This window comes from Anas platyrhynchos, chromosome 2 (genome assembly GCF_047663525.1).
Source record: "Anas platyrhynchos isolate ZD024472 breed Pekin duck chromosome 2, IASCAAS_PekinDuck_T2T, whole genome shotgun sequence".
NCBI lineage: Eukaryota > Metazoa > Chordata > Aves > Anseriformes > Anatidae > Anas > Anas platyrhynchos.
In genome coordinates, this window is record NC_092588.1 from 150,593,527 (window position 1) to 150,737,705 (window position 144,179).

At 37.6% G+C, this 144,179-nt stretch overlaps 2 protein-coding genes across 3 annotated transcripts; one reads left to right on the forward strand and one right to left on the reverse strand.

Moving 5' to 3' along the window:
• The first annotated feature begins 1,953 nt into the window (after positions 1-1,953).
• On the forward strand, positions 1,954-69,775 carry LMBR1 (limb development membrane protein 1). 2 transcript variants are annotated; one of them, XM_027450438.3, is made up of 17 exons: positions 1,954-2,240; positions 16,617-16,689; positions 19,130-19,169; positions 21,473-21,612; positions 28,000-28,103; positions 46,463-46,589; positions 47,062-47,130; positions 49,475-49,539; positions 50,689-50,761; positions 56,389-56,469; positions 57,452-57,528; positions 57,772-57,849; positions 58,670-58,743; positions 58,984-59,074; positions 60,491-60,557; positions 64,515-64,676; positions 66,340-69,775. In XM_027450438.3, exons 1-17 carry the CDS (start codon positions 2,178-2,180, stop codon positions 66,420-66,422), a joined length of 1,467 nt encoding a protein of 488 aa, XP_027306239.1. In that variant the 5' UTR covers positions 1,954-2,177; the 3' UTR covers positions 66,423-69,775. The 2 variants fall into 2 exon arrangements, with proteins under 2 accessions (XP_027306239.1, XP_071889937.1); XM_072033836.1 differs by lacking the exon at positions 21,473-21,612 and having other exon boundaries at positions 1,989-2,240; positions 66,340-68,280.
• Positions 69,776-76,030: 6,255 nt separating this feature from the next.
• RNF32 (ring finger protein 32) lies at positions 76,031-91,717 on the reverse strand. The gene is made up of 9 exons (XM_005026021.6): positions 91,653-91,717; positions 90,953-91,014; positions 90,180-90,444; positions 85,614-85,756; positions 83,898-83,930; positions 83,334-83,458; positions 83,010-83,118; positions 77,158-77,322; positions 76,031-76,765 (listed from the first exon to the last, which is right to left on the reverse strand). The coding sequence occupies exons 2-9, from the start codon at positions 90,974-90,976 to the stop codon at positions 76,526-76,528; spliced, it is 1,104 nt and encodes a 367-aa protein (XP_005026078.3). The 5' UTR covers positions 90,977-91,014; positions 91,653-91,717; the 3' UTR covers positions 76,031-76,525.
• Between the last annotated feature and the right edge of the window lie 52,462 nt (positions 91,718-144,179).

Below are 144,179 nucleotides of genomic sequence, written 5' to 3' on the forward strand. Positions count from 1 at the left end.
AACCTTCATGCTGTCCCTGGTTCTTAGCCTTCATTCAAGATACGATGTTTACTTTTGTCTTCATCACAACCCTAGTGAAGGTCTAAATTCTAGATTCCTCACACCCTGTTTACATACTATTACAACTTACTATGTATTGTGTAATTTATTGTGTATTAGATGATGAAAGCTGGGAACCTATTTCTTCTGCACAAACATTAAGCATATTTTTTAAGAATGGAGTTTTTTTGATTCTACTGACATACTTTTCATAGACATCTCTGAGAGCATTTGATTTCTCTGAGAACAGGTCCTTGCATACCAATTATCTACTTTTTTTCCAGTTGTGTTTGTTTTTATAGCAAAATATATTACATCCACCCGTAAGAAGTGTCTTGAGTTATATTGTTCTCTCTGGACCAAATCCAGGTAAAGCAACAGCAGTAGCAAGTCTCACACACCAAAGACTCCTGTCAAGTTCGTCTTGGCAGTTACTGATGCTTTCACCACTTTCAGCATCCCTACAAGATGATTGATGTGAGAAAAAGTGAAAAAACAAATAAACAAGAAAAAAAAAACAAAAACAAACACAGTATTATCTGTCAGACACAATACAGTGCTATACAGTGCAGGAGAGCTTTTCCCAATAATTATCTCTAAGCCCCTGTGTTCAGTGCTCTTCCAGGTCTGCTTTTAGGGGTCCTTTCCCATTCCTAAAGCCTCAGTAAATACTGAGAAACTCTCCCTCCAGGAGCAGTGGACTTCAGAAGGGCAGAGGGAGGGAATTTTTCTGACCTCCCACACCCGTGGTACGATTCAGCCTGCAAAGAACTTGTAATCTTCAAAAGGATATTTTTAACCAAGAAAATGGGCCAGAGGCTAGGGAGTAGATATAAACTGAATTTTAAATTTTAATTGGCATGGATATCGTGTGTAATGTATCGATAGGTGTAAGAAGGCAGAAAGCAATGAGCCTTACACTTGGATGTAAGGGGGAGTGGAGGGGCAGGTGATGACCTATTCTCCTTAATCACCAGTGATAGGACCTGCAGGAATGGTGTCAAGCTGAGGCAGGGAAGGTTTAGGCTTGATGTCAGGAAGAGGTTCTTCACTCAGAGGGTGGTTGCACACTGGAACAGGCTCCCCAGGGACATAGTCACTGCACCAAACCTGTCTGAATTTAAGAAGTGTTTGGACTGTGCGCTTAGTCACATGGTCTAAAATTTTGGGTAGACCAGTGTGGAGCCAGGAGCTGGACTCGATGATCCTTACAGGTCCCTTCCAACTCGGGATATTCTGTGATCCTATGAAAGTTGTAGCAATGCAGTGATTCTTAAAGCAATCACAGAATTTCTAGGTTGGAAAAGACCTCAAGATCATCGAGTCCAACCTCTGACCTAACACTAACAAGTCCTCCACTAAATCATATCCCTAAGCTCTATATCTAAACGTCTTTTAAAGACCTCCAGGGATGGTGACTCCACCACTTCCCTGGGCAGCCCGTTCCAATGCCTAACAACCCTTCTGGTAAAGAAGTTCTTCCTAACATCCAACGTAAAACTCCCGTTACCTACCCAATGTTACCTATTTGGATGGAAACAACTGTTTGCTTTGGTAAAGCAAACTCACCAAGACACATCTTCTACTACATCATCTACTATTTATAGTGCGTCCTAGATTTATAGTTTTAGTGCATACTTTAATACGAGATCTACTCGCAAACCCAGAAACGAAGAAAATTGACTTAAAACACCTCCTTCCCCCTTCCTGGGCGCGCAGCCGCCATTTTCCCCCAGCCCCGTCCCCTCCCTCAGACCCCGCCCCCGTTTGCCCGTTGCCCCTCCCTCCCTGGGGCGGTTGCGGGCGGGGCCGCGGCGCTGCGCGGTGACGCGGGGGGCGGTGCTGGCCTTCCTCCTCCTCCTGCTCCTCCTTCTCCTCCTCCTCCTCCTCCTCCTCCTCCTGCCCGAGCGCCGCAGCCCGCCCCCAGCACCGCCCGCCGGAGCCCCTCGGCCGTCCGGCAGGGCTCCGGGGAGCTAAGCAGCCCTGCCCCGGCCATGGTGGGCCGCCCGCCGCTGGGTGGGCAGGAGAAGCAGCAGCTGAGGCGGCAGGACGAGGGCGACGACGACGACGAGGAGGAGGAAGAAGAGGAGGCGGCGAGGCGGCCGCCATTCCGCGCGGGGGCCGCGGGGCTATGAAGGATGGAGGCGGACGAGGTGACGATCCGCGAGCAGAACTTCCACAGCCAAGTGCGGGAGTACACGGTACGCGCCGCGCCCCTCACCGCCATGTGTGTACCCCCCCCCCCCCAAACCCGGCTCCCATCGTCGTCCCTTCAGGGTCCCGACCCCCGGCTGCCTGCCCCGATCCGGTGGTCTCTGTGTCCCCCAATTTTAGGGGTCTCCCTGCTTTCTTCTCCCCCAATTCGGGGGTCTCCTCAGCCTCCTAGGGTCAAGTGCAGTGCTGCACCTTGGGTGCAGGTGGGGAGGACTCTTGTGGCTTCCTCCCAGGACTGCCTGGCCCTTGTTATAAGGATTCTTTGGAGCCCACGGAGATGTTTTTGTGGGGCTCGTCTCTCTCCTGCTTGTGGGAGAGAGGTGGCTTTGGTTGGCCACTTACCGTCGTAATGCCGCTGGGTTAATTGCATGCACGGTGCAGTTACCTCTGGGTGAGCAAGGGGAGACTCCTCGGATGAAGGATATCGTTTCATAACTTAGCTCTGAATAATTTTCAGCTATGTCAGGAGGCAGTCTTAAATATCGCAGTTAACAGGGTCAGGTAGGCCTATAGCAAGGGTGTTTGACAACAGAGATTTGACTGGGTCCCTGTGTGTGAATTTCTTTTCTGTATCTTCAGAATCCATATGTTAAAACCTTTCTTTTGCTGAGGTATTATACTGCCAGGATATTTTTTTTTCTTAAGAGTACAAATCACATCTCTGTGAAGAGAGCTGAAAATTCTACTTTGCTGGAGTTTTTCTTGACTTTTGCATGAGTGGGTGTGGGGTATGTCATGAGAACCATGACTAGTGGAGGGGCATCGAAGGAATAATATCCTGCTGTAAAGAAGTATTTAAATATTTTCCTAATGCCTTCTGTACAATGAAGAGAAATATATATACATCATCATGCAGCTCTCCTGGATGTTAGGACCCATCTTTTCCCCACTGTCCGTTTTTCCATTTGTAGGTCTTTGTGCCCTAAGCATCTCCTACTTTTGTCCCCCGGGGTCTTGTTCTGATGTATCATGTGCTACATATTGTGGTTTTGTACCTAGTGAAGATGCACAACCAAATTCTTTAAATCTAATAAACTCTACTAAATTCTTAAAGAACTAACTAACCTATACTGTAACTACTTCTCTAAAGTTTTGCAGTCCCTCTGAGAGTAGTTAGTAATTCTTCCTATTGGTATATCCATCATGTAAGACATCAAGAACATGTATTGTAGAGGTGCAGTGTTGCTTTACGTGGACAATGAAGGCAGAATAGTCAATAAAAACTTGCCCTTCAGACTATGCTTGGATATGATGACTGGCCATCTATGTTATTGTTTAGTTGGTAAGGATAGCAATAACAATTTTCCCTTTAATACATGTGCTAGTACAGTTGTGTTCTTGCCTTTCATGTATGTGTATAATATAAAAAGTATGTTTATGTATATTCATTTATGGATATGAAGCCCACAGGGTTTTAGGAGTGCATTGACTGCTGCCATCCACAGCTGAGCATGCAGCCTTCTTGCAGTGCTCACGCAGCTGCAGGAGCATATTGCAAGAATCCTTGTTGCGTGGCCTCCTGTTGCTCTTGTCATCAGCCTAAGTGCCACCAAGCACCCAGAGCATGTTGTTTAGGTGTACCATGATGTTAACATCCCCAACAATTAGTTCTGCCCTCGCTGGTCACGAAGTTGCACAGTGAGTATCCTCTCCTCAGAGAGAGGTGCATGAGGCTCTCATTCCAGCTGCAGGTGGGGTAGGAGCACTTGAGTGGTAAACAAAAGGAGTTAGTTTTTTTTTTCCACAGCATTACAAGAACTGTATATGCCTGTTCATAGAAATAAATCAGGCTTATGGAATCTGTTAGTGTCTTTGGGGCTCTAGTTGTGTGGCACCGTCTGTACTGGAAGCTGAAATTCATGAGAGAAGGGAGATCAGCTTGATGTGGCTGAAAAGAAAACCCTGTTCTCTTTTGTTTTGCAAATTTTATTCTTCTCCTTTGAATGGTTATAGAATTTCTAGATTGTGTGTCCTGAAGGATTCCTAAAGGCATGCTAAGCTGAACTTCAGTGTGACGTGATGATTGATTTCTGGTAAATCTATCTTCTGAGTGGGCAGGCGAATAAGTTTCTATAAAGTTTTGGTGTGTAACAAAACCCAAAGGCTTGTTACCCTTCTGCTGGTGGCACTCACCTCTTTTTCTGTAGGTGCCAACTTTGGATAATTTCACCACTGAAAGAGAAAAGTTTCTGACGTTTATAGATTGAGCAAGATTAACGAAAGACTTTAAAAGCCTTTTGTCCGCTTTCAAGCTGACTATCTGTGGTTTAATGCAGAAAATTCAGGCCCATTCACCTCCAGGCCTCCTGTTTGGCATGTGAGGGTGGTGTCTGGTTTTACAAGAGTGTCCCCGTTTGCAAGAACAGAACCTGCCTTGTGTTTTGTTGCTTCATGAGATGATCCCTTACTAGCAGGAGGCGAATTCTCTAATCTGGTTTCAGCACAGCTCCTCAGGCGTGAATCAGCTGGGTCAAGGGCCTGGTGGTTGCTAAATGTAGGAGCACGTGCCGTGTTTGGTCAGCATTCATGTGCAAGTCTTGTAGTACGTGTGAAGGCCAGGTGATGCTCTGTGATTGCATGCTACTGCTGTTTTGTACACCTATTTATTTTGCCTTTCTTAATCCTTTGATCCGTTTCTGGTTTGCTGAGATCTTGCACATCTATGGAAGATGCTTAATCTCTTGGGGAATTTCTTTTCCCTTGTGTCCTGATGGTCTGTCTGTTTAACATAATGAAAGTGTTCCACTTGCTGCTAGCATTGCTGTGAAATGTTTATTTCAGGCTCAAATGAAATAAGCACAGTGGTGCAGGCTTTGTGCTCCTCTGGCTTTACTTTTTCCTATGCTCCTTTGTTCCTCTTTGAGTCTTCTATCCTGCACTGTCAGTTTATATACTTGTAAATTTAGATGTACTTCTTGATTTTGTGCTTCTATTTACAAAACGTAGGACTTCCAGTTTATAAAAATACATCTCCTCTTAGAGGCTTCCTTGGCAAAATAAATAGCGTGCTCATGTTTATGGTGTGTGGGGAAAACTGCGGAAGAAAACAACTTGGTGACCGTGAAATTATTAGTTGGAAAGCATGATATGTGTGGAAATGACTTAATAGGACACGAGGGAAAACAAACAAGCCCAAAGTCCTGGCAGAATCAGTTCCAGCACAAAAGTGCTGTTTTAATGGTTTCGTGCAAGTTAAGGCAGACACTGAAATAGGGTAATGTGTGTCTTTAGGTAGAGTGGCAGATGCTTCCCTTCCCAAGGGCTGTTATAGGAGTGTAGTTTTCAGCTACCATGTAGTTGGAGAAACTTTGTTTCTCTGCTTCTAAATGTACTTCCCTCTGTTTGGGAGTTCTGGCTTTTTTTTTTTTTTTTTTTTTTTTTTTTAAAAATAAACCTTACTCCTTGAGCATCTATTTTATTTCAGCTATATTATGGGTGTTTTCTTGCTGCAGGTGATCCGATGGTTGTTTAACAGGGAGAAAAAGCAATCTGAATATAAAAATAACTTCCAGCAGTTTACAAAGAAACTCTTTTTTTTAAAGTGTAGTGACAGTGTCAGTGGCTTCCATTTCTGTTTCTGTCTCCACACTACCAGCACTAGCTTGTTTTCCTCCCTTGGCTTCTCTTTGCACCTTTGTAATCCTGTTGTATTTTGGGGTCAAGAGATGTCTGGGATTCCTCTTCCTCCCGAGCTGGCCTGTGGCTCCTGCTGGCGTTTGTCCCTGTTGGCTGCAAGGTGAGCGAACTGATTAGGGCACTGTGGTCCCGCTGGGAGCACACCCTATTGTTCCTGACCCCGTTCTGCCTCCTTGAGCTTGGGCCCCAGGCAGTGCTCGCAGAGCGCTGCTTCTGCCAGGAGTGATGGTGTTCTGAGCGCGGGCCAGGAAGGAAATGCTGACTAGAAGCACTGGTAATTTTTAAGATCAACGTTTTACAAATAACTCATGTTTGTGTGTTCTGTAAAATGTCTCCTCGTTTCACAGCCATGCAGGGGACGCGTGCCAGCAGGAACCACGCTACGCTTCGTATAGGAGAAGAATCCTAAAGTTTATGCAAGTTTATCTTTTATTCAATAACACGTCTTTCTTCTTTTATCTGTGCTCTGAAAATTTCAGGAGTAATTTATATCTTAAACTGCCTCTTGTATCTCCAAGATAATTTTGCTTAGGTTTCTCAGTATTGCCTCTTTTCCAAAACATTCCAAAAAAAAAACCAACAAACCCAACCTGTAACAACGGATAAAGCATTGCTTGTTGTATTGACGTGAGGTACGAGGCAGAAGATTGCACATAACATAACTACAATGTTGCCAACACTCTTTATAAGTATTATCTTAAAAATATACCCTTACTTGTAAACACGGGTGCTGTTCTGTTGGTGAAGCAGTGAGTCATCTCCTGGCTGCTGGTACCAAAGCGCAGCGCTGGTGGCTCCATCTGGAATCAATAGGCATCTCTCACCACTTGGCTCAGGCAAGCGGATGGAGATATGCTTATTTTCAAAACAACAACTTTTTGCAGAGTTCCACTTTTTCCGTTTATGTGAAAGAAACATGAAAGACCCAAGTGTAACAAGTTGCTGTTAGTTACAGGTCAACATAATTCTTCTTCAATGCTAGCGTGTCTGTTTGTAGCAGTGGTTGGCCAAAAGGCAGACACATTTCAGGGAAGGTGCAGGCAGCTGTTAAAGAAAACTTAGATTACAAAATAATTCAAGAAATGTTGTGTCTGGGAAACATAAACTTGATAAGGTCAAGGTGCAGGCAGGATTTGAGACAAAGTTAAGAGATGGTGAAAGAACAGGCAGCAAACAAAGATCACAAGACCCCACCAAATTGTTCCAAAACTGGGTTGTGTTTGGGTAGCTGGCGGTGTGATAGGTGGAGTGGATGAGATGGCAGATGTCACTGGGGGAAAGCCGCGTTGGCGTGAATGTCTCTTGCAAGTCTAAGAGCCTCTGGAGAGACACCAGGAGGTGGAGGGCTGGATGGTGGGCACACTAGCAGAGGGGGTGGTGGAAGTGGGAGTCAGGGGAGAGCCAGAAGCATGCTCCTAGGGAAACTACAGTAAGCAAGGGAGTTCAGTTGTGATGTAGCTGGGAATTTGGGTTGGGGAAAACCCAAACAAAACAATCTAAACAAAACACTTCATTCAGTGGATGTTTACTGCTTTTATTTGAAGGCTGTAAGTGCTTATTCTTTTTTTTTTCATGTGTAGTGTTTTCCCTTCCTTGTCTTTTTACTCTTCCTCTGCTTGATTTTGTAGTTACCCTCATTTAGGAGGGCAGGGGTAACTCTTGGTAAGAAAATCTTAACTTCTGCAATGTTCTTTACTCTTTACAGCTCCTGTGAAGGCTCCTTGTAAACATATCCTTCTGTCTAGGGACAGACTTCTAGGTAACTATTAACGTGCAGGATTTTGCGTAACTTGTCCTGTGGGAGCAGGAGAGCCTTTGAACATCCTGATTGTCATTTGCTTTTATGCATCTAACAATCAACAGCCTTGGTTGGTGCATCACTGTAAAAACGAAGCGTGCAGCAAGGTGGAGATGACCTGGAAAAAGTTAGTGTTGTACCCTCCTTGTTAGTCATTCGTGGGACAAGTGGGGAATCGCCTCCTGCCTTCAGCGGCTTTGATCTGTTGTTCTTTGGGGCCCAGTTAGCTCTCATGAAGCTGGTGACAGAACTCACACTGATGTTTCATCAGCTTGCTGTTGAATATATCTCGTTGTGTTGCTTAGCTGCGTCCCCCTCGAGGCTTCTAGTTGCTTGCCTAGCTGAAAAAGGTGAAAGTTGGTTCAAACTGCAGTCAGTGGGGATGCAGGACACCCCAGTGCTTTGTCTGGTTTCAATATTTGGGCACTTTGATAATAATTTGGCTTTGTAAATATTGTGATTATAGCATTATTCAACAGCACTCTGTTGCAGTTCATTTATTTCCATCTCACGTAGCTCCTTCCAGCAAGCAGCACGTGTATAGGTGGCACTGAAGTCTGTCATGACTGAGTTGAACATAGAGAAGAAGGAAGTAGCATCCTTCACTTGCTCCCTGTTACCTCCAATGTGTGGCTCCTTCTGTTTTTTATTTGTGATCTTAAGTGTCTGGTTATGCTTGGATTATCTTCTTTTTTTTTTCCATTACCCAATCATACTTTCTATTTTAATGTACTTAGCTGATAGGAAGGATTAATGACTTGGTGTTGAATTTGACGAAAGCAGTATGTCTAAAATGTTTGCGGAGTTTAAAACAGATACTTACGTAAATGTCCGGTTTGTTTGGAGAAGAGAATCTGTGTAACTGGTGAGAATGATGAAAATGTACAAGTATTGCGGTTTAAAAATGGCCTTGGTTTGGGGGTGGGAAAAGTTGAGATGTGCTACTTAAATTCTATGGTATGTATAAGAAGGAAAAAGCAAGAATTTTTGAGTTTAGAGGAGAAAATTCACTAGCTCAATCTCCAAAGATACAGTTTGCCCTAATATTGGCCAAAGAAGCTGGCTTAATGCAAACAAATTGTTAAACAAGTTTATATGAATGAGAATCCTGAGTTTATTTTTTCCAGATAAGAATTTTCAGTGGACTGATTCTGTGAAGTTTTAATGTGACTGGCTGCGAAATGTTGGATAATGCCTTTATTCAGGGCCAGGAAACTTTGCATGACCTAGGTTGGTGCTATCGGTGTTAATTCTAGGGGGTGTTTTAAGTCCTACACTAATGCTGAAAAATATTCTTGAGTCTGATTTTAATGGTGCTGGTGTAGCCTGTCCAGGCCAAAGAAACATGACTTGGGGTCACTTTTCTAGGGTTTCCAAGTGTATTACTGGCTACAGAACTGGTAGCCTGAACAACGGTGTCTTGGGTCTTTTGGTGAGACTCGTGAAATATTGTTCCTCTTTTTACCCAGCAGCATAAAGACATTCCCATTAGGTATGTAAAAGTGAACATAAAGCTAACAAATTGATAGATTAACCTGAGTTCTTCCCTTAGTTTGAAGAGGGGTTCTGCTGCAGACAAAGGTAGCATGAAGTTAAGTGTGTAATGCCCAGAAAGAGCCTTCCAAAGGGTTGTATTGGCTGGTTTTGTCTTCAGCTGAGCAGTATTCCTAGCACACAATGCCTGAAAAAAATCCAGAAGCACTGTTAGATCCTGAAACTTTCCCTAGGTGAGCAACTCCAGACACCCATCCTCTTAACCACTATTTGCTCATGGGCACCAAGAAAAGAAGGGTGGGCCGACCTCTTGTATGGCCAGAGGAGACCATATAGGTAGGGCAAGTTGTAGGTTTAGGGTGTTAATTGGTAAAATTCATCTGTGATCATAACACACGTTTGACACTTCTCTCTTAATTTTGAAATTTGCACATCACACTAAGTGTTGAAGGCTGTCTGGCTGAATTAGACTGAACTAATATAACTACAGAGCACAGAGCTTAAGAATAGTTACCTTCATCTGAGGAAAAATAGGTCATCGCGAGCAGATACTGTGAATGCCAAGGTCAAACTAAGAGCAGAGCTAAAAGTTTTAGTTTTCTTTAGTCTGTATTATTTGTTGTAGGTAACCTATTGATGACCCTTGCAACCAGCCGTGGAGCTCAGTGCTTCCTTTTTGGATGTCGGTGGGATAATGGAGTTCCTAGAAATAGACCAAGGCTGTTTGTCTCCACCTGTGCTTTCCTGCTCTTCGTCCTTGCCATCCTTTCCAGGTGGAAGCAGATGCCAAGTGCAACAGCAGGAAGATGCTTTTCAGCTGCTGCAGGGTGTTTTAATGAACAATAACAGAGTAACAGCAAGAGAGTAGTAAGTGTATGTGGTGCTATATTAAGTTTTTATGTTACAGAGATTAAAACTCAAAGTACAGCACTGCTACTTTTCTATAGGTAGTAATCAGTCAGCAAAACCACTGCCAGTTCTGTTTTCAACCATTAAATGTGTTCTTAGGTATGTTTTACAGCGGTGTTACACAGCGCCTTCTGCTTTTTCTTTCTTGCTCTGCTTTCTTCTATTCAGGGAAGAGGACGTGCTCTGTGAAGCAGCAGCTAGAAGTGAAGATGCTATTGTGTCCGTAGCCTTTTTCTTGCATGTCCTTTGCATAGAAATGCTGGTGGGTGTAATAACAGTAGCTTTTTTATTTTTAATTCTGGCATAGTCACTACTTTTAAAGTTATTTTCTACACTTCCACAGTTTTTTCAGAGCTTCTTGATTTTTCATGTCAAAGATAGCATAGTAAAACACTGTCCTGTCTGTTTTGCTTCTCCAGACTTGCTGTGCTTACTCTAAATGCTAATTACATGGGAAGAAGTGATCAGTTGTCCAATCGGATGCTTTTCTAGAGACAAGCTTAAATGTGTGAAATCAAATTTGCCAAAGCCTGTGAGGTTTTGCTACAGAATACTTCTGTGGTGGTTCCTTACTGTTAAAAGCTAGAGCTGTGTGAGGTATTTAGCTTTTTCATAGCAGGAGGGCATTGCTGGCAGCTTTACAGGGGGGCTGTGCTTAAACAAATACTTTGAAACACATTCAAGTGGAGAAAGATATAAATTATGAGGTGCCAACACTTCTCACAGTGTTCATTCGTTCAGGGTAGCAGAAAGGAAGGCTGACTGTGCCCCAGCCCCCTGTTTGAAGCAGGGTCTGCTATGAGATGATGTTTGCTCAGGGCTTTATCTGGATGAGACCGGCTTACTCGGTGCTTTATCTGGCTGGCTCCTGAAAACTTCCAGGGACAGAGATGGCACAACCTTGCTGGGCAGCCTGTTCCACTGGCCCCGTATAGAAACTTTTCTTTATCTCCAGTCTCATCCTTGGCCATGCAGCAATGTCAGGAGCTCAGTTCTACTGCCTTAATGACAGGTACCTAATGGCAGGACCCTAAAGCTTTGCTGTGTTCATGGGGAACAAACTGAGGTCCCTCAGCCTGCCAGCACGGGGCAGGCTTTTCAGTCCTCAGACCACTTTGGGCTCATCCTGCTGTAATTTCCAGCGGCTTTCCTACATGGGAGGCTCGTAACTGGATGTGATCCCCTGAATGCTGACTAGAGAGGGGCAATTACTTCCCACGATTATTGGCTTTGCTCCTGGTAATGTCGCCCAGGATGCTGTTGGGGGGCTTTGCCAGGGTGCACTGCTCTGCAGTTACTGGGTAATTTCTGCGTGAAGTAGCTTTGTGCTTTTTTCTTTCTTGTTACGCTTCCAGCACAACTGGGGTGGATACAGTGCATTATGTACAGACCGTCTCTAAAGAAGCTGTCGGTCTTTCTTTGCACAGAACCACAACTCTTCAGATGCACACGCTAATTGCAGTGGGGAATAGCATCCGTGTTCTGTGGATCAGGGAGAGGAGGGGGAAACCCTGGTGTATTTCGAGCACGTTCTGTCTTACAGAGAATGTGTACCTCTAGCGCTCGCAACAGCAGATGATGCTTTATTAATCCACGGCATGAACTTCAGTGCCAAAGTTTTAAAGGTCATCAACACGGACAAATTAATGTCAGCTGATCTTTAATAGCTGTCAGGGGGATAAGCACAAGGTAACTTGTGTTAGTTCAGACCTTTGTTTGTGTTTAATGTGAGGCTCTCCAGTGCCAGCGCCTCAGACATGCACGGTTACAAACTGGAATGCGTGGAGTTGATCTCCAGCTCCATCCTCACAGGAGCTGAGCTGCCTGGGACGGATCCAGAAGTATGAGACTGGTGGGGCTGGATACAAGATACTTAGGAATGCAGTGCATCCCCAGAAGTAGCTTCTCTTGGTGTGTCCTATTTGTAACCTCAGCAGGCAAAACAGCACATCCTTTCCCAAATGAAGATGAATTCCACGGGAAGATGTTTCTTTTGCTTGTCCGACCAGAGGTTGTGTTTCTTCCATGCAAAGAGATTAAATAAATTACATGCTTGATGTCAAAAAATCTTCTTAGTGTGCCACCTGCTAAAAGGGAGCCCCTAAATGTAGCACGGATTTCACAGGCTTTGTTTTCAGCTGCTGGGTGGTGTTTGAAAATAATACTAATAAAAAAAGAAATGATTTGCATAACTGTTTCTAACCATAAATTCTCACACTCCTCTTTTTTTTTTTCCTTTATATTTTGATGCAGCTGGCCAAACAAGGACTCAGGGTAGTTCCCCTCTAATGTAAAAGCATCGGTTTGAAGCAGCATTTTAGGAGCAGTCTGACTATAGCAACAGATCTATGATTGCTTTGCCCTTCTCTAAAGTTAAAATGAATTTAAGGAAATAAACTTTAAAGTTTTTTTTATTCAATGCAATATGAGGGAGTGTCAGAAATCCTGATTAATCACACCTGTGTACACTTATTGCGGTGTCTTCACTTTCCCCTCAAGTCTGGAAGAGCTTAATCTGTGCTCCAGTGGAAAAGCAATTGTGGAAAATTTGGGGTTACGAGGAATGTAACTTGGACCAGGTCTGTTGCATCTGCAGCATCCTTACCTGTTGTCAGATCTTATTGCAGGGGTGAGTGATGGCATAAAACAATGCTTTTTGGTTGGAAACAGGGCTTGCAGTATGATTAGGATTTAACAGAATATTCCAATATTAGCTTACACATATCACTGTCACACATAATAGTTATGGTTTTTAGATGTTTTTTTAAAGGATATAGGTTCTTCTTTCACTGGAGATACCAATGTATTTGTCTTTTTAGAATAGTGTCTTATTGTACTATGACTACCTGGATGCTTTTTAATACCTTTGATTAGAAATAAAAGTTAACAGTTGGTTTAGGACACTAAAAACTTCTTTATATGTGGATAATCATATTCTGAACCTTTTTAAAGATAAAAAAGAGTTGCTAGGATATGTTTTTTGAAGACACCTGATTATTGTTAAACTTCTGCATATGCCAAGGGCTATATATCCAGATAACATGTAGAAAGGTATTATATAAACTGGGGTAGAGCTGTCAAGTGAATTAGAAGCTGGTTGTAGGGTACATGATGATAGGTGCTTGGACAAATCTGCTATTTGGTTCCTTCAGGTATCAGTATTAACATCTGTCTTGCTCAACTATAATGAAAATGATGTAAAAGATGTGGCTGTTAGCATGCTACTGATTCTTTGGGATGTCTAGGTAATGCAATAGATGGCTGGGTTGCTATAGAAAGGACTGGCTTACCCTGATATAAAGGCAGTGTAAAATTAAGGTGTGGTTTCTAAAAGGAAAAAAGAAACATGTTTATTCACCTTAATCCTGAAAACAGGTTTCTGCCATCTCTTGAACTGCTCAAGTGGAAGCAACTGGGGGGGACAGCATGGATGGGTTTGGTGATCGGAGGAAAACTAATGTGACTCTCGGGTGAACAGGTTAAAGTACGTTAAGTAACGAAGGGATGGCTTAGTGCTGTTACATACAGCCACGGGACTGACTGTACCTGGAGTGCTGCATACAAGCCCAGTCATCATAATTAAGAAACATGAACTGAGACGAGAACAAGTACAAACAAGGGCCGTGTTTTCATTGCAGTACAAAAATATCACAAAACAAAGAGCAGCGTGAGGAGTAAGAGCCCAGGATTGCAGTGTGACAGGACAGTGGAGTCTATTCTCTGGCTTTCATGGGCAACACATTCCTTTTCCCCAGCTTAACTAAAAATAGTTAGGATGCTGGCTTTTGCTGCTCCCTTTAGAAGGCTATTCGGGACACATGGATACTCACACTTTGGGATCACAGCTTGCACTGAGTATAAACCAAGACCAAAGGCACATTTGAGTTTGCTTAGTGATTTGTTTCGATTACTGTGAAGAAATTTTAGTTTCTGAATACTCTTTTCTTATTAAATTCCTAAAGCTTTCACTGATTAGAATTTACTTCTTTATTCATTAAAAAAGCGTTTATTAGTGAAGATACATATTTTTTATTCAATATTTGCAATGATACAATCGTTCTCAATTCTGACAGAAGTCGGATGATAATTACACCAAGATATATGGTTACACGTTACTGCTGACTTGCAAAGTAGGTGTCACCTAAAACTGGAAATACGGCATTTGACAGTTCATGTTACTGGGCAGCTTTCTCCTGCTGTACTCTGCAAATACCTCACTTATCTTGGTGGTACTGTGTAAGTACAGACCCACGCTTTCACTGTAACCTTGCTATGACAGATGGAATAGAGGACATCTATTTGAAGATGCATACAAGACAGCGGTCACCCTTTTCTTTTTCTTTAAATAAAACAAGAAAAAGAGAGTTTAACTGTGTTTTAGACAGAAGCAGCGTTATTTGGGTCTTGCAGATTTTTTTTTAAAAGAATTTTACTGACCCTGTCTGTGTCACACCTAATTTTCAAAGGTGGGTGCCTAAAATTAGATGCCTCTATCTGTAGGCTTGGTCTAGTTTTCAGGGGAACTGGAAACTCAGAGAATGACTCTTTTTCTGCACTGGCACTGTTATCTGTTACTAACAGGGCAAGCTCTGAAAACCCAAGGTGGTTCTCAATGTTTTTTGTTCTTTATGATTGAAAAACATCCCAGCTTTTTAAAATTAAATCCGGTTTCTCTATCAAAAACCTTTCTTCTTTGAAGCAACCTTTCAAAGAAAGCAATTCAGAATGGTGAACTCTATTCAGGTTGAATATTTGAATACAGAGCCCTAGTTATGACATCCAGTTTCTAGCATTTGTATTTTGGACATCACTGCTGTGTGCTGCCTGCTCAGACAACGAGCTCAGTTGCTCCTTTCAGCCCCATGGCACAGTGACACCACTGGGGAAAGTCTGTGGGGCAATTGCAGGCCCCCAGGTGCTGTGTTTATTTCTCATCTAATGTGTCTGGCTACATAATAAAAATAAGCTGCGAGAGTTGTTTCATTTAGTACTCTTCAAAAAGTCTTCGCTAATTACACGATACATCCTTTTCTCTTCCCATTCTCCCCATCATTCTGCCTATTTCGATGTAATTTGGTTGTACATTTGAGATGTAGGATTTTAAGGACTGTCATCATTACCCTTGCTTTGACTTTCTTCCTTCTCTTAGGGCAGTTGTTCTGCTCCTGATTTTCCGAGACAGTAAGTTGTTAAAGGCAGCAAATCTTTAAATGACTGATTAAGGAAATTGCTTTCCCAGGCATGAGTTAAACTGTTTTGCAGCTTCAGATCACAATGGAAATCAACGTGCAGATTGTAGTAAAACACACTGGGGGGCTAATATTGTGAACTGCAGATCCAATTAAAACACCTATGCAGGCAATAGGACAAACTCTCTTTAATAATAAAAACTGCTAAAACAGTTTTACCTGATTGAGTCGGTCAACTGCTGTGTCAGGAGACCTGCTCGGTGGCTACCAGTATTGTGCACAAAACAAAAGGATCGTAATAGAAAAGGATCTTAATAATTTGGGATACTTCACATAGCTTCTTAGCTTGTGTGTGTAGGTGATTGTTTGCTGCAAGCTAATAAAAAGAACAAAATATATTGTTGGAGTACAGCACTTCATTGTTATTTTTCAAGTCCTACTGAAGATGAAGGGCTGCAGCCTCTTGGGGTGGCGTGCCTTGCTGTTTTTACTCCTGACTCATGTTTTTAATAGGCGTCAGTAAGCTGGGTTAAGGAAGCAGGGTTGACCCTCTGGTATTTCCTTCAAGAGCAACTTCTTATTTTGTTGTTACCTCATATGACTTGAAAGGTTAAAACTGTATTGTCATTTTATTCCTTTCCTTTGTATTTGTGGCTGCTCGGGCCTTGTCTTACTATATTGAAGTTCGAGTGCCAAATCTTAGAAACAATTTCATGCAAGACACACTGGGCTCGAGGTACTTGTGACCTAAATAAGCTGTCTGCCTTGTGAGGAGGAGAATTGTGCCCTTGGCTTCTCCAACTATAGAGGAAACTGTGTTTGACTAGCTCACGCTCAGGCATCCACTGTGTGCAGTCTCACTGGTTTGCATTGTTGCCTAGAATTTGTTGGGCTCAGACATGATGGAAATGGGAATCCTAACTACTTCCTTCATGTATGTTGATAGCTTATTCCAAAATAGATCTTCAGGAACCCATTGTACCATTACCCCTACATCGCTTGTGGCAAGGAGTGATAAATCTTATGACTTGAGTATGTTCAAACTTGGAAAAAAACAGCACATAACAAACATAAAACACTGACTTTTTCTTCATTTTAGAGCAGAATTTGTTAGCTGTGTTATGGCTCTAATATTTGTTGCTTTGAGCTGTTCTTACTGGTTTAACTTTCTATTAATGATGTATAAACCATAAAAACAGCACTGACATTTATATACAGGACACTTGTATTGATCTGAATTAACCTTTAAATCGTTGATACTGTGTTTTCTGTTCATTTTTATTATAATCCAGGCATTTCTTCACAACCTAATTAATGCAACTTTTTTTTTTTTCCAGATTTGTTTTCTCCTATTTGCTGTCCTCTACATAGTTTCCTACTTCATAATCACAAGATACAAACGAAAAGCAGGTAAGCACAGAGTTTTTAATATATTCAAAATTCACTTTGTTTTTTCAAGTGAGTAGGTGGTTCTTTTGCTTTCTGCCACCACAAGAGAAGCAGAAGAACCTGTCTAGGTCTCTGGCCAAACATGTTTCTCAGGCTGCAGCAGCCTGAGCTGATCTGGTTGTATGTGCTGCTGTCTTCCCCTCTATCTGCTCCCTTTGTTCCCAAGCCACAAGTTCTCCATCCCCTCTGTTGTGCCAGCTCTAGCACTACTTAGACTCTTCCGCGTGCCTTCTAATTACACCATGGATGAAGCACACTGAAACATCTCAGAAGATCAGTGGGAGCTGTAGCTGGCTCTCTGTGACGGAGGGAGGTGCTGTGGATGGCCACAGTCTGTTCCATTGTGGCTCTGTGTCAGCCTATATTTCAGCTGTTCTGAGACTGAAGAAAGGGGAGAATTTCAAGTAGGCACTTCTGCCTCTCTTGCCTTTAGATCTTGTTCTCCTTTCATGTCAACTTCTTTAGAGTGTCTTCAGGCTGTACTTTAACATCAAAATCAAGTTCAAAGCTTTAGCTGGTAAAGTGAAAAGGTTGCCAGTTGTACTGAAGGGAAGTAGTGGATTTTTGTCTAATAATTCTGCTTTGTTTAGGTACAGTTGTTTTATTGTTCTCCCTTAATGTGTTCTTTATGACCTTCCCAACTGAAGCCTGGTCCTTGGGATATTTGATCCTTTTTTTTTCTACTTTAGAAACATTGTCTGTCTGAAACTAATATATAAGGACGCCTGTCATTTTCTTCTGTATCTATTCTAAAGGCAAATACCATAAAAATCTGTATAAAATGGCAGAATCCTTGGCTCTTGACAGCTTATCCGAGACTTTGATGTGCAGTCAATCATTCCAGAAAAGCATTTGCATGCATCAAGACCTTGGCACTTTGAATTTAGAAACTGCTTATTGAGCTTTAATGACCTATGTTAGGATAGCACTACTTTCACAAATGGACTTGTGTGTAACAAGTAAAAGTCTTCAAAAAATTTAGTGCATTTTCTAATTAAAGAAGTGTGCCTCTTTCAACATAATGAATAAAACAGACACTACCTTGTGATCTTAGTGTGTATTCTGGATTCTACGAAGCTGCTGCTATATGGAGGTGTGGAAGAATGGGAAGGGAGAATGGGTTTGGCAAACTCCTGGATGTGAATACTTCTTACCTTTTTGGCAGTTGCTCTCAACAGCTAGTGAGAGGAAATGCTCTGCAGCTGTCATGACTTTCTGAAAGTTTTTTGAGCATTTAGTTAGGATCTTCCTGATGAGATTTGTTTGGAGAGTTAGCACTTCTGGAATTCTTTCAGGGGAAGAAAAATGTTGTTTCCACAACAAGCTCTCTCGCCAAGGAAATTCGTGAGAGACTTGTACTTGGTCTCTGAAAACACCATGAGATTCCCATCAAAACACCATCAGATTCCACTCAAAGAAATGGAAAGCAATAACCCCACAGTCTTTTGCAATTATTCTGTGGAAGTACATTATGTTAATGGCTATGTGTTTATTTTGAGTGTATGCATACTTAAAAACTTGAAACACCTGGTTTATTTACTCTTGGGTTGAAAAATAGATTTTGAGTTACCTTATGGAAAAGCTGGTAGACTTGAAAGATTAAAGAAAGCTGACTCTAAAATGATTTCAAATGTAGGAATAACACCCAGACACGTATAGAAAAGTGAATAAAGAATAGATGAAGAACATACTCTTGATTTGATCTCTGAGCTAAATGTTGAAAAGATTTAAAATTGTTGGGATATACAACAACAGATCTTCACTTCCCCTACCTCCCACTCAAAACAAAGAGCAAACAAAAAACAAAGCCAGCAGCAGGGGGGATTGAGTAAGAAGTAACTGAGTGAAATGAGTGGTCATTCCTGTTCTGGGTATGCTTTCTTTGTGTGTGTGGTTTTCTTGTGTGTTTCTTTTTGTTTTAAATAACAAAACCCTACAAAACACCCCATCCCCAATATTAATACTGAAAATAATAATAATAAAAAAAACTATTTAGGGATTTACAGTAGTAGGTAATATGGACCTGAAGACTTTAGTGTAGCGTGTCTGCTCTCTGAAGCTTCAGATGTCCAGGGTGACAGTTTGTAGCAGCAGCTGTAGTAGGAAATCTGAAAGCTTGCTTGCCATAGAGCCCTTTGGAAGGTATTTTAAATATGCGGATTAAAACTGCTTGAAATAAAGTGAAATAACTTTGTAGTTAACTTGAATGAAAAGAGCTTAAGACTAGTTTAAAAAAAAAAATCATTTATATAAGGCACCTCTTAAAATACTGATGGTAATATATATTTTTGGTTTAGTAACCCTAAATTTTAATTGTGTTCCTATATATGTATGTTTAGCCTGAGGATATAAGACTACCTACTGAATATAACCTTCTATACTTTGTTTTAATTTTTTTCAGATGAGCAAGAGGATGAAGATGCCATAGTTAACAGAATATCGTATGTATAGCTCTTTAAGAACTTTCTTTCCTGAATATATGGTTATGACAGGAATCTTGCGTGCTTTCAAACTAGACAACAATCCCTGTTAAATATGATGGCAAATTGAACGTGTCGTCAGAGGGCAGAGGAAAAAACTTGGATTGTGAAAGGCATGTTGAGAGAAGGCAGTTTGGTCTAGGGATTCTTCCACCTGTGGCTTTATCCTGGTAGTCACTAAGTCTTATGAGGACCTGATGCTAAGGGTAGAATCCAGACTGGCACCTAAGGTAAGGTGTCTAAATGCAGGTGTTATGTGAGGTAAGTCCCACCACAGTAGTCACTGGCAATCTTGTCAAGGGAGTCAGTGGATCCTGGAGAGCAACTTAGCTCACCATAAAGTAGACATCTGCATTTGATCATCTGAACAGGGCTTAAAAAAGAATAGTGAATGGAAGTCAAACACTTGCCGGACCTGCTGGTCTGCCAGAGACTCTGTCCTCTTCCTGTTCCTTTCTAAAACTAGATATTAATCTTTCCTATTTAAATATCCCTGAAGATTTACAGAACATCTGCGAGCTGTTGCTGCCCTCGCAGTTTTGTGATTTGCTAAAACATGTGGACTTGCTACTTCCTGCAACACTCTCAGCTCTTCTGTGGTGGTACTGTCATCCTGTTGGAAGGAGAGCTCATTGCATGTTTTATTGCTTTGTCTTGTACCCTGGGAAAGTGCCGAGTACATTGCAAGCTGATCACTTTTAGTTGTGCATTTGTGGCAAGCTTGAAAGATGCACAAAGATATAAATCTTACACGCTTCGCCCACTAGTGTCTGATACTTTTTATGAATTTAAAAATACTCATTTGCCACAAGGTCTACCTCAGGTCAAGAGAGAAAAAAATACATGCTTTAATGCCATGAAGCTCTCATCTGTGTAGTAGAGAGGAGGTTCTCATCTGGTTTTCAGACTGCAGCGAATTAAGGCTCTTCTAGATTGAATGATTCTCATAGCAGCTGTGGTCTTAGCTTGGCTTTGAATTTTTCAACATTCAAAGAGTAAGACTTGTCTGGTTAACTGTTACCCCCTGAATCTATTTTCTAGCTTAGCTTTAAAATACAACAAATACCAATTGTAAATAGTGTTTTTCATAAGACCATGGTGTAAGTCAAGACAAGATTAGCACTTCAGAATAATATCCTTTCATTGAAAGTGTTATAAATTGCTTCCTGTTTTTTCAGCCTAAGCTTTCTTGTCCCTGAAGTGGGCATGTTATTTTTCAAACAGCAGTAACTGTCAAACATCTACAGATGGATGTTTCTTTGGGAAGCATAATTGTCAGGACTTAAAAGAGGTGGGTGGGGGAGAAAACCAAGCCAAACTCCCATAGCACCTTAAAAGACAGCGTGTTAGGTTTCGCAATTTTGACTGCTTAAACATCTTTAAGTAAAAGAAAAATATCTCAGAAACCAACAACAAAAGCATATCCTATCTTTTTCTGAAAGGACATTAGTCATACTGATTTTGTTTATTGTGTGAATGAAAATTAGATTTGTAGAGACTGTTATGGAAAAATAAGATTTCTGTGAGCAGCTTGTTGATGCTTCTGTCATAGGAACAATCTCTAAGTTTATTTTTCTTGTTATACAGTTTTGAAAATTATTTCTTATTTTGTTCTTGCATTGGATTAATTCTGTGAGTGTTTTCAACTTTGCTTTTTGAAGAACACAGTTCTTTTTTATGCCACAAGATGGCATTTTGTATAAATTGTATGTGATCTAAAGAGAATAGGGGTAAACATTTTACATAATTCTGATGATTTCTCAGTACTGACTTCAGTTATCAAAAACCCTAAGCTGTGAGATATTCAAATATGTACTCGGTGAAAGAAAAGCAATAGTTTTTTTCAGTTTGGTGTTAAAATATTTGCATAATTATACCCACTTTATAGGCATTAAAAAGCTGGTCTGCTTTTTACAAAAAATGTAGTAAGAATTTAGAAATTGAAAAATATTTCTAAGTGTGTATGGGGGTAATGAAAAGTAAAATATGAGTCATCAAAAGATATTGCATAAACTCCAGTGATCTGATAACATTGAATGTACACAATTCTAAAGACTGTAATTGTGGTAGTTATTAAAAAGCAGTTATTTTTACTGGATTCTGTAAGCTACTTGGTATTTGAATTTGCTTTTTTAAAGTGAAATACTATGGAAATCACAGGGCTACCTTCAGACAATGTTTTAATAGGTAGGCTAACTACTTTATTTAACCCTGTTCAGAGCATGTTGTTGTTGGTAACAGTGGTACATTTCTTTAAATTTCAGGCTGTTCTTGAGCACCTTCACTCTAGCAGTTTCAGCTGGTGCAGTCCTGCTTCTACCTTTCTCAATAATCAGCAATGAGATCCTGCTTTCTTTTCCACAAAACTACTATATTCAGTGGTTAAATGGCTCACTAATTCATGGTTAGTACTCAGCATAATGTAATTAAAATTGATGTCATTATACATTTACAGATCTGTTCTTATTTTTAAACTAATAACCCCATTTTCCTTTAAAATGCTGAATGAGTTGTTGATATGTTACTGGTTAGTTGCTTTTTGCTGCTGGGTGATGATGCATTCTTAAAATCTGTCTTCACTGTTCTGTTGTTTATTAAAGAAATATGATGACTTGGAATTGAACCAAATTCATTGTTTTGAGTATCAATGTAGAATAAGAGCTACCAGAAGCTAACTAACTTGAAAATGCACTGTTGAAACTCCTTTATTATGTGTAAATGCAAGATTCATAAGCCTGTTTGCTTACAATGATAAATTTGTTCTTTAAATACAAAATTTGTTTCAAGAAACTTGCTATCTGTGAGCAGTTAGGTTGAATTTAACTATCTAATCCCAACTTTCTGTAAGCATGGAAAGTTGTAGAACATGTTTTGAACATAATAAAGTTGCAACAGAAATACATGATGTTTTCCTTGAAATTGTTCAAGACAAGTGTAACTTCTGCAAATATACTTGCGGGAATGATGCCTTGATGCCCAGCAGAGTGAGTTTTGTATGCTTGTCAAGACTGGTTATCATGCTTCAGAGTATGTGAACATGTGTAATGGGTACTAATATTTGAAAGTTTTTTTTCCACTCTGTGTGTCTGAGGGGAAATAACTCTGAAAACAGGATGTTTGTCAGTAGTTTTTGCTAACAAGACAGCTAACTCAGGAATTTCTAGATCCCTAATTTGCAGTTTTCCTTTAATAAGACTGAAGAAATTTACAACAAGTTAAGTGCAGGTAGGTAAAGCCAGGAAATAAAGCATATCAATGATCATATTTCTGAAACTAGTTGAGTATTTTCTATGTTATCTGGGCAGTAAAAGATTTCTTAAATTAACAAATAAGGAGGAGCTGCTTATAGGTATGCTGGTCTATGGCAACCCTGATTGTGGTGACTGAGTAGTTTAAGATGCAAGGAAGAAAAATAGGAGAACGAAGACATATTTTAAGACTGTTACATTGAGGAGCTGCATGTGTAGGATATCATTCGAGAAAGCCCTGAAGCCAGAGGAACCCAGGAAAGATGCTTATTTTCAGCGGTACCCTCTTTAAAGCCCTCTAACAGTCTACCTCAGTGTGCAAGACAATGAGCAGGAGTGGTGTGGTAGGAGGCTGGCATGGCTTAATGGGAAACTCCTGAGCTCTGAAAAAAAGGGGAGGTTCATGGCCAGTAGAAGTAGGGATGAACTGCTTAGGAGGAACGTAGAAATATCACCTGACTTAATATTCTGGGGTGAAATAAGGGAAGCCTGATTCCCGAAGTGGGAAATCAGGAGGTACGGATGGAGTTGAATCTGGTGAGGGGCTCAGAGCAAAATCCAGGAAAGCACTCTGCTGCTGTTAACCTGAAGAAGGCTGAGGTACTTGAGATGGCCTTTACCTCAGGCTTTGCTGGTAAAGTCTGCTCTAAGACTTCACAGGTCTGTGCCCCAAGCTGTGAAGTGTGGGGGAAAAGAGACCCTGGCTGTTGCAGATAAGGACAGTTAGATATTAAAAGGGAACAAACCAGTCAGTGGGCTATGTGCCAGGGTGCAAAGAGGTTCTGGAAAAGAGCAAACTCAGGGGGATCTGACTGCAGTATTCACTGACCTGAGTGGGCATGTAGAGAAAATAAAGACAGTTTCTTCTCTGGTGCATGCAGTGTGAGGTGAGAAGCAATGTTTGCAGGACATAAAGCAAAAATTCCTCACAATGAGCATGGTTAAATGCTGGAAAAGGTTGTTCAGAGAGACTAAATCCTTGGAAACTTTTTACACCTTTACTGTCTGAAGCCCAGAGCAGCCTGACTGCACCTGCAGGTTAGCTGGTTTTAAGCAGGAGATCAGGCTCCATGATTTGAAGAGGCTCTTTCTAGTCAGATTAATTTATCATCTAACCTGTCACACATGCTGTGGGGTAACACTGATTTGGTATGCCTCCTACGTGGGGGATGTGGGGAGAAGTTCTAATTTTTCAGAGATTTAGCTGTTCAGGCACATTCTTCACACCAAAACATGGTAAAAATCTATTTAATGGAAAATAATCCTTACTTCTGTGTCTGAGTTGACTTGGGAGAAACTACAGCATTGCAGAGTGAAAAATCTGTAATAAGCAACTCTGAAATACTCTGTTAAGAGTTGTTACAGTACTTGAGAAAATGTAAGGTAGTTGGAAATCTACTGGGAAAAATAGCTTTGACATACAAAGGCTTCTGAGTTTTCCTGTGACTGTCATCTTTTGCTTTAATGATAGTCTTCTGGAGGAGAAAATAAATCACTTCATGCCTGCACAGTATAACGTACTTTCAGTCCAGTATCAGTGGCTAGCATGGTAGCAAGTTCAGCATTGTTGCATTTCCAAGTTTGACCATACCTTTCATTAGGGATAGAGACGACTGAACTAAAACAAGATTTTCTGCAGTTGCTGTGAATCTGTCAGAAATTTGAGTAGATTTTTAGATCTGACCGCAGGCTTCTGGTACTGGAACTTGACAAAAAACTATTTCAAAACCTTATCGTGGTAAGGGGCTCCCTCTTGTGGCCTTCATTAGGTTTGCAGAATAGTGTTGTACTGCTTTGTAAAACTAATTTCCATGTAATGGCCCAACTTTGTAAATTATTTACATTATGGCCCAACTAAGTAAGTCATGAGATACGTGTGCAAGTTCTGAGAGTTGATAGAGCTATCACAAACACTCAAATTCAGAAAATGTTCATATCTCCATAATTGTCTAGCATAGACTTTATAGCTTGTGTTGTGTTTTGCTTCCCATCAGATGGAAAAAAAAAAAAGTATTGCATTGGAATGCTTGCGTTAACTTATCAGTTGCAGATACAGTCTGTGATACTTGATTGTGATATTAATTTTTTTATACTGTGTTTTGCTGCATTGGTTTTGGCACGTAGAAAAATGGAAAGTGTATTCCTTTAACTTCTGAAACTAGGCAGGAGGCCCATAGCTAAATAGCTAGATCCAGTATAAATAACCTTACCTAATGTGTGTTGAACTAAACCCAGAGCTACTTCTGACAGCTGGATGTGCATTCGTGCTGTTGTTAAAGACAGCCACCAGGTGGAGGTAAAATGTAATGAAACTGCCACGAATAAGAAAAGAAAAATTGCTGAGGCTCTGATCTGTTTGCCAGAGACTGAGGGGTTTTTAATTTTTGTTTTATTAACTTATTTTATGGACATTTTTATAGTGTTCGTAGGTCACTACAAATGCATGTAAAAAGATCCCCCAAACAAACAAACAAATAAAATGACTAGATTGCTTAAAGCTTTTGTATATGTTAAAATCTGCAAGTGTCTTACACGGTTTTATGATGCAATCAGTGGAGTAGGAAATAATAATTTTTTGGGGATGTATTTAAATTTGATTTATCAAATTAAGATTAAAAATATGGTAGGGGAAGAAGGCCCTCTATGTTCTTAAGTCAGGGAAATGGATGGGTAGGAAAAGAAAAGGGAACCTATTGATATTAAAGGCTATTACATTATTATTATGATTATTATAAAATACTATATTGTCTGCTAAATCTAGTGTTCCCTTTACTCTGAGGAAAGTGAGTGCATCATCAGCACCGCAGCTGTCCTTACCTCTCATAATGTCACGTGTACATTGTAGTGCTGTAATCTAATATTCTGTAAACGTGGTTCCTATCAGCTGCTAATGTGTACATTTTGGATTTCAACCTAAACATTAGCCCAGATGTGCACCACCTTCCCATCCTTTAAAATGCTCTGTATGCACGATTTGCATCTCTTAGAACTGTTCTGTACGTATGTGTGTGATACAATGGCTGAAATTTGGACAAATGGGTGTTCAGCTTTGTGTTGGGTAACTGAATGTGCTGTTTTCAGTCAGAGAAGGCTACTGAAATAAAATATACAACCCTGGAGGGGGAAAAATATATATATATATACACACAATAATAAGCACTCTGAGTGCATGTGTGTATCTCTGATAAGGGCTGCTGCTGACATTCTTCCTGATGTTATGTGTTAATGTTTCTTCAGTGGTAACAGGAGCTTCCTGACAGCAAATTCTAAAGGAAAAATCCCCCTCTTTGTTAGCTCAAGTTTAGCCACCTTGAGGCAGTCTGTTTTCTTTAGCATTTTGGTGTTGTATTTTGTGCATCTTTTGGAATGTTGTTTTATTGTCTGTTGCTTAGCAGATACCCCCCATTTTCTCCTTGAAATTCAAATGAGGGGGGAAAAATGTACGTGATGGAAGTCTTTTAAGGAGGAGACAGATGAAGATAACTGATAACCATTTCACATTTGGAACTAAACGCAGGAGTTTCTGTCAATAATGAATTCCCCAGACATGCAGTAAATGCCTCCTTCTTTTCCTATGCTTTCCAAATGGAGCAATTTTTAGAAAGAAAGCAAGTCTGAGAAGGATTTTTTTTTTTTTAATCCCGGGGGATGTTCTTGGGATTTCAGGTGATATATAGTTCTGTAGGACTGGAAATACATGAGTTTTGGGGAAGATGAGGGACGGTGCCTCTTTTTTTTTCCAACTACAAGAGTTTTTTTTTTCAGGTTGCAGTACATATAACACTAGTTAAACCTGTTAGCTCTGCTAGTAGTAAATTACAGATAAGCTATTGCTTTTACAAATTAAAAACATAGCATCCTACAAATGTTTGATAGGATGATGATAGGGACATGTATCAGAAACGGGCTGTTTAGAAGGTGTCTGGCTCAGAAAATCCCAATAAAACAGTTACCCTTAACGGAGATCAGTTATCACTTCAGGTTGTTTTCCAAACCTTATCCCTTCCTGCAGATGTCACATGTGTCTTACAGATGTCCTAGTTTTAGTCAGTCGTAGGTTTTCCTTCTAAATCACAGAATGGCTGAAGTTTGAAGGGACCTCTGGAAACTATCTACTGTTCCCCCCTGCTCCACGCAGAGTCTGCTGGAGGAGGCTGCTCAGGGCAGTCTCCAGTCGGATTTGGAGTACACCAAAGAACAGAAGTTATAAAACCTGTCTGGGCAACCTGTTGCTGTGTTTGACAACAGTCACAGAGAAAAAGTTTTTTTTTCTTGTGTTTTAAGTTGGTTTTCCTGTTTTTTCATTTGTGCTCACTGCCTCATTTCCTTTCACTGGACACCCCTGCAAAGAGTCAGACTCTGTCACCCCCTTTGCATCAGATATTTACATGCATTAATAAAATTGCCTCTTCTTTATGAAGATGCTCCAATCTTTTAATTATGTTGCAGCCCTTTGCTGGTCTCATTCCAGTGTGTTTATGGAGGAGCCCACAGCTGGATGCAGCACTCCAGATGAGCACACGGTGAGCAGAGGGAGGATCTCCTCCCTTGGAGTGCTGGCAGTGCTGCTTCTAAAGCAGCTGAGGATGCTGTTGGCTTCCTTTGTTGCAAGGGCTCCTGTTCAACTTGGTATCTAACAGGATCTCTAAGGCCTTTTCTACAAAGCTACTGTTGGGCCAGTTGGTCATCAGTGTGCTCTCTGCCTGGGTGCCCACCTACAGAGGTCCATCTGAATGACAGCCCCCTGCTCCTCCCTGTTCTGTATCATTGGCAGACGTGCTGAGGATGCAGTCTTTCCCACTATCTGTGGTGTTAATGAAGATAATTGTTAACTTATTGTAACCCCTGGTGACTGGCTTCCAGCCTGACTTTGTGCTGCTGATCCTGACCCTTTGAGCCCAGAAGCTCAGGCAATTTTAGTCCAATGCACTCTCCATTGAGCCCATATTTCATTAATTATGGGAATGTCTGGGAGATGAATTTGAAAGTGTTATACTGGAATTGTGATAAACGTCATCTACTGCTCTCCAGTTGACTACTGAGCCACTCAGCTCACTGTGAAATGCTGCTGTTAATCTTTACCGTATCTTCTAATTTGGAGGTGGTGGTGATGGTTTTTGCATTGTTGATGTTAAAACCAAGATTTGCCTAAGATTCTCTGGAGTAAAATATGGGAGGTAGTGAATAGATAGAAATGAATTTTGTGAGATCCACTGTTGACGAAATGCTCTTCTCCTGAAAATGTTAAACACGTAAATACTCTTGAGTGGGATGTCATGGGAGTAGTCCACCAGAGTTTGCAATCTGTCTTCCGAGATTTCAGATAGCTGCTGCTGTTGAAGTTGATATCCAGTTCTGTCAGTAGCTTATTATGCAGAGAAAGGAGTGTTTTTTTTGGTAACTATGTATTTGTGTGTATCCATAAAACTGACTTTGTAGTACTAATGTATGCTTCATTGTTACACGTGAAGAAGGAAACTGTGACATTAACTTTTTTTTTTAAATTGAGAAACTTACCATGTGCACTTTCTTGTTTATTGCAGGGTTGTGGAATCTTGCTTCTCTTTTTTCCAATTTATGTTTGTTTGTGTTGATGCCCTTTGCCTTTTTCTTCCTGGAATCGGAAGGATTCGCTGGCTTAAAAAAGGTAGGAAAATACTGTTAAATACATATGGAGTGATTACAGTACATATTCCATTTTCAGTCTTCAATTCTGATGGAACAAATTACAGATTTGGGAGGACTATGCTGGGATGTATATGCTTATGTTCAAGATCGCACATTTGTATATGCACAAGCAGGTGAAGTGAGTATACAATACATGGCATGTACACTGGCATCAAGAAAGTGGGTTACCTTGTGTTTAAAATTTTTTTTTTTTTTTTTTTTTTTTAAGGAAAAGGATTTTTGGGGGATGTTAAAAGAAGGTTCAATACATATGATGGTAATAAAGCAACAAAGAAATACAAGCTTATTAATAGAAAGGGTGACTTGATAATAGATGACCCAAGGAAAATTTAATAAATAAATAAATAAAACAACTTGGATTTGTGAGTTATAAAGGTCTATTTTATAATATAAATAAAGTTCTCCTTAGAATAGAACAGAAGGAACTTTCAAAGATCATCTAGTCCAGCTGCCTGATTGTCAGTATTAACAGTATGTGAAGAAAATTTTTTATTATTCTCTACCCGTTTAGAATAATTTAGTTAGATATGTGAAAGTTGGGAGGGCTGACTATTTCAGTGAACCACGGAACTGGGGAAAGCAATTTCTGAGTAATATGATAATTCTATTATGTTATCTGAACTAAAGAAATGTAACAAAAAATACTGTAATGGGAGGCATGGCAAATTCAATTTTAAGTTGTAAATATCAAATAACTGAAGTCAGTTGTCTGGGGATCAGTTGTAGCATGCTTTCATTAATCTTTATCATCCAAGTGATTACACTTTTTGTTTCTAATGATGCTATACAAGAAAATTCCCCACCCTTTGGATGACAGTTATTAGAAAGCAAAGGATATTGGAAAGTGGCCTAACACTAGGAGAATGAAATCTGCTGAGGGTGGATACAAAAGACTGAGTCATTGATGGATCATATATAACATAAATCACGAAGGTGATGATTATGGTGGGGTAGAAAACATAAGTCTTGGTTGTATTGACAAGAATGCGTCATGGAGATGAAGTTGCCATATTTGTTCTTCGTGGAATTGGGAAAGCCTCCAATGGAGTACTACATCCAGTTTGGGATTTAAGGGTTCAAGTATACCCTTGAGAGAACGGGAGGAGAAAGCAAAGAAAGAAGATACTTAGAAAGCATAGCATGAGGAAAATCTCAGTTTCAGAGAAAAGAACGTGAAGAAATAAGGGTTTTACTCCTCCGTTGAAGCTATTGGTAGATTACATAGACTGAGCAAGATAGCTGTGTCAGGAGGGACGTGTGGGGTCAAGCAGGATGGTGTGTAAGTACTTGTTTGATAGCCTGGTCTGAGCTCACTGATGCAGCTGCAGCGTTATGTTTTACTGACTGCACTGGATGTATCCAAGTTACTTCAGTATGACCACACTAATGAGTTCAACATCAAAGGAGTCTGATCATGGGCTAACTCTGCTTATCCCACATGGCTGGAAAATGTTCTGCTTTCCTCTCCTTCCTTTGCTTCAGGTATCCATAGGGCTGAGAACACTTTCAGCAACTCAGTTTGACCTTTCAGTTTCCAGGTGGAGGCTATTCCATTTGGCTTTTGTCTCTAAGTGTCTTGTTAGAGCTAATGTGTAAATTAGCTGACTTTAGTGGGATTTGTCTTCTGCAGTCCAACCAAAACCATGGATTTTTTTCTTTAAGGTACTGTGTATGGTACTGCCGGTGTGTCCCCTTGACTTGTAGCTTTGTCTATAATAAATGCATTATGCAACCCAGCTGCACTAAACTTGGACTTTACCTAAAACTTTAAGTTATGCTCTAACTATCAAGCATATGAATGGGATGTATGGTAGCCAGTGTCAAGAGAATTTGGGTCGCTATTACATGTTTACACTTGGAACCATTTATAAAGCCATTTATAAAGCTATAGGAGATAAAAACCATAATCTGTCTGCAGATGTCAAGAAAGGTCTTCTGTTATATTTTGGCATGTTGGTTATCTTTCTCCTCAGACAAGATTTTGAAACGATGATTACCATGTAGAATTCTGGTACTTTAAGAAACTACTTTGTTTATGATTTTACTTATATTATTTTTTAAAAAAACATCATATTTTGTCATTCATCACATCAGACTAATGGGCCAGGGTTATAAAAAAAAAAAAAGGTCATTCAAATGCTATTACTGTTAATTGGCAAAATCAGGTTTTAGTGATCTCAATTTAAAGAAATATTTCATACATTTGGCAAAACTTGCAGCAGTTAAGAGAAGAATGATCATATTGTAAATGTGAAGATCTTGAATAAAGACGTTTAGCACAGGATATGGAGTCTTTAATCTTTCATCTTTCAGTTGGGAGCTGGGCATGTGGAGTAGGGAAAGCAGTTGATTGTTAGATACCTGTTCGGGTAAAAAATGGATGAAAAGACTGTTCCATGGGAAGCTTCTGTGCAGGCCATCTTAAATTTGTCATTGAATTACTTTTGTTATAATGAATAAATGGGTCACTTGGGATTTAGGCGTGCAGTCAGGACGTCCATTTGAAGGTTTTTGTGTAAGAACTACTTGTTGGATTTTAATAGAAGCTCAGAAAAAATGAATAAGAAGTTCAGTTCTGAAATTGAATCATCTTTTTATTTTTTTATTGGATTTCTTTGTTCAGCTTAAGTCGTGACAGTGATGTTTGTCATTATCACATATGGGCCTAATCCCCAAAGTTTTCATCTGAGTGTTTATCACAGATTATGCAAAAAGTTGATTTTTATCTACTTATCATGTGAACTTGTTGCAAGCTTTATTCAGATAGCTCATAGGTTAGAATTTTCAGTTCTGTGTACCTTTTCTTTCCATATTCTTTTCTGGAAGTATTGCCCCCCTTAACTGTTTAAGTTTAATGAATTTGAATGGGTTTGATTAACTATCTTCCAATTTACCATAGCTTTTTTTTTTTTTTTTCTTGGTTGCTAGTATACTTACTAAATGGCACATGGCCCCTCTTACAGACTCTTTGCCTTCCCCAGGGCAACAGTTTAAAACAACCAAGCACTTGGGTATTGCACAGAGGGGAGAAATACGGAAATTAGGCACTCACCGTGGACGGATGCAATGTTGTACTGGAAATCAAACTGATTTTCTGCCTAGTTTTTAATTAAAACCACTACGGTAATTCAAAAAGGGCATTTTGGGCCTAAGGGGGGTTGCCCATGCCCTTTTAAAGAGCTTAAGTGCTTGCTATAGTTTATTTCCATCCTTGCATGTGCAGGCTTCTGTTAACTGGAGTAGTGTATGTATGGGTGTATGTATATCTGTATATATCTGTACCCATCATGTGTATTTGTGCACATGTGGATACTTACATGGACGTGTGAGTCAGCTTTTTCAAGATTCTTGAAGTAGTCAGAGATCGTTTCAATATATTAAGCCTTAGCCAGTGCTATTAAATGAAGTATTGGGATAGCTTGAAGTAACTTTAATGTCCTGTACCGGTCTTCAAAATGTTTTGATGTCCTTCTAAATTTTTCTTCTCTTCCTTCGTAGAGTCTGTGTCACTTTATTTCTTGTTTAGAGCCTCTTTCAGTTCTTTGCCGCCAACCTTCACAAATTCTATAGTACAGCTGTGAAACAAAGGTGTCAGCCGTGTTTCTTAATGTCAGAACTAACCTCATCCCTTATTATTCTGAAATTGTGGTATTTGTAGTGGAGGCTCTGTAGTTTATGCTGCTGGTGTTTCCATGGGTGATAAGACTGCACAGAAACTACATGTGTGCTGCTGGGTGAAGGAGGCGAGCCTTTTTGAGGAGGTAATTGCTGTACCTTTTCTTGACCTTTAAAATATGCTTTCTCTTGATGTAACTTCAACTGAAATTTGTATTTGTTTGAAGTTGACAAAGATAAAGATGTTTAGGAGTAATTTCCTTGTAAGAAAGTACAAATAGTGCCATTTACCACCGTGAGAAACTGGTATAACTAGATATTGTGTGATCAGGAGTGTAGAGTTTTAAAAAGGCTTTATGAAGCATTTTACCTTAATACTGATCTTTGAACTTGAAGTCATGGCATAAAGTTTAACATGAGCGACAGCAACATCCTGACCAATTATCCAAATTATCCAGACATCCCAAAATGTTCAGAACACAGCACACAGAGTCTGTGGATTAAGAGGTTAACTCCTGGAACATCAAAAGAAGTGCATGATAATAAAAACAAATAGTACAAAAATTTGAGGTAACTTCCTTGCTTAATTAATTAGGTAGACCAGGTGGAAGCGAAGAGGCCAGAGCTGGTGCTCAGAACGTCTATAAAGCTGAGCAACATGACAGCACAATGGAGGAGGAACAAAGATTTTTTTAATATACTTCTATCCTGTGTCACAGTTTGAAATTGTCCTGGTTTATGTCCCTTTTGGCAAACTTACATAAAAGTGACCCTGTACTGTATTTTATGACCAGATGACTTTTTTCCCAGTGGCTAATTTGTATCAGACCCCCATCTTAAAGAGACACAGAAATGAGTAGGAAGTCCAAGCCGGTTTGTCTCAATGAGCTTTCATTGCATGCTTTCATTATTTTTGCTCGTTTTTGCCACTGATCATCCATAAATTGTTGGAAATGAGTGATTAAGGAAGTGCTGCTTAGTGTTAGTGGCACATGCACATTCTTGGTATGTTTTTTGTGGGTGAGAGGAAATCGCGTACTGCACAAACAAAAAGGAAAACTCCTGCTGGGAACCTTTCAAGGAAATTTAACTTGCATAATGTTTTGATCTTGGTGTTTATTACAGAAAATAAGAGTAATATTTCACCAGCTATTGTTATGTGTCAGCCAGTCTCTCCATCTGCTTGCCTTCCCTTGATATCTCTTCCCGAATTCTAGTTGAGTTTATTTTTAATAAAAACCACCACTTAAATATGTAGCAATTTATTCATACGGTTAAGGCAGGTGAGATGGGCCAGAGCTCAGAGCAGTTTACTGCGTAGTGCTTGCTACTGTATAAAACTTGGCTGTCGTGACTGCCAAGTCCTGCCTGTGTTAGCAGTTGCAGCTTAGCCCTTGTGAATAAAACCTGGTACAAGGCTTCTGTCCCAAATACTGAAATACGGAGATTTCTGCTCTTAAACACTTCCTTCCTCTTTTTCTCTGGAGCACTACTTTTAAGAAGGTGCGTTGTAAATAAAATTATTTATTTGGGGAGGGAGTGAAATGTTGGAGCTCTGCGAAAGCACAGTTACAAGCATTTTTAGAGAAACAGCTTTATTTTTACTGTAAAGATAGGCTGTCATTTGCTGAGTAGCCATGGTGTGTACATCTTCCATCTCCAGTGTTGGAGTTGATAGATACATTTGTCTTTGCAATTGAAAAACATATTTTCCTAGGTATGTTAATGAGACTAAATAGTAAGACTGAACTCTGCTTAAATTTCAAATATATCATGTTGCAGTGCGTAGCATTTTCAAGCTTTGGGAATGTAAACCTCAATAAATGTAGATAAGTAAGGCTGCTTCTTCCCTTTTTTGGTGGATGTGGAAATTCTAATTTCCATGTTTTTCTACTTAAAAAATAGACTGTCATGTTGTGCTCTACATTTTGTTAAACCAGAATCCTACAGATACCTACAGCAAAAGTAGGGAGTATATTTTTTTGCCATGTGATGAAACCAATAGAAGAAATCTGTTCACAGGTACTTTTGAACTATTTAGAAACTGCTTTGCTAATCGCAACAAGTATTTCATGGAAAGCAATTGTCCCTATAATATAATCCTGGGGAAGGTTGCTTGGAAAACCTTTCTAATAGGAGATTGCCTTGAATTAAACAGTCAATTTTCTGCATTTGTCCTGCTTTTTTTCTGTGAAAGCAATCTGGAGAATGCAAGAGACTTGAACCTTGTTTGGAAACAGCATTTGACTTCATGTTTTATGCTTGCTTGTACCTCCAGTGGCAATAGCCATGGGCCACTGTGGGTAATGGCTCACCAAATAGTCTTGAGGTACCCTGTTGACAGCGTATGTTTATTTGGTATTAGCTCTTATTTATTTGTCTATAAAATCATTCAGCATGAACTGAAACTTTAGTGCTCTGATCTCCATGAAATGTTTACTAGTATGTAACTGAATTATTGTACCTTATATTGCAGCCCATTTGCTCATTCCATTAGTAATACCAGAGACAAAAGTTGTTTAATCAGTCACATCAAAGGCAGCTGTTTGGTTTTGTATTTTTGACATAAGCTAACATCTTAAGTTCAGATATGAAGTCTAGTTCTTTAAAGCAGAGTCATTTAAAATGACACCACTTAATATTTATTAGACATTTTTTGTTGTTGTTTAGAAGCAAATCCTGATTATTTTGTGGTTCTGATCTGGCAAGTAGCTCGATGAGGGCTTCTCTTCCCTTATAAAAGCATACTTACCTGACAGTCATACAAACTCGTAACATAATCTGTAAGATGCAAGCTGGATAGTGAAGGAATATATTTGATAGTAAATTTTGCCTTGAAAATAGTAGAGTTGAAATCTTCATATGCTTGCTGCTTTCATTGAGGTCTCAGAAACAACTTGTGCACAGCTGAACTTGGTGCTCTTATAATTTGCGATGTAAAGGTTAGTTTAGGCACATCTAATACTGCATGTGAGAAGAACTTGAGGTATCTGGGAGTGATAGAAGAAGTCTGCTCTACTTGGTAGCACGTCACATTGACAGGTGTCTACAGTGGATTCTCTGAAAACATGCTAAAATCCCAGTTTTATACCACCAGGTCCTTTATTTGCAGTTCTGCAGAGGAAAAGAGAATTTCTTACCTTAAGCATGTATTTCATGAAATTACTCTGAAAAGAGTTATGTGAGTGCATGGGCTGCTGTTGGGGAGCTGTGATTGGAATATGTAACTATACTGGGGATTAGTAGGAGAGGAGAACAGCTTTGTGTATAAAAGTAAAGCAGGGATCTCTTCTGTCCTTTCAGAATGAGTGTAACTAAGGCAAGCTGAAGATGGTAAGAACCTGAAAATCACTCTCTACAGGTCGAGAAGAAGTTGGGAATGTTTGTTATATTCATTTTTGTATTTCAAAACCTAGACTTCCACATGTGTAATTTAGCGTAGTGTCTGTATTTAGACACTTAAGAACAAAGTACAAGACAGCATTTCTGTACAAGACAGCAACTTCTAGGTGAATAACATGCATTCTTTGGCTATTGAGGAAGAATGGCTTAGTGTGGACTTGTTTTTGTACATATATAAAACTTTTCATGTGGTTTTATAAAACATCTTGCTTAACTCCACCGGGGACTTTATGAGCAAAATCCGACCTTTTTATGCTACCACAAGGAGATCTATGGTTTGCTGAATATATATAACAGTTCTGTATCTGAGGACAGCTGAGGGGGGAAATAAGTGGATATTGGTTGTTGCACACATTGGATCAAGATGTGATGAGATGTGATCTGTGCTCCGTTTCATTGAAGTAGTTAAATGTCAGTTGGTTGCTTCCATAAATTAAAATGTACTTCTTTTAAAGATGCCTGAAAGCAAGTTACAGAAAATAAGGCAACAGGAGATAAACTAAAGGTGTAGTTTATTCAGTGTAGCTTATCTGCAGTACCTGCCTCATTGTGACTTCATAGCTGAGCAATGGTTCTGCCTTTCTGCTGTTGTTTATGGGGTTAAGATTATAATTTACTTTTTCGAACAGTTCTTCAAAGATGATAGAAGAGCAAAACGTCAGGTTAATGTATGGCCTTGCAACATTTTCATGTGTTTCAGTTTTAAAAATCTGTACAATAACAGAATAAAACAAAGCCTGTTAGTGATAAAAATACTGTGCAAGGAAAATCCCAAACAAACTTAGTGTTATTTCAAAATGCGGATTCCTGACCGTTACTTTGCTAGCATACTGTAAGAAATTGTATTAGGTGACTCCTGCATGTGTAGGTAGTCATCTGTGAAACTAATTAGGCTCTAGAAGCTAGCACTGGAGCATTAGTTATTCCACCTCGCCTGAGCCAGGAACAAAAAGCATTGCTGAACTCCTGTGCTTTCCCCACTCCTACATCGTTCTGAACTTGTGCAGTTCAGCTGCTACAAAGTTCTGCTGTATTTAGCGTGCTCATATTTTGTGGAATTTCCATAATTCTTTGCTAAAAGCTTTAACAGGTAGCTGCAGCCCTCCAAATGGAGTAAACTGTGAATCTTTGTTGCTCTCTTAGTGAACGCATCACTTGTGTGTTTTTATTTTACACTTATATTTTTTTCTTTGAGCTTATTCTAATTTACAGAGTTCTGTATGAGTAAAAACACACAAGCTATGTACATGTTTGTAAAGCATACAGGTGGTAGAGCTACCAATACTGTGCTGGGAGCTCTTCATTTTAGACTGATGTGAATTGAAGCTGGAGGTTCTAGAAATGTAGTCCTGTGGGAGTTGTATTTTATTTTTGTTACTGGACTTTTTGTGCAGCAAAGCATTAACTTGGAATTGAAATCCTTTGAAATGATTGAGACGTTGTAGATGCTCTTTTTAAGGCATAAATGAATAGGTGTTTTTTTTTTTTTTTCATGGAAACACTGTTAATACCTTCTGTAGACTCTTTTGTTTGTGGTACTGATAGCTGCATATCTAAAAATCATGAGATAGATTTCTTGTTAGTTTTTGTAAATTCTCAGTTTATAATAAAATTCATATAATTATTTCATTTATATAGAAACTTGTGTTGTTCTTTGAGACTGAAGGGAGAAAGTATTTAAATGCAAGGTGCCTAAAATGACTGATCCAGGGGAGCTAGAAGTTGCTTCTTTCGGTTGATGGAAAAAGGCAGGTGTCTAAGCATTAAGCGTGTCTGAGTTAAAGGCTTGAAGAAGGCAATGAGTTCGTCTCTCATCCCTGACCACTTTCATGTTTCTATTTGTCTTGGTGCAGCTTTTTTTGAACAGTTTCCCAGTTTATTAAAAGGAACTTGTAGCAGTCTGGTGCTCTCTTCCTTGTCTTATTTACCCATGCCATGGATAGCAGAGATTGACACCAAAAAAAACTCAAGGTTTCTCTTTATTTTAGAACTTTAATAGTGATCTGTGTTCTACGTGTCATATGCTTCTGAGAACAGATCTTTATGGTTTCTTTCCACCAGAAACACTATCAGAAATTCCAAGTCTTTCTTTATACTTTTAAGTTACTTATTTTAATCCCCTGCCAAGCTATAAAGAAGATGGAAAATATCTATTTTTCTTCCTATCGCTCCAGTCTAGCAGGAAAGAATCTTTCTCATCCAAAAGTAAGTGATTGTAGGGAGGCTCACACTGTCAGAAATCCCACAGCTCCCCTGTTGTTGTTGCAGGTGGCTTGGGAAAGTGTAGGAAACTTGGTAGGCGGAGGGAGTGGAGCACCTAAGAGCTAATTAGTGAGGGCTGAGCTAGCTAATGGAACAACAGAGGAAACTTGGGGGGGGGGAGGAGGAGAAGGGGATAGTGAGGGGATAGCCATAATTTCACTATATGTATCCTTTCACATCTTCCTGCCTTTCTCCCCTAAACGGTTTTATGCTTTTACTATTGTATCAATAGGAGATGTGCATTTCTCCTTTTTAATAAGAGCTTTGATGTACTCTTTTTTTTTTTTTTTTTTTTTTTGGTATATAACAGTTTTTGCATATGAGGGAAGAGCAGGCTGTAACATGTGACAACCATAGGCTGTAATTATTTTCTTCCACCTAGTAGATATTTGCTTTTTCTCTGGTATCCTGTCTAGCTTTTATGAGACTGGTATGTCTTCTCTTTTAAAATTTTGAAGGACTTTTTTTCCCAGTACATTATTTCTATGTTAAATGTGCAAGAATGATACCTTGATGTGGAAGTCAGGCGTGTGCTCTTTCCTTAAGTACTTTGAACCCACCTATTTGAAACAATGACACAGACAACAGATGACTCATGTTGTTATTCTGGAGTTTGTCTTGTCTCGGATAGTTCAATAGATCCCCGGGGGTTTAAAAATAAAAAAAAAAAAAAAAAAAAAAGGTGAGAGAACAATTTTCCATCCTTGTAGTTAGGATGCAAATCTGCTGGGAGCTCGTATTGGTTCTTAGGCTATTTCAGCAAGTTATTTGCATGCAGTCATGTCAACAAGAAGACTGGACGGGTATGGAACCAGAACGTGGTAACACAGTGGTTAGGGCCAGAAGGCTTTCTGGGGCCCTGGAGAAGAGGGTGTAGGTGTTTGGCACTCCACCATGTACTGCATGTACTGTATTCTGGAGAGATGTCAGCTCTACCAGTCTACTAAACAGACACCTTCTTGGTGACCCCTTGTTATGCAAGTTTATACCATCATTTCCAATTTGGTACGTGTAGTCCCTGTACTTCTTGCTTCATGTTTATAGCTGGTACCCAAAGACATCATACTTTCTTTTTCCATCAAGATCCTTTAATTTTCATTTTTTTTTCTCTCCAATTCTGCTGTCTTAATTTCTTGGATTTTGTTCGTTATCCTGTATAACTATTCTGTACAGTCAGATGATTTCAGCTACCTCTTTCATTGAATGATAACCATTGAATAGTAACTGCTGAAATCACTTGGGAAAAGATACTGGCAGAAATTAGCTGGAACTTGCTTGTTCTGTGAATATTAAATTGTAAGGTTTGTAATGAATAGAAAATAAATACAAGCTTTAAAATATACTTGCTGTGTTGTGAGAGAAGTGTGTTCATTTTGGTTTTAAGGTGCCTTCAGGCCAGAAAATTTCAGTGTAAGGGAAGAGAGTGTGGAGGAGTTATGGTCAGCACTAGTTAGTCTTTAATTCCTGCATGGGCATCAAAACTATTTTCCTGTTGTTTGAATCTGTTGCCTGGATGCATTATTTCTTGATCAAAAATGTTTAGTTTGTTCTATAAAGGCTCTGAGGCATTGGCTGGTTTTGATTCAATAATTTGAGTTAGCTAAATATATCCATATGCTAAATTTAGTTTGTATTTCCTTGATACCTGATGGAGAATGCCTCTTTTTCAATTATAAAGAAATTCATTTTTGCACTGTCTTGAATACGTCACAGCAAAGGTTGTTCAAAGTATAGTTTCAAAACGTAGAAATGATTATAAAGTGCTTTAAAGTGAGGTCTTTGCTAGTGCTTGCAAACCAGGAGAAGAGGGTATCAGGTGCTAAAAAGATAGCAGACTTCAATATATAACATTTCCAATCCAGTACCTTCTGTAATTCTGTTGTTTTTTTTTTAGTTCTTCTGTTTATTTTTTCCAGATGTTAGCATGCGTGTTTGTTGCAGTCAGCGTCTCGCTAAGCAAATCTTAAGAAAACTGAGACTCCGTTTTGTCACGTGAAAACAATAGGCTTCGTGTGTATTTTAAGTGTGCCATGATTGCAGAAACGTTTCCCAGGCTTTCCCTATGGCTCAGGGCATAGTGTAAAAAGTAATGTTTACCTACCTTGTGAGAGGTCAAGATATCCAAGCAGAACTGTGTTTAAGTTTTCAGCACCATAGAAACATTGTTAGGACTCTTTGTTCTCGTGTGTAACACGCTGTAATTTGTACTTCGTTGATAATTGCCTTTTTCCTCTGTAAAATTTGCAAACAAATTACAGTGTGGAACCACCCAAAATCCATGTAACGCTTTGCATCTGTAAGGTAGTTCCAAAAATGTCCATTTTATAGGAGCTAGTAATTTGTTCATCAAAACTACTACAGCCAAGAAGTGTTCCAGTGAAGAAAAGCTTTTAGTTGAGGTGGGGCTGCAGTTCTTTGGTTTTACCAGCAGTTTGGGCTTTTATGGAAAGTGAAAATAATGTTTTGGAAGCTCTTCTGCTCATTCATTGGTGTTAAAACACAAGAACTCTTGGTAAATATTATCTGTACGTACATGTTGAAATCTTTATAAAGCTTAAACTGTTGAAAAATGTGTTCCTAATCACAACTGGAAGATCAAAAATGAGCAAGGAATGTCTTGATTGCTATCGTTTATGTGATCTTTTCCCAAAATGTAGCAGCTTGTGTGTTGCTGGCATGGGGTTGTACCATCGCTTGGAAGACAAACCAGTGCATTCCCTGGCCATGTGGTGCGTGTTTTATCCTAGATTTGCAAGGATTACAGTCATCAGAGATGTCCTTTTGAGCTTTTCCTGAATTTTTGTGACTTCTAAGTGAAGAGGGGAGCACTCAGCAGGTTTCTAGCCTATGCCCTATCCCTGTGATTTGTTGTAATAATGAAAGATTCCTGTGCTAATTGCTAGTCAGGCAAAACACCTGAAACCTTTTGGACAGTCACTGCATAGTGCAAGGTCTTCACTTGTTACTTATGCTAACTTAATGGTGAACTATTTGGATGATATAAATGTAATATCATATCATATAACAATACAAAATAGTTATAAAATTTAAAATGAAAGAAAAAATTCTTGAATCAGCTATCAAGAGATTTCCCTTTTCTTTATTGAAAAGCTGTAAGAAACTATCGTCGAACACACATTCTTTTGTAAAGTAAAACCCAAGCTCTAGGTGTTACGTGTAAACACACACAATGTAAAACATTGATCCTAATGTGTTTCAATTGTGTAATCATAATCCCATTTATTACAAATTTATTGGGGAATTTTTTTTCTTAATAATTACACGTTTTGCCTTTTCTGCATGATATCTGTCATCCCTTCAGAACTGTTGTTGCTATTTGTACTTCACTGGGCTTTTCAGAAGAATTCACTTTTTAGGCCATGTGCTGTTTTTAACACATTTTGGTTATTTATTGGCAAGATTCTGAAGATGCCTTTCAGAGTTTAAAAAATAAAATGAAAAAAACAACAACATAACACGTAAAATAATTAATCTTCCTTGCTCAAATACAGCATTTCTGGAAACATGAGCCCTTAGGCCCACTGCTACAGGCAGTGTAAGTAGCTCAGGATTAAGCAATCTATAAAAACTTCTGAATGTCTCAGCAATTGATTTTTAAAGATGCCTGAGAGTCAGACATCTCCAAGGCTTTACAAACCGCAGGATCCTTAGAATGTGTTCTTAGGATAGCTTTTATTTGTCGGCATGCCTTGGAAGCTTCAAATGCTTTTTTTGTTCATCTTTTGGTTTTGTTTTTTTACCCCTCGTTAGTGTACACAGAAGATGACAGATATTACTAGGCTTCTGGCAAGTTCCAGGCTGCTGGGATTGATGTTTTGGACATCTTTTCTTTAACAAAATATTTCACTTGGTTAAGTGCATGCCTTAAAGAACTGGATGAATTTTGAAAATGTGCTGTGAGTAAAAGTGTAGGTGAGCTGTTGAGTCTAGACTGAGAAACTTTCTTTGAAGTTGGAAAAAATAAAGGGGTGTGGGGCTAGAGGGTACCATCTGCCAATCTTTTTCTCCCAATTGTCTTAATTCCCCAATTGTCTTAATAAACATCTTAATTGTAGTATCTATCAGATTATAGTAATTAGTTTCTGAAGTTTTTGTTGACCACATTGTTTTCCATCCTCCGTCCAAAAAAGATTTTTTGCATCAAGTTGGCCTCTATGATGCCAAGCTTCTGCTTTCCTGACAACAGGGAACCGTGCAGGTAATTTACCTTCAGAAGCCTGTTTGTTTTGCTTTACGGATGATCTGAAACTTGAGGAAATGGCAAGCTTTTTGATGTGTTTTGATTTCCTGTTCAGCAATTATCAAAGATCATCACGTGCTTGTAGTGTTGGAAGCAGTGACAGTTGATCTTTTGTCAGATACCTTCATGGAAAAAGACTTTTAAAATTGGTCTACCAAAACTAAAGTTACTGGCTAGCAAAATAAATGTAATTTTTGTGGCTTATAGTTCCTAAAGGACAGTGCTAAGTGGATGAGTCCATGTTGGGAACAATGTTCCTCTCATTTTTGGGCCTACACAAGAAATTATGCACAAATTGAAGACTAGAGATAGGTTCTTCTTCCCAACGCTTCCAGTGCATTGTTTTAACTCACATTATTGCTGTCTCTTTCCCTTTTTGCTTTTGTACTTCACTTCCAGTTCACCTTTCTTGTTTTTAACATTTTATATAGCCTTCCCTCATCTTTACTGGGGTGCAAGGGCAACTCCTACAAAACTGAGGATACTTTCTGAGCCCCTCTTCATAATAAATCAGTTCTGTTCATGTCATGCTTGTTTTCGAGATCTTCAGGGAGTGCGTGTTGTTCCATCCATTTCCTTTTTGGTACTTGTCAATGTCAGTTAAAAACTTTTTTTTCTACTCTTTCTGACTGCCAAATCATCCAGTGTAAAGCATAGGATTGGAGATTTTTGTTAAAAAGGAATGTGTTTTTCATAGGTCTTCCTACTTCCCTTCTTTCCTTCCCACTCCTCTCTCTTTGTACCCACAAAAGGAAGCTGGAGTCACAACAATACACTTAGCATATAGCAGCGAATACAGGAAATCCACCACCACCTTTACATTTATCTCCGTTCCCTATTTCATTACGTCATACACAATTGCATTTTTTTGTAGCTTGTGGTTTTGCTTTCAGTATCTGGTATTTTAACACTGCTAAAAAGACTTTAAAATATTTTGTTGCTGCTGTTGCTTCTCCAACTTAACCTGCATCCCCAGCAGCTAATTGGCCAAGAGAAAGCAAGGGATTTGACCTCAAAATTTGCATGCTAACATAAGTACTGCAGGGTTTCGAAGTTGACATAGAACAAGTCTCTGTAACACCTGATGCAAGATATTTGGTTTTGTAGTGTGTACTTTGCCTGTTCTTACCTACCGGTCAGGACCATTAGGAAAGGAAGACCAGATGAAGACTTGGACAAATTCATTTTCCTTCACTAAAACAATATGCAAAGTTAAAAATATGAACTATTTTTCCATTCTTCTTTCTTGTCATCAGTTTAGCTTCCATGGGAATGTTAAGCGGTGATTGGAAGTGCTCTCCCAGTTCAACAATTGAACTGGAAAAGTCTGAAATCAAAGATGACTGTTGCACCTCCCTCCCTCATCTACCCAGTACTCAAGAGTACGCACACATGTGCGTGCACAGCTTGCTTGCAGGTCTCCTCCTTCCTTTCTGTGATAAAGGTTTCCATGGTTTCCAGTTGCACACCAATGAGAAATCAAAGGATTTCTCCAACTTGTCACTTGCCAACAAAAAGTGACAAATGCAGTCACTTTTCTGACATTTAGCACTGTATGACTTGAGTTTTTCCTTGCTTAGCTGCAATGTTACTTTGAAGTGGTCCTGCATACCTACATGTACACCACGTTTCCATATTGTACTCATTTGTTAACTCTGCACTCAGGCTACATCATCATATCTGTCTTGTACATAAACAACAAACATCCTCTTACAAGATGGTCTAAAATCTCCAGTTTTAGATGTGTTTGCTGCTGTTTTTGAAGATGTCAGACTCTAAACCTCGTGTTCTGTTTCCCACAAAGAAAAATGGGGAGTAAATAGATTCAAAAAGTGCAGTAAAGTATTCTGTGAAACAGGAGTGGCAATATGTTCTGTGCCACAGAGATGTGCCATGACATTTTGTTTGTCTAAGAAAGCTGAGTAATATAATGGGACTGTGGGAGAGAAGGCAAATGAAATGACTCAAAGAAGAAATGTTAAGCCAAAATGAAAAAAAAGTCAGTGGGGAGGTCTTTGCTCACAAAATCAAAAAATTCAGCAGTGAATTTCAAGGTTGGTTTGCATAATTTTGCTTTCTTTGAAATGAAATGTTATGTGTCTCTTGCTTGGATCTACCTCTTTTTCCTCTGTTCTAGAGAGTCAGTAGTACAGCATTTGGTCCAGCTCTTAAATTAGTGATATTACTAATTTTAATGTGAAAACTTTATTTTTTTGAGGAATATTATGCAAGAAAAAACACCTGAACAAACAAACCTACTGTCAGGAAAAAAAAAGTACCAATTATCTATAGCTCACTTCTCCAGGAATTTTCTATGTGTGTATGTAAATATAGCACAGTCCTGTAGGCACATAAACGAGTAAGTATTCACCGATGTCCTTAAGCATCTTTTCAAAAATAAAAAATAAAAATAAAAATTCCCAGGCATTTATGCCTATGACAAAATGTTTCTGCCTCGTCACTTCATTAAAGCTTTTCAAAATATTTTTTTAATGATCATCAGTTCTTGAATCTTGTGTGTATCTCATGTTTATAATGCAAAAATAAAACCTGCTTCGCACTTGGAGTGAACTGTCAGTTGCGCTTCTCTATGAGAGGCTGCAGTACTGTTGATGCATCATGTAAATGTGAAGATAGGTGTATCTATTGAGAATGGAAGGAGATTGATAGATTGATCTAATTTTCTGAGGTCAAAATTATTCAAAACCCTGATCTAGTGGGTGACATCCCTGCACATGGCAGGGGGGTTGGAACTAGATGGTCTTAAAATGGTCTCCACTTCTTGGGGCTGAGGCCGTCAGAAGCCCAGAAGACAGGATTATGTTTTCCTTTGCCAAGGAGAGGAGTCGTCAAGCATTTTGTAAAGCTTGGAGCAGATCTCTCTGCATTCTTGTGTCCTTGGTTGTTTTGGGTTTTCTTCTAATCTTGTGACTTTCTACTGTTGCAAAGTGAAGGCTCTGTATCAGTGCTCTTTACTGAAAGGAGGACTGATGTAGATAAATTCGGAGATAAAACTTGCCAAACCTACTGCATTTAGGTACCTCTTAAGTTCAGATTGCTGTTTTTACAGAGCTCTTTTTAAAATCAATAACTTCATGATTTTTTTTTGTGGAGAGGGGAACAGAACTACAACACAAAGATTGGACTGTAATGCGTTTGTTTTCTGGTAACCTATTGCTGAAGTTCTAGTATTTAATATATGGCTTTCATCTTCATCTTTCATCTTCAAATACATAGATTTGGCTTAGGTGCTTGGCTTCAGAATAACTCAGAGAAGACAAAGCTAGTTTCTGAGCACTGTAAAAATTAGTTTTTAATAACTTAACCTCAAAGTAACTTATTGTACACAAAATACATCCTAGGAGCAAATCCATATCTTATCCATACCACCTTTTAGTTTGAAATTTGGTGTTAGAGAGCCTTTATGGAGTTTGTCTTGATCTGCCCACATAAGCCTTCAGGGGAGTTGTGTGAAGGTCTCTATTTGTCTGTTTTTTTTTCGTTCGTGCTACCTTTATGCTGGCTGTTTTGTAGGGACTGATGGCAGAGAGGAATTCGTGTATTATAGGAGATAAACGCACACAGTTAAGATAAATGCACATGGTTGGGATGTGTAAATTCTTCATTCATCGTTGGATGCTGTGGCCGTGTCAGGAACCTAACTTTCAGTGGATGTGTTGTGTGAAGGTTATTAAGCAGTGTGTTAAGCAGTGAGAGAAGGGGTAGTGAGAGTGGGCAAAGAATGAAGTAAAGCTCCCTTCTTCGACCTCTGAAGTAGATTTTTTTTTCAGTAGAATATGCCCAAGTTCGGGTGAGCCTGTGTGAGAAACAAGAGATTGGGTTTGTTCCTGGAGACACATGCTGACAACTGAAGAAAAAAACATTATATGAACAGCAATTCTGTTAAGGGTAAAGACCTCTAAAGAAAGTGTCCCAACCACACTATTAATAAAGTTAGTGTTAAAAAAACAGTACTTAAAAAGGATTTCTGGTGTTATTTGGTATATTTAGATTTGCAGATGTAACACAGCGATTAGAGTAGTTACAGCATTTACTCATGAGGAAAAATGCGGTACAACCTCGTAGACCTGTGATTTGTGTGGCACAAGGGAGAAGTTGGATTCAGCGTGGAGCTTGCAGGGCTGGGAGCTGTGGGATGCGGCTGCGGCGGTGTGTGGGCAGGCCAAGCAGGAGCAGTTCTCTGGCCATACGCTTGAGGGCTCTGTAGACTGTGCAGAAGCAATTTCAGCTGAAGAATGTATTTTAACGAAATTGGTGCATTGTACCTACGCGGGCTTTAATGCTTGCTGGGCTATTTGGCTATTTGCCATAATTGGCTTTCCATTCCCTTGATTGGAATCATAGATAAAAATTTGCTAATCCACTTTTCTTTGCTGAAAGTATTAGGAAAGTAATCCATCTTTTAAAAATGCTCAGGCAAAATCATATCGTATAAAGAATATTTTATGGAATAATGAGATTAATGAGAACTGTAAGGCATATGCAATTTAGAACATCTTTCTGTCGTTTTAAGGGGAAAAACGCAATCCAGGCATTATAAAGCCATAAGTACTTCCTTTTTTTATGCACACGGAAGGCTGTATTTTAAATGTGCATTACATGTTATTCTTTTGTCTATGCGATAAAACATGGATATATATTTAGGCATAAGAAACTGCTATTTATTTGTATTTTTCTTATGTTTGAAAATATCGGATTCAAGGATTCAAAGTTCTTTTGCTGTGTTTTTTTTTTTTTTTCTCCTCTTCTGCCCACAGGGGATCAGAGCGCGCATTTTGGAAACTCTTGTAATGCTTATACTTCTTGCACTGCTTATCCTTGGAATCGTATGGGTGGCTTCAGCTCTAATAGACAATGATGCTGCCAGTATGGAGTCGTTGTATGGTATGGAATTTTAAAAAAACAAACAAAAAATGCTTTTGTCTTTTTTTAATTTTAGAAATGGATATTTTCAAATAAAAGTATTTCTAGTAAATATTCTGAGTATTGCGCGGGTTAAGTCATATTAATTTAATTAATGCCATTTTTTCTGTTCAGTAAGCTTATTAAGTCAGTTTCTAGCATGGTGAGATGTTTCTTGCTCCTGTGGATGCGATGTTGTGTATCTATATGTTAAAAGCAAGTGATTTAAGTGGGATAGGGATAAAAGATGAAGATACTTTTCATGCTAAAGTGCTAGGACAGCTTGTTGCCTGCAGATTTATTAACTGAGTAATTCTTAGTTTATACTTCAAAACACAGAAATTCTTCAATCCTGGAGAAGAAATCTTAGGGAAAGAAGCTAATTCAGTTGTATTTGTGACATAAGTAGTCTATTCATAATGAACTAAGGCTGTGCTTAATGTGTTCTTTGCAGACCTCTGGGAATTCTACCTCCCATATTTATATTCCTGTATATCACTGATGGGATGCTTGTTACTTCTGTGTAAGTATTTCCCTGATTTTTTTTTCCAAAAGATGAATGCTTCTATTTGTTTTTTAAAGACCGAAGGGAATTGTTCTTCAATATGAAAGTTAAATATGAAAAAATATATGTATTTTTATAAGTTAGAATCTTAGTATAACCTTGTTATATTTGAATTTATATTTATATATATTTGAATTCTGAAGTTTGTAAACCAGTTACATTTTCATAGAATACTTAGTTTGTCCTGTGTTCAGTAAACTATCCTTATCCCTTTTTTAAATGAAAATATTCCTGTAAAGGCAGAAGCAAGAACACAACACAGCTAACTTTCAGTCATGAAACTAGTATCTGGCCAGTCCAGAGATCTGTTACTTGGTTTTATACAAAACAAATGCAGTGTTTTTTAAAACAACAACAAAACCAAACTTATTCCAACTGGTCATAGACAGAATTCTCTTGTCCCTGTTGAGGAGAGTAGAAAAGATGATGGGAGGCTTCAAACTGCACTTATAGTTTCATGCCTCCACTGCCCCCTGAATTATTATTTAAAAAAAAAAAAAAAAAATGCCAAGAGGGGGGGCACATCATCTCCTTTTCTAGATCATCATGTTTTCACCCATTTTCTAGATTTTAAAGGTTTACAGCTAGCATTTATAGGGCTGTTGCTATGGATAAAGGATTGAGATTGATGGTAGTTTGAGGCATTTACATAAAACTAAGCAGATCAGTCTATGAAAGGTGTTACTGGGAGAACTTGGCTGAGTCTCCTCAGGTTCTCTGTATGTGGAGATTCTTAAATCCATGGTAATGGAAGGTGGGGAAGTAATGAGATTCTGACCATCTCATTCATGAACACCTAGGCTCTTTGAGACTGATTCACAACATTTGCTCAACCTCCTGTTGGGGAACTTGGCTTACAGACTTTTACATGTGCCTTGCTGTCAGTTTCAGCAGAGCTGAAAACTTAGCATGTGTTTTGGGGCTACTGTGTAGCAGTTCACTCCAATCATTGGGATAATATGCCAATTTTAGAACAGTCACTTGTAACTTAGACAATCAAATCACTGAAATTACATAAAGCCCTCCAAGCTGTTACCCGTGTAGCTGAAAGGGCAGCTATACAGCAGTTGGAAAGTGGTGGATGCTGGAGTGGAGCTTCATTAGATCTGCAGTTGGCTTAATTGCTGTAGCAGTGTATCGGGAAGGAGGTGATAGGTTTATTGAGAGGGTTATTTGCAGCAGTCTCTTCCCTTCTCTCCTTTGCCTGCAGGCTCCCCCTATAGTTGGGGAAGACTAGCTAAAGGTAGTCTTTATCAATACTTTTGTATTCTTCCTCTAATGTGTAGTAGCCGTAGTGAAACACTCATTAGTAAAAATGAACGTAATCCTCACTAAAATCTTGTTTGCTGCTTCTTGTCTTATTTAACTGTACTACTTTATGATCAAACTATAAATATATCCTCATCCATGCTGTTACAAATTCCTTCCTTCTCCTACATGCTTTAGTATTTGAAGGCTGTTCTCCCTAAACTGTTGATAATAAATTATTAGTGAAAGATCAGAGTCTAATCCTTTCTCCCAACAAGCATATGTGCACCATACCTGGAAACCATCAAGGCTGCTATCAAAAGGGCAATCTGTTACTTCATAAAAAAGAAAGTAGCTTAAAATCTGGTAGCTGAGCCTACTGCCAACTGAAATTAAAAGTGAACTTTTACAGCAAGGTGGTTTCATGATCTCTTGACCTTACAGCTACAGCTACACCTGTGCTAGCAGATTAAATGTCAGAAACATTCAGCTGCACTGTGGCCAAGCAGTGTTATTCCCCCCACCATCCACATCCATGGTATTGCAGTTTCCAGAAGGTGTCTGTGTGCACATTGCCTTGTGATAATGGTTCCTGCACTGTGTGAGCTCCAGAACTACACCTGGGAATTTCTGGGGAAAGTGCTAACTGGCCCAGGGCAAAATCATGCAGGGGATAGCTGTTGCATTTCACTCCTGTAGACAATCAAGTCTTAGTGCCCAGGAATGCTTCCTGGCACTGCTGAACATGCTCGTATAGACATAGCCTCTGGTGCCACATGCTTTGAATAAATAATTATGTAAGCAAGTGTAAGATATCTGTTTATATGGTGTTCCCTGATGACAAAAATCAGCTATGCTCTTGAAGAGATGCTTGTCTTGTTTGAAATCGAAAAATAGCAATAAGTTTTAAAGTTCAGATTGGAGTTTGAAGTTCTGTTCTTTTCAAAATTGTACCTAGTTTTATGTGGAATGTGACACAAACACTGTACTTGCAAAGAAAAATCAGTCTTTGACTTAGAAATCACTGTTTTGTGTAATCTTCCTTCCTCTGCAGTATGCACGCCAGTGGGACTTTCACGGATGTTTACAGTAATGGGTCAGTTGCTGGTGAAGCCAACAGTAAGTGCTACACAAATCTGTGCTTGTGTGCTATCTGATAGATGGTACAGTGGCATTAAAGTGTTTTCTTATCGAATGGTTGTACTTCTACACAATTATCTCTCTTGTTCATCTGGTTTTCTATAGTCAATATTTTCTATAGTCAATATACTTGTTTTCGATTTTGTCTTATAGCACAAAAGCCTGCTTTCTTCAGTTTTTTAATAGTGTGGACTTTCTCTGGCTTACCAGGCTGTACAACCACTATTAATATTAATTGCCAGTATTGCCTACTTTGTTTTGCAAATGCCTGAAAGGTGTGGTTTTTGTTCCGAGTTTGGGCGCTAAGGGTGTAAGACCAAACTAAGGCTGGATGTCAAGAAAACTACCTAGGGGTGTACTTAAATTAGTGAAATTGGCTTTGCCTGCAGGTAGTTGGCACCTGTTAGAACCTTTTAAACATAGATAATATATTGTAATTGTGCTGAATATGTGAGGGAATGGAAAGTTTGTACCATATGCAAATCCCCCAGTGACCTTGGTGTCATGTTTCCTAGTTTGTATTTACTAAAATTTGGGTGTGTTTAGGTCTTGCATTCCTTTTCATTAGTCAAGTCAATCCTGAAAATACAAAGAAAATATGTACCACTCTTTTGCTATTTATAAGCTTTAAATTCAAAGTGCCTGACAATAAGGTAGGTAGGCTTCATGTATTTTGCTTTTAACTTCCACTAGCAATTTATATTTGCTTGAAATATTGGCATATGAGTTTTTTATAATTTACTCTTTCAAAATCTGCAGTTCTGTTTAAATTAAATTGAATGTGAAGGTCAACAGGTTACTTATCTTCTCCCTGCCACTATATAATGACCTGAATATAGGTTAGATGTACTGTCGCTCCCCTGTTCCCCAAGTAGTCTCTTTAGGCTGAAATTGAATATAAGAATTTTAACCTGAAATTAAAACTTAACATAAAGTTTGCTTGCAGCAAAGAAACAGAACTGTAACATAATGGAATAATCTCCTATGGTGTTTTTTTGCGTTGACATTATGAAGTTGCAGAATATATATTTAAATATAAAGGTTATTCGAACAAAACAAACCCAAGTAGGTCAAAAAGGTAAGTGACTTTCTGTTGATGCTTAGGTCATTTTTTGTTTCCAAATACAGATCCTTGAAGACTTAGATGAGCAGATGTATATCATCACTTTAGAGGAAGAAGCAATTCAGAGGAAGCTCAATGGTATGCTTGTTCAAATACAATAGTTACAGTACAGTAAATACAAATTCTGCTTCAAATACAGAATTTTGAGTAGTCATATGTATTGATCTTAATGTTATGTAATGTTATATAAATATTCTCTCAGAGTTCAAGATTTTAGTATGTAACAATCATTACTAGCTTACATTTGATTGCTTACTGTGTACAAGATTGGCTTGTGTGCACTTTGTTTTTAACATGTTCATCAGTTTTAACACTGAGAATATTTTGAGACTGAGAATCCAAACCGACTAGTTGACCAAATCCTCCACCCTTACTGTAAAATTGTTTGGTTTGCTAATTGTGACTGTATTTTACTGTTGCCTGAAAAGCAGTGAACATACTTTTATTAGGAAGAGGCTCAATGTCCTGAATGATGAGCTTTGTTTATTTGGAGTACTTTTTCTGCTTCAGTGATGGCATAATGACTCGTTATCTTAAATTATAAGTATCAGAGCAGTTCTTTATATTCTAGGAGCTACAGGGTAAATTTAATTGTTGTGCATCCATTAATGAATAATTACAATGAATATATTATGTAAGTGTTTTAGGCTTTTTGTGTTTAGCATTACAATTCAGCAATTCTAGACAAGGTGGTCTTCTGAAGTATTTCAAAAACAGTATTAAGCTTCAGCTTCTAAGATAAAGAACATTGCAGCATATATAATGCCAGTTATGGAAAATATGTAAATTCTATCTCTTTAAAATCCCATTGTACCAATTCTCTTTTAAATTGCTGTAAACTGCATGGATAAATCATCTGTCCACATTTCATACAATTACTTCTCGTTGGTAAAACAAAGATTATTCATGTCATGACTTTTGTCCATTGTTACCTTTTCTGGAAGGCATATGACTTATTTTAGCCTCAATTTTCTTTTTTTTTTTTTTTTCACCTTTCTCGTTTACTTTTCAGTCATACCTCAAACTTTTCTTCTTTCACTTCTCAATAGGTCTCTGATAAAAGTTGGTCAGAGAAAGTATCTTTCATAACAGGAGGTCGTGGTCTTTGCGCCAGCATTTAAACTTGGTGGTGGAGTAGTGGCTTCTGTGCTAAAATCAGGCGTGGTTCCCAGTTTAAAAGCAATGCTCACTTTTGCTGTTTTTTTATACTGACATGCATGTGTGTATATATATGTATGTATATGTATATACACATACAAATATGCAAAAAGGTGTGTGGAGTGAACACCTTTGAAGCTGTGATGGGGTAATTAAAATTGTTTTGTGTTTGATGTTAGCTAGGAACTGTAAAGTATTTGTTACTGAATATTTTATGTTGTCATGGTGATGTGCTTATGTATGAGGAAAAGCAATACAGAAAATGGACAAATAGCTATTCAAGTACCTATTAGACCCAGTGCAGGGTGGTTTGTGCTGTTCAAGTGGAGAGTGTAGTTTAGACGATAGTCTGTTGTTTTTCTATGTAGGTGTGTGTCTATGCTGCAGTTTAATAATTTCACTTGTGAGATGGACCTAGTAGAAGTCTTTTAATTGGATCTGGATTTAGGATGTGTCGTTAAGGAAGTCACCTGCATCAGCTGAAAGACTGGATTATTTTTCAGTGGATTGTTAAGAATTTAACATAAGCAGAACTGCAACCTAGGCAAATTCCACAGAGCTCACCATCCCTCTCCTGAGAGGTGAAAGATATGGGGCTTCCCTCTTCTTGGAAGAGGGAACTGAGTTCTGTTTCACGTGCTGAGGGAACAACATTGGCACCACTATCTGAAGGGCTGCTTGAAAACCTCTAGTTAGTTATAAGGAGAAAATTCATAGCCTTCATTCAGATTTTTATCTGCTTTTTAGCTTAACTTGGAAATAACATGTAGGTGGAAGGGAATGTTGCATGCACAAGAAGATATTCTGCAAGATTTTTGTGAGCAATTATTTAAGTAATTTTAAGTATGGTTTTCATTTATGTGGCAAGAATGGAAAGATTCATCCTCTCTGCCAGAAATCAGAAGGACATACAAATTATATCAGAAAAATAAATACCATTTTTGCCAGAACTATGAAGACACGAGCTTATCCTGTTTACTGATTTTTTTTAAATGTGTACAAATACAAATGTGTACTAACTACATTAATTAACGTAGTGCTGTGATGTTAGGCGGCATAATTTGTGATGTCTAACTTCACTTACACATGTGTGTTATGGTGCTATATCAGATATGTTAAGCTACAGACTTCCTATGTCATGGCTGCTGCAACTTTCCTGCAGTTGTCATAGTGAAAATACTCTATGTGCTTAAGGAAGCCTGCTGGACAACTTAGCAATGATGTGTTTGGAAATATATACTCCATTTGTAAGTATAACCAAAGAGTTTATATTTTATTAGAACTAATGAGGACCTGATGACAACCTTAAGCAATGCTTGGTGATTATCAGTGCTGATTATTTCTCAGTGGGTTAATTGCTATCATGCTCTTAACACTGCTGTGGCCAGTCCCAGCTGATGTTTCCTCAGACAGTGCCTGGACAGAGCAAGGTATTGCCATGAATCGCCGTTCCTACTGAATTGGCTGGGGAAAACCTCTGCTTTTGGAGGAAGGAAAGAGTTTAGCTGTGTGAGCTGTGCACTTTATTAGTACAGATCACAGAATCACAGAATTTCTAGGTTGGAAGAGACCTCAAGATCATCGAGTCCAACCTCTAATGTAAGATGTAACTGCCGTGGCTGTGGTGCAGTTGAGAGTTTTCTGTAAACCTCCTCATATTTCAACCTAACTCTAACTGGGAAACTGCATGTTTTCTTTGTGGAAACTAAATTTTCTTCCTTCTCAGATGTTTCCAGTGTGTAAGTGAAAATCGGAGGAGGCGGGAGGGAGAAGTTTGATCGTGTTATCTACCCTAGTATTTTTATCTGTTGAAGAGATACTGGGCTTCAGGAAAATGTTTGTTTCCAGTATATTATATTTCAGTACCCACAGCACTCCTACAGTCAAAGAATAAAGCTGGGACTTTTTTATATTAAAAGAGAAAAGTTGCCTTCAGCTATTAGTTTTCCTGAATCCAAAGAGACGGGTGGGGTAGGATCAAAAATACTTACTTGATCAAAGTTATTGGCTCTGAAGGTATCCTTACCTATGTAAGAAAGATGAAAGGTGTTGTTTTTATTGCACGCTAGTAACAGTGTAATTTTGAACTAATTGGTGTTGAACTGCCAATCACCTAGGGGGAATGCAAATAGATACTCTTACAATTTCCTTTGAGGTACTGAAATCTTATGTCGGGGCTGGAAGAAAAACAGAATAATACCGTTAAATTGACCTTAAATGAGCTGCTTTGTGGCTTTCTCGGAGAATCCCTTCTAACTTTTCATTGCTAGTCCAAACAAGTCTCGTCTACCAATTTGATTTATTGGCTAGACAGCGCTGACATTGAACTTTGTGCATGTTTGAAATAAAGCTAATGGTATAGAGCTTTTAAGAATTTAGCTGCATCCTTTTCAAATACTCTTTTGACTGATCTGAAACTTTGCTTTCCCCTCTCATAAAATATTCTTTTGTATAGCAACCTGTTTGCTACTAGTTTTAAGGAGGAACCACAACAGCACTTAGATATGATTCAGGATGTGTATGGAAGTGTGTCTTCAGGGATCTAATGCGATTTCATTGACTTTGCTGGAAAGACTCCCATGGATATCAATCTTGAGCTCTGAGTTCTTATATCCAAGGGGAAAAAAATGCATATATCTTGAATGAAGTTTTTCCCCAGAGACCCCTAAATCAATTATGGAGAAGAAAACGTCAGATGTTAACTTAAGTTTTCTTACTTTAACTGCTTCCATTAAAATTCTTGAGACTGTTTCCACTGAGCTCTCTAACTGTCCTTTTTATTCACTTCGTAGTAATTAGTTATTCCATGAAATAGCTAGTTTAGACTTTTTGTGGAAGGAATGCAGCAGTTTATTTTTATAACAATAAAGAGACTTGTTTAAAAACAAAACTTTGTTCTAAAAAAGATACACGTTTTGATTACTTATTTAAAATACACTGAGAAATTAAATTGACAATCACTGCAGGCACTTCAGTTTAAGTGAATTTGTAGATCTTCCTGGTTAATTCTTGGATTTGAGATGTTTATATATTTGAAGACACTGTAAATATTACTGCATATGTTTTATGTCACTGATATGAAAGATAAGTGCAGGCATAACATAGAGGAAACTTGTTATATGCAAAAATGTGTGTGAAAGAAGTATGCAATTAAATCCCCCCCCCCTTTTTTTTTTTTTGAAAGATGTGTATGCCTGGTTGAAAATTTGACTGCAGTGAAAAATATTATACTCTGAAATAGTAAAAGTTTCAAAAAAAAAAAAAAAAAAAAAATCCAAAATCTCAGAAACATTTTTCTTTATCTTGGTTTTCATGTAGGACTTCACTCTGTTGGATGCTGCAGGAATATACATGGGGGCTGGATGGGATGAGTAATTTACCTTGTTATCTTGTACTGAGATTGCTAAATGGATTAACAGACAACTGAAAATAAGGAAATAATGAGACTGGACCATAAAGTAGTGTTAGCTTGCCAGCAGCCTAAGTGCTATTTAGTTTTTGTAGACAAATGATCAAGATATGAGATAAAAGCCTGGACAAGACTATTAGTCTCATAGAAATTTATTAGTGTTTAAAAAAAAAAATCTGCAACACTGTTATTATGGGTTAGCCTGCAATCAAAGGCGAGGCCAAGGGTAGGGAATGGCCAACAAGCAGAAGGGTGTCAGTGTAAATCAAGAAAGAAGATAACTTAATAACTTTGGGGTTATTAAGACCTTGAACTGCCACAGTGTTTTGGCAGAATGAGATTGGCCTGGAATAGGCAGGAAATATATGAGCACTCAATTTATTATCAGGTGAGATTATTGAGAAATTAAAGGCATGTGAATGAGAGAAAGGTGAGTAGAGGGTGTTTGTGATTTAGCCCAGGGAGTGTATTTCCAGGGTGTGATTGCAAAGAGTAAAAACTGAAGTAGAAATAACAAGAGCTGAAAGAGCAGATCTCTCGTCAGCATTTCTCCGTTGTATTGTTGCTTGAATGTGGAGAGGAACTGGAGTAAAGGAGAGAAACCAAAGTGTGCCTGCGCTGGAAGGGTTGTCTGGTTGAAAGAGACTTGGAGGTTGAAGAGAAGAGGATGCAGAGGGAAATGGGCTGGGCTCCTTAGACATGGTAGAGGGAGAGGAGGAAGAGTTGATGAGAAACTTCTCTGCCTTGCTTGTTTTCTGCCTAGAACTAATATTACAGCTGCCTAATATCACTAATATTATAACTGGAGGTCCAGTCACCAGCTTACTTAGTTTGGAGGCAAAAGTATACTCTGTCATTAAGGTGCTAAACAATAATGCCCTTGAAGGGCATCCAGAGGTTCTTTGCATCTTGATACGCGTCATATGGAGACAAAGAATGACACGTTCAAGCCATTCAGTGTCAGGCTGCCACACCATAACTGTTTTTTTGAAAAAGATTTGAAAAATCTTAAACAAAAAACCCTGCTCTTTAAAGCCACAAGTGTTAATGTGTTGTGTCCTAAACATGGATTTTCACAGTATGTCTTCCAGCACTATAGTTAGTCCCATCCAAAACAAAATTTCTTGTGTTTTAAAAGGTACCTCTTCCACAGTTGAATACCAGACAGTAGAGTTGGAACGGGAGCTTGAAAAAGTGAAAAGCAAGAAAACAAATCTAGGTAATATACTTTTTTCATACTGTTTCATGTGGATTGCAATTTAATAAATGACCTTAAGATATTATGTTCAGTTTTTAACAGTTGCCTGATTGATCCCAATTGTTTCTAACCAAATACGTACATTCTCAGTCCTTTCAAACTATTATAGTTTCTACAAGTGTATCATATGGAATCATTGCTCCTCACCTAACAAACATACTTTAAATAGGGAGTTGGTTTTGAATCTTATTTTTAACATAATTTTTGAGAAGTTGTGACACTTCTTGGCATGGAGATCAGTAGCACAGTCTTTTTATATGTCATGTTATATTTATGATTATTTGGGATAGCCTAAGATGTTACTTTCCTGTCTCTTTGGTTTTGAATTATTTCTCTTAAAGTCAAATTGTTGAACAGGGAAATTCTTGGCGCTTTTGTGCCTTTTTGTGACACTTCTCATAATGGCAGCTACTCAACAGGAATCTCCCTACTTATTCAAAGGCTTGGAGTATTTTGCATTTATCAGTGTATTATGTGCAAAGGTAAAGATGGTAGTAAGAAGTTGTTGGGTTTTCCTTTTAGACACACTGGTGATGTCCAATATGTTAGTCTTATCTCTCTTCATTTATGTCACAAGAGGATAAATATTTGAAATTCCTTTTTTTTTAATAAATAAAAAAAAGAGGTTATATTAAAATATATATAAACAAATTCTATTCTGTATTTTATATTGCAATATTGATTGGATAATTATGGTGAATTATGATGAAACATGCCTTTAAATAGGAAAAACTTTCTTCTGTATGTCCCCCCATTCTTTCTCTAGAGGCTTTTTTTTTTTTTGAATGCTTTGTACAGTTCCTCAGAATAGATGTTTTTATGAACTTGTTGTTGTCGATTCACAATAATATTGCTTTATCTACAGTTTATAATGGAGATGTAAATATTTGTTACTTGTTTTACTCTGAACTGATCTATGGGATTGTATTTCTGTTCTGAACAGAACGGCGGAAAAAAGCTTCTGCTTGGGAAAGAAATTTAGTTTATCCAGCTGTTATGATATTGCTGCTGACTGAGACGGTAAGAATTTTTGCTTTTTTTTTTTTTTTTTTTTTTTAAAGAAAGCAGTTTGGGGAATTCTTTAGTCATTTGGGGGTGTACTTTTAAAATTTTTGAGTGATGTCTCTAAGCAATAAAATCAATACTCCCTTGATCATCTTAGTAGAACTTACTTAACATTATGAAGTCAGGTGAGGATATGTACTTCCATTGTTCAAACGTGGAATACTTTTAAATAATGTGACTGTTTCTCGTTCTTTACAGTCCATCTCAGTCCTCTTAGTTGCTTTCAACATTCTTTACCTGTTGGTTGATGAGACTGCAATGCCAAAAGGATCAGGGGTAAAGTAAACTTCTCTTACATAATTTTTATAATGCTAGTAATGCTTTGGAGCCCTTACAGAAGTTCAAGTTAGAACTTGACTTTTGTTTCTCTCTTTCAGTTCTGTATAAGCACTTTCAGTCCTGTATAAGCATTTACTACATGTCTTGTTATAGTGTCTTCTTAATAAAATCAGCACAGAATCTTTACAGTAATTCAGTCAAGTAAATAACTAATCTGGGGTTTTGCATTTCGTGTGTTTTACTTTTAACACTGTTTAGAGATATTCAAGAAAATAAATGCATTAAAAAGCAATAAGAAAAACCTTTTTTGTGTTTGTGTTCCTCTTTCAAAACATGAGCATTTTCTTCTTTTATGGTAAAACATAACAAACTTTAAGAAAGTAAAGAACAGCACATTGTATAATAGTGTCTTTAATCACAAGAGAGTTTTTATTAATTTGCTAATGCTTTCGCCTGACTATAGGTCTGTATGAGCTTGTGTAGCTATAAAAGCTGATTAGTGATGATGACCACTCTTTGTGGCATTGCAAATACCTCATCGTCTTCTGAGATCTCCTATTTTGGTTTCCAAAGCAATGGAATATGTATAAAATGCGTATTTTAACTTCTGCCTTAGTACACTTTGCTCAAGTTTGAAAGCAAGCTGATAAAATTGCATGAGATGTTATAACCTATGAATCTCACATCAGTATGATGCTTAAATAATTAAGTAAAAGCTTTATTTCATCTAGGAAGTCTTTTTGGTACTTGTACAGGTTAACTTTATGCATGTTGCATGTACTTCATTAAATTATGCAAAATATTTTTCTCCTTCTAGGGTCCTGGAATAGGAAATGCATCCCTATCCACATTTGGTTTTGTGGGAGCAGCACTTGAAATCATTTTGATTTTGTATCCTTTCTTTAAAAACTGTCTGTTAACAAGTATTCTGTCTAGTTTTCTGGGACACTGGTAATTTACTAAAACACTTGCTTGGAAAGAAGAGAGAGGTCTGTCCTTCTTAAGCACTCGAAGTGTTTTTTTGTTTTGTTTATTTCTCCCCCCTCTGGTTCTTAAGACTTTTAGGAGACTGCTGAGAACTTGAGTGAAGCACGCATTCTTTGGAGGTTCCTTTTTCCTTGATTCTCACAGCTATCTTATGGTGTCCTCTGTCGTCGGCTTCTACAGCCTTCGTTTTTTTGAAAATTTCACTCCCAGGAAGGATGACACAACTATGACAAAGGTAAGGTAAAGTCTGTGGTGGTGATGGCCCCCTCCTCTCTCTTGCCACCCAAGACAAACTGACTCTTTTAGTAATTGCCCTGAATGGCTCATTTGCAGTGATCAGTATTTGTTTGTAAGCTGCGTAAACACAAACTGGAAGATTTTCAAAATGCTGAATGAGTGGGAAAAAGGATGTGCTCTGTTTAGTTTGGATGGCATCCATTCACTTGTAAAAAGCTGGGAATAGCAGAGCTTGTTAACTAGCTATAGAAAAGCTAGTGAAAGAACTTTTTTCAAAGGAAACGTATTGCTAATGAGTAACTTTGATTGTGCTAACTGTACTTCAGGGAGCTTGTTTGAAATCTGAAGAACTTGGTTGCTAGAAGTAATACAGACAAAGTAATTCAAATTTGAATAATTAAACTAAGACTGAGGAGGTCTATTCAGCAACATTTTGTAGTTTGAGGCTAATTTTACTTTTTACAATTTAGCATTGGCTTCAGAATAACCTAATGCTAAGGAACGTGCTTAGTTTTTTGGAAAAATATTCCCACAGCTGACAAGGGGAGGTGATCAGTAACCAAGGAACAGATGTTGAATTTAATTATTTATTCAATGTTTCACTTTAAGAAATAGAGGAAAAAAAAAAGCATTTTTAAACCATAAATTATTGGAAGTGAGAAAGTAGGTAAACATTGAATGGGTATAGTAGATTAGGGACTTGGAATGTTATTAATGCCTTGTATAGTTTGTTTACAGTACACCAGGAATAGCGTACTATTAATAAATAGTGAATGCATGACTATCTACTTACTTCTCAGAAGTTTTGTTTTTTCTTTTAAATTCTGATAGAATTAGAGCTGAAGAAAGTGATCCCTTGTGAGAGAAAGAAGTTTCAATTACTCTTTATAAAGGCTTCACAAAAAGTAGAGTAAAATCTAACAGCTGAGATTTTTTTTTCATGCTACTTAAAGTAGTCAACAGGCATTCAGTTGAAAGGAAGCTCTTTGTTGTAATTTTTTTAATAATGCTAATCCTTCAAGCAGTTGCATACAAAGCTTAAGCTGATATATCAGTCATCTATTCTAAGCTCATGGAATAGCTGTTCTATAAAAAGTTTGCAGGAATTGAATAAACAGTTGATGCTTTGCAATGTGCTAATTTTGAATTATTTTGAATCCAGACATACTTAGTACTTTGATTAAAAGTAAGTGATTACATATTTGATTTTTTTAACTCTTGGATGATCTTCAGTTGTATAACACCATATGGAGAAGTGTGACAGAAGTAAGACTAACTGTATGTTATTGTGAAATACCTAAGGTTTGTTTTTGAACAATGATACTTTAAGTTTTTTTTTCTTGATCTTGAGATATTTTTTCTATTTTTCACAATTCCATTTATAATATAAAGACTGTTTCTCATTTTCAAACAGATAATTGGAAACTGTGTCTCAATCTTGGTGCTGAGCTCTGCTTTGCCAGTAATGTCAAGGACACTGGGTAAGTGAAATGTACAGCATTATAATATAGAATATTATAATAAAGGACACTTAATTGAGTTTTTTAAAAAGGAACAATCTGTAGCTGTCATGTTGTCACCTGTGTTTGTGGCCATACACATGGGCTGCGTATGAAACTGCAGAACGTGCATTTTAAAAAAAAGGATTTTCTAGAGAACTGTTTTCTAACAAGCCAGGTCAGATTTTAAACTTGAAAAAGGCAATTGTGCGATGAATAGACATAGAGACTGTGCATTCAGGGCAGTATAAAATAGTTTCATGTTCACTGTCAAATTACAGAAATTTCTATCAGCAATGTGAAGACCAGGCTATTTTCATTTTCTGTAAATTCTGCTCCCATCCTGTGTTCCTTCAGTCTTCAAATAGAAAAATCAGGAATCCAACATAGTAAAATCGAAATAATTCTGATTTTGTTAAGAACTCGCAGTAGCATTTGAAGTGAAAAACTGTCTTAGCCAGTTGGATAGACACGATGTTTTGTATCTTGACAAAATTGTTTAATTGATTAATATTCAACTTGAATTCTTGAAGTTAGATTGAAAGGGTTTTACAAAGTACATAAATGTACATATTTAAGTAGTGCAAGATGCTTGCAGCTAATGTGAATTTGTAAAATTAAAAAAAAAAAAACAAAAAGCTTTACCTCAGGCTGTGTGCCATAAGTAGAAGTTTAGGAGTTCAAGCGTAGGCCCACAGACTACTGTTGTATACCCAATACTTCTGTAGCTGATTCTTTTCAACCAGAATGCTGTGAAATTGAGAGTAGCTAGTATTTTCCAGTAAGCCATGCTGCATCTTTTTGTGCTGTGTATCCACAGATTACTCTTATTAACTAAATCATTTTTATAACAAAAAGAAACTTGACATAATGAACAAGTGAATGACTGTAATGTAATGCATTTTGGAAAGCTGAATCCTAAAGCACATGTTCTAGAGCTCACATTTAAAAAATCTGTAGCAAAACTTCTTAAAAATGCAGTTCTAGAGTATAGCCAGTTTAAGATCTTGATAATAAAACAATGCTAGCATTGAGCAAGATATAATATCAAAAACTTAGTGGCTTAAAGTCAAATTACAACATTAATGCAGCAAGATAGTGGACAATACTAATCATTTGTTTTAAAAAAAAAATCATTGTTAATGGTCTGTGAGATTAACAGTTGATAATAAATGGTTTCTGTGGAAGAATGTATACATGCTGGGTGCATTGTTGTCTCATAGGAAACAGATTAATGGTAAAACTTGCTTTAAAAAAAAAAGCCAACAAATGAAATTCCTGGATAGTTTGCCATAGAGATAAATAAAAGAAGAAAAAAGATAGAACAATTAACACACAGCTAACAAATGCACAGACACAGCTGTCCAAACAGGATTAATAGAGTGTATTAGAGTACAGTGAGTCATGTGGTGCTTTGCAGAAATATCAACATGTGTTGCTCTACATGCTACCGCCCTGTGGGACTCAATAGATGAAAAGAAAGAAATATGTTAAGCAGACTCATAGTCTTTTCACATCATTAAAAAAACAAGTTTCTAGGCTATGTAGAAAAGGCTAGGGTTTATCATTATAGGAAAAGTAAAATAGCAGAAGTTATCTAGTACAAGTACTGACCTTTTTCAAGCTTTAAAGATGTAAAAAAAATAATCTGATATTTCTATGTTATCCACCACCTACACGGCAGTGCTAGATGTCTGTAATCTTTCACTCTTTTAGAACTCCAGGATAAGTTCAGTCATTTTATCCATAACTCTTCAGCTTTTTAGTAGTCCTGCTTGAAAACTGTTTCCCACCAGCACTATGTTGCTAAATACTAGGAAACAAATTAGGAACAGGGCACTTAATAGCCAGAGACATAGAAGCAAGGAACTGCAAACAAAATTAAGTTTTCTGATACTTAAAAGTTTTCCCAGAATTCTTTTGATTATCGTGATTGAATAAAAAGTGATATGAAACTCATGTAAGTATAGTTTAAAAATATAGTGTTTCTTTTTTTAACATGAACAGTTCTTTTTTAACCTGATTTTTTAAACCTAAACAGTTCTTTAGTGTATTACTTGGTAAATTATGATGAATGTTCTTGGACGTGTGTCCACTAGGGATGTAGTTTTCTGTTCTGAGTTTTCCATGTTGCAGTCTTGGGAACTGTGTTCTCTATAGGCTGTGTAGGCTTATTCTGTAGGAAAGTGACAAAAGTTTAACCCTTTCCTCCCACAAATGTACAAAAAGGTACTGCCAGATTTTTTTTCTGATGAGCACTGATGTTTGTTTATAGGAGGAAAATTAATGTAACTTATGTTACAGAAGTGTCAGGCTTCATTTTCATTTATCCTTACAACTCCTGCAACAATGCTTGCTATTCTTCCAAACCCCTTTGTGTCAAGGGGTATTTTTTTGTTTGCAAATAAACTTATTACCCAGTGTTCTACCTGTTTTGTTTCTTTTTAAGGATACAAAGCCTGTACATTGAAACTTGAATTTCTCCGTTGTCCTGTGGCTCTGCAGCCTGAGTAAAACACTTTTCCTTTGGAAATGTTCCGAAGGACATTGCTTTGCTTCAAGTGTGAAAGCAACTCATGTTTATTATTTTTTCATCTGTTTACCAGTTACTCAGTCAGCCAGTTTCTTCTTGTACTAAGAACTTTGTGCTTTTTTGATATTTCTACCTGCCTGATTAACTTCAGTCTTTTTTTTCTTTATCCTTCTAAACATTTTACTTTCTTCATGGTGGCATGTTTTTCTTCAGATACAAAATTTGATTCCTGTATATATTTGTATGTATGATATTTTTTTTTAATGAGTGTGCTGAGTACAAGAAGCATGTACGGCTTTTAACATTGTGATGGCTGGCTGATGAGTGTTAAGGACTGAGCCAGGATCGTGGTGCAATAAGATTCGTAAGTGCCAGGTTTACCTTTGAAAAGAAGATAGCTGACCTTTAATTCTGTCTCTTCACTTATTATCACTGGTGATAGTTTTCAAAAAAACCCTTTACAATAAGATGATAGAAAATTTGCTTCCAGCAACTAGGACTAGTTTCAGACTGCAAAGCTTTCTGCTGCCGTAAATGTGAAGAATCACCAATTCTAGACAACTGTGTTTGGGTTATCATCTCAGTATTCTGCCTTTTAGTCAATGCAGTCTTTGATGTAGACCTGGCAAAGGAACAACCTGTGGCTCTTCTGCCTTCTGGGATGTACCCTATAGCTTATAGACACTTCCACATTAATGACAAATCTTGCTCACTTAGCTTTAGTGATTGACTAGCCTTTGATCAGCACAAAGCCTGAGTGTCATTGTTTAGAGGTCCACTGTGAAGACCACCTGTCAGCACTATCTTTCAGCCAAACTCTTTTCCTTCTGTGCAAATACTCTGTGGCTGTAGAGGTGGAGAGCTCTAGGAGAAAAGCTGCCCTTGGAAAGAAGTCTTTACAATTCCATTTTAAAAACAGTGGTCCTGAAAAACACATACAAAGGCTTACTGTTAGATGTTAAGGATCTCATGGAAACCATTTTACTACCTGTATTGCTTAATAAGAAAGCCCACAATGTGTTAGCATTATCAGGAATAGATGTGGATTTCAGAGAAAATGAAATCTCAAGCAGTTTTCATACTAATACTGATTTTCCTAGTTGTATTCATTGAAATAACAAAGGCAGAATTCTTACCCAGAGTCAAAAGTTACTTTAACTTATGTTATTCAAATGTTTTATTATGAAATCCAAGAAACATTTTGAAAAACATCTTCCCATTTTATAGTAGTCAGTAAGTGGACAAATGACTTTGATAGTATTTTCTTGTGTATTTAACCATGTCTTATTATATGTTGTCTTAAAGAATTTTGCTTTATGTACGTAAAGAGTAATAGAGTGAAACTTGTGTTTCTTCTATAAACGTAATCAACATTTTAATGCAAATCTCAAATTCAATTTTATCAGGAATTACTCGATTTGACCTGCTTGGAGACTTCGGAAGGTTTAACTGGCTGGGAAACTTTTATATTGTATTATCTTACAACTTGCTCTTTGCTATCATGACAACGTTATGTCTGGTCAGAAAGTTTACTTCCGCTGTGCGAGAAGAGCTCATGAAGGCAATAGGTAATTGTAGCACTGAAAACTTAGTTTGTGCTTGAACTTTTCCTTTCTCCAGCATTGATACCTTGTTGTGCTGCTGTGAAAGTTCTTATAACCCATAGAAAACTTTTTTCTTGTGCATGCAAGTTTTTGTAAATGAAGGTATGAAAGAATAGTCGTGTGTTATTTCTGAAGAGTTGAGAGCTAGGTGTAATGATGTGTATGTGTATTTGTTGATTGCAGTTAGTTTTTTTTTTCCATTTTGTGAAAGTATAAAACCATTTATTGGTACTCTGGGCATGCAAACGAAGCCTGAATACTTATCAAAGTGTGAGTGGTGGTTGTCAGTGACCTCTTTAGGGGAACTTAGCATTTGTTGGCAGTTGAAAGATAGCAGTAACAGGTTTTTAATCTTTTTTTCCTTTGTTTTTTATACAGATTGAGTCACCTAAGCCTTAAATTCTCCTTGTGTATATTACAATGGGCTGTTTTCATAGTCTGCATTCCAAAAAGCTTGCATATGGTTTTTTGTTTGTTTGTTTAAAGCAACTTATTAGTTCCCCAAAAGTAGTTTAGTGGAAATGTCAGCTGCTTTCTTGTGATGTTTTAAAGTGCTACGTGTTCAGAAAATCCCTGTAGAGAATGTATGGAATTTTAATAACTAGCTGAGTAAAACCTATAGCTGATATAATCAGACTTTTAATCAAATGGTGCATTCATGTTTAAGAATTTGTGAGTATGGCAGTACAAAAAAAACTTAAAACATATTTGATACGAAGAGGTTGTTACTACATCTCATCTCTACTAATGACGATGAAGCTCCTGCCCTTTGTACAATAGAACAGTATTTGCTTAAGTCGAAAGGACCAACAGTGAAACTTGGGTGTTTGTTTATAACCGCAGGTTCAGTTTGTAGTGTTGAAAATGTACACATGTTAGTTTTCACTGATTACTGCTTTCCAGAGTTGTGAACTTGGTAAACAAAATCTGAGCACTTCCTAGAGTGCGCCTCCTAGAGTGCAGCTCTGCTGGTGGCAATAAGTTAAATTGAGGCCTATTAAACAGTGCAATACAACGAGGAGACTCTTGGGCTGTTAGAGGCCATTCTGTCATTTGTGATATTGAGTTCTCAAGCTTGGAGGGAACAGATTAGTAGGCTGGGGTGTGTAAATCTGTCCATTGATTTTTATGCTAAAAGTAATTTCATAGAAGCTCTGTAGTTGATTTGAGACAGATGTGTAATGTGGGTTGATGTATTTATCATTATTCCCCAGCATTTAGTTAAGGTCATGTTATGAGAAGAGGCCTTGCTTCATTTCTTGATTTATCCCTGTCAAGTGACTTTTATGATCTTTAATAAAATTTCACAATATTTTTGTGTAATTGTTTTAACTGTAAAGGGATTACTCCGTATAATGTAATGGACGTTACAGAGCTCCAACTTTAGTCATTGTGGGCTTATAGCAACAGGTCAGGTGAAACTTCAAAGTTTGTCTTAAAGCAAACGATGTAAAGTAATTATCTTGCTAATTCGTGGCATTTCATTAAACTTGTAGTGTTTAATCAAAAATTATATAAATTGAAAGCACATTAACAATATTAGTTTGTGTGTATCTTTCTGAATAGCTTTATGCATGAAACATGGAAGAATCTTATTTTTTTTTCCTTACTGTGTAATGTTTTGCAGGATTAGATAAGCTTCATCTGTCAAACAATCCAAGAGACTCTGAGACAAAGCCGTCTGCAAATGGGCATCAGAAAACACTGTGATTAACAATCACCTGCAATCAACAGAGCTGAAAACATCAACCTTGTGGCATTCCTGTCATCTCATCAGCTTTTTTATATTGATTTTATTTGTTCGTGATCTGGGTCCAGCCTTGTCTCATTTTTTGATGCTGGTGTGCTTCTGTGGAAGTTAGCTGTATCAGACTCTTCTCTTTCCGGTTAACTTTTGGTCTGCTCGTTTATTTCCCAGTATGTTAATGCAGGAGGTGCCTTGAAGACTGGAAGCTGAAGAGAATAATGCATTCCTTTTTGTTGACGGTCTCATATCTTTAGATGCAAACCTGCTACCGTTTGAATTCACAGTACCTCCTGTGTAATGCAGACACAGCTACAAAGAATAACTTTGGGACTTGGTTTAAAAAAAAACAACAACAAACAACACTTGAAGCCCAATAGGACCCTTACTGGAAATGTAAGCTACCTGGAACATGCATTCTCAGCAGTAGATAATCAGTTCCACTAAGAATGTGTTAAAAACAAAACTGGTAGCGACCACAGTTCCTTTCGTGCTGGAGTTGGGAGGCAGTTCATAGTGTAATATCAAGAAGCTTTCTTGGAAGGCCAGCGTTTTCAGTTTCTGTTCTTAGCTATAAAAGCCAGGTTGCTTTACTGGTAGTCAGGCAATATCTTATCAAATAGAGTGAACCACAATATGAAGATTAACTTCAGTGTTAAATCTGAGCCTAGTATGCTTTGTAAAAAGCTGCGTAGACCCCTTGTCACAGCTCTTACAGTTCTGTAAGCTATTGTGCCGTGGAGGTCACTTACCCTACCAAGAACAGCCCTGTAAAATTCTGTATGAACTACTGTGTATAAGCAGTACTTGTAATCAGTGCAAGTGGCACAGGCCTAGGAGGCTGAGGTTGCAGGTTTTTTTTTTTTTTTACAGTGTTCTTTTAATTTGAAGTAAATTATTTCTCTGAATTTATATTATAGCTACCTGGATTTCTGTTCAGTGGTAAAACACAGCATCTTTCACTAGTCCGTTTTTTAATGTACACATGAATGTGTATATAGGCCTACAAGTGTAGATATAAATTAAATTCTAAGCTTATAGAGATGACGTAGGTGGCTTGGTAAGTAAAATGTGTGTGTTCAGTTTGGTAGTGTGAATTTCTACGGTGTTACAATTTAGCTGCTCAAAGGCCTTAAATTCAGAATGGCATTGACGGGTTGTAATGTCCTTTTTCTTAGCATCACTGCAGCCTTAGGAATCCTATAAGCAGTCTGTAATAAACACAAAAAAAGGCCAAAACAACACCCACCAACAAAAGTATTGCAAATCTGCTTGCACGTTCATCCGGCTCTGCCACAAGTAATCTTCAAACAGATTGGAATAAGGACAACTTCAGTGTGCGCCCCATACGTAGCGAGTCAGAGAATGTTCTTGGTTATTTCCTATTTCTGTAAAACTGAAGTATGTCTGGAGTTTGAGGTCTTACGTGTGATCAGGCTGTGACAACTAACTCTCCAGCATGGTTCCAGTATGGGATAAACCTTGTGTCAGAAACTTCTGGGCTGTTCTCATGAGATGACTGCTCTGGGCTGTAGACCTTACTACTGTGTGTGTGTGAATGTGAGTTTTTTTTTGTTTTGTTTACTTGTATTTGTTTTTCTCCAAGTGCTTCAAAAATCAAGCTCCAGTGCACATGAGGATTTCTCATTTTTTTTTGCAGGCTGCCTTTTCTGACTTGAACTGGGGCACAATGTAAATACTGCTGTAGTAAATATGAGAGAGTTACTTTTTGTGTGATTAGTATGAATTCAAGGCTTATTAAACTGACTATTGATGTGTTGTACTGAGTCTTGGAAGACTTAAAGTAAAATTGGTTGATTTTTACGAAGATTTCCAAGCATTTTTTTCTGTTTGACTTTAATGCTGACATTTTAGTGAGAAATCTTTACCTGCGTCCAAGTTTCCCAGCCAAGAACAGGGAGCTAGAATTAAAAGTTGTTTGAGAATGTGTTTACATTTAAAACATCGGGAGATTTGTTATTAGGGGTGTAATTCAGGTATTCTCAGAGTTTTTAGCCTTATATATTAGCATTATAGTTGAAAATAACTTAAATGTATCCACTTTTCCACGCAAGTGATAGTATGACCAAAATTGTCCTAGTATCTTAATGGGGCCAGTGAATTGTGGTATATGAGGCTAGTTAGCTTTATTAAAATATTATTATTATCATCAGTTTAAGACAGTTATAGAAATACGCTCTGAAGAAATTTAAGGAATAAACTCAGGGAGTGTGAACCAGTATAAGTCTTGATCTTCACACTTTCCTTACTAGTTAGCCTGACATGGTGTTTTGGGGAGAGATCACTGAAATCAGTGGTCCAGGAACATAGAAAGAGATGAAATTATAAAGTGTGTGTGATTTCTGAAAGTGAGCTGGGCAGTTACCTAAATGGAGCTGAGACAGTTCCTGTTGATAAGCCTACAAGTTTCAGGCAAAACTTTAAAATTCTTTCAAAATATATCTGACAGCCTTGCCTGCTCCCACCCGTTCTGGATCCTGTAGTCAGAGATGTGTGGGTCAAGAGTGTGTAAGTGACGATTTTACACCAAAACATGGCATGTGGTTGAGATGCTGTGTGGTTTTACACGGTGGGTAAGAAATTCAGAACTAGCCTGTGTAATTACTGGCAGTGTTTTGTTTTAAAATCAGCCGTTTATATTGTGGTACTGTCCACATCGTGTGTTTGGCCTTGGAAATGACATGCTTATGCAAAACCTCTTACAGATACAATGCTACTTTCAGATGTACTATGTGTAAGATACAGGTCACTGTATACTTTTCACAGAAGCATATGGTCACTTAAATACAAGCAACTGGTAATTCATTAATGAATAGTGACGATGCATTCCTAGTATTTTGACTCATGTAGAGTCAGGTGGTCTATACCTTCAAGGTATATACAGCTGATCTTAGTAACATTGACACCTGCCTCACTTCTTACGAGGCAAAAAGCACATAAATGCTTCCATCTTCAACTAGATACCACACAAGACCAAAAAAAAAAAAAAAGATGTAAACTAGGTGTTTTAGGTTAGCCTTTTCTCAGCTGTATTCTGTGATGGTAGCACAATATTGAGTGCAGTGACAGAACTGTAATATTGTGGGGTTTCTGAGTGTAAAGCACACGATCCATCCATAACACCTTAGGCTAATAAATATCAGCACTGGTTACTGTACGAGTAACAGTTTTTGCGTTCGTAGGAAACTCTGTTTACTGTCCGGAATGTGATGTTTCTTTTTGGCCCTGCTCCTCCAGTATCTCTTACCCTGTTGACTGTTTTACATTGTCATAGAAATTAAAGGATTTGTCAAGCTGCTTTCCTTGTCTGGTTCCAAGTACCGCCTTGAGCGCCACGCGGAGACACTGCGGCTGTGTCCGTGCTGGCAGGACCTTGTGCAGCCCTGTGCTTAATGGGATCAACACACACAAATGGGTGCTGCAGAGGGACGCTTTCTCCTGTAAGTGCCAGCAGGAGTGACAACTGTAAAAGAGGGCTGCAGCCCTTGTCTGTCCTGCTGGTTCTCTCCTGCTCACCCGTGCATCTCTGCAGCAGCTGAGGCTACTTCAGTTGCCCAGAGGTGCCTACTGCTGTGTAAAGACAAGCTGACCCTGCTCAGAACAAATTTGCAATCTATGTTAGGTAAGAAAAAGGTAAAAGCAAATTGGCTTCTTCATCCACCTGTCTTTCCGTGAATTTTGTAAGAATGGTCTGGGTTATTTTTCCCTTCTTTCTTTTCTTCCTCTTCAAGGTGTGATGGACTCAGGTAGGGTTCAGTAGCAAAGCATGCTTGGTGGATTCCAGCAACACAAACCAACTGCAGGAGTGTAGCTAAATCCTATTGTTTTACATATACTCAGATTTTTAAAATAATAATTCTTTATCTAGGTAAAGCCACTTAAAGGGACAGAACACTATGGCCAATTTAATAACCTCTTTAAGAAGAAATGAACTTTTGGTTTGATTTTTAAAAAGTGGTGATATGAACTGTGAACCTTTAAATGCTTTAAGTAAGGAACCAGGATCCCCTAGCCCTTAGAGTTAGTATTTGTGTTGCTGTCTTACTGCTGACCTGAAACAACATTGCATTAACATTTAGAGGTTATCTAATGTGCAAACAGATGAACTTTTCACCGGTATCTTTCAGGACCTAATATTTTGAATATGGAATTTGCTGTTGGTAAACTAGCAAGCTATTTCAGTTACATTAATAGCATTTGAGCTTTACAAAAATTCTACTTTTGAATCCATCCCATTCAGTTGAGAGCAGTCAAAGCCAGGAGCTGTCCCCATCTGCTTTGGCATGGATCTCAAAACAATCTCTTGTGCAAGTGAAGTCTGCAGATGGCGATAACCTCTGCCACCTTCTCCTCCCTTGCTCAGTGCCCTGACTTCAGACACAGTCTCCTGACACTGTCTGAAGAAGCTGCAATGCTCCTTCTTTGCTCTAGGCGTGAGGAAATCAGCCCATGGTTTGACATATGCCACGCAGTCCTAGTCACTGAATTGGGTTACTTATGATGGCAAATTCTTAGTTTCTGGGTGATCACTATGCACATTCTTGAACTACAGCTCTTTGATGTCAGCTCCATTTCATTGGGACGAAGCCATTACTTTCTGATTGTGCTCCTTCTGTCCAGGCAATTTGTTTGAATGGTTCCGTGCTGTCCCAAGAGTGCTGTGTGATTCTGCAGGGAACAACATCTCCTCAGCTCATGTTGAAAGACAAATCTCTTACACGTTTCAGTGTAATGATTAAAGCTTGACAATATTGGTCAGAATCATTGGATGGAGATCACGTCTCATGGGAAATTAACACTGAGTGTGACTTCCAGAATCCCTACTCTGCACAACAGTTTTGGGAAGTTGGGTGGAGGAAATGGCATGGAACTGTATCTCACCTATGCAGACAGTCTGCTTTCCCTTCCGTCCTTTTTGTAGTTGGTCTTTAGAATTCCACTTCAGTAAAAATAAATAAATAAAAATATATATTTAAAATCTGTAAGCTGATGTAATTCAAGAGCTGATAAAACTTTTTGCCAAATTTGGCCTTAATTGTTAATCCTTAACATCTTGGCTTGCTTTTATTTTCCATGTTTTCAAGTCATTTGTAGTCTTACTCAGTGGCATTGATATTAATAATAGATACTCTTCTTACGTATAAAAAATGTGGAATAACAAAATGGGAAGAAACTAAGCAGATCTGATCTCTGATCTGTAACAGTACTTGCCAGTGGAAAATTTATATGGTAGGTTCTGTTTCTCAACTGAAGCTTCTCAAACTCTTCTTGCAAAGAGAAATAAGCAGCATGTGTATTATTAGTATATGCAAGTTAATTGCCTAAATATGCCAGTATTTCACTGAAGAGCATTCATAAATTCTTCTGAAAATCTGTTTTGTGATTTGCAGTGTAACACTACCCTTGACTTTACAGAATATTGTGAGTTTGTGAAGATAGCTCCATGTTGTAAAAGAAAAGCTGATGATGTTTGCTAGTTGTGTCAATTTCCATATTTTTCGAAGTAATGATTTTGTTGTCATTTAGTGCTCTTAGGTTTTTATATATGTGACTTTAAATGTTTCAAATAATGCAGAAGCTGATTCCAAACGGGCAAAGTCGGTAGTATTAGAAATACCCTGTAAATGTTGGTAACCCCAGCATATCTAAATCCAAGCCATTTAAAAACTGTATTTGCGTTAAGACCTCATATCAACATTGAAATTAGGAAGTCCCTGTTCTCATAGGGTTCAGGTATCTGATTCTTCATTTGCACCTACATGAATACCTCAGGATACTGTGAAATGGCTTCTAAATGTTTCTCATATATTTACCTCAAGCGTTTGCTCTTGCTTCCCTCCACCCATTAACCAGGATGTGTAGTGAATGCCACTGGAAATGCAGTGATGAAACTTGTTTCATGAGCAGCACCTTATTTTGCATGCCTCATGCTCAGTGCCTGTGTAGACATCAGCTGTTGAAGACTCAGGGCACTTGTTTTGATTTTAATGTATTTCTTTTCCCACATGGTCTGTGCAGAGAAATTCAGTAATTTAGAAATGTTCTGTTACGAAAAATTAGGATTTACTCACTCATTTGCACCTCATGTTTTCTGCCACCGAATTCCATTAAAACAATCCTGTCATTGGAGCGTGGGTCCCCTAAAAACATCACCAAGTGCTCACGTAAGGTCTGACTTTGAAGTGAGGTGGAAATGCTTCAGTCTCGGCACACGTGTGTGCCTTTAGTGTGCCGTGCAGCTTGTGCTGTGCCCCGCTGCCTTGCTTTATGTATCGTAGACCATTCTGGTGGCAGCAGTCTGTAACTTTCACCTTTTGATCAAAGTCAAACCTTGTGTGGCACCAAGGTGAGACTCTTCACGTGTGTTTTTCTGTACCTTGTGTATTTCGTGCGTATGAGCATGGTTCAGAGCTTCTCCGTGTAAAATGATCGTTCAGAAAAGCAGTGTGATGGTGAATAGATCTACCTGTGTGGTGAAAAGATTGGATGTGTTTAAGTGCTTAAGGAGAAAATTAATAGATCCATGACTTCTGTTTTCCCCCTGACTGTAAGTTTTCCCAGCCTGGGCTGAAATGCTTTGTTTCACAAAATTGGTATAACTGTCTCCTCCCTGGCTTTAGGTAACAAAACAAAGATTATTATTATTATTATTATTATTTTTTAAGGTAGGTGTTTAAGGTGTTGCTTTAAAACAAGTGGATAGAAAATTAAGATATGTTTGGGTCATGGGTTTGAAATCTTAGCGTGTATGACACACATGTAGACAAATGTGGCTAGATTTCCCTTACTTCCTTGTGGGGTTAGAAACCAAACCCTGCACTACCTAAATAAAATAAAATAAAATTAACACCACCACCACCAAAAAACATTCCTTACATAGAGACAACACTTGATGATGACAAGCCTTTCTAAAATCCCCACTGAGGAGACTGAGAACATCTCAGGATGCTGCTGGCCACACTGTCACATGGTGTCACCTTCATGTGGCCTCAGGTGACAGGGGTACTGTTGTGGACTAGTGCTGCTGGTGTTGCTACTGATGGCACTGTAACAATGACAACAGATATTTTCCATCACACACTTCCATTTTTTTTTTTTTTTTAAGAGTAGTGTTGCTGATTTATTTTATTTTTTTGAAAAATGAAATCTTAAAAACGAATTCCACCATCTTAACTGTGTGTGAAGCTGAGTGATGTTGAGTGGATTTAGTGGTGCCTCCTTGGTCTGGTTTGTGCTTAAGGCTTTGTAGATTCTGTAGTCTTGAGCAGCAGGTTTGCTTTCGCACGGTTGTATATTGGACCATGGCAAAACATGGCTGAAAAACTCACACTCTTGGTTTTAATGCAATCAGAACAATATTCTGTATAGATATCCAAACCCTACCACCAAACTCTTCTTAGCATATTCTAGGTCATCCAGAATCATCCAGGAATGTTTTATAATGTTCTCAGTTGTGTATTTTTTGCCGTGTTAAAAAATCTTTATGAAAATAATCGCTGCCTTGGTCCGGTTGACTTTTTTTTTAATTTTTTTTTGTGAAAAGCAGTGTTTTAGTTTTTTTTTCCGTTGTTTGTAATGTTACATTGTTTTGTAGGAAGATTTTTTTTTTTTTTTACTGTTTTCAATAAAGTTAGTGTGATTCATAGTGGGGTTTTGTTTCTTTTATTATTTGAAGCAATGAAGAAAATGTGCTATTCTAAACTATTCTGTCAGTAGTTGGTGTGAATGGTTGCATTCCCATCTTCCCCTCCCCATTTGATATACTTCTGAGTTTCTCAGTTTTTCTTAAAAGTTACGTGCATGGCATGTGATGGAGATTTGTGTACACTCAGAGTTATTGCAGCCCTGTTCTTAATGCAGATGTGCAATTAATTCTAACACTACTTCAAGGAAGAGGGCTTTGTTTGTAGAATATCCTGATTTTATAATGTACAAGTTATTTTCAATACTTTAACAGTCTGACTGAAGTGCAATTTTTATATATTAAAAACCTTATCACGTTTCTTAAACTATTTGAAACTAAAACAGATTCAGACTTTCTGTACTGTTTCACTAGAGACTTCAGTCTTTTTTTTTATATTTTTAAGAAAAGTTCAAGCACGATACAACTGGACAGGACCTGCAGGCATTCTTTCAGTGCACAGGATCAACAAATCCTGTTAGGGACTGTTTTTTTTTGTTGTTGTTGTTTGTTTTTTTTGACTTCTGTGTTGTCTATAGGCAATATATTCCAGCATTTAATCGTTCAAGGTTTCCTAAATGTCAAATGAGAATGGCCCTTGCTATGCTTTAAGCTTTAAATTGGTTCTCAGATGTCCATTATAACACAATTCTTTTGGCTTGTATCAGCTCTTCTGAGGCTCAAAAGCTGCATTTCCATTTTTATTCTCGCCTGCGTAAGAAGTAAGCCTGAGAGGTGGGCCTGTGTGAACCTCAGGAGGGTCAACAAGGCCAAGTGCAAGGTCCTGCACCTGGGTTGGGGTAGTGAGGGGTAGAGAGCAGCCCTGAGGAGAAGACCTTAGGGGAGTGGCAGTGGTTGAGAAACTTGATATGAGCCAGCAATGTGTGCCTGCAGCCCAGAAAGCCAACCGTGTCCTAGGCCACACCAACAGCAGCGTGGGCAGCAGGGCGAGGGAGAGGATTGTCCCCCTGTGCTCTGCTCCTGTGAGACCCCACCTGGAGCCTGCGCTCAGCTCTGGGGCCCCCAGCAGAAGGACAGGGAGCTGTTGGGGTGAGTCCAGAGGAGGGCCATGAGGATCGTGAGAGGGCAAGAGAACCTCTCCAGTGAAGAGAAGCTCAGAGAGCTTGGGTTGTTCAGCCTGGAAGGTAAAAAGGCTCTGGAGAGCCTGGAAGGCTGTGCCTTCCTTTAGGTACTGGAAGGCTGCTACAGGAAAGCCGGGGAAGGACTCTGTCAGGAGAATAGTGATAGGACAAGGGGGAATGGCTTTAAACTGAAAGAGGGGAGATTTGGATTAGGTATTAGGAAGAAATTCTTCACTCAGAGGGTGGTGAGGCCTGTCCCAGGCTGCCCAGAGGAGCTGTGGCTGCCCCATCCCTGGCAGTGCCCAAGGCCAGGCTGGATGGGGCTGGGGGCAGCCTGGGCTGCTGGGAGGGGGCCCTGCCCATGGCAGGGGTTGGCACTGGATCATCTTTAAGGTCCCTTCCAACCCTGAACATTCTTTGATACTATAGACAGGGTTATTGCTATATACATGTAAGAGTATTTGCTCTTGGATTTTTCAATTATATCCCGCTTTTAGACCAACTTTATTTCTTCTGATACTGGTAATTCAAAATCTGCTCACGGAGGTATAATGTAGGAGAGTTTCTGAAGTTTTAAAGTTAAAATGTGACATTTCATGGTTTCCACTACATCTGTGGGACTGTATTCTGCTGCTCAAATTAACTGAATTGGCTTTTTTTATTCTTGGTAAATCCCATATCAACTACTAGTTCTTTTTAAGTAGCATGTTTTTTTTTTTTTTTTTTTTTTTTTTAGGAAGAGAAACTGTGCAAATCCTCAGGATTTCTTTTTTCCTCCCTGGTTTCAAGATAGGGTTATCAATTGCTAGTCCTTTACAGCATCACACATTCTCCACAAATTCTTAACAATAACAGTCTCTGAAAGCCCTATAGACAGCTTTCTGGCTGCCTTTCAGCTGAATTATTAAGCAGCTGATCTGTAGAACACACAAACAGAATACAGTACAAGTGCTACAAAATAGCAGGCAGAAAAACACACAGGTAAGGGCTAACAGTGGTCTTTTGCTGAAGGAACACAATGCTGAAATCAACTATGCATCATCTCTGGGAAAGGTGGGAGTGACAGAGGGAGGGAGGAGAGAAAAATGCCGAGACCAAAGGTGAAACAATATAAAAGTGAAGCAACAGCACCCTTCTAACTTTTATTTCTGTAAATGCAAAGTGAATACCATAGTACATACAAAAACTGTTTGTTCTTGAAAGATCTGGATCTGAAAAGGCTCCAGGGTTAGAAGTACATGTGTTGTCACCTATTTTTACGAGGACGTTCATTGAGCTATATGGATCAACATTCGAGGACCTTCTTTTGGTAATATGAGCGACATAAAGGACAAATGTGCCGTACTCCCAAGGAAAACTCTTCAAATGCTTGAAGACAGGTATGATGAAACAGGTGTGAACAAGAAAGCAGAACAGCCTGTCGTGAAAACTGATTGCTGTTACCAGAAAGGATGCTGGCCGGTTGAGAAGTCGAACTGAGTGGCATGATACAGATAGGACAGTCAACTATCTCCTGCCGCAATGCCTAAGTAAACAAAATAAAAACAAAAAATCCTGTAGAGCGATAAAGTACTAGAATATAAATATAACAAGATTGCTAATTAGGTTTATCAAAATACACTAGTCAAAATTAGAACATTCTAAGAATATTTTCACTCAATTTTGTCTACAGTCACTTTGGGCTATTTAATGGAATAAATAGAGATGCTGCTGAAGTATGAGTAAATCTCTGAACTGTAAACTTTTTTTTTAAAGATCCCTGATTTGGAACAGATATTAAAAACTCACAAAACTATAACAAAAAAAAATCAAGAAAATCTCAGTGGTGCTGAAGATCTCTGTGCCTTAAAAGAGCAAAAACATTATGATTGCAGAACTTGCTTGTTTGTTTGTTTAAAAACAAAAAAGCCAACCAACCTGCATCTGGATCTTCTCCCAGTCATTTTCACTTACAAATATTTCTTTTTCTTCCACCTGCTGAAACACATCTCGACTTGCAGCTATAGTGGAATCTATCTCAGCAAAAAATTCATCTAGGTTTATGTCATAAGAACTCAACAGGCGACTGCTGATCTGTTGAACCTGAAAGGAAAAGTGACTCCTGTTAGACCTGGAGTTGCTTATGAACAGTTTGTATGTGGAATTATCAGCTCTTGGACAAGGGGGCCTGATTAGCTGCACGATCTCAGGAATCTTGTTGCAATTTTAGCTGGTGTCCACTGCAGATTTAAAGGTTAGGAACATCAAGTCCCCAGCCACTACTGATGGACTATTATACTTTGGGAAAAAAACAGTTTTGAATGAACTTTCTGAAGACAGATGTAGCATTCTTAACCCATTGGGTGGAGCAGAGATAGTACAGCTGTGTTGTAGTGAAAGATTGTATAGAAATTTCTCTTGTTGCTACCACACTATCTGGAAGTTCTGTAGGGAGTCACAGAAGCTTTAGGCTTGGCTGTGGAGAATCTGCCTGTAAATAGTTAAAGCAGTTTTGTGAAGCACTGCCTGGTCATGTTACAGGTGTTGGAATGTGACCCTTCCTCTCCATACATTTCCTTTGAGTGAAAACTCAATAGGAAAACAGTGAGCCATCTTTTCAGGGAGGAAGGGGTGGGAAGCGAGGGGTGAGGTAGTAGGAGTTGTCAAGGTCAGACACCTCAATGGTGCCTGAACACTTTATTATTGCTTCATTTTACTCCTTTGGCAGCTTTTTATACTAGGACATACTCCCTTACAACTGCTAAAGGTGACCTTTCATAGCATACATCAGAATATTCAAGGCAAAGTTTTCTAGATCTGAGGGACACAAGAGGCCAAATCCCTCCTCTGCCTGCACTACACTCCCCCAGACCTAAAGAACCAACAAAAAAGAAAAAAAAAAATCAGCATAGAAACCAGCCAACCAAAAGCCTATCTGAAAAGCTCACTTAATGCTCTAAGTTATTATTCAAACTCTGAAACTCTCGTTTCTTTCTTGAACATGAAAAAAAACATAATAGCAGTTTTTTAATATCATCACATAATGCACAAGTATGAGAATGTGTTCCAGTGAAACCTCTTTTTTTTTTTTTTTTTTTTCCCTCAATAGAGACTTCACGGAGACAAATATTAGAAGTGGCCAGATAAGAGAAATCATGAAAACCATCACACAAGAAGAGTCATTCGGTTCTTGCTGTTAGCTTTGATGCAGTGTATTTATTTATTTTTTTAATTTTACAGTTTAATTCAGTGATAGATGAGATCTATTATGACTTGCTGTATTTGCAAATGATCTCTAGCACAACAGCATATTGAAACAGGATGTATCCACCTGTCAGTGCCAATTGGGCTTAGCTACAGTGTTACATGATGCTGATGTGTGAACTTAGTGTATCTAAATAAAAATGAAATCCCTCTGAGCCCCCCTGCGTGGTGTATGCATGTTAGTCACAGCGTGATATGAAACGAAGCAGTACTTTATGAATTTTGTGGGAGAAATTCTATATCTAGCAAAGAGCAGATGGGTAATCTTGTGCTTCCTTCATGATTGCTCACCGACAAGAAAGAAAAAAGTAATTCTGTTCCATGCAAACACACACACTGACCTTTAGTGGTATGTGTAAAACAAAAAATAAACAAACAAAAATCCCACCACAGGCCTCCTTCAATATTTACACTACGTGGTTTCCAAACAATCCCAAGTAATGACTGAGACGTGAAATACCAATGCACTACGCTTAATCAGAGTTGGTCTTTGATGGCTTGAGGTGATTATATATTTAATAAAACTACTAGGAATGTCACTGCTTAACCTGAACTGTTGTTACCTAAGTTCTAAAACTGGATCTGCTTTGGTCCTGATTTATGCTCAGTCTTCATTTATGTCAGTATCAAACTTGAACAGACCTGAATTGTTTTCACAAGAAAGCTAGGGCAGTGGGAAGCTAGAGCAACCATGAAGATGCTTTATCTTTCACTGAGAGCCTCTCAGAACCCAAAATTTGAGGGAAAACGACCACATTTTGACTTGGCCCTGGTCCAGTGTCTATTTCTGTGAATCTGAGAGCGACACAAACAGCATGTGGTCAGCTCCAGGACTCGGTCTGTCTTTGTGAACTACAGTATTACTCGACAGACCGCTGAGGAAAATTAACCGACAATGGGAGCAGAAAGCAGGAGGCAGGGAAAGTGGCTGGGATTGCATTAAAGTAGTGTCCGCTTTCTTTCTGTGCCTGCACTGTTTGTTCCCTTTTCCCTCAGCAGGGAGAAGCCCTCCACTTCTGAGCTTGCACTTGTGTTTCTCTAGCCCATTTCACTAAATGATCCTGAGAGTCCCCCTCATGAGCTTCCTTGCACAGAAACTGTAAAAATAGAGGAAAATTCCTGCCTAAGACAGCGTTCTATTAAGTTCCCCTGCTGCTAAGATACTATCTGCTTTGAGCTACTCCTGTATTTTCTGCGGCATGACCTGACCCAACCCATATTCATCAATCAGCAAATAGAGTCCAGGTTTGGGAAGGAAAAAAATGAAACAAATATAACTCAATTTTTATGTTAACTAGCAAAACAGTACTGTCAAAATGTACAGAAAGGAATAAGCATTTTGTATGAGTTGTTAGTGTTATATTGTGTTCTAACATTTAAATATTCAATCTTGCTGTGTCCTACTGCATAACGTGGAATACATTTTTTTTCCCAGATCTGAAACTAATAGAATTTATTTCTGAAAATGCTATGCTAGTGTATTTTATCTGTGACTTCTTAAAATTTGAATAGCATGGCATAAACAGAATATTTAAAATACTCTGTTGGTATGCAGAACTACATCAGTCATCTGTACAGAAGCACAAGACTATGATAAAATAAAATGACAAAACAAAGCACCGATGTGAACTTTGTCCACAGGGAAGCCTTTTTAAGTGATCCAATGTCTGCAAATTGCTTACTAATGTGTTGACTTATGGCAACCCTCAAAAGTAAAATGAAAAGGCTGGAATTTACAGCATATCAATGAATCAGTTGATAAGCTTTTACTGGTTTAATATCCTCCTCGTTTTGCTGCTTGGAGCCACTTCAAGTTAGCAACAGAATGTTTACCATCTCCATGTGATAAAGGAAGTCAAACGACTAAACAAATTCCAGGACCATTATACTGTTTGGTGAGATTTAAATTAAAATCGTTGGGAGAAATCACGTGGAGGGGGAGGAAGAAACTAAAGCCAGCTACACCATTTCACAGTGACTTACCTTGCTTCCTAAACAATGGTCAACATATTTAGCAAAGCTGGAGATAATGCAATGCATTTGAAAAGATTTCATTGCATCAATAAAAGGCTATACCACAATTAAATGACATACACAAGTGACATTTATAGAAAGGATCAAAGAAATTCACTACCTAACATGCTGAAGCAACACCCTACTTTCTGTATATACCAGTGCTAAAGAAGCAGCATTGTTTGGATTCTGGCCTTTCTTATCTCCTTTGATCTAGATTATTAAAAAATCCAATCATAGCTGTAATAAGGGCTACTGTATGACCCTGAAACAAGTAATATATGTCCTTCTAGAACTAATATTTCAGACATCATTTTTTATTTTGTGATATTTATTTAAGAGTATGAAACTTGACATTTAACCTTTGCCATCCTTCCAGAAGAGGAAGGGTTATTAAAATTTTGATTTTTTTCCAGTTGTGATGCTGTTTGATTATGCTAACATTTAGGAAGTGACATTTTAAAAGCACAGCACAAGCTTGAGAGGCAAAATTTATTTTAGAAAAGCTTTTTAGCTTCTGGAAATGGATAGCTCCTTGTGAAAAATTTCTTTAGTGTTTTCATCAACCAACACTTAAAAGTATAAGAGCTAACAGTAGGAAAACTCATCTACAATTCCCACTTGAGAGCCACTAAGAAAAATGGATATATATCCTTTAATTGTAATTGGTACTGAATTAATTTAAACCTGGCTAATCCATATAAGAAGACTTTATAAGTTTATTCTTATTAGAAGGTGAAGAATTAGTTCCCATTTTGTTCTCTGCAAAAACCTGAAGTGTTATGTATGAGAATTATTTCTTAATGCTGAAAACTATACATGGACAAAATCTTAAAGGAAGATTATCCCATGGTTTACTATCATCTGATAAAATGTGAGCAGTTTTATCCATTTGTTTCTTCCTAAAACTGTTATCTAACATAAGGTCTCTAAAAGCTAGCCCATTGTAGGTAGCTTAATAGACAACTACTGCAGACATCTGAAGTTCTGGTGAGGAAAAAATATAACAAATAACAGCCAGCTATTTCAGCACGTTTAGAAGCTTTCTTCAGCTTCCCATTACTGAGATGTTGTGTGTAATTAAGCATGGTGTCTTGATCCCACAGAAGGTTGATAACCTTGTTGGGAAAGAGGCATTCCCCGGTCCTCCATGCAGGAAAATCTGTTTCTGTTTTCTGTTCTCATCATGCTACTTGAGGACAGTCACAAGCCACCAAAGTATTCACTTCTTCTAAACTTAAACTTTTAAGCACTTCTACATGTAATGTTAGCTTTCTTCAGTTACCCCCATTTTTGTTTTCCATTAGCAAAGGACTTTGCATTGACTACAAGGCAGCACAACAACCATTGAACTGTCTCCATAGCCAGGCTGAGAGCAGTATTTCGTCTCCCATAGCCACCGGCACCACAGAAGCAGAACAGTGCTATCAGTTTTGTTGTAACAGTCTGCAAGATGATCTGTAGGGTACCCATCATACATACATATCATACATAATACAGCCAGAGAGGGTCCCTGCCTCCAAAGCTGTGCTCTAGCAGTATACAACCAAATAAGTGCGGCAAACAATGAAAGGATAGACAGTAAGAAGCCTTCCTCTATAAGCAGTCTTCTATTTGAATACAGTAGTGATTAAAAAACAACCAACCAACCATCAACAAAAAATAAAACAGAATGATTCAAGTATTGGTTTAAACCTACCACTGATTTAGCTTGCAATGCGGGTAAGAGTTTTTTCCTTGTTGTAAGCACTAGCTATTCTGAAATTCATGTCTTGATTGATCAGGCCGTTTGATAACCTGGACTGGAAAATGGCATATCTTGCTGCTTGAGGGATGGGTTGGTAATCGCACACCAGAGTGGTTTATGTACTGAAAAGTTGAGTTGGACTGGCTGTTATTAAACTGGGGGAAGGCGGGAAGTTGGCAAAGAACTTGAGGATTGCAGCTGCATGCTTAAAGGGATGCAGGGTCACTGCAAAATCCTTGTACCTGATACGGCCTAATTTGTATGGGGTCAGGACCCCAATTTATTATAGTCCAACTTGCATTTGAGCAGAAGTTAGAGAAGAGTGAATCTACATGATGGAACTATCCAGGTCTGCTGAGTGAAGAAATGCTGGGAGTGTAGAGAGGATATGATTGTTTATGCATTTTTTTTGTTTTTCCCCTTACTATACTGACGCACAGAAAAGACTCCACAACCATAAATACCCCCTCATGGGAAACAGATTACTGTGGCTTATCAGAAAGGGAAGGGAAATAGAGACTCATAAAAACCCTTGTTGATGTTGGCCAAGGCAAAAGGCAGGCCTTGAATTATTTTCTCTGATTTTTACCTTGAAAAGAGGGTGGTATGAGGAGACTAACAGAACAACACAGTGCTTCCAATGCTGCTTGCTTGGCATGAGCGACAAGGAATAAATGAAAAGGTAGAGAGCAGATACTCAAGAGTTCTGATGTAAGGGAGCTGAATCACATCAAAGAAATGGACCACAGAAGCAAGTCCAACATACCTTTTCCTCAAAGAACTGTTTTCTTAGTTTGCTGTCTTTAGGAGGCACTGTTTTTCTCAAGTTTTTATACCATTTTCTAACAATATATCCCCTCCAGGAGGCTTGAATTCTGTAAGAAAAAGGGTTGTTCAAGAAGAGGAAAATTAAATTTATATAATTTTGCTATTTACATGAAACAGTCATTTTACATTGTTTCCCCCAAACATTAACTTTTGTAGTGCATTCATTCTGTCTAGTTTCTTATTAAAGTTTTAACAAATTTGGAACATTATTTGGAAATAAGTTTCGTCCAGTGATGATGCCTCTAGCATAAGTAAGGCTTACCTAATAGCACACTTTATTTTATACAAGCGGGCGCCATCATGTATTACTCTGGTCTGGTACTGTTTTTTCCTACACATAGGACAAGACTTTTTACCTGTAAATTTTTCAAAGGCTTTCAGGCATGCCTGAAAAAAAACAATGCAATTAATTACAATATATTTGATATCATTGAAACAGGTGAAACAGGTCAGATTACAGAATGTAAAAGCTTCATGCGACAATCTATGAAAACTGTACAAAATGTTTATTTTTATAATTAAAATATTAGAGAAATTTGGAAATGTAAATATATTCCTACAATTTTTTTTTTTTAATTAAGCTACTCCTGTTTTGTATACAAATGTATAACTCAGTTACAAACTATGATTTCCTATACAGCTTTGAATAGATAATAAATGGAGTGAAGGGCCTCATCATAAAATAGCATAAAATGTAATTTCTTACTGTAATAATCCAGAAACAAAATTATTTCTCAAGATTATATTTAATTCATTAAGATATTCACTTAAGTAATTTAAAACATGTATTATATATGTTTGAACTGTTAAACAAATGAATACTCACTTTATGGAATACATGGGAACATGAAAGCAGCACCTATTTTACAAAGGAACAAAAACACAAACCCGACTTAAAGCCATTATAAATGCTGAAAAGTAAAAAACATTCACAAAAATTCTGACTGCCTGAAAGGTTATCACTTTCTTTCTGTGATTATTGCATCTGGTGAAAATAAAATTAGTCTTCTATACAAATTACTTAATAGATAACAGCTTAAACCAATTTGTGAATTTTTGCATTGACAACACATGGAGTGGCAGAAAGTAAGAAATGCCAACTGCCATTGACTTGAGCAAAAGATTATGAAACAAGTACTTAAAATGAAAGCTGATTATTTTTTTCCCTTTCCCCCACAAAGACGTTAAATTTCAAGAAGTGATATACATCAAATGCAGCATTTCACATGTACAAAAAAAAAAAAGAAAAAAAAAGAGAGAAAGCATGTTCACAGGCTACAAGAAAACTTCACCTTTATCTGACCTAAATTCCCACCAAATGCTGATGATCTCCATCCTGACAAAAGATACAGAGTTGGACAAAAAAGGCAGTTGGCTCTTAGGGGAAGGAAAAACTGGGAAAGGAGTGAAAACCAGAACAAGTAGTGTGCACTATTGAGCTCGCAAACACAAAAGGATTAATGGCTAGCAGCCAGCTGAAGGAAAAGCTTTCAGATACAGTGGCTTTTTTCCCTTGAGGGATGAAAGCTAACGAAACACTGAGGACAAAAAGAATTCCAGAGGCATTTCCCTTTTTGTGCCAAATCTAAAGTAACCTTCTTAATGAGTGCTGTCTTTTGCTCTCTCTTGTCAAGCTTTAGACTTCTAGGTAGCCAGAAATTGGCAGAATGGTCTTTTGCCAGATCCATCCCACCTGTCTTTGGACAATTGTACACCTCCAGTTAAAGTTAAAGTAAAAGGAAGCAAACCCCCTCCATTTAAGGTTATTAAAGACCTTGATTCACATCACAGGCTTGGCTGTAAAAATCTTGAAGGAAAACAAATTAAAAAAGGGGAAAAGGCAGAAAAGAAACACCCTGAAACACACTGTGGAAAGAAACTTGCAAGCAGTTCAGGTAATTCTTCTAATTACCATCATCACCTCTCTGGAGCTGCACTCCTCTTCATTCAGTCACCTGTCCCTTTTGCTTAACATTTTCAAGATGATACATGAGAGAATCTAATAAAGCATGATGCTACACACATGGCCACCAAGGTAAAATGCAAGCGTTCATTCAGATAACTGAAGTAAATGATGGAATGGCATTAAGAGCACACCTACTTCCATTTTCCACACAAAAATAACTATTGAATTAAACTACAAAGTAATAAAACTTGTGAGAAAACAAAACATATCTGAAATTGTTTAATTAGTGAATATTTACCATTCTGATGAGCAAAGGATAAGATCAGATACAACAGGAGTTAAAATGGAGCAAAAAATAGCCTATATTTGCTTTGCAAGAGCAGACAAAAATTGCTGACTGCCTTCTCCTCTACTATCATAACCTCATCAGTGATCAAACACTACCAACCTTTCTCTAACATCTCATTTCCAAAATACTTTCAGAGTAGGCTGATAATAGCTAGGTCCAGCTATTAAATACTAAATGGTGTCTTAAGGTTGACCTTTTAATTTCCTTCCTTTCCTCCTCCACCTAATGAGTCTTAGCCGTAACTCTGGAAAATCTTAATTAAATTGTGTAGTGCACAGATAATGTACCTGAGGCTGAAGTGCAAACTCTTCCCTGCATATTGCACAAGGCTGTATGGAATCCCCATGCTGTATGGATCTCTGCTTTATTTTTGCCCATTCTTCAGGAGTTAGTGGCAAGGAAGGGGGCTCAACTAGTCCTAATTTCTGAGCTGCAGACAGCAATAAGAACAAATCACTGGATAATGCCCACTGTCAGATGCAGACAATGGCTTTTCTGCATATGAAATTCATTGATAATGCATTTATTTAAAAATACTTATACAAATACTTCAAATAAACTTATCATCAAACAAACTACTGGCAGGCAACATACCTCCTACTATTAGCTAGCTATTTTCTAATTTTGGAACTTCTTTAAATTACAGGATTTATATAGGAATTTTAAAAATGTAAACTTATTTGCTAAGTAATATGAATTTGATAGCTGTTCACAGCTATTAAGATGGGGATAATTAACTAGACAATGTAACAAAGCACAATAACATAATTTCAAAATGTAAGTATAAACAAAATTGGGAATTCATTTCTAAAGGTTTCTTTAACATTACATTTTGGTATTCTTGAAATAAAATGAAACATGGATCAAACAGTATAATAAAAAATGGTGGTGAAAAATGCTGAAGTGTGGTATGACTGTGATGGATGCAAGAGAAGGAGCTCAATAAAAGAAAAGAGATGGTTACTGGACACCAATGACAGTGACTTTTGTCGCAGGTCACCAGTGACAGTGACTTCTAACAGCTGATCTAGTCAATTTCAAACAGTAACTGTGAGGTGCTTTCCTGAACATCCACAACAAATCTCCACCTTCTCAAAGGAGGAATTAATGAAAATACTTTCAATATTTTCAACCCAACAAATGGCAGGTAAGAGCCAGGATCAGTATTCCAGCAGTATACCAAATATGCTATTTGGTACAGCAAAGAATAGACCTTTGTCATCTTTTGAGACCAGAGTAAGCAGTTTGTGTGAACTGATTACAGTCAGTAGAGGAATGCCCTAGGTATGTGTAATAAGGCAAAACACAAATCCATGACAGGGCATCAATGGCATTTGCTAAAACCAGAAAGGAAGAGGAACATGGAAGGAAGGAAGAGGAATAATCAGAATGCAAGCTGATCATGCCTACCTGGGAGCTTTAGTTGTAAATGGGAAGGGTCAACATTTTCATTCATACTAGAGAATGGATCCTACCAAAATCTTTGCATAGACCTTCTTTATAGCTTCAAACATACACAACAAATTTGATTTAATATCTTAGAACTACTGGCTGGCTTTGAGATTTCAAGGAGTGTCAGCGTACTTTGGAACTACTTGGAAATTCCTTTCTGCACCTAAGGTTTGGTTCACGGGCACACCACCTTGTTACTTCTGTCGCTCTTGTAAAGGTATCAAGCCAAATGTCAACCAGCGGTTTTGCAATGTATATAAACCTAAGTATCAAATGAAAATTTGAAGCAATACCATAAATTACATTGGTGGTCATATATGAAATGTCTTAGCTTAGAAACACTTTCTGTTCCCAGACAACTTGATACCCAAACACGATGGCAGCACCTCCACACGTGAGGAGGGGAGCTCACAGCTCTGTCTGCAGGCTAAGGGCTACAATTCAAACCACTCAGCCTCAAGCAGCACTGTACATATATGCAGCACTGTATTTTCCAAACGTAAAATATATTTTAACAATACATATCATTGTCTTTCAATTCTGATGCAATAAAACGCACTCATCTGGTGATACTGGTGGTGAAAAATAATGTGAGCTTGAAGAGAGCTATGAAAGATCCTACAAACTTTAGATGCTATGTTCATCTATGGTCGGAATATGTATTTGACTTAAAGCTTATGCATGAATTGCTGAAAGTGGCATCTGAGTGGCGAAAAAAGTTCTAACCAGGTGCTTTCCCTCTTGAAGAGTACATGCTGCACAGACCATCCAGTCCTTGAGGAGCACATGGTGCTCAGATCAGTGTGTTTCTGCCACAAAAGAGGAATCAGATTATAAAATACATGATAAAAGTTCTAGTAAAAACATATATCAAACTTCATCTGACAGTAATACCTTAGAGTATCAGTGAATAAATAAGGAAACAGGATCCCACTTTGATAGTCCAATATACACAGTGCCAGTTTTTATGATGACAAAAACTGGATATACAAGGAGCGAACAACATAGCAAACCAGTCACAGCATGAAAGACAGTATCACAACACAAAAAATGCCTACCCTTGATTTTCTTCCAAGCACTGTGGTCAGAGACTGTTTTAGGGAAGACAATGAGATGGCTTTGTGGAAAGCCGTTTGTATACGCCCGGGGTAAAAAAAAAAGCTTATTAAAAACTTTCACAAGTGGATGATTAAAGCTGCCAAATAGGAAGAGATTGGAGGCAAAACCTAACTTCTAAATAATATAAACCAGATGGGATATTTGTGAGGGACAGGTTATACAGGTGCTTAGAAGGAAAGCTTTTATACAACCTAGTTGATGAAGGAAAACTGGCAGCAGGACACACAAGAAGTGATATGCGGTTGATGCAAATGGCTCTGTGAAGATATTCTTGAAACACCACTTAGAATAAATATAAGTAATGAAAGCCTACCTTTATCACAGCTCAAGACATCCAAGAGTTTTCAGCCTTATGCGTCATTTACAAGCTCAACCTATCTACTGACACACCCATTTTACATCTGAGTTATTTACGTTCAAATGAACATTAGCAAAGTGATTATATACAGTAACCTCCAAACCATTATGATTAGCTTTTAGGACTCAAGCCCCTGTTGAGAAAAAAATTAATGATAGAAGCCTGTTTGAGACCCACAAACTTGAGAAGAGAAAACTGTATTCAACTATGTTGAATACGTTTGTTGTTTCACAACTGTAAGGTTTAAAATGAACAATTCTTAAAAAAGAGAAAGCTTAATATAAGCATTGTAAATTCATGAGAGATTATAGGTGAAAATACTAATAAGCAAAACACAGAAACAATTGCAATGACTTCTTAAAACCTTTCAGCACATTCTTTGAATCACTTGCACAAACATTCATATGGGACCTCTCAGTCAATGCTGCGATTTAAAGAGAAAATACTTCGTCTTTCTTATAATTGCAGAGAACATGCTCACACTTGGGCTGCATTTTTTCACAACCTTTAGCTTCCATAATCACTCATTATTTATATTTGCCTTAACCCCAGTACTTCTCTGCTTTTCTTCTCCCTCCCCCCCCCATTCTCTTCTCTTTCAAATTCCTCTTCAAACGGAACCAAAGAAAAAACCCTCTCATCTTTAGAAGTATAACCAAGCAAACATACTAATAATAATCTAGTCTTACTACCTTTGTCCTATCACTTGTTACACTCGCTTGTTGTGTATTATCTTAAGTTACCCTCTTAACCTTCAGCTGATTCCAAAAGGCAGATGCCTGTGCTTGTATGGAGCCTCATTGATTTACATGGTTCTCTTTAGAGCTGGGACTACTGTGACAGTTACTACAGCAAAGGCAACATGATCTTCAGAGAGGCCTGAGGGCATTTTTATGAAACAGAATAAATAAAACAATTATTAATGATGATGAAAGTTTATTATGCTTAGAAGTATAAACTGTTGAGCTGGAAGATTCTTTCAGACAAGTGTAATCAAGGCGGCAAAAAGGATGGAGACAAGATGTTCATGGTAAGAATACTGTAGAAACCTTTAGAAAAGGACAAGAGAAAATGGAAACTGACCACTGTGAAGCACATCTGGATTCCTGGTCTGCTAAGATGCTCCATGGCTATGTTTTTTTTTTTTTTTTTTTTAAGCAATATTATCTGTCACTGCTCTACAACTGTATTATTATAATACTATTTAAAAGTGAGTTTTCTCACCAGGCATCATTCCAAGCCCTCACATCTGTGACTTTTATCTTGCTGCATGTTTGCTTCCAAATTTGAAAAAGGTATTTAACTACAGGTGTTAATTCTTCCTGGGTTTAGCCCCAGGACCATTGTAAAAACAAACCTTTTTAACTTTGAGTAAAGGTGGGTATACATTAACACAGAATATATTTAACACAGCAGTAGTAAATGTCTTTTTACTGAATAAGGAATAAAAGAAACAATTTCAAATAGACATAAAAATTATCTTATTAGTAATACATTATCCCAAATAAATACAATATCCACTTAACTGATGATTTATTTGAGAATATAAGGTAATGAAAGTTATCATAGTCAATATAGAAAATTTTTTAAAAATGTGTAAGAGACTAGAATTTTTCTTCCTCAAGATGCACTAGCTGTCATAATGCACCTTCATTGCATTTTAGGTTTTAATAGGTTTTAATACATTTCAGATATGAAGATGCATTCAAGACACCGATGACAATTTCATTGTTTAAATGACCGTTTACACAATGGCCTAAATAGCTGGCTATGACATACCTGAAAAGTAAGACTTTATACTGTCTAGCACTGAATAATTTTATTGAATGGAAAGTTTAGCTTCCTCATTTTAGTTTATTTTAAATAAAATGAAAGAATTCATGAAACTGAATACAATATATTATATATAATATATTAGGTTTACCTAACGTTAGACGGGGAGGATTGGGATCAAGCACATACTCCCTTTCTGCATCTTCTTTATTTTTGTGGTGAGTGCTCTTTTTTCGTAGTCCAGTATCTATTACTGCTTTGGCCATCTGTTTGTTCACAGGTTTGTAAATGTTCCTGATATTCCTTGACTTAAAAGGATCTGCTAATGAAAGATCCTGGAGCTGATGACTGTGTATTATATGATCCTGTAAAGCAACTGCAGAAACTGCCATCCCCTCTCGTTCAGAAAAGTGGCTCTAGAAAGAAAAAAAAATCTTCTATAGCTATTATTGTAAATGAATTAAAAAGATAAAATACCAATTTAAATGAAATTCTGCTCTTAGCCAATGTTTTTGACTTGTCAAAGACTTTTATGCACATGCAACTCCTGTACTTGAATTCTAACATACAATTACCATAATGTGAAATCTAAGATTGATGTTTCTGACACATCCTAGTTTTTAACTTATAAAAAGTCAAATGAAATCTTTGATTTATCGTTTATATTAAATAAAATAGCAGTAATTTTTAAGTTTTAATTACTGAACCCATAATTATTATATGCAATAAACTCATTATGGACTATAAAAGTCTGGCATGCCCAAACACATTTTATTTCAATTAAAAACAATCCCAAAGGCTATCCTTGTCTTCAGAACACTGACTATAAACAAGAATATATTATTTTTATACAGGTAATGTGTTTATCTATTGCTGCATTTCTCCCCACCCTTCTACCTTACTTTAAAAGATGTGAAATCATACCTTGTAAAAACCATGACGCTCCATTGACCGTCTTTAGATGATTCTTCAAAAGTCACGTGGTTCTGTGAACAGAAATATCCAAGAACATGAATAACATTTCTCAGCAGAAACAGCCTTGCTAATAGATGAATAGAAACTTACAGTTTCGTTCATTTTCCCCTAGGCCTGGCAGAGGGGAAAACTTAACAAGTATTCCACGTACAGAAGTTAACTCTGGGTCCATAAACAAGTCTGTGCCCCTCCCCTGTCAACCTTATCTCATCCCCAGTGTATCTCTCTCTGTGCACATATTGTTAAGCAGAACACCTTCAAAACCAGTGGTGGTAATAACAAATTTCAAGCGGACCAAGTTAAAAATACAGCTGTAGCAGTAAGTCCCATTGAACTGTTTATTGCGGACAAGTAAACCGGAGGCAGAGTGAGCAAAGACAATGTCAGCAACCCCTTCGTGGCCAACACTGTCTTCCCTCTCTGGGTGACCAAGGGACAGCCGTGCCACCTCCATGGCCCCTCACGCCATGGTGGGACGATGCGTTGTGTCCTGCCCACCATGGCCCCTCAGCACCTGCCTCATGGCCAGGCCAACTCATGGCAAATCTGTGTAGGCCTTGCACTGGACTTCCTCCCACTCCTTGTTACCTCTCCAACCATATTTTACCTCATGTATCTCCCCCCACCCAGTGCCCAGTCTTTGACTCACAGTCCCCTCAGCCCGGCTGCTCCGTGTTTACCCATGGAAACCTCTGTGCCCCTCATGGTTGCACCTTGTTGCCTGGCAGCAAAGCAGCCCAGGGGGAAGGGGGGCAGCAAAATTTTATTTATTTATTTAAAATTCAGACCTGTTTTAATTTGTCAGGTGATAAGGGAGAGGGAAGATGGGAAACGTTTATCTCACACCGAAGGACTTCCTTTAGCAATGGACTTTTAGTGATGCTCTCTGGCTCCTCTCAGAGCTTCCCAGCGATGGCCACGGGGCCACACAGCCCATGGCCAGTTGCTGGGGTCAGTGAGGAGCCCTGAGTTGCTGTTGGTCCACAGTCTACTGGGGATAAGTTCAGTCATGAGTGGCTCCAGCCTGAGAAATATCGTTAGGGTGATTAATGTGGTAACTGTGCCCTAAGTATGAATGGGAGGGGTTGGGGGCCTTACTTTCTGCTGCGTTTACATGCAGCAGAGTTAGGGTGGCTCATTGGAATTTGGGAACTGGTGGCTTTAAGGGAAGCAATGTTGCTGCCATTTTGTGTGACCCATGTTTATAGCAAACATATATAATCAGCATTATAAAAAAATAAATTCTATATGAAGCAAATGGATCAGCAGTATCCATAAGGGTCAAACCAAGTATCTTTGTCACCTGGCACCTTTGTCACCTGTCCTCAGCTGTGGCAAGAAGCGGGTGGCTCGAGGAGTTGTGAGAGGGTCTGTCTACAACGACAGTGCCTTCAGGCATTTGCCACATTTCTGAGCATGACTTCCAGAACCCCTGGTGTGTTTCTTTTAGATCCAGGACCATGCAAAGGCACTTTTAGCCTGTAGTAGGAGTATGGGCTTCCTCTGGCTGTTTTCCTGGTTGGATAAGGGCCCTTTATCTCCGAAGTGGAGGACAGGTACAGATGCTGCCTTAAGTCCAGGTGCACTGTTTCATTAATCTTTTAGGTTTAAATACTTTTCAAACTCCTTTTCAACTGCTGCTGACTTGAGAAATTTATTTTCTTGTGGAAGTGACATTTTCCAAGCAGTGAGGCTGTCCTGAGAGTAATCCTTCGAGCAGCATGTAAATGGAGTGATTAATCCACTGGATGCATTTCTTCTCTGTAATTATAAGTAATTACTTTAAATTCAAATCTGCAAATGAGAATACCTCTGTGTACTGTAGGGGAAGATGTAAAAAACAACTGAAGTGGCTATCTTTATAATGACATTAAATCACTGATTGCTTCTAAGGACAAAAAGATAAAATAACAGTTTTTAAAGTGAACTCACAAGTTAGCCTGACACAAAACCCAACTCAGTAATACCATATAGGGAGATTTTAAAATATATACTTCTAAAGATTGATTAGTAATAAATTTTAATTAGCAAATAAAGTAGAAAACTTGTATTTGTGCTGTCTAAAATTTAGGTGAAAGTGTAAATGCTGTGATATCTGCAAAAATAACTGCATTGATTTATAGAAAAATCATTAGTATGTATCAATTTTAATACAAACATACTGAAAATGCCTCTGCCTTATACATATTTTGATTTAGTTTAAACTGTTTAGTTTAGAACCTTGAACTTGATCCAGCATTCTTGTATCTTTTCAGTGCTGCATTTTTTTTTATCTTCAGGAACCTTTGACTGTTTCTTAAAGTTGCTAATAAGCTATTTTTTTTTCTTTCTTTCTTTCTTTTTTTTTTTTTTTTTCCTTGTTTTCCATTTCTGTCATACCTCATTAAGGTGATCCTATGCACATGTATACTTAATTAAGGCTTTTCATTAAAATAAGCCTTTAATCCAAAAGTGCTGGGCCTTAGCTGAAACTTAGAGAAGGTTAGCATCATCTCTTATTTTGGTTTTCACTGTTACTGTACTTATTATTCTTTCTAAACTGAACAGTTTGCATTGGCCCCATCTGATACATGGCCAGGAAGAAATTGAAATTCATATTGCAGTCTTCTGGAGAGTAACATGCCTCAATAATTGCCATTTCTTATTAAGTGCCACCTTTTACCAAGAGCCTCCACTTAAAATGCAAAAGGTTGCTTTACACACTCTAGGGACATTAACATAATGAACATGCTGCGTGTTTTAAAGGTGACTAATAAGTGACTAATAATACCTGTTTTTATCTATGTGTATAATTTTAAAATATAATTGTATATGAAATAGTGCTGAAATCACAGATCCATCCATAATGGGTGTGTTTCACTTTTTTATTATTATATTTATTTTTTTAGGAAGATTTATGAAAAAAATGAAGATTTGTATCCACAGGTTAGCAGTATTCATCTGAGATACCTTACAGTGTTGTAAATTTTAAAGCTGTTGTGAAGGAGGAAGGTACAGATTCAGAGTTTCTGGTCTTGTACAAAATGGACTAGCAGAAGAGCCAATCCATTTTCTTCTCGTAGAGCTGCAACTGAGCTGGGTACTGCTAATTAGCAGAGGCAGGTGGTCTGCTACCATCAATGGGATGAGAATAATTTTTTGGGAAGAGCTCTTAAGTTGTGTTGGTTGAATAAATTTCATACAGACACAGCTAGTGCAAAGGTTTGAAGTAAACTTTCTAGTATAGTGATGGTCATGAGCTTCACAGAAAGCTTGTCTTTATGCCATGATAATGTCTGCAACATGTTTTGACACTTTGTCATGTTTAAAGATATATATATATATATATATATTTGAAAAGTATGCAGTACTTTTGTGGAGGATATTTCAAATTTATCAACATTGGCACTGATCAATGACAGTTTCAAAAGAACATGTTATAAATATATATATTGACATGGCAAATAAAGCCTGTGTTGTAAACAGCAAGAATGGAGAGCGCTGTACCCAGCTAAACCTTTTGTAAGCTTATCCCTGGAAGGGCTGTTACATAGTATTGTTAGAGTGATGTTAGGCTGTCTTATTGTCTCCAAACGAAGCTCCAGGGTGTGGACACTGAATAGGATGGGGAATGACCATTGTGTGTGCAAAGATAAAGATTTTTTTTTTCATTGGCAATAAGGACATTTATGCTGCTTGAAAGTGTACAAGCCAATAATTCTTCAAAAAATCAAGTGCACTGCTGTCATAAATGATGAGAGCTGAGGTTGAATGTGTTAAGGAGGAATTCCAGCTTGAAATACATCTGCTGGCTGAGGAAGGCAGGTTTTGGCAAATCTGCACATGTGAGCCATGTCTTTGACTCAGCAAGGAACACAATGTCACAGAGCTTTGTAGTTGCCCAGTTAATTTTTTTAAGAGAACTGACTCAGACAATTATAAAAATACAGCAGCTGCTCTATTTTCTCAGAAGTCTGAAATTCTTTTACCTCATTTACTGTTTGTTCACATATACAAATATATGCATTTAATATATATGTGTTTGTCTGTGTACACAAACATACACTATATATTTTTCTTTGTTGTGCTATTGGTTTACTTTTTACCTTTTCTGTGAGTTTCTGCTAACTTTCAGGCATGTGCTTCCAACTCAAAAGGCAAGCTGCGTACTTTTAGTTTTTAAGGGTAGTAGAGATGTTATTAGTGCCCATTTAAAGCCCTTTCAAGTCAATTAAAAGGCAGTCATTAGTTTATAGTTCAATTCCAAATCTGTAAGTAAATATTATTCCTGTGAGTAAATATTAAGTAAATATTGTTCCCTTCTTGGGGAGGAAAAGCTTAATTTAAGGGGAAATTTGTGTATGTACACTTTTGGAACAAATTTAGCTTGCAAGGTAAATGTGATTTCATGCATGACCTTTGATTTTTATTGAACAAGAGTCAGAGTGAAATTTTTTTTGCACCCCAATAATACACGTATTATTAAGGATTTATAGAACAGTAGTGTCTTGTAGAAATAAATATCTCAAATATATTATAAAATATATCGAGAATGACTTAGGTCATATTATTGTAAAAATGAACAAAATCAAAACACCTCATTTGCAGTTTTTCTTACGCCTGTCTTTATTAACTATGTATGCTACTGGAGTGAGTAATACTAACGGGTAATACTGTAGATGTATGTTTAGTTTTGGATGTATCTGTAAAGTGCTGCATATGTTCTAATCCATAATTTCCAGTTAGTGGATAAATATTTGCTTAGTATAAACATTTTCAATTTTGTGGGAAATCGATTTAATTAAGTAAAAGCTGAATTTTCTACAAGTGTGTACTATGGTACAAATCTCAAATTCATACAATTGCCTGCATTTAATGCACTGATGTTGTTTCTTCCCCTCTGTTTGTCTTTTAAGAGGTTCTCATTCCTTGAGGATGAAGTAAAGCTCTGGTTCCATCACTGCGGTCTTCAGAATTAGCACTGAAAACACAGGATTCTTTTCCTGGGTTGATGAAAGTAATTTCTTGTTTGCTGTGTCAAACAAAGCATGCTATTTGTCACATTGTGGTTTGTGTATCTTTTTAGAAGCTTTCAACTTTGATCTGAGTCAAGGTACACTCAGTAGCACAGATGACAGAAGTAACAAACCAGTGATGTGCATTGTCATTCCTACAAACTCTTTAAGTCAACAAATACTGAGACTTAGATGTAGAAAACCATATGCTTTTGAGGGGGCTTGTGCATTCTTGTGAGAAAATGCAGACCTTTGCTTTTCTTGTTTCAGACAAAGGTGTGGAACAATTTATTAGTTAAGGATTCAGTTCAGTGTCTGCAATCAAAAGGTGCCTCTTCTAGATGAGATTCTGGCCCTTGCTTATATTTTCTAGGTAAACAGTTGCATTTAAAAGACATTGTAGAGGTGGGCTCAGTAGCACATAAAAGCTGCTGTCTTCAAACTGTCATCACAGAGGTTTTCAGTGTGCTTTTAATACTTCCAGAGCTGGTGTTTGTGTCTCTTTCTCTCTGTATCTCCCTCTCTCTTTATGTTAAATGCTATTTGAAGCAGTGTTTTTCTTCCCCCTCCTTTTTTTTTTTTTTTTTTTTTCTCTTTAATGTAACTTTCACCTGCCTTTTACCTCTTCTGTCTTTAGAGAAATTAACATTGGGTGTAGTAAGACAGAGGGCTAGAAAACCATTTCACAAAATTATTATTTTAAGAGGAAATGAAGAAAACACAAATATAAAAACATGCAATAGTTCTGAATGGTTGTTCTGTTTCATTCTGAAAGTTATGTCCTATCACATCTTAAAACTTTCAGGTCTGAAGTTCAGTTTGATCCTCTAGTCTGGCCTTTTAAGATTATGCAAAGAATTTTATACAGTTAGTAAAGTTTAGAGCTTAACACATTTGTTTCATTAAAGCATATTTTTCAGAAAGCCAGTCAATCTTCATCTAAAAGTTTCACAACTTGTGGGGGTGTTGTTTGTCCAAGTGGTTGGTTAATCATTGTGACTGTTATTCTTTATTATATCTCATTTGAATTTGTCTGGCATCAGCTTGTAGCCATTTGCTCTTTTTATGTCTTTCTCAGCTAGGCTGAAGTGCTTTTTATTTACTGGTATTTTCATCCTGAAAAGATATATTAACACTGTCAGTAAGTCATCCCTCAATTTTTGTTGCTAATCTGAATAGATTGGGCTTGTCAAACCAGTCTTAAAACATTTGCGTAGGCCTAAAATATTTTCATGTCTTTTTTTCTTCCCTGTACATTCATCTTTTTTTTTTTTTAAGCAATTAAGATACCTAAATTCTATAGTACTCTTAGTTTCATCAACACCTTATACAAAAGAAAAAATGTTTCTTATTTTTGATTAGTGTATATAATATATATAACTGGTGCAAACATCTTAGAACGGAAATATAGGCAGCACAAAACTTTCTTCATTAGTATTTTCCCATAATTTTCTTCTGTTAATATTTTTAGATGAAAATGTCCTATTCCTTAACTGCTGTAGAGACCTCCCATCATTGCAAAATATAACCAGAAATAGGAGATATAGTAAGCTGCTGCTGCTGCATCTGAGTGAAGAAACACTTTTTAAAGAGGAATATTTCATAAACTAGTAAAATTTGCAAATACCTAATAGACTGATGTAAGGAGCTTAAAGGAACCTCTGGATAAGACCTAATATCTGACATCAAGAAAATACAGACATAACTTACCACTTGTGAAATATGGTGCTCATGAAAACTATCAAATGAGGTACAGTAACTCACCTGTACACTTTGCAGGAAAGACAGATTGGGAATTGGAAGTGGGTGACTGGTTCTATAAATCCCATAGTTTTTCTCAGTCAAGAAAAGTGAAAAGTGGATAGGACCATAGGAATATCTGGGCTAAATAATGTCTTGGTCAGAGTGAGCATGACACCAAAGAGCACAAAGCAAAGACTATTTTTTTTCCCTCCAATGGGAATTTAAGGAAAATGTGAGTAGAGGTGGATGGCATCATTCCATGTCACGTCAAAATGTGACAGACAACACAATATAAACCAAACAGCTTATAAATGTAAACTTTGTAATAATCTGTCTCAGAATTCAGCTTTTGATATGTATTCCAAACAATAGCTTTTTATGATTACTTCAAAGGCACATCCTTCTAATATAAAGGTAATTCATCTCAAATAAATTACAGGGAATGTGAAGAATGCCTAGAGATACAGTGATAACGTGCTGAAAATATGACAGGAAATGTATGAGGAGTCACCATGGTACAGAGGGAACAAACTGAAAGGACAAAGAACTTATGCAGGAACAAAGTATTTTGGTTGCTGAGAACTTCAGCAGAGCAGATTGAAAAGAAACTACCAACCCTAGTGCTGCTATTTACAAACAGCAAAGGCTGCCAAAAGTAGTGATGTATATACCGGGCTTGCACCAACCTAAGGAATTAACGACAGGTAAAGTCAGAACATGTGGCTTGCATCCAAAGAATCTGAAGGAGCTAAAGAATTGCTAACTGAATTCTTATTAAAATTTAGGTGATTAATCAGGAAAATGTAATCTGATAGAGCAAAACTGAAGATAGTCAGCTTCAGGCAAAACAGTTTGGGGGAAATGGTTCTAAGAATGATTCCAGAAATTAGAATGGTGAACCTTACTTCAGTGTCAGGAAACTTAATTGTTAAAATCATTAAAGATTCAAAAATCCACAAAACCAAACAAGCAAACAACTGTAAAGAGCTTTTATGGAATGTAATTCTAAGAAGTTGATGTGACTGTTGCAACAGTATATCTTGCTGCTCCAGGAAGTACCTTTTAAAGTAGAATCATGTGAAAAGAATTTGATAGCTAAGGAGAAACAAAGCAAACACAGGGGAGAAACTAAATTAGAGATGGAAAGAAAAATATTTCATCAAGAAAATAAACCAGTCAGTGGAGCATCATAGGATTTTTGTGGATGTCACGAAGTCAACGCACATGCCACCTCTCGTTCTGAAGCAGTACAGCAGCATTTGCAAAACAGCACTAGTAAGCAAGTCTTAATATCTGAGATGAACTGTAGGCTGCTCTATGTGCTTCCCTTCCTGCACCACGCCAAAGCACGGAGGTATAGCAACCATGGTCAGCAGTGGCACACAGCATTATGTGTGGCACTCTATTGTGAATTATGTTTGGAGGAGAGGCTAGAAGTTGTGACTAATGACATCCCAATTTGCTGATGAAACAAAATAAAGCATTTTATCACTACATTTCAAAGATAAAAAAAAACAACAAAAAAAGACAATGGCAAACACAGGAAAGGTCAAGAGGGAAAATGGAAGTGATTAGAGGCATGCGGGGAGCTTCTTTACAAGTAAATTAACAAGAATGGTCCAGATTTGCAGCTGATGAAAATTGGCATGGTTCCACTAGAATCAATGGCACCTTGCCAATTTACACCAGCAGAGAATCTACCCCAATGCCTTTTTAATATGAGAAAAACAGGGTGATTATAGCACAGACCTAGAGTAAAAGAGCAACCTAATTACAAGAGCAAGGATGCAAAGGTTAAGAAGTGCCAGAATTGATACTACATTTCTTCTTTAGAGCTGTCATCTTTTTTTGTAGATTGTTTAAGATCAGTTTTATAGTTAATGCCTCTTTTTTTGCATAGGTTTCTCTTCTTGAATTCCAGTTTTCTCCAGTCTAGCCCTTCCTCCTGCCTTCTCCCAGTTCCTGTTCTGTGCTCCTTTGGCATGACATTTACTTATCTGTTCTGATTAGGTGCCACAGAGTCAAAAGGGGAGCAGTTGAAGCACAGGAGGCAGCAGGAATGCCTCTACAGGCATCAGGTGTGCCTGCTGGTCAAGCCCACATAGGTTTAAGGTAGGGAACTTAGAGGAACTCAACTCTTGCCAATACATCTCTGAAACATGGGGTTAGTGCAGGCTGCGAAGTCTTCCAGGAAAACTAGGTTAACACTTAGGTGTTCAGCCCCCCCTGAATTTAAGGCAGGCACTGGTATCCCCTGGCTGTAGAGAAAGTCCTATGTAGACTTTCAGGAAGAGGGTAGAGGGCAGTCAGTCAACTTCTGGTGTTACAATATGGTCAATAGGATTTGATTCTCAGAGCTTTGGGAGGATGGAACACATTAGCAGTAGACAGAGGCTTCCAAATCTGCCAACTGACAAGAATCCCTCAAGCATGTGTAGAAGGATATGCCCAAATTTTATCTTTCTTCTGCAATTGTGACACCAAAAGTATCAGTGAAAGGCACCATAATTTGAATGTAGAAAAAGCATTTTTACCACGCTCACAAAACTTTTGCAGAAACTTTCCAGAAAATTTTCTTCCTGAGACAGGAACCTGGCACAGAAAACAGCTAAAGTTTGGCAAGGTTATAAGCAACTGAAAAAAATGTAATAAAGTGGTGTTAAACCACTTAATTATAAAAATAGTTACCACATAAATAATTTGCATAGTGAAGACATGCTTGATGCAGCTAATTGCATTTCCTGATATTACTCAAAATAAAACATGAGTTAATGAGAGGGAAACAGAAAGTTAATGAGAGTTAGTAAGATAGAAGAAAATGTGCATAGAGACATATCCACATGGGGGAGAGAGAGAGAATCTTTTGTAGGGCAAGCTGCTGCACAGAGTAGTAATTCCTTCTGTAATTCAATTTCTCCCCATAAAATTTCCTCTTGTTTTACCAATCCCTCATTATTTTATAAACTCTTATTATAATCTTTCTTCTCATTTGCCCTTGCTTCCCAACCTTATATTATTTTATTTTTATGGCTTGAGTGGAATGTCATTCAAGAAGTCAGTGTGTTCATCTTGGAGAGGAGGGGGTGGCTAAGAATCTGTGCACTTGCTGGGCATTGTTAATAACTGTTCTCAACTTGTGTGCATATCCAGCTTAATAGGGTATAAGCTGATTTTTGGGGATAGTTACTGATGAACACTTTCATTTCAGTCAATTAGTATTCAAAAAAGAGTAATAGGTACAATTAACAGTACCTATGGCAGCCATACAAGTTCAGATAAAACCAAGATTTTTCTCTTAGCACTGAATAGCACAATAATAGATATTTTAAAGAGATTGTTTCTTCTTCTAAAACAGAAATCACAACCAGCAGGCCAAGGGAGGCGATTCTCCCCCTCTACTCTGCTCGCAGGAGACCCTACCCAAAGTGATGCATTCAGCTCTGGGGCCCCCAGCACAAAAAGGATATGGACCTGTTGGAGTGGGTCCAGAGGAGGCCATGAGGATGATGAGAGGGCTGGAGCATCTCTCCTGTGAAGATAAGCTCAGAGTGCTGGTGTTCAGCCTGGAGAAGAGGAGGCTCTGAAGAGACCTTACAGTGGCCTGCCAGTACCTAAAGCAGGCCTACAGGAAAGGCGGAGAGGGACTCCTTGTAAGTGCATGCATTGATAGGACAAAGGATAATGGATTTAAACTGAAAGAGGGTAGATTTAGATTAGATATTGGGAAGAAATTCTTCATTCAGCAGGTGATGAGGCCCTGGCCCATGATGCCCAGAGGAGCTGTGGCTGCCCCATCCCTGGCAGTGCCCAAGGCCAGGCTGGATGGGGCTGGGGGCAGCCTGGGCTGGTGGGAGGGGTCCCTGCTCATGGCAGGGGGTTGGAACTGAATGGGCTTTATGGTCCCTTCCAACCTAAACCATTCTGTGATTAATATTTTAGAAGCTAGTCACAGTGCACATTGGTGCACTCATGTGTCCTAGCATTTCTAACATTTCTTATTTAAACAGTTAAAATATAGTGAGGCTATATCATCATCCTCCCTTTAGAACTACTTAATGGATCTAATATTTATAATTAGAGTTTATCTTAGTAAGGTAGAAGATCCAATAGAAGATTTATTGTATAGGAAACACATAAACACTGTTGCTAATACTGTGTTAGTGTTGTAGCTATTGTGCCACTTTGAGGCTTATGTGCCTCAGAGAAAATAAACATTTATTCCAAGAACATATGTTTATCTAATAAAAGTTATTAAGTCTCTTTACATATATTCTCCCTCCTAAATAGTGCTTTGCATTTTTTTAAGGTTATACTTCAGTCTTGGAAGAATGAATTTAAAGTCATACATTCTGTCATAATTTGCTAACATATATAGTCCATGTGATTCAAAAAGTAAATCACAATTTAGGTTTAGCTTTTAGATGGTCAATACCAGTGGAAAGGTAGCTGAGCAGTTCTTGTTGGATGAGATTTTCTCCAATGTTTAAGCCACCAATAAACCCCCTAGTTAAGCCCTTCAAAGAAACTTAAGAATTGACTGATGGGAGTCACATGGTTAAATCAGTGCTTGTTATTCATAATTTATTCAATGGTTGATGGAAAAAAATTGTCCAATTATTTGACAAATACTGCTTGGCAAGATGATTTACAGAGAATAATGCAACTATTTGTTGAAGAATTTAAAGTGACAAAAAATGCCAAAATTACGGCCTTTATTCTCAATGCAGTGATTAGAGCTGATTGAATGATATTCAGACAGTTTGACTAATTTTGAATAGTCCTTACACAGGCAATATTCCCATTGACTTCAGCTGGAATTTTGCCAGAGCAAGGACTACAGGATTGGACCTTTGAGTGTAAATGTCTTGAAAGGGTCCCTTTATAAAGCAGCAGCTTAAATTCTGAACTGCAGTGAAAACCCATTTTCACTTCTGTTACTTTGCCTGCTCTGTGGAATTGCTCTGTATGAATGTTAATCCCATTCCCTCTTTATCAGTAGAGGGTGCTATGGGAGTTTTGTGCTCTCCAGTAGCCTTTTGTTTATGCACAGTTCAATCTAATTTAAGTAGAACTGACCATTTCAATGGGAGTCAAGTGTGTATTTAAATGGTGTGTGGGAGAGCCATAATTTAATGGCAAACCATTTCCTTAATTGATTCAAGTTAAAGAAGGGAGACGTTTTAAAGTGGATAGTTTCAGATTCCTGGCCTCTACCCCCATACCCTCCTAAATGGGTCACTGAACATTGTCTTATACTCTTGTGTGATAAATGATAGAATTTTCATGTATTTTTGAAAGGCAGGTTCGGTATTCCAAGTTATTAGAAACACATAATGAACTAATATTTTTGTGTTCTGTGACTTTTTAAGTTCCTGAATTTTAGTAGAACTTTAATACAAAAAAGTGTTTACAAACCCCTGACATGAAAATACTCAGAAGTAGAAAAATGGTTTTTGGTAAGCCACTATATCATGGTATGTAACACGAGTGTAAAGGTTGTCAAGTCAAGTGTAGAGAAAACAGAAAATACATAGACGTTCTTAATTCTGGTAATTTTTCTGATTGTTCATCTACATCCCAACAGGGATATTAAATTACATGATTGCGTAGTTATTTTTTTTTCTATGAGGTCTGCGCCTTTAACACATACAATAGACACCAATGAATAGGAGCTTTATTAAATGTTTCTTTTTATCTGAATTGCTCAGTGTATGACACTGAGTTATTTGCTGCACACCGTTCCATCCAGAATTGAATGCATGATTATCGACTTCCTCAAGTACCTTTCTATAGCACTGCCATAAGAGGGTGGTTTATTAATGCTTTGATTAATCACAGTTTAAAGTATTTGCTATTTAACAGACAGGAACAGAAAAAAATGGTGAAATGCAGGATAAAAGTGATCACTAATTTTTGTCAATTAAATTTAAGATGCCTTAAACGTGACACATTTCAGAATATTTTGTGCTTCTAGCTTCTAGTAGCCAAAGCAGATCTGTAGCTGATTCCTGATGCAGTTGTGAATCCTCAGCCTTTTCATAAATCAGATTCTGTGATCTCAGAAAATCTGTATTTTCAGAAAATAAGGGCCATACAGTCAGTATTCTGCAGTGAAAAGTTCAGGACAATTTAGTCAGCAGCATGCAGGCTGTGGTCAAAACTGAACAGCCTCCAGAACCTTTGGATGACGTTACATCTTTTAATCTTGAGACCATGTTTTTTCCTTTCCTCATGCTCTGCCTGCCTTTTGACTTCTGCTGTAAATGAGAGAGCATCTTAAAGATAGCAGTTTTATTTCATGCATAGCTGTGGTGACTTCCCAGTCTATTGGCCACTTGCTACACTGAATGAAATGGTTTTATGCAGACAAACATCCGATAGTTAAAACTAGCAAGCTGCTAAGGTAGAGTTGAGGAGGGACTCCAGAGCCCTGGTATTTCTGTTTGGGTTTAATATTTATAAAGGCACCTTTTTGAGGGAAACAAAACTTCCAAATAATTGGAAAGGTTGTTGTGAAGCTGCATACCTATCCATATACCTATCTCACATATGAGATCCTTGGGCCAAAATCCTTGGATGCACTGCATGGTCAGCTGCCATTTTTTTTTTTTTTTTAATTTTCTTTATTTGGCCCAGCTTCTGCTGTGTGCTTTGTAATTGAGTTGTTTTATCCAATCATCCCCAAACTTTTCTGCCTGTTCCTCATTCCACTGTGTGTAATTTGCAATATTCCTTACTAACCACGACTGAGGAGAGGAAGGGTAACAGACGGATGCAATAAAAAGCACAGAGGGAAGAAAATTTACTGCTTTCAGTCCTAGGCAGTGGGTCTGGTGGCTGCAAGCAGGCAGAAAGGCTTGCAAAGTTCTGCAGGGAATGCAGTATGGGGAGGATGGAGTATGCACGGTCCAGCTGGCCCAACAAATTTAAGTGGGTGGAGCATGCCTCTTATTATCTGCTATACAGTTAAAATTTCCACTCAGTATGTGTAGGCAGATTCAGAAAACTCAGAATTTGGCTGAATATGTGGACATTTTCACAAGAATAACAGCATATTGATGCTACAGCAACTACTATGCCATGTTTCCAAATCTGAGTCATGGAGTGAGCTGTAGCATCTCCACCAAACAGCTGTAAAAGGTGTTATTTCTTAAAAAACAAACAAACAACAACAACAAGAAAAAAAACATCAGGGGGATGGGGGGATTAATCACTGAGAAAACAGAAATGTTTAGCTCAAATTTCCTCAAAGACTTCAGCCTTAGCCAGAGGTATTTTCAAAAATTTCAGTCTGAACCTTTACAATTTGAGGAGGCTGTGAACTCCTGGAAAGACTGTCTTTTAATGGGAACTCTGGGACAGGCCTTGTTTAAGAGTACTGTCCTCAGCATAGTACTTAGGATGTTGTCTATTGTAAACTCTAAGCTTCTGCTGGTGAGAACATTTTGTATGTTACTTTTGTAGTGCCTCCTCTTTCCCTTAGAAATACATATTTCAATGTACTCCAGTCCGTGTTAGTTCTACTTCACACACAAATTTGGTTTCCTCTGGCACAATCAAAAGCCCTTTTATTATGGGTTTGAAATGCAAAGGTGACTTCCATGTTGTCCGAGACTGCTGTTAGAACAGGAGTAAGCTGATGAGTTTTCAAAAAATGCTCGTAATAATAATAATAAAAAAAGCTTTCTAAATTGAAGACTATTTGTCTTTTGTTTAATGCTGGCTGTAACTAATCAGTGTTCTCCAATTCCAAGTGTATTTGACTAGAAATTTTGCTATTGTTCATTTTCACTGTTATATTCTGAGTGCTTCCAATAACCAAATTTTCTCATAGGTTGAGTTAATGTCATTTCTGCTTACTAGTCTCTAGAAGGCTGTCTTCCTTTCCAGCTACTAAATAGAGATGTTATTGTTAAGGATATTATAATTGTGTCATGGCTTTTAAATACAGTAATTCTGTATTTAGGATAATATTTTGTAAAAGTGATATAACACTCTTTTTAAACCTAATGCTAGAGGAAAAGGTGTGGCTTGTTATTTGCTTATATTCAGTGGGGATTTTAAGTGATGATCTGTACTAGAAAATCTCCTAGCAAATCTGTTACCCCAACAGGACATTTATACTGAAGGGACTAGTAACATTTAATCAATGACCAAGCCCATCGGTATTTAACTTGAAAACAAGGCTGTTCAAAGCATGTCTGTATCTATAATTCAGCTGTGGAAGAGAAAGAGGTCAGATTTAGTTATTCTAGAACTCTTATTTTCTTAGGGCCTGATCCATACCAAGTGTTGACCCCCCACCTTTGGAGTTTTGGATGGTGAACTGTGATGGTTCATTTGTTGTTATGTCTTTAGAGATGACTCAACCAAAGCCTGTAGACATCCCCCAGTATTTATTTTTTTTTTTTTTACTGAAATATTGTCTATGTTTTTCTGTCTCTAAAAGTCTCTAAACCAAGCTTTCTTGCAGGGGTCTGTATCACACAAAAATTTTCATTTTATTCATTTTTACTGTTGTAAAATCTCTTTAACCTACACTTCTGCAGGCTGCAATAAAGAAGACAACAATTTTTCCATATGCATTCCTAGTTTGTTCCGGTAACTTGCAAAATTATTGGCACCAAACTTAATGCTGATTCTTGCTTTTCTTTATTTTAATTGTTGTCAATCTCTTCTGCCATGCAATATGTTTGTATTTGCTTATATTGAGTGAGAGCAGAAGCTGTCCTTATGGAGACCTGCTAATCACTTCCCTTTGCCCTACACTTTTCCATTCACAAAGGCCTTCTTTCTTTAATATCCTCTGTCCAATAAACAGCTCCTTGCCAGTGCTGGGGATGTTAAACTTTTAGATTAGGTCATCAAAGGCCTTCTTAAATCTCAGGCAAGTTATATCTAAATCTGTTTGATATCAACATTTATCGGACTCATATTGCATATAGTCATCTGATTGTTTTCCCATTCCCATGTCTCAAGTAATATTTCTGATATCATTCTACTAATTCTGTTTCTTTTTCAGCTTACTGGTAAATAAGACTCCCCTTCCCCCCCCCCCCCCCCTTTTTTTTTAATAATTATTTTATGTTGAAAGCAATTGAGCATTCTTATCAGGAAGGATGGGAAAAGGAGGTGCCACAGAAGGAAAAAAGCAGAAAAGAGTGGAAAGAAGCCTCATTATCTCCCACACATAAATGGTTTATAATTAAGAGTCACAGCTTCATGTGGAAGGAATATATTTGTTCTTTCATTACATCATAAATGCAATGTAATATAATTTTGTCTGGACATAGTACAATACATAAACTATACCTGTAAAGTATTTATTAACTATCCATGTACAATAGTGTTGATTTGGATTTTGGCTTGAACACAAAAGTAACTATAATATTTTGTTCACGATGATCCAAAACCTTCAGCAGATTTGATCTTTCCAATCTGAGTCATTTGGACAACACAACAAAATCAAAAGATGTTCACAGGGCAGCATGAATTAGAATGCAAAAGTGGGTGCTTGCTTTCTGATAAACCTAAAAGACCGTGAATAAAATTCGGTAAAACAAATTGCAAAAAAAAAAAAAAAAAGGATTTTCTTCATATGATTAAGTTCACTAATTATCTTGCCTGCTTCTATCAGGAGGAACCAGACAAAAGAAGGCTTCTTGCGTATATATGCGACTGTGATTCTTCCTTATTTCCCAATAAAGCCTTACAAGGAATTGGGACCTAAAATTCTAAGTCCCATCTGTCTTCTCCTTGATGGCAAAGGTAGACTGAAAACTACCAAAATATACCCCCTTTTATATAAACAGCATAGGAAATTCCAATTTCTCCTGCTTATGGAAGCTTAGACTTTGTTGAAAGGCCACCTGAGGTCATTATGTATTACATTATCTCCCAGTCCCTTTATCCCAGGAATTCCAGGAAGTCATTTATCTCATGATACAATAGCCTTTGGTCAACAGCTTGTACTCTTTATACAAAAAGTAGATAATGGCCACTACTAACAATATTGTCATGGGAGTATGGGTTGTAAATCCCTCCCAGGAAGCTGGGCAAATACCTGAGTATTTAGCATTAATATTTGAGCTAACTTCATTGAAGGTAGCTGGTGCAGGTCCTTGTGTGTGGCAATGACAATGGAGTAGACATTGTGCCAATGTACGTAAAGTTTAAGGAGATGTTTGCCAGCATAAACTCCACTCATTTAACTACCAGCCACATTTCTCTAATGTGGAAAAATTTGATGGAAAAAATTGTCCACTTTACACAAGCAATGCCATTCCTATTCTTGAATGCTAATCAAGGATGGCTGACATTTTGTCATTGTGAATAGTATTTCGTAATGCTGATGTTATCAGGTTGCTGCTTAATTCTTCATCTGTCACCTCTGACCTTATCCTAGTGCTGGTTGAATAAATACACGCCCTTCCTTGTAAGCATTTATAGAACAGACAAAGAATTTTCTTATATTTAATTTATTTTGTCTGTAATGGCCCACTATTGTACTTTAAAGAGCCTCTTGATGTCATATTTCTATCATCCACGTAAGCGAAAGAACATAGCTGAGATTTGAAGTTCAGAATCATGTAGTGTTTTGATGTTCACTTTTCTCTGCTGTACTGCATTTAAAAAATGTTGTGTTGCATTGAAAAACAAAGAAAAGCAAAGTAAATCAGCTTCTGTTACTTTTTTATTTAGTGCTTGGAGAACCTCTGAGAACTGCTTCTGTGGTGACTGAAGTCCGTTGCTTAGTCTCAAGTGAATGAATAACACTGGCACAGAGAGGGGAAGGAAATGCTATCTGTTACTCTGTACTGTCTCTCCCCTCTTTATGCAAGACTGTGAGTTAAAACCAGCAGCTCTGGAGAGACAAGATACGGATCTGGATATTGAGATCCATGATTCACACAGCCTAACTCCCACTCAGTTGGTGCTTTTTGTTGTTTGAAAATCCTTGGAGGCCTTAAAGGCAAAAAGCGGCAAGTGTGTTGGGATTTGGGTGGAGTTTGGGCTGTATTTTGTTAATGACTTTAAAATGGTAGTAGATGGTAACACCACCTTGGAGCACCTTGTGATTTAGTTTAGATTGAAATGGCCAGCTTAGAACTGACAAGGTTCTTCACAGATTTGGGGATCTTATAATTATGTCTTATTACACAGTCTACTCTTTATCAGGCCTTTGCCATTATGTTCTTGTTTATCTGCCATAATGGGACTCTTAAATACATTAAATTAGTTGGAAGGCACCTCTGAAAAAAAAGAGCAAATTTACTTGAGTATCCAACTCTAAGATTCCAAGCTGGGAAACTGCTTTGCTATGTTTTCATTGGTAAGTAGGGAAAAAAAAAGATTTTTTTTTCCTTTTTCATTTAAATCTCATTTTAATTATTCACAGTGCAAACAAGCTAGGGAACTTTTTTTTTTTTTTTTTTTGAGGCAATAATATTCTTAAATAAAATATAGAAATATTTTTTTGATGTCTTTGCAACCTGTCCAATACCTTCAATTGGATTTGGCTTGGGTAGTGGTATCCTATATCCAAACCTTAAGTAATGATGTGGCGTTATATAATGCTATATTTTGTTGGCAGCCCTAAAACTTTTATTTCCTGGGAAGAAATTTCCCTGACCAACTACTTAAAATAAGTATGTTTTAATATGGTCTCCCTGCTTCTTTTTTCTTCTGTTCAAAGAAAATGTCAGCTCTCTTTACAATTGGCCAGGAAGCATTTGTAAGAGGTTAAGTGATACTACAAATATTCCTTAATTGAGTTTAGATGCATTCCAAGCATTTTTACACCAGCATCAAAGAAGACGTCTTTCCAAAGATAAGCAGCTTCTTCTCATATTTCAAAAAATCATCACGTATTTTCATCAAGCTTTCAGGAATGAAAGCTACTGGACTGCAGTGTTGTCATAATAAAAAAGAAAGGTGCACACAGAAGTACTGTGATCCAAAGGTGACAAGTGCTGAACAAATAGCGCGTGAAGACTTCTTCCTAGCTGACAGCATCCGTCTCCATCAGTTATTGCTCTTGTACTGGTTCAGATATGTTTGATCAACTTTCAGATGATTATCCTGGCAGGAGCAGGTGAAAGCAGTCATGATACTTTGATACGGAGTAAAGTACAAGGCAGTCTGAAGGAACCTTTCATTAGCAGCTGATGCTCAGTTGACAGTGAGATTCATATGAGGAAGTAGGGCTGAAAACAGCTTTCCCTCCTTTATGAGAGGTTTGGTCAGGGTAGTGTGAGTGTAGCAAACTTCTACTGACTGACTTGTGTGTCAACACATCTGGTACTCAGATTTACCAGAGGTGAGCATAGAAGGAAGGCCTTCTTTTATTTTTCTACCATTTGTTTTTTATTATTAGCCCCTAATATTTTCAATTAACTTGAGTTTAAGTTTTAAAAGCAGCTCTGAAACACACCTGTGACCATGACAAAACCAATACATTTGTCTGTGTGCAATTTTGAAGCATCCCAGTTTCAAGCAGCTCAAACTGAAAAACAACTAAACCTTCCTAACAAAATGTGGACTACATTGGTAGTAATAATGTTATCCATGGAAATCTCTCTCTCTCTCTCTCTCTCTCTTTTTTATTTTTATTTTTTCACATTGTAAATCATTGGGCAGATTGATTCCAATTTCTGTGTACATATTTTTTTTTTTCATAAGTATTCACCAAATTGTTCATGTCCATTTCATTTCCTTTAATTTTATGGCTTTTTCTGGTCTATTTCCCTGCTGTATCTTTGTTCCTCACTGTGTACCTTAGGGTTGGTTGCCTGGTACATGGGATAACGGTTTTGCTAGATAAGAGTTGTTGATGCACATCCCAAGATGATCACAAGTATGAGACTTAGAGACATTTTCAGTTCGTGCAGATGAAGATGAGTGTGAATGACAGATAAAGAGACCTAATTAGTCTGAATAGTTTTTGGAATGTGAATACTTAATTTTTCTGTATGTAACTAGTTCTACTGTTGAATAATTTAATTTTATGAGACTGAAATTCTTGTCAGCATTGAAGTAGATGAGGTCATGCCAGTATCTCCAGTGGGGTTATAATATCACTGTGCATTTTGTTTAAAAACTCTTGGAACCTGCTGCTTGTTTGTTTATTCGTTTATTCAAAGCCAAAAGCCAAAGGCTCCAACATATGACTGAGTATCAGGCTAGTGGTGTATTCGTATAGCCCTAATAGTTGTGTCTCTTTTCAACATTCACCTGATCTCTTTGTCTGGTGTTATAATTTCATGCCCCTTCCATTTCTTGTTCCTGACATCCTACCATTTGTATCTTCTAATCTGTGTCCATCCCTTCATCACCTTTGATACATTACAATATTATTTGACCCTAAACTTTGAGTGATGTAACCTAGCTTAATGAGATGGTGGGGCTTAGCTGGCTGCTAATTAGCTGCTGACAGTTGTTATCCAACACATTTGAGAAAGAAATGCTTTTTTTCACACCACTTTACATTTTATTTTTGCATTTTATCAAATATTCATATTTGGACACTATTATAACTCATTAAAATTCTTTCCTCCACTACTCAGAAATTATTATTATTTTTTAGTAAATAAGTGATTATGCAGGCTTTAAAGTTTGTAATTTTTGCACTTCCTGCTCCCAGTTTCCTCACTGAGACAAATTCTTTGGTTGTTATGAATCACCAAGAGTGAGGGAAGATTGAACAAAGTTGGTGCGTTATGAGAGATAAAGGTTAGTTGGAGACGTTGAGACATGAAAAAGACAGGGTACAAATGGCAACCAAAGCTATAATCTGAATTGTTTACCAAGCCATGTTTCCACAGATGAATGAAAATCTCCTCACCTGAATAAAAGATAATCAGAAAAGTTAATCAGATATTAAAATAAAATTCGGATTCTTAAGGCCCTATATATATATGCATAAATAATGCTAAAAACAGGAACTCTCATGAACAATTTATTTATTTATTTATGCAACAGAGGAAGGATCCCATATCTTATTCTGGATGCCTTGACACAATGTTCTTCAATAAGGATGTGAAAGTAGAGTTTTTGTCCTGTATCAAAAGACAGTTACAGAAAGCACAATAAAATACAAGTGGTTAGCTCCTACAAGCAGCACCCTCAACAATGTATTCCTTTAGAGAAAAAATCATAAGGTGCTAAACAGCCTCAGCACCTTTGCTGTTGTTGTTCTGGGCTTGTACACTCAGGTTTGCAGTGAATGTCTGATTAAGAGCTCTGATACCATTAAAGTTTATTATCTTGGTTGTTCATTTTTATGGTCTTTGTCCACTACTTGTACAAATACCCCTCTGTTGTCCTGACAAACTGCTTTAGCAAAAAAAGATTGTAGAAGGAAGAACCTTTGAGTAATCTGTTTTTGTATGTCCTGTAACAATGAGGCTGCATTTTTCAGTTTCTCTCTCTCTTTTTTTTTTTTTTTCATTTTTTTTTCTTTTTTCCTGAGGAAAGTTTGTTGTGGTATATTTTAAATCGTTTGGTTGTAGCATAGTGCTCAGGTCAAGCATACAGAACTTGTATGGGATAACTGACTCTTGATTCAAGGAGGATAAATAAATTAATGATCTTTCCCCAAATTCTAACCAGTATTCTCTGGATTCTTATCTATCTTCTGACTGCAGTGAAAATGGTCTTGAAAGCAGTGGAAAGCATCTTAAAAACAAGTATAACCTGTGGCCAGCCAAAAGCTGTGTGGTGAATAGATTCCTCCTTGCTCCTCATTGGTGATCAGTGATACATTATCAAAATGAACAGAAATATTTAAATCAGTTTAATGACTTTAAGAAGGGATAAATATGACTGTAGCACACCACAAGCACAGCCAGTAGGTATGACTCAGGAGATTCAGGAGATGATGCTGTAAAAGCATGAAATAAATTATGGTTCTTACATCCTGAAGTGGATAGCAGTTAAGTGAGATACATTTTTTGTGAGTATTGTGAATATGAAATGAAATATGAAATGAATATGAAATGAAATTTTGACATTAGAAGATGTACACATAAAGTGGAAACTTTGAAATTCCTATGCATATATTATCCCAATAAATGCTTAATGTTGTATTACAGGTCACAGGCTTTTAGTCATCATTTTATTTTATTTTATTTTATTTTATTTTATTTTATTTTATTTTATTTTATTTTATTTTATTTTATTTTATTTTATTTTATATTTTTATTTTATTTTATTGATATTGGAACACTGGAGCGCAACTTGGAACTTCTATACCTAAAATGGATATATTTAGTGGCAATATTAATTGAAGAAAGAATAGAAAGCCAAAAGGCAACCAAAATACTTAAGTAACAACTTCAGGCACTGTAACAGTTGAAGTAGGGGGCTTTTCTGAGAAGCAGCATTCTGCATTCCCAAAGCAGAATTACTCGTCATTTTAATGGTGTATCATTTCATAGGAAACTTCAGCAGCGCAGAATAAGATGCATCTCAGGTTTGAGACATCTTGATTGTAAGAAGGGTTGCCTTACAGTGACATTCTCTGTGGTGCAGAGGCCTGCCTGGTTGCAACTATCATTAAATAATGGCAAGATATTATGGTGACAGCATAGACACATAAGATTCTTGTGCCAGAATATTTGTAACAGAACGTAATAGAATTTGTTATAGAATTCTTTTTTCTTTCACTTGTGTTTACTTCTATGGTAAATCCTTTTGCCTGCACAGCTGAAGCGATCATTGCTAATTAAAAAGCACTAAAAAAATGTATCGCCTCTTCAGGCTATCCTGTTTCTCAGCATAACATCCAACACTTCATATCTATTTTTCTTCTCTGAGGCTGACTCCAAGGGATTTCTTCAGTCTTCCTCTTCAAAAGAAAGACACCCAAGACTTTTCTTATGGCTTATGTCCACAAAAATCTAAAGAGAGATCAAGCAGAAAATGTAAATACCACCATTTGCATAGTCTGAAAGTGCAATCTCCACAGTAAGGCTAGTTAAAAGTCTCTGTCTTATCTAGGTGGCTATCCATACTATGTTTTATTCCAAAAATGCCAAGTATATGAGGATTAGTGAGTGACTACTTTATCAGATAGCTGGCATCAAATAGTTGAGCAAGATGTCCGAACTTCTGTGATTCACTGGAGCTGTTTATACTTTCCCAGCTGGAGCAGGCATTCCTCTGTTCTCAGAAAGCAGGGAGGGAAGCAAACCACACTTCCAAATCCCATTTACTTTCTCCTTTCCCACAGGAGAGAATCACTTTGTTGAGAGAAGAGGTGGTTAGAAGTTAATTGCAATTTAATTACTCCACATGTGTATGTTTGCAACTGAAGGAAATGACAGCCTCTCTGCTACTGTTTTCAAGCCTCAGAAAAGGTCCAGCGAGGTTTTCAAAGACGTCTGTGAAATTAGGGTGCACTTTTTGACATGAAGTCAAGCAGGTCTCCCAGTCTTCCTCTCATAAATGCCATACAGCAAAATGCTTTTTTCTGGCATGGAAAGGCGTTGTGTCTCTCATTAAAATGGAAAGTTTTCTGAGATATCACCTGGATATTTTCATATCAGTTAACAAAACTCATGAAAATATTACTAGGTTTACTTATTATTTCTGTGACAGTGACATGCAGGATAGGATCTTCTTTCTTCCAGGTGTTATACTAATATGAAATAAATAGGCAGACCATTTACAAAAGAACTTAAAATCTTAAATATTTCTTTAAGGGACATTTTTTCAGACAAACCACTGCAAATCTAAGCTATCCTATGGCCATGGTCTATTTAAAAAAATACTATAGCTATAAGGTGGATAAAAAATGCCTTTTAGCATTTTTTATTTTTATTTTTTTATTTTGCTGTTAACTTGAAAATACCATTCTTGTAATATGATTTTTATTATTAAAATTAAGGACTGGCTTGATTTTACAGGACTGGATGTAACTGGGTTTTATAGAAGTTTATACAGTGAAATTAAAGAATTTACCTGAATTCGAAAGCATGTGTGTCCATATAAGATCATAGTTTACTAAATATATCTGTACAGAGGTGGTGTGAAAATGCGTGTAACAAAGTAAATGTTGGAACCAGCGTTTTCTGGGGAGATTGATGTGTAGTAATTACAGCATAAAACCAAGTTTCAGGAATCAAGTACTGCTTTTTTTGTTGTTGTTTTCTTTGTAAAATGTTTCAAATTCTTGTGTGAAAAGGCCTATCTAAATGCTAAGTATTGGCTTGTTCCCATTTCTTCCGCTAGCTCCTTGTTTGACCAAGGACTAATAATCACTTAGCTTTTGTATGTCTGAGTTTACTCATGAATTTATTCACTATGAGTATTGTGTCAGAGGTGTCTTTAAGTTCCATTTCTTTTTGAATCTGCAGATGAAAGGCTTTATTTTAATAACTATCTAGTTCCTGAAGCAACACCGGCATATTAGGTAAAAACAGTACACAGTTTTTATAGTTTCTTACTAAGCCTTGAATATACCTTACAAAGCTATTTTCTGCTTCATATTTAAAGATAGGGAAGGACAGATATTTGCTACTAGAGCTTTTGAAATATAAGAAGAGCTGTTGGTAACACACTCGATGCACGTACAAACAGTGCTCTGCAAGGCTCCAAGCCTGTGGACTACCCATTTTAAACTGCAAACCTGACAAAATTTGGCCTTCAACATCCCTACAGAATAGTTTGGCTCTACCTGGACAAAGTTCTCATGGCAAGTGGCAAGAATAATACTTTGTACTTGCAATGCCTTTCCACTGGAATAGATCTTAGTAGTGCATTTTACAGGTGAGGAAATAGAGAAGAAAGGTGAGGCTCTTTAACTTAAAATTAAGATTTTGCTCACATGTTATGCATGTCTGGGGATGACTTGCCTGTTAAAGGTCATACAGCAGATGGTTCCAGAACTAAAACTACCGGGATCTGTTGAGTCTCACTATTCTGTCCTTTTCCTGGATCTTTTACTGGTAAGAGCTGCAGAAACAAGCAATCACAGTCATTAGAAAAGAATAAACCTGACCAGCAGTTTGGTTAACACTTTTCTCTTACAAAATATATTTTCCATCTTTACTAGCATTAAGCAAACAAGAAACACTGATGGTCATGGAAGAGATCATAGTACAAGAAAAAATGCAGATAAGAGAATTATACGCACAATTTAAGGCTATATGCGCATCGAAGAAAGACCATTGAACTTTTCTGGGAAGAACAAAGTTTCATTAATAGTGTGACATTGAAAGATCAAGTGGTTATTATGCTCTTGAATATGATTTGACATTAATCCTCACTAATGCTAACTAATGCTTTGTGCGTGCAGCTATATGACATACATATGTGCATTTGCCATATAATTCTGGCAGACCAACCATTTTGTTACAAAAAAGTATTACAGTTCAACAGACACTTTAAAAATCACGTATTTTTCTGCTTTTATAAGGAAGATGTAAATTGTTAAGTGCAGTGTGTTTGCACAGTTAAGATATATTACTAATATCAAGTTGCCCCAAAGTACAGCTTTGGGCTTTGGAAGGGACCAAATGGTTTCAGATTTTTTTTTTTTTTTTTTTTTTTTGACAGGATTAAAGAATGTAAAGGACTATTTGTACTAAACAGATTAAGCTGTTAGTAAACATGTCCCCTTTAAATTAAGTGGTGGTGAAGACAAAGAAAGTGCTTTGTTGTTGTCAGCTGGATTTGTCTTAAGTCAAATGGGCAAACAAGTTAAACATCAGGCCTCTTTAAATCCCTAATGGCAGTGCAGATTAAATCTGAGAAGGTCTGTAAAATGAGTCAAAAATTAAATTGCTTTACTTCCTTCCCGTTTACTTTGGCTAAAGCATTTTTCTTCTTCCTTTTATTTTTTTCTTCTCTTTTTTTCTTCTTATGTAGCTTTAGAGAACTTTGTTTTCAAACTGCATTAGCATACAGACAAATATTAAACAAGAATTTCACTTCTCTGCAGTCTTGTCACTTGTGATGAATACATCCTTGCTCAGTAAGTGCTGGTGACACATCATTGTGGCAGCTTCTGCCTCTCAACAGAAGGATAATTAATCTTGCTATCAACACTCCTCAACAGGGGTAGCTAGTTCAAAGTTTTATTCCATAGAGCTGCTTTGTGTGAGGTGGGATTCCTTCATTTGAAATGGCTGCCTTTGAATCATGGCCTTCCTGTGATTGGCTTTTCTTTAATGCTGGGAGTGTTGATCTTTGTGGGAACAACAAAACGAACAGGCTTTGTGTTTTTCTGACCTGGCATTTTTATGCCTTAATAAACTGGGTGGGTGCAGCATGCAGTTCAGAAGTGACACCAAGAGCTAATGTAGCCTAGTACCACTGTGGAAGTGAATTCAAGGTGTTGTGCTATGGATTCACCTTCCATCCTCCTGACTACAACGAGGATTCATGTGGTTTGGTTTCTGGCAGGAAGAGATCCAGGGCGAACACATCACGTACATATCCCAACTATGAGAGGAAAACATTTTCTATGAGCCGTCCAATGGCTGTTATCTTCAGAAGTATTAGAAAAGGGAGAGACTGCTGGTTAGCTAAGAATTTAAGACTGAGTATTCACAACTTTTTCCCCCCATGAATTTCAGCATTCCAGCAGCTCTGTGATAATGAAAATCAACTGAGTATTTGCTCCAATTGGATTTTCATTCAGTCTACTAATGATAAAGGAACCCAACTTCATGCATATTAAAGGAGTGTTGATTGAAGGTCACAGAGGTGTTAGCTGTGGTGTCCTGGCTAAATTCCAGTTGGCTAATTACAATCTGCCTTCATAAAACTCCCTTGTAGTTTCATTATTTAGATCATTAGCTCTTTATTTTTTGTTCCAAACTCTTAGTTTGCTTTATTTCTCTTAAAGAACTTTCACTATTTCATAAGTTGGTTCATCAGCAGGCAAATAGTGAAACCAACTTTCTGTCCCTTTGAATACAATACCAATAGTACAGATAAGGAATTTAAGGGGGAGTACATCTACCTGCAGTAAGAAAGCAACTGTTTTACAATGTCGTGTTGAGCATTCTTTTTTGCAAGTCTGTTGAACCAAGCAGGTCAGATGGGTATGAACTGCTTGTCTCATACCAGTGTCTTTTTCCAAAGGCATGTGAGCCATCTGTGGCCCTTCTAAAGAGATCATGCTGGGAAAAAGATATGAATATATTTTCTATTTAGTGGTACAGAATATGGCTGCCCTCCTCTCCAGCCAAACCTCTGTTGGGTCATACTTCCCAAAGCTCCCTTCTCTGCAGGAGAAGGATAAGTTCTGTACTTGGTTTTCAACTCAAGCAATCGTGTTACAGCTTGCAGAGTTGATCCATAAACTTAGCTGGCATTTATCATCTGAAGCAGTTTTCACTCTTAATATGGGCCACATGTCAATGGTGTTGCCTAGCAGTAACAATTTGGTGAAAACAGCATGAAACTATCATGAAGTTTGCATTTTGAGTCATGTTTTAGGAACAGTGGGCCAAACCTGCTGTTGCTGTAAGCAAAATCATACCACTACACTTATGTTAGTACTGATTAATCCCAGCTAAGAACCTTGTTAAAGTCTGAGATCAAATTTGTCTGTGGTCTATACTGACTACTGTTTTACTCTGCTCCTAATTTTGGTTACCAAAGGTCCACTATGAACACTGATGGAAAAGAAATAGTGAAGCAGCTATTTAGAAGTGGGTTCAAATGCAGTTGAAATAATTGGCTCTAGAGATTAGGTCCAAGCTCTTAATTGAAAAAGGGAAGGAAAATTATTTATCAATTATTAAAGATGTTTTCTTTGTACAAAACACTGAGGTTTTTTTGTAAGTATATGTGTTTCAATATATTGTTTTGTTGAACTATTAAAGGTAATTGGAAACCGAAGGTAAATGGTGTCTCAGTAAGTCAAGAAAGGCATGGAGGAGCTGAGTAGTGTCTGTAGCATTCTGAGCACAGTCAGTTCCCAGGGAAGCCTATCTAAAGATGATTAGCTCTTTACTCACACTTCAGATTGTTTCCAACTGATGATGATTTACCATTTTGCTAAATGTGAAGCAGTATTTGTTTGACAAAGTGCAGGCTTAGAGAGAAGCAGGTAAAGATTCACTACAAAGGGCCTGTCAAAATACTACTAAAATATACTGTCATGATTTTAAACTATTTATTAATAAGCCTATTAATACCCAAGGATTCTTTTTTTGTGTGTGTGTCTTGAGGTTCTGTTAAAAACATCAGTGTTTAAGATGCTATCCACACAGGCTTAATGCCAGGGAAAGCAATCCCATTAAATTGGACCTCATAAATATTTCATGAGGTCCAATTTAAAATTAATCTTGGCATGAAGCCAAACCAGGCAGTATATTTGCTACTGTATTAAAAAGAAACAGCAGATGAGGTATTTTTTCACAATAGTAATCTGACTGGATTTTTGCACAATACCAACAATATTTTTAATAATACAGCTGTTAGTTTTGGCAGGAAGAAATGTGTTTCTTTCATCACCCGTTCATGCAAGGATCATACTGCAACTAGCGTATTTTAAATGGCATAATTCTAGAGGATTTTTTTTTTTTGGTGGTGAAATCTATTATTATTTTTTTTTCACCTTGTTACTTGAAAGAACATTGACAGATCTATAACTTAACAGTGACAATGTAGGTTGTTTTGGGAAACAGATATGAAGTTTTCAATTTTCAAAAGGGATTTAGGCAGGTTTTCATTGTAATTTAAGTCTGAAGTACCTAAATCAACTGGGAAATAAAGTTTAGGTTTTTAAGTCATTTTGATAAGATTGTGAAATTTACTTCTGGTCACAGTGTTAGTGGGCAAATTGGAAGAGCTGTGATTTGACAGCAATTGAGACTTGGTAAAAATATATCCCTAGGTATGATCGAAATCTAGGAAAGCCTTTATATATTTTTCAGAGACAATGTGTCCTGATTTAGTGCCTCTTTGAGTCAATTGGGGTTTTAATTGGTAGATACAGCATCAGAAGACATAGGCATAGAAAGGGCAACTCATTTACTTTGCTCATTTAGGAGATCAAATGGTTCTGGGGGACTTCCTGATGGGAAAAGAATTCAGGCTGCAAAAAAGTCATTGAAATAAAGAAAAGTCTCCTTCTCTTGGCAATAAGCATCAAATGAGGTCCCTAAATAATTGCTCATTTTTGACAAGAATATTAGAAGATGCAACCTTTTCTGTCTTTCGTATATTGCTTGTTCTCCTAATCTGTGACCAAATTCCAGTTTCAATAATTTCCTTTATATGTTTGGAAAACACTTAAAACTGTGTATTTGAGCAAAGGGAATAAATAATAAATACAATGACAATATAAGAGCTTGAGTAACAGTTTGTGTTGTATAGCTTTAAAACTGGTTTAAGGATGAAGAAGAGAGCCTTTTATGCTGAATAATTTCTGGGAGACACTGGTAAGGAACAAGATTACAGGGTGTTTAGTGATGTGCGTTTCAATAAGGCGCAATCACCATTCATATGCATACGTTTCATTTAAATGTATTATATACACTAGCAGATTGGGAGGCAATCCTGAGACATTGAACATAATTTATTTGGATTTGAAGAAAGCCTTTCCTTTTGTGCCTTACAATGGGTTTGATTTACTAAGTCGGGAGACGAAGTGGAAGCAAATTCAAATGGACTTACATTTGACTGAGGAAAGTGGAAGAGCAGTAATATCAATGTGGAAACGGACAAAGGTAATATGTAGGAAATGTCACGGGGTTCATCTCAACTGACTTGCTGCCTGAAATTGTTGTTTAGAAGTAATAGAGTGAAGGGGGGAGGGGTAGCTTCTTCAGATAGCAAATCATACTTCTTGTCTTAGGGTTGAGTTGCATTCTCTTCCAAAGGTGCTGCTCTACCCCATTGGCTATAGATGGAACCTAGAGACTTAGCTTGGACTAGATGCCTGATCTGAAATTAAAGGAAGTGAATCCCAAATTTGTATTTTCCTGTGTGTATTATATTATCACGCTGTCTTTATTTTATTGATTACAACCAGTGAGACACCCAAAGGTTCATTGAATTAATCTGGTGAATTAATCTGGACTGTTCTCTAGTGGGTTCTGTTCTGGCTTCTCTAGCCTTATTGGAGGAAAGGAAGGAGGTGAAATGCTTCCTGTCAAGGAACAGTTATCTTCATCAAACACTATGCTCGCTGGCAATACTGGATTGGTTATGTGTGGAAGTAGTGAACAGCTTTGGTAGCTGGTAGGGATGTTTTGAGGATGGGTGACCTCCAAGCTGACAGTGAGAGCTGGTCACAGTTCAGCAGAGAGGTATGTCAAATGCTTCAGTTCCATGCAATAACCTTGAATATTTTAATTTAAGAGTCCATCAGATATGAATAAAAGAGCACATAAAAAAACAGTGGGGCTTGATCCTCCCAAAGAGTGGCTTGTCAGTGTGGGGTTAAAAAAAAGATGCAAACTTTTGAGAAGTAGGAATTTCATTCTTTCAAGGAACTCTAGCCATAAGATTGTTATTGTTTAGTAAAGTTTGGTCAAAGGTTGACTTTTCTTCAGCTTTTCATTTACTTTCCAAAGTTGCAGAATCATGGGATGACAGATGTTGGAGTTTGTCTAGTCCAATCCCTCCTGCTCAAAGTAGGGTCAGCTAGAACAGGATACTTGGGAACATGACCAGTTGGGTTTTGAATATATCCAAGGATGGGGCATTCACAGTCTCTCTGGGCAACCTATCCTAGTGCCAAATCACCCTTACGGTATGAAACTTTTCTTATGTTTAAATGGAACTCCTTGTATCTCATTTTGTGCCTATTGTCTCTTGTCCTTTCTCTTTGTACCACTGATAGTAGCCTGGCTCTGTCTTGTGTACACCATCTCATCAGGTACTTAAACACATTGGAAAGGTCCCCAGCATGCAAGCCATACTGATGCCAGGTAAAGTACCTTCTGCTGTTCTCCTCCATGGCTCTCCTCTCACCCACCAAACCAGTCATCTGATGACAGAAGGTTTTAAGACATAATTTCTTTTTCATAAATGCAAGCTGACTTATCCCAGCCACCTTCTTGACCTTTAGATGTGTGGGTATGTTTTCCAGGATTATTTGTTCCATAATATTCCCTGGAATTGAGGTGAGGTTTCAAAGTATTCAAAATAAAATTATAATAATTTTAAAACAGATATAGATCTAAAATACATCGCCATTGGTCAATATTTCTATATCCAGGTAAAAGATGAAATAAAATCATTGTGAGGGAGGATTGAAGGGCAACAGAAGGTGTTTTAAAGCTGCAAAGTCAGTAATATGGGTCAAAAGCTGAGGTTATGAGATTCTCATATGAAGATCTCTGGCTTCCTGGGACTTGAGGACATCCACAAGGTAACCAGTGAACAACTATTTGCTGAACAACCATTATCATTTGCTGGGAAAAGGAAACAACAGTACTGGATATGCTTGCCCCAAGTATCTGTTCTTTTTCCTGTACCTGGATGAAAATGACATATTTTTTAAATATTTTTTAAATATATATTTTTAAATATCCTCATTCTGTGAGAAAAGCCATTATTATGTATCAGCTGGAAAACAGTAACACAAATGGAAGTTTCTTATGATGGAAGGTCAATTTATTGTATGCACTTCTTTGTGTACGGGAGTACACGCAAGGCCATAGTCGTGCTGTTTTTGAGTTTCGTCATAGCTTTTAGTGTTGTTCCCAGTCTGACCTGATCTGAATAGAGTAGAGTAAAATAATACAATTGGAACGAACTTACAGGGATCATCAAGTTCTTCCACATTTGGAATTAATGAGTAAACAGTGACATCTCCAACCTTTCTAAAATATGTCAGCTGCCCGAGATGACAACATGCACATTTGCTGTAGTGATAATGAATAAACCTATTTCAGATCTCTGGTAACAATAAACATTTCTCTTAATTTAATAAAATGAAGGGTGATTCCAAAGCCTACTAAAATAAATAAAATTAGATGAATGTTATATATCAATTTAGTAAGATTTAGTGAGGAGAAGGTATGCATATGAAGACAGGATTAAGTTATTTTTAATGACTGCAATGCATAAGAAGAAAATTGTCCAAGAAAGTGTAGAGGTGCCCTTAGAAGTGGGACTCAGTGATACGTAGTGAAACTCCAGAGTTGATATTAGAGAAATTTGGCACAGTATGAAAGCAGATCAGCATTCCATTCAAGTTGTCATGCTCCCCTTTCAAAAGCTGACTTTTATCTTTTGCCTTCAGAAGAAAAGAATGTGATTTTTGCAACCAGGTGTTTCTGACCATAAGTCAATATTACTAATATCAACACATTAATAATATTATTAGAATATTATACTGTGCATAAGGACATACATAACATTTGCAATTTCATGTGTTAATGAGCTTTGGGGATAAGGTAGATGTTGAAATACATTTGTATCTCTACAATAAATAGCATGAAGTGTCCTGATAGCATGCTACTGTTTCTTCATTATATGGGGTAAGACTTATACCAGATTACCAGCATTCAAAGTTGAAAGAATTATCTTTGGATTTTATTGGGGATTTATTTTTTAATTTTTTTATTTTTGAATAGAAGGAACTTGTTTTATTGTAGGTAGGCTTTTCTGTGGAAATCATGGAGCTGCAACTCAGATATCCTATTTGTAAGCTACACCTGGAAAAGGCATTTGACTGTGTGGGGTGGATATGCCTTCTTAGGATACTTAGGATAATTCAGGAATGTGTATGAGATACAGGCAATGTACACTGTAATAGCAAAGCTTTTGTTTTTGGAAGTGACTTAGTTTCATTTGCAGTTCTGGTAATGCTTTACCATTGCTTTTATTCATTCTGTCTTTGGAGCTACTAGTTTTGAGGATGGACACGTTGTAGAATTTTGGGGTTTGTGGCTCTGGTAGTTGCGTTATCTGTTAATAATTTAGATATTTAATGCTTTCATGAACTAAAGATCTTTCAGTTTTCCATGGCACATCTAGATTCAGCCAGCAGTTTGATTTGGACTGAGTTTATGGTGTGAGATTTTCTGTCTTTGAAATTATCTCATTTCCCCACTCTTTCTACTCTACAATAAGCCAACAAACCACACTGCCTTTAAACTGATTTCCTCTGCAGATATATTTTTAGATAGACCAGAGTTCCAGAGTTTTCCTATTATTTATTAACTTAAGTCTCCTTTGGTTCCTTTTGTAGTTAGGTGGCTCTAACATATTTTGATGTATTTGCATTTCCATATGCATTTTTTTTTCCTTTTCTTTTTTTTTTTTTTTTCCCAATAAATACTGGGGTATGTCTAAAGACACAATGAATTTATTTAAAATACTTCTAGATAACTTTCTTGACTTAAATGAATAAATAGTTTCTGGTGCAAAATCCATGGGTCTACATAGATTGAGTAAAATTGAAATTTTAAAACATAATAGTTAGAAAAAGCAAGTTGTACCCATATTTGTTAGATATATGGAATCTATAATGTGATTACATTTTGACTTAGTAGAATACAAATGATTGCCTGCATAGACAGGCTTAGGTTACAGCAGAGGAGTTGTTTGTTACCCTAATTTTATGGTTTTTATGTAGTAGAGATAAATGAATATTCCCAAGTGGAGTGAAATGTCTTTTGAACTCTCTCTGGAATCTCAAAATTGAAATTACATTGTTCTTCTGCTGCGAATGGGCACAGACAGGTAATACAAGGCCAGGTGAATTGTATCAAGGAGGCATTTTTATTAATTTGGCATGATTACAAAATGCTTTTAGTCTGGATGGCAATCAAAGCTCTGAGATTTGAACTAATGTCAAACCCTTAGGACAATTTCTTAGTATTACCACATAGCATGATGCTTGCAGAAAGCTACAGAAATCCAGCAAATATCATGTATTCAATATGTACGGCATACCTAGGGCATTTTTTTGTTCCCCAAGGGTAAATTGTAATGGACAATTATACGTTCTTTTTAAGAAATATTACTGGATAAAAATCTCAACTCTGATAAGAGATTGTATATGAAGTCAATTTTAAATTTATCTGTTTTTAAACGTTGCAGAGAATTTGAGGGGCTCCATACATGTGCTTAAAGGCAATGCTGATAATTTCTTAGATATGGTTTTATTCCAGAGGTTATGATTTCTAGAAACTGGGCTTTGTGATTTATCCTATTTATGTCCCTCAGCTGTAGCTACTTCCTTAGACATCAACAGCATTTTATGGTTAAGACAAGAGATACCCATGATATGCACCCATGCTAACCTGAATGGCTTATGTATCTAGTAATGGTGAAATTTTTATTCCATAGATTAAGAAGGAGAGGGAGAGAATTTGACAACTAATTGAGTTTGTTCCAAACAAATTGGGTGGCACAAAGTAAGAAATATACATGAAAGGTGGTAAAGAGGATAGATTTGCCAGAGCTAAAGAGTGTAGGAGGAGATGAAAGTGGAGATGTGACTTTGAAAGAAAGCTTTGAAAGAAAGAAGAAACATGGATGTGGGAGATTTGAGGAGACATACTGAAAGAGAGGAATAGTATGGAGCTGAGATTCCAGTGCAACTGAGCTGGAAAGGTTGAGAAGAGCAAGAATGTGTCATGGAAGATGGGAAGTTAAGTTGTCTTAGCAGTGAGGATGAAAAACACGGGCACAGATGGAATGTAGAATTTGGAGAAGTTTCAGGATCTGGATATGAGAAATCCACAAGGGATGATGGAGATTTCAACAATAAAAAAGCATGTGTAACAAGTAGCAAGGAGAAGTGTGGTACTATTCATGTTGGGTCATATAATATTTGAATTAAGAGGCCTTCACCAAAGTCAATTTGCCTGATGAGGTGTGCTAAGTGGTCTTGAGGATTGATAATAACATAAAATAGAGACATCTTAGATCTGACAGGATTGGTAGAAGGTGGAGAGACAGACCTTTAGGCTAGGCCAGAGGAGGTCATCTCAGAGATGGACAGATAATTAGAAGGAAATTGTCTGAGGGAAAATCAAAAGAGCTTCAGAATGCAAACTGAGAAATGTCACTGTTTTTTATCAGTTTTGCCTTCCCTAAAGATTTGTTAGAGACATTTATAGCACCAAGCCGTTGTTACCATGCTAATGGACTGCAGATACGGGAACATAAAGATCTGTATTTATAACAGATGTAATTGGCTATTAGGGAAACGCGGGTGACAGTCTGCTTTTTGAATTTTGTTTTAAAAATTGTTTAACCCATTTACATTTTCCATTAAAACAGGAACAAGTCGAATCCTACTTTCTTTTTAGCAATACTCTAGGATTTTAGAAAAAATTTTATGATTTTGCCTCCACCTTAATTATGATGAATCAGCAAGCAGTTTGAGAAACATCCTATCTAGGCAGACATGGCTGTATTTATTTTTTTGTTTGTTTGTTTTGCAAAGTAAAGTTCTGTGTTTGTTTATGGCATGTTCAAACAGACTTTAATTTAAACCATCACATTTCAGGAAATGATCTAGAATAAACCCATAGCTTCTGTTTCCCTCCACGTTTTGTAAATAGGAATTCACTGATTTATTTCTTCTGAAAGGAATGTATTGATTTCTTAAAAGTAGCTAGAGAAGAAAGGTACTCAAAAGAAGTGTGGGAGTTCAGCATATTTTGGATTCTATATGCAATATGTATTTATTTATTTTTAGAGTCTTGCACAGATTTCATTTACATTCCTCTTTCTTTTCATTATAAAAGGACTGGGAGCAAGCCGGTGACTTTATGAGACCTTCACCATATTATCTTACATTTATAATTACATTGATTTGAATCAACAGATTTACTCCACTCTGAAACTAAGTTACCTTACTCAGCCTTATCACACATATTTATCAGCACAGTTCTGTTTTAAAATGTTATTGGCTGTAGCAATTACAGTCTTCATAATTTATGATATTATAATATAAGCTCTCTTTTGCCTGGAGCACTATAATTTATTTATGTGTGTTTTTATTTACATAACATTTATGACTTACAAAATACACTTCAGTGGTAATGTTGAAGAGAGTAACAAGGAATACTTGCACAGAAGAGTGGTTTTAGGGTATGTGCCATCTTCCTTGAGATCATGTTGCCAAGCTGGTGGTTCCCAGCAGTATCCAGAAATGATTCATTCCTTTCTTCTAACTCAGTCTATTCCCATTTCAACAAACTACTATGTAAGTGGCACGTTTCCAGCATGCTCTGTTTGTGTATGTAGCATTTGGTCTTCAAACCATATCAACTGCACAATATGGTTCAATTTTTGTCCATCCATTCGGAAATACAAATCCAAAAAAAAGAGGCAATGTAGGAATATAGTTTTGGTATTGGTGAACATACTTGTATGATGTTACTTTTTTTTGTTTGTTTGTTTGTTTTTCCTAAAAATTTCATTCTTTGCTCTATAGATAGTCTAGGGCTGAGTAATATGGAGCTGTAAATCTTGAAAATAGTACACTCTTTGTGTACTCATTGTAGACTCATTCCTTGATGTCTCCAGATTCATGATGTGATTGTGTATTTGTGAGGAACAGTGCGCAATCTGGCTTCATCTTTCTGAGTTTTGAGACCCTCACTGCAGCGTCTAGGTTCTATAAGATAGGCTCCATGAAATTTATCTTCTAGTATATAATGAGGACAATGTTGTCTCAAGCACTAAAGAATCAAAACTATGTTGGTCTTGGTTTGAAAAGGTTAATAGTTTTAAATGTGCAAGTCACTAACTGGATTCAGTAAGATAGCGCTCAGAAATCTAACTGGATTCTGCAGAGTTGCAGTATAAGTCTGTGAAATCTATTCAAGTCTGCTCTAGTTTTTATGACTTGTTCCTTGCATGTAGAATACTCCCAGCATGCATGTGTGGTCCCAGAACACTGAGTGGAAACGCTAAAATGGGTAATGGTCCTCAGGATGAGCCTTTGTGTACAATAAATTCTCAGTGCAAACAAAAGCTTGTCAGTGCACAAGATTGTAGCTTCTGTGGACACATCATCACAATGAAAATCTTACACTTTGTATCTTAAATTCCAATGGATTATCAGAAGTTCTCAACATGTGATCAATAAGCTAACCTTAACATATGACATATCGAAGTACAACATAGTATCTTGCTTTTAAGAATGAATGGGATCAATACATTTTGTTTAGATGTCCACAATCACAGAATTGATTAATTTTTAATTCTGAAAGGTAAGTGAAAGTGCCTGAAACTTTTAATATAATAATACATTAAAACTGTCACTATAAACACAATGAACATTATGTCCTAGAGATGCCAAGAAGGAACGTGTTTGCCATAGGTAATGCTTGTTGAGTGGTAGGAAGATTACGCTAAGAAGTTAGTATTGCAAAAAATATGCTTGACTTTAAGGGAAGATAACTTCAGAGGTAATTTAACCAACTCTGTACTAATCAATGGAAGCACTGTACAGTATTTAACAGGATTATTTTTTTTTTTTCTCCAGTCGGTGTGATCATAGCTGTTAGGAGATCCTAGTCCAACTCAGTCAGGGTCTACTGGTAAGTTATCACTACTGAACATGGAAACAACTTCTGTGTCAGGCAGAGTGATGCAGCATAGAACGTTGTACTACTTGTATCAGGGAAGGAGACGGTCTCACTTTGCAAACAAACTTACCTTGGCTGCAAATGTTTATGGAACACTTTATTCCTGAAATATTATATATGCAATTATAGGTGGTATAGGGGGATTTGTACCAGTTTGAATAAAAATTGGTTAGAAACAGCTAGCTAATTTCAGTTAAAAAAAAAAAAAAAGTGATGTCCCCGCAACGTATGTCTCTAATATAAACTTAACAATCTTTCTTGTGCCTTCTGAGAACTATATTTGTTTGGAAAAAATTTATTTCAGGTGAGTCAGAGCAATTTGTGAGTTTAGGTTAGAGTGAATGTTTTCCCAAAGAAACCATCATGAAAAAGAACCGTGCTTCATTTTAATTGCATAGTCATGCCATACAGACTACAGTACCCATGCCAAGATTTGAGAGCTTATTTGCTAATTGTAGATGAATATGCCACTTAATTAATTAGGTGCTACGCACCCTCAATTGTATGTATCTATCATAATGATTTAATTTATAGCAATACATTCGTATGGATAATTTATTGTCCATGGAGGGAGGTAAATCACACTGTTTATTTAGGGCAGCTAATTTAGGTGTGATTTAGAACACCAGAAGTTAGGAACTTCAGTTTCCCATTGTAGGGGAAAGTAGCAGGTACATCCAATGGGCAATCAAAAGTCTGGACAAATAAGTGCACTCCTCCCTGTGAGCAGTAGTGATGAAATAAAGGAGTTTATCGTACCAAACAGGATGAATACTCATAGCTAGGCATTCTCATGAGTTGTCAGAGGCATGGATTCAATTCCTTTTCATCCTAGCCTTTTTATGGATCCATTGAGGCACTTAAACCTGGCCCCTCTCTCTGCATCCAGGAAGTGTTAGATATGTGACTGTCCTCAGTCCTGCAAGGTGACAGTCACCCGTCTTAACTGGTGTCTTGACAGACCTGTCTTGACTACACCTCACTCAGTATCTTGAAAATCTGATTCCTGCTTGCTGAAATTTGATTGTCATTTTGTACACCACTTGGAACGCTGTACAGTTTGCTTTCTTTTATCATTATCTGCATATCACATACCAGATTGGCCTTAGGTACGACAATAACAGGAGATAGAAATGATTTGGTACACATATGTGTGTATGCAGTTAGATGTAAGCTTAAATATGTGGTACAAAGCATTGCAAAGGCAAAGTGATGTACGTAGTGAGTGTTGCTATTTTTAATTCAATCCTTTTTAGAGTAAGAAATTTATCAAGGAAGCAGACAGGATCTTAAGCTTTTTCTTTTGTTTGAAATGTCTATAATACAGAGATTTTTAAATTAAAAGTTTTGCTGAGTTTTGGAGGGGAATCCTGAACTACCAAGTATTCCCCCAAACAAATATAAAACCAACCAAACAATAGCTACAAGTAAAAGAGTAAGATTGGTATACATTTTGCTACTGTAACTTTGTTAAATTTACTAACGATGCTTATGGTATAGTTGTGAGAATATATTTGCTGCCCATTGACATATAAATAAATAACAAATAACGTCAATACGTTTGAGAGATCTTAATATTGTTAAAGAATTGATTTACTAAATACATAATTTGATGGTTTTAATTAATTATATGCTGTAGTGTGGAGTTCTGTCACAGTGACCCTAAGGTCAAGACCTGTAGTTTATGGACTATTAATTAGCCATTAAGTCATTCGCTCATCTGACCTGCAAATCTATCAGATTGATGGATAGCAGAGACCTCCATGTTCCTAATAGGTATTCTATTTAACTTTCAAAAATTTCAAGCAAAGTTTGATCACTGACTAAAATGAAGTGAGAAGAAAGCTTAACAATTTTTAAAGGTATATCATCACCTTTCACTTGAAAGAATTACTAACTTGAAGAATACCATTGCTGTCTTCATTGTTCTCCCAGGACTACTGACTGAACAGTGCAACTAGTACCTTAATTTCTTTTCTTTAAAAAGAGGAAATCAAAATGATTTTTACAGATCTTTTGAATGTGTAATATCAAGCATAAATTTTAATTGCACTTCATTTACTAAGTGGTGCATTACCTCATCCTTTGGTTTTAACAATGGATTTTCTATAAATCTTCATATGGTTAAACATGATAAACTGCTCAACATATCATGGAACATGGCAGTGCTTATTAGCACTTGAGAAGTTATTGATTGCTTATCTTGATTAATCTTTTATGGGTCTCTGTAGTATTAATTCCACAGAAAAGACTTTGGAAGTTCTGTAGCATTAGTCTCCTCATTCATACATTCTCCTTCAATTACATGGATTTCTCTGACTGCTCTTGCTAGATTAATTATAACCTCTTTGTCACCAGATCTTGCTTTCAGTTTATCAAGAATTAGAATTTTAATGAAAAATACATATTTAAAAGATTCTAAGAAAGAGTGGCATTATTGAGACGAGATGTTTCCTGCAATTTGGTGGAAGGAAGGAATTCTTAGGTTTCAGGAATAAGGAGAAGTGAGTATCAATTTTAGAGGCCCAATCTATGATGTATGGGTTTGCTTCATTTCAGATACAGCCTGGGAATTTTCTTCTCTCTCTCATTTTTTTTTTTTTTTTAAACTCAAAGACAAGGGTTTTGTATAGCAACTAGTGTCAGCTTTATCATAAAGAAGGGGAACTGCAGCTTGCTCTTCAGATTTATCTGAAAATACAAAAAGGATACGGACAGGAAAACCTGCCTGGATAAATGCTGAGTGTATCCTTGAGGGTAGAATCATAGAATCACAGAATGGTTTGGATTAGAATAGACCTTAAGATCATCTGGTTCCAATCCCTGCCATGGGCAGGGCCCCCTCCCACCAGCCCAGATTGCCCCCAGCCCCATCCAGCTTGGCCTTGGGCACTGTAAGGGACAAGGCAGCCACAGGTCTGCCTGGGCAGCCCGGTCTCTCTGGGCAGCCCGGGCCAGGCCTCACCATCCTCTTAAGAAAGAATTCTTCCCAATGTCTAATCTAAATATACTTTTTTTTTTTTTTTTTTTTTTAAAGTTTAAAGCCATTCCCCCTTGTCCTGTCACTACACTTCCTGACAGAGTCCCTCCACACCTTTCCTGTAGGCCCCCTTTTGTTACTGGAAAGCCACCATAAGTTACTTCCAAAGCCTTCTCTTCTCCAGACTGGACAACCCCAGCCAGCTCAGCCTGACTTTGCAGGAGAGGTACTCCAGCCTCTCTGGTCATCCTCTGGACCTGCTCTAATATGACCATGTCCTTTTTGTGCTGGTGGCCCAGTGCTGAGTACAGGGCTCCAGGTAGGGTTTCATGAGAGCAGAGCAGAGGAGGAGAATCACCTCACTTATCCTTCTGGCCACATTGCTTTTGATACAGCCAAGGATAAGGTTGACTTTCTGGTCTGTGAACACACATTGCTGGCTCATGTTGAGCTTCTCATGCACTACCACCCCCAGATCTTTCTCCTCAGTGCTCTCAATCCATTCCCCGCCCAGCCTCTATTTGTGTTTGGGATTGTCCCAGCCCAGACACAGGACCTTGCTCTTAGCCTTGCCGACCCTCATAACGTTTACAGAGATCCACCTACCAAATCTGTCCAGGTCCCTCCGTATCCATTCCTTGCCTCCAGCGTGTCGACAGCACCACACAGTTTGGTGTCAGGTTAGGTTTCCTGTGTTCCAGAGAAGCACCAGCTCTACTCAGCTGTTCACTGTTTTAGAATCTCTTGCCTCTTTATTTTTTAAACTGAGGTCTTATTATGTTTACATCTTCTTTCTGCTGCAGAGTAAAAGTAAGTTCCATGATTCAAATTTTCATGACATTGGTCTTGGACAGTCTTAAAGTCAAAGAACATGAAATAGACAGAAGTTTCTTGTAGGCATAGGGATTTGGTGAACTGAGGTCACTCTAAAAAAAATCATCCAGACCTCAGATTTGAGAAACTACTTCAAGCCACAAGATCAGAGAAATTAATGTTCCAGTTTTAATTTGATAGAAGGTCATTGTTTCATGATCAATTACTGAAGTATATTTGGGTGTTGTTTGTTTTGCCATCTCCATCCCAGTGCATTCTTGGTCTCAATGCTCTACCACTACTCTCTAAATATATATTTAATGAGCGTTGGGATGCAGGCAGAGGGGAAGGGACTGCTTTGTAGCCACACATTGCCCAACCTTGGAGCACTGTGCAGCATCGTTACGGAATTTGCATTTGCTACCTTTTGCAGAAAGACATTAAAGAAATCTGCATCTAGAATAGCATATGCATATAGCAAATCCTTAGTGGATTGTGTAGTTGTGGAGGAGTCCTAATCTGATGTTGTGAAATAACAACACAAAGTTGAAGTTTCCAGTGATTTACAGTGGGGTTGATCCCACTCCAGTTCAGAATGGAAGAACTGTCACTGGCTGGAATAGACAGGGGTTGAACTAGTGTCATTGCAGCAGTGTTTGTGATGATCTCATTTTCTTATAGATTTAAACCATTGGCAAGAACAACAGAACTCTGAAGTAAACAAACAAAAGACCCATATCAATAAAAGGCTAGCTTTATTCTGACGTTAACATCATATTGAAAGAATAATGAGTTGTCAACTTTATTAATAATAGGCAAATTTTCAATACAAGCATATTTTATTGTCGTCAATCCCAGTTGCATGTGTATGTGCTGGAGTATGGCCAAAAGGAGGAGGAGTAGATGAGTCCCAGTTTCACAAGTCAAAAGGAAAAATAAAAAAAAAAGAAAAAAAAAATCAAGAAATTAATCTAATTCCTCTTTCTATGTAAGTCAAAACCAAAACAACTTTTGACTTTGGAGAGGCCAATATTTCGCCTGGCATCAGGACTTCTCCCTTCTCTGTAACATTCCTTCATATTCAGTACTAAGTGATGAGAGCTCTGTCATTTCCATAAATGTGCTGTGAGGAGTTTATCTCCTCTTGGTGAAGGGCTTTGCCCAGAAGGTGTGAATCATGGACAATATTGAGCATGCATGGGCTATAAAATAATCTTTTGTTTGTTCATTTTATTCCTAGGACTGTTTTGTGTTAGTTATCTGTTCTGAAAGCTGTAGAATGTTAACTATTGAACATTAAAAAAGCTATTACATAGGTGAACAAATTCAGTTCTTCCAGACAGATACACTGAGCAAAGAAATGGACCTACAGGACTTCCTGGCCCTATTAATTGTATCAATCACATTACTAGGATGAAGACTTTGCAAGAGATATTCTTAGAATTTCTTGTAGTGTCAGAAAAAGCTTAAATGCAGATGTTTTATTGTATGGGGATGTGCAGGCTGCAGAGATAGATAGCAATCAACAATGAAATTCTCAGCAAGTTGGCATAAAATAGGATTTATACTTGGGCTGTAAACTAAATGGATACATTAACCAAAAGATTCCTATAGGGGAAAGGAAGTGGGCCATGACTCTAGTGTAGCCTGAGGGTCATGGCAGCAGCTGCAGAGCAATTGTTCTTTGTGTCACACAAAATGTTCATCTTCTCCTGTTTCCACATGGGTCTGTACAGAGGGAGAAAGACTTTCTAGTCATTTTCAAGAGGTAAACAAATGATGTTTCTTATTAAGTCAAAAAAAAAAAAAAAATCAGTCAGAAAGAATCCTGAAGTTCATTTTAACCAATTTTGAAATAGTAGATTGGAAAAAGCCTTTCAAACCCAAGATGGTCATGGTCTGTCTTCAAATTAATTTGACTGTCAAGATTATTTAAGGAGAGGGATTAGAGGGATATTAAGGAGAGGGATTGCATTTTTTTCCTGAACTTCCTGAGCAAATTAGATAAACAAGTAATTAAAATGAAGAACTGCAAATACTAGGCATCTCTGTGTGAGAAAATATGGAATTTGCAAAGGGAAAAATTTAGTCTAAAATTTAGTGAGTTGGTTCAAATTTTGTAATGTAATGTACATCTCTGTAATGTATGCAGGTACAATCTTTCAGCTTCTACTTTGGCTTATACAAAAATGTGTACATTCAACACCAGTGTTTCTTGAAGGTGCTACCCTGGCGCTGGACAACACTGGTGCTGTCTCACTGCCCTTGGACATCTACATGCTCACAACATCCATACCACATACCAGATTCTCTACCTTGAAAATCAGGTAAGGAGGTCATGTGAAATACTTTGCAATTTTTATTGTACAGGGCCTTTTCACTTAGATGGTTTTACTTTGTTATACTGTTTCTTTCTTTCTTTTTTTTTTCCTTTAGTTGAAGATGCTTTTATTTTTTATTATTTTTATTTTATTTTTTTTTCCCCTCAAAATCACGCTCCACACCATCAGAAATGAACATGTTAAAAATTAATTTTCACTTACAATCTCTTCACTTAAAGGGTAACCCATAATTCTCATAATCCTCACTTGAACTTAATGTTTTCCTGTCTTCTAATGGACAGTAATTGAGAGGGATCCATCATCTAAATTATACTCTAGTGTAGAGAATCACTTAGAAAAATGGTGCTATAAACTGGAATCTCTATGGTAAAAATCAATCCCTGGAAGCCGGTTAGTTTTAAGGAAAGATATTACCATCTGGTAGACTTAAACAAAGTGTGTGTTTATATTAATTTGCACATGGAGTTCAAGTCCATAACTTTTCTAAAATGCAGGAAAATGATAGTACTCATTCTATATTTTGTTGTTGTTGTTGTTGGGTTTGTTTTGATCTTACTCTATTTCCATGGAAGACAATGCCTTTTTTCACCAACATTGCTGGGTAACGTATGGAAGTTTTTAAGGATTTCCTTACAACATTACCAAGCACAACATTTTTCTGTAAAGGGTTTCAAGAGGGGTCCAGGGAGGTCCTTTGTCTCTGTAACTTATTCTAGATGACTACCTTTCACAAAGTTGTAAGAAAATCCAAAGAAAAAAACCTGAGATAAGAACACCATTGCTCTCCCTTGCCACACAAAAAGATCTTCTCCAGCCTTAATCCTTCTAGCAGAACTTGTTCCGTTCTGGTGAGAAATCATGAAAATAACCATGGGAAAAGCCTGTTGGGCCCCAAACATCTGGAGGAAACCCCTAAGCCACGGGTTGTCTGGTGTTTGAGAGCACACGTTTGGAGAGGGATTGTCATGTACCAGCCCAGTCCTTAGCCATCTGCTCCCGACTGCCACCCCAGGCCCGATACCAAGGAGATGTGTATGCAACCCTACCAGCATGTCTATTCCCAGCTCTAGTTTAGTGAGATAGGTAGATAGATGCCCAGGGGACTGCTTCCCTTAATCCAGCCTCCAAACACCCCTTTTCTTCAAGCTATAGTTAATGTATGATTGCTTCATTTCCCAAGTGGCTGAAGCAGAGACAGCAGCAGTCAGTGAGACCTAGGGATATTTCTATCCTCAGGACAGTTTCCACAAACTTTTCACGTGTCTTTTCTTGCCACTTACAGTCAAGGGGACACCTGCTCCCTCTCTAAGACTTAGGGAGCTGGTCTGGCCAGGAGCTCATGACCAGTGAGCTCTTATTGAGAAAGCTTAATACTAGGGCACACTAGTGCCCTAGGGCACTTTAAACTATCATATAAACAAGATCAAATGTCTTCACACCTCATATATATTTTAATGAACATAGAACAAAAGTCTTTTATTTTATTGTCCGTGTTTTGCAGCTGGAATTTTTGGATGTGGGGGAAAATTTTCTCTGAAGTAATTTAGGAAATCTGTGTAAGAACCAGGGAGAGATACAGTCCTGAGTCCCAGTCCAGTAATTTAATTAGAAAATACTTTTCTCTTCATAGTCTCTTACAAACTCAAAGGCAGGTAGGGCTAGGTGAAAACACTAACAATATGTATCAAATACCATATTTGAAAATGATTAAGAAATTCATCATAAAAGACAGAAATGAGTCTCTAACCAGCTCTGACCTTGAAATATCCTTCTCCCCTGACAGACTGGTTTTTGTTTTCAAAGAGCTCTGAGAAACATCTTTCTCTAAGAAAATGTAGATATTCCTTTTGCCAGTTTGTAAGCAAAACACAGAGCAATCTTAAAAGGTGTCAGCTACAATGACTTCTTCAGGTTAAATATACCCTTTGTTTTTCCAGTAACTACTAATGGTTTAAAGCACTTATATAAAAATCTTCAGCAGTTTGGGGAAAGGGCTAGTTTTATAACATATATTTATTGGAAGAAAAAGCCCTCCAAAAATCCAGCTTGACATACGAAGGATTTTCTTCTTCCTTTATCAGAACCTGTACCGTAACCATTTTTTTTCCCTTTTCCCAGATTTAGACAGAGCCAGCCTGACACTGTCTAGTGCTATTATTCTTCTTGCCACTTATGTATGCCTCCTCACAGACTATGATATCACAACTCATTAATCAGGCAGCAGGCTGGCTTGAGTGAGATCAGAGCGTGGGCCAATGCCAGTGCTCCTTTTGTCTGATTCATCAGGTATTTTTTTTTTTTTACTGTGGTCACAGAAATGTATAAATAGGAACGGTATTCAATATTTTATTCTCAAGCTAAATTTAAAGGTTTCACTGAGATCAGGTGTAGGAGATGGGCTGATCATCTAAAGTAAGATTTATCAAACATAATAATTTATGGTGGCAATTGCTAAAATACTGTGTAACAAGTGATTTTTATTTATTTATTTATTTTTTTTAAGGGCATGATAAGGGCGTCTGTGCCAGGCTTTTATAAAGAAATGTGAAAAGAGATGAGGAGTTTTACAGCATCTGTGGGGGCCTACCTTTTTTGTTTGTTTGTTTGTTTTCGTTAGTGATGACTAAACAATGTCCAGCCCTGCTAGTAGAGTTACCTGGCTGCAGAGAAAAGAGCCAGATATTTCCAAAGTTAGACAAGATCTTCAATTCAGGGTGGATTAGTTAGGAAGCTCTGGGTTTTGACCTTAACAATTTCCAGCACAATCCTGAAGGTACCTGTTGGCTCTTGAAGAAAATAAGTTGTTGCTAAAAGGAAGACAAAGAAACTTTGGCAAACAAACTGCTGATTTAACTTCTACTTATGCACCACCTTGCAAGAGGGGAAAAGAAGCCAGGATGATGCTTGAGTTCATACCATTGTAACAAAAGGTTTTTTTTTTCTGTATTGAAGTCCAGTTTTTTTTCCTCTCTAGGTGGAGCATCTCAGCTGAATAAGCTTTCAGCCTTATCTAGCCACATCCAAGGTGAATAGGTTGTTCCAACATGACTCTACTGCTAGGAAATTCCTTTTGTTTTTCAAATATTCATTTAAATGTTACCTTCCTCTGCCAGTTCTGTAGAGCTGGAGTCCTAAGGACTGAAATGTAGCTTCCTCCTTTGCATTGCAAAGGTTCTCAAGGCAGATAAAAACACAGCAAGAGGAGCAAAGAGAAATCTCTCTACAGCCTACAGATGTCAATCTGTGACTGGCAGTTTTGGAATAACACAGAGAAGTACATTGCGTTTTTTTTTTTCACTTTTCCAATGTCAGCACGATGTACACTAGACAGGTTGTACTATTGCCAGCAAGATGAGGCCCCAAAGTGCGGAAAAATACTCATCGTTTTGAGTTAGAAGACACATTTCCATCTTACTGAATGCAAAAATCTTTACTTTCCAGGAATATCTGACTGTTCCATGCTGCTGCATTTGTGTATTCACCGGACAAGCCAGTATTGATTAACAGTGAATTTCCAGATGTAGATTTTGACTCTTGAATGAGCTATTTTTTTCACTTCAATAGCAATAGCCTGGCAGAAGATTAGTTAAAGCTGAATAGTGTAACAGGGAGCCCAAGTGTTATCCTCTAGCATGGATTGTGGGTTTTAAGGATGAGCTGTTGTCAAATCATCCAGCAGTCTAGACCTGAAAAGAAATCCTCTTTTTGCTTGTATCTTGGTTATTATGAACTTTACTCCTTTCTTCCTGTGCATCCCATTTACCTGTCGCAGCCCCCTGCAAAAGCCTTCCTTACCTTTCTTTCCAGGTTTCAGTATTCTCCTTTTCTACCTCAGAAAAATTCAGGCTTTGCATTCAGGATTTTTCACACCTATGATGTTACCATTTAAATGCTCTTTCCTGTGGTTTCTCTGGTTTCCATTGAAGCCAGCCAAGTCCATTTCCCCAGATAGACAAGTTTTATTTTCTCTGGTATAGAGAATTATGGCCTTATATTCTCCGTACTTGTGACTTAATCCTTTATTTAATATCTGTTTCTACTGAGCATCTTCAATGAGTTAGCTCACTAGACTTAAGTGGAAGGCTATAGATGCATAACAGTGTTTATGTTAACATAAAAAAGAACTAGCTAAATGGAAAAAAATGTTCTTGGCCAGTTCATGCTATTTTCTTGTGCATTATGTGATTTCTTCCTTTCACTCCATATTCAGTTTGTGTGTAGTCTCAGATGCTAAGATCTTTAGGCTATCTAATTAAAAATATTTGTACAATAATATTTGCACACAAAATACAGCACAGGGTCAGTCTTGCCAATCATCAGCATCGGTAGCTGTCTGCATGCCTCCAGTGTTCAGAGGATCTGTTCCTTTCCCCACTGTGTCATGTTGAGCTTGTCTGTGTTTACAATGATTTAAATCAGAGTTGAATTTGGCCCAAATTTTAGTAAAATATTCTTCCTAAAGTACGACAGTGAAGTCAATACTGCTATTGTTTCCTGCTGTGTCTTTATTTGCATGTTAATGGCAGATTATTGTTGTCTTTTCCAGTGTACTTCCCCAGAGACTGTATGCATGTTTTTATTGATTAGTTCCTCTTCATTTAACATTTAAATGGATATTTTCAAATTGGTGCAAAATTATAATAGTGTGTTTGCTCAAGGCATTGAACTGTGGTATTAGTAGAATCATCCAAGTCTGCTGATTATGCATGCTCTCTACAAAAGAGTTTAAGGACTGCAGTGCAGACCTGCAATTAGGTCTGAGTTACGCAAGCAGATGAATCCTGGGCCAAATACATCCATTATCTCATTTATCTTCTTCAAATGTTAGAGCAGGTGAGGTACAAATGTAGAAAGTACACAGTAATGTAAGAAGAAGAAAAATCTGAACATGTACTCTTCAGAAATGTTCTTAATCTTGTTTCAGTCTATGTAATTGTTATATGTCAATCTTAGTAACATTATCTAAGTCATCTCTCTTGTAGAAAAAACTTGGGAGTGGAAGCTCTTTAAAAATGAGGTTTATTTGGTGAGGATGCATACACTTACTGCATGCAGTAGTGAAACTTTTGGCTATGTGAACATCTACTGTCATGACTGGTTTGCAGCTTTACCATTATGGGCTGTAACCTCACCAAATCACATAGAAGTCATCTGGCTTCCTCAGTATCTAAGTAGAAAAAGTGTGAAAACTGAGGATTTGGCAAGCAACACTTTGTCTCGTGAAGGTTTCTTTTTTTTTTTTTTTTTTTTTTTTGGGTTGGGGGTGGTGGGGAGAGGAGGGATGCTGTAGGTAGCACTTACGGGATCTGTTTGGCCTTGCAAATTGGCTTTCTTCATTGTTTCTGTGGTGGTGGCAGAAGCTTTTTCTGTTGTTTCTGAGGCCAGAAGATAAGGACATCTTTGTGTTGTTCTGTCCAAGTTACCTCAACTTGCAGTCAGTGTTCTTAAATAGTTTTAGGGTGCCCTTGGGTGCCTGCTAACAGTTCTCCGCTGGTAGTCCTAACCTGTTAAAAACACAAATGACACAATACACATTTTCAAAACAAACAAAGCCAGATCTTCTGGCTGAATTCAGCTGTGTTAATTGTGTCAGACCTTACTGAGTCCTGCAGTCCTTTTTTTTTTTTTTTTCTTTTCTTTTCTTTTCTTTTTTTTCCTTTTCTTTTCTTTTTTTTTTTTTTTCTATGATATATGTCTTCATTTCCCTGTGCTAAGGTGCAATATATTATTATTCTGCTCAATAGCTTCTAAATTCTGCCTGGAATGTCCTTCAGGGATGAGCAGGGAGTCCTGCTTGAAAAGAATCCTGATGCTTTGGAGAAACAGTGGTACCTCTATCAATGATATTCTGTTGATGTGTTTTTTACGTCATGGTATGTTTTGCTGTTAATATCTAAGCCGTGGGTATATCTGAAAATAGAAGGTTATGAGCAATCCTAAAGACAAGAGAGAATAGGTTCTTTGTGGATTACAGGGGGAAAATATACACACCTGATGTGTAGGGTTTAAGGTATCTCTGGGTGGGGTGCATTGTATATGAACAGCCCACAGATAAGTGTCTGCCTCTCAAGGGAAATTGGATGTTTCTAGGCACAGATACTTTTTGCAATGTGCCAAGGAAGTAGTCTGGGTCTCCTGGTCCCCCTAAGACCCTTCTTATTCATAACCTGTCATGGACATACATTGTTTGGATCACTTAGGCCACAAGAGAAGCCTGCAGCATGGAGAATATTGGAGGCTTTTGCCCAATTCAGTGGATATGGTGGAGCTTGTATTAAAAAGGTTTTGTACAAAATGAACCACTTTAGATTTCAAATAAATGGAGTTAATATATGTCTGCTAAAACTGACATTCCTTGAATGTGTAATGTAATATTCTTTAAGAACAAAATTTTAATGTACTGTGATTACTTCACAGGGTGTGTTTGTATTTATGTGGACACTTACATGACTGCATCATCCCTTGGTGGCTGCAAGGAAATTTGAGCCCCAGGCACCTTATCCAGAGTCCTTCCTGGGCTGGGCTATAGAGGAATGGTTGTACCCACAGCAGAAGGAAAGCAAAGGGTCCAAACAGCAGCTCTGCAAAGCCTTGTGTATGGGAAGTAGGCAGAAACAAACCTGGAGGTCCCTGCTCTGGTAAGTGTCTTTTGTTCTTCAAGAGGACATTACAGATCTCTTTTATTCATACTTTCTGGAAGAGTGTTAAAGTTTATTTAAAACCATTGGACCTGGTATTTAATATAGGTAAAGCCTACAAAACGGGGGCATTTGCTGAAATCTTGTTCTAGCTGGCTGCTGTGGCACAAAATCACACATTGCTTACAGAATCTGAAATTACATAAGGATTGGTTAAAGTTCTAGCCTGTAACTCTCCATTTCCTGGGTTTTGTCAGCTTAAAGCAAGTCCTAATGTTACTTTAATGTAGTTTGGTGTGAGGATTGCATCAAAGTAGGTTATATATTGATTCCTCAAACCTCAAAGCTCTAGAGGTAAATCTCTACAGAGAAGTGTCAGAACTTCAGTTAATACTTGTATTGATAGGCACAAGATGTCACTATTGTGCTTACTGCAGAGATATTGTTTGTGTTGAAATTTTAATGCCCATAATGTTTAGCCTTTCTAGACTATGGCAAGCTAATCAAAGAACCTTCTCTGGTATATAAATCACTGCACTCTACTGAAAATTGTAGACAAGATAAATCAAGATTTTTCAATCAATTCGGTCTTCAATCATTCTTTCCAGCAGCACAGAAAATATAGTCCATGTTGTACTTACAGTTTGATAGCAAGGAGATGTTTAACATCAGTGCTGGAGATTAACGGTGACAAGTTATATTGTGGAAAATGTGAAAGGGTGTTTAGACTGAAATATTAATTTCTTGATTGATGTAAAAATCAATAATTGAGGCCATAAATCAATGCTAAAATCAGCTGGATTATGCATCATCTAAGCTAATACTCAACATGTTCAGAAACTAATCCACAGTTTCAAAATATGGAAATTGATGTAGGAAGGTGAATCTGTTTTTCCACAGTGTCTTATATTCTCAAATTTTCATACTGTTTACAATAGTAGATGTTATTTTTTTCTTCATTTTCACAAACCATTTCTCTCTTCTGAAGACTTATGAAGTGTTTTATTAAAAGATCTGTATCTTATAAATAAAGGAGGTGGTTTAGTTGTAATGAACACCTTATTGTATGCTTCAGTCCCTTTTGCTGTTTGCAAATTATCTGCATATAGTTTTGACCTTCAACATTTTTTGCATTATACAGAAAGATTTATTTGAATACATTCCAGCCTATGGGTCACACTTACCTTGAAATCAGAGTTTATCAGTATCTGCTGTTTATTCTGCATGATTGGTCACCAAGGGCATGTGGTTGTGTGTTTTTTTTTTTTTTTTTTTTTTTTTTTCTTCCAGTTTCTTTGCTGAAAACCACAGAAAGCTTTTAAGCTGGAGCTATATCTTTTGCCTGGGAATTTAGGTCCATAGTGGGTAATGAAGTACATAATAATCATTATATAGTTGAAATCTTCTACAGTGTCAATAATGGAGGCATGTCTGGATAGAAATTTTCATTGATAACCAAATTAATTAATTTCACATGGGAATTTCTTGCACATTTGCCAGTGGAGGGCTGCGTTTATAAGCTGCCTTGATTTTAGGGTTTAACTGGTCTTAAAACTACTTTTGTCTCACAAAGTAGATGCAAATTGTACTGGTCTGCATTTCTCAAAACACGATTCATCTTAAACAAATAAAAACAAAAATAGGAAACATCTGCTGGAGTGAGCTAGAAAGCTGCATTCTGGGAACTGTAGTTTTGGCTTGCAAAGCAGCTGCATAAAAATTCAAGGATGGCTATATAGAGAGTTTTATCAAGTGTAATTGCTTTGGGTTGCCCTGGTTACATAGTGAAAAACTTTTTTTTTGCTATGGAATGTACATATGACGTCAATAGGACAAAAATCATACATTCAGGGGTTTTAAGTGCTTCATTTCCCTTCATGTTATAAGTGGCTGTCCAAAACTGATGTAGCGATATTGTTTACTTCCCTGGGTGGACAGGAGGGAAAATGCATGCTGGTTTTGGTGTGATACTTTTTGGACAGATTAGAAAATACTCTGCTAATTAGGGGAATTCCAGGCATGTACAGGAAGCATATTTCAATAACCCGTGATTATGTCGGGTTTCATGTAAAGCTATTTGTTTGGCTGCCAAAGTGTTTTATGGTGTGATGCCAACTATAATATATTCAGAACACAAGCTAAAAAAACTCCAAACTTTGATGCTTGATGAGTTCATAGGATGGGAACACGAAGACAAAGAACCTTGAAAACCTCAACATGAATAATTAAGGTAAATAGACAGACTGTTCTGTATTGTGATTAAAACATAAGTAACTTTTGGGCATTACATAGCTATCTAGAAATTCAAAACTTTTTAAAACAAAAGCATGTACTGTAGTATCTCTATTATCTAACTATAACACTACACAATTTATTACGAGCTGACTTGCTTGCTCTCCTTTGTGGAATGAGCACACTGCCATTCCAACATATTTCCAGCCTCAGAGAAATACTGGCATCCTTTAAAAATACATTGAAATGTGAATTTTTTCAGGAGTCCTTTACAGAGGCAGTTTAAATAGTGTAACAAGTTTTGAGTATATTATATGTATTCAGGAGTATAAATCAGAGCTTTATAAGTACCAAAACCTGTAAATCCATGCGTGAAGCAGTAACGGAAACTATGCCAGAGTATCCAAAGTTCTTATGGAGGAGTGAGATTTTGACAAATGTTAGTAGAAAAAAAAACACACAACAAAAACACACAAGAAAAGATGAAAAATAAAAGGAGTAAGACAATAAGTCACATTGTTTCTGGATGCTGAAAGAACAACGTGTCCAATAAGATAAGTGCCTGTGACTTCCAGCAATGGAGCTGGCATTTCTAAAACCGCAGGTGACAGGTAAAGACTGGCTGAAGACAGAGTCTGGGCATTGCTATTTCAAGTTCTGGTTTTAATACACTTGAAAACAATTTGAGGCAAAAAGAGCAGGCCTGGCTATGATTGCTATCAGAGCCTGCCGCCAACCTTCCAGGTTGGGTGCACCTGGGTGAACTCACCTTTTCGGAGATGTATGCCAGGTACTGCACCCTTCCTGCTCCAGCAGGCATGTGAGGAACCATGGCTGCCTGGAAAACTGGAGAGCAAGCTGAAAAGAGGCAACAGGACTGCCGATAATCCGCTAAATTCCCCCGTGC

Excerpts from the sequence above, each read along its gene's own strand:
- LMBR1 (XM_027450438.3), top strand. The coding sequence starts at position 2,178 with ATGGAGGCGGACGAGGTGACGATCCGCGAGCAGAACTTCCACAGCCAA. Across the intron at positions 49,540-50,688 it reads AGTTGCTGGTGAAGCCAACA|ATCCTTGAAGACTTAGATGA; the intron begins GTAAGTGCTACA and ends TTCCAAATACAG. Across the intron at positions 57,850-58,669 it reads CAATGCCAAAAGGATCAGGG|GGTCCTGGAATAGGAAATGC; the intron begins GTAAAGTAAACT and ends TTCTCCTTCTAG.
- RNF32 (XM_005026021.6), bottom strand. The coding sequence starts at position 90,976 with ATGGAGCGTCATGGTTTTTACAAG. Across the intron at positions 90,445-90,952 it reads AGCGTCATGGTTTTTACAAG|AGCCACTTTTCTGAACGAGA; the intron begins GTATGATTTCAC and ends TTTTCTTTCTAG. Across the intron at positions 76,766-77,157 it reads GGGAGAAGATCCAGATGCAG|GCATTGCGGCAGGAGATAGT; the intron begins GTTGGTTGGCTT and ends TTGTTTACTTAG.